This window comes from Pezoporus flaviventris, unplaced genomic scaffold (assembly GCF_033815535.1).
Source record: "Pezoporus flaviventris isolate CSIRO_AGI_PZ_B2104156 unplaced genomic scaffold, CSIRO_AGI_Pfla_v1 ptg000002l, whole genome shotgun sequence".
NCBI classification, from domain to species: Eukaryota; Metazoa; Chordata; class Aves; order Psittaciformes; family Psittacidae; genus Pezoporus; species Pezoporus flaviventris.
In genome coordinates, this window is record NW_026892550.1 from 73,467,223 (window position 1) to 73,604,148 (window position 136,926).

At 37.8% G+C, this 136,926-nt stretch overlaps 2 protein-coding genes across 8 annotated transcripts; both read left to right on the forward strand.

The window, feature by feature from the left end:
• Nucleotides 1-3,008: 3,008 nt before the first annotated feature.
• Nucleotides 3,009-117,160, forward strand: PDE5A (phosphodiesterase 5A). 7 transcript variants are annotated; one of them, XM_061443749.1, is made up of 22 exons: nucleotides 3,009-3,100; nucleotides 52,803-52,905; nucleotides 75,587-76,169; nucleotides 77,692-77,781; nucleotides 88,040-88,111; nucleotides 88,725-88,814; nucleotides 90,061-90,198; nucleotides 91,456-91,523; nucleotides 93,652-93,760; nucleotides 95,677-95,761; nucleotides 98,899-99,074; nucleotides 100,506-100,565; nucleotides 103,629-103,775; nucleotides 105,755-105,880; nucleotides 107,940-108,034; nucleotides 111,177-111,264; nucleotides 112,275-112,375; nucleotides 112,470-112,547; nucleotides 113,433-113,496; nucleotides 114,061-114,135; nucleotides 114,643-114,726; nucleotides 116,274-117,160. In XM_061443749.1, exons 2-22 carry the CDS (start codon nucleotides 52,823-52,825, stop codon nucleotides 116,409-116,411), a joined length of 2,550 nt encoding a protein of 849 aa, XP_061299733.1. In that variant the 5' UTR covers nucleotides 3,009-3,100; nucleotides 52,803-52,822; the 3' UTR covers nucleotides 116,412-117,160. The 7 variants fall into 7 exon arrangements, with proteins under 7 accessions (XP_061299733.1, XP_061299715.1, XP_061299724.1 ...); XM_061443731.1 differs by lacking the exons at nucleotides 3,009-3,100; nucleotides 52,803-52,905 and adding an exon at nucleotides 61,672-62,033; XM_061443740.1 differs by lacking the exons at nucleotides 3,009-3,100; nucleotides 52,803-52,905 and adding an exon at nucleotides 61,672-62,033 and having other exon boundaries at nucleotides 100,506-100,556.
• Nucleotides 117,161-127,394: 10,234 nt separating this feature from the next.
• Nucleotides 127,395-130,331, forward strand: FABP2 (fatty acid binding protein 2). Its single transcript, XM_061443793.1, has 4 exons — nucleotides 127,395-127,529; nucleotides 128,207-128,379; nucleotides 129,038-129,145; nucleotides 130,086-130,331. Exons 1-4 carry the CDS (start codon nucleotides 127,430-127,432, stop codon nucleotides 130,134-130,136), a joined length of 432 nt encoding a protein of 143 aa, XP_061299777.1. The 5' UTR covers nucleotides 127,395-127,429; the 3' UTR covers nucleotides 130,137-130,331.
• Nucleotides 130,332-136,926: the final 6,595 nt, after the last annotated feature.

The window sequence follows — 136,926 nt, forward strand, 5'->3', positions numbered from 1 at the left end:
CTGCGGTCCATACTGCCTAAGCTGCCCCCTTGTCACCATCGTTCTTCATTATCTGTCATTTGCATTTGCCATAAATTAATCCAGTATCATTGACAATATGAACAAATTTGGACTGCACCTCACCTTTCCTAGATAGATGTGCTTCCTCTGTTATTACAAAAGAGAACTAAATAATGCATCTGTCTTCCAAAACACCTGAACTCACTAGCATTAGCATAACAATGCCCTTTGTTAGCTCCTTCAGCATGCATTTAATGGAAGCTGCCTTCTGCAAGGCCACAAACTGCAATTCCATTCCTTGGATCAAATATTTATTATTCTTTTACCAGTAACAGCTTCTTGTCTTCCTGATTGTAACTCTGGAAAACTGACCTTTTTCTTAAGGTTGCTACTCAGATGTTACATACTGTTTCAACACCCAGTAAGTTACAAAAAAAAATTGTTGTTCTCTACTGTGTGCATACCTAACAATAAACTACCTTAGACACCCTTAATAACGAAAAATTCAAAGAAAGATGCCATTTATTAAATTGTTCATTAAAAGCAATCTGGTTGATACATGATTAAAGAATACTTCACATGCAGCTATTTTTCAGGAAGAAAAATCTGAAATCAATACATGTTTCAATCTCTATTTCACAAGGGTTAATTTAGTTAGACTAGGAGAGAAAGAACCAACTTGCAGTAAATACAACCTTTGTCTGAGCTCTTGGGCAAGACAAAGGTTGCAAGACAACAAGCCTGTTGTCTTACAAGCTGCTGAAAAGATTCCACATGGGAAAGAAATACAAGGTATTGGGCTTCCAACTGGCACTAGAATTATGAAATTGCCACTTCCAACTGGCACTAGAATTATTAGGTCCTCAGCCAACCACATTATATTTCTAATGCTGACAAAGAGTGGTTAGTAAGATGACATTGAGGCATACCTAACTAAAGTATTAAAAAGTAATTAACAACATCACTTCTGAGTGTCATTTTACATAAAACTAAGAAAGCATGCAACACAATCTAGCATGCCAGAAAAATTTTTCAACACTTGCAATACTTGAACACTATTCCATGATGGATGGTTTGGGTTTGGTTGCTTTTGTTTTTTTTTTCCTTAGTGAAATTAAAGATTTTTTTTTTTTTTGTGATTTAAAAACTGACAGACAAATTAGCTACATAGAATCACAGAATAGTTAGGGTTGGAAAGGACCTTAAGATAATCAAGTTCCAACACCCCTGCCATGGGCAGGAACACCTCACACTAAACCATGTCACCCGGCATCCTGGAAAAAGTTAAGTAAACTAACTTTAAAAGTGTTGATTACACTTACCAGAATTTCTTTTCTGTATATTTAAAATTTTCTAATAGCATCCAGGTAGTTAACTAATAAACTCCACGTGCACTACATACAATTCTGCCACCAGAATGCACTTAAGTCCTAAAGCATCCAGCTCTGCTCAAGGATCTTGTCTGTCTATCAAAGTACTTTTTGTTAGAAAGAAACAGAATGGACATACCTTGACCTTTCCCTGTAGTCTTCATGCAACTCCTACAAGATGAGCACAGTGTAATACTGACAGTTCAGTCTGACTAATTACTTCATTATATACTTTAATTTTCAAATATGTCAAACTTCAACCAGCCAGGCTGAAATTTCTTCTTCTTTGACTCTGGAATATTTATTTTTTTTTTTTTAGTTTGATAGAACGTAAAAAAAGTTCAGCCATTTTCAGAACAAAGTTAGTGAAGGATGGTTTTGCCAACATTCATATTTTTCATCTTTTCTGAAGAGCCATACTGATTTATAACAGGAGATTGAAATCTGGCATGAACACAACGCTGCAGTTGAAACAGTATCTTCTTTTTGTCTGCAGCAAAATCCATTCTTTATTAGCTGGGTTAAAGTTTACAGAAAAATCCTACTATCTACAAAACAAACTGTTGCATTTTGATATTCTGAAGGTTTCAACAGGAACATGCAAGCCCTGAAGCCTGCTAAGCTGCTTGTCCTGGGCAAGGTACTACACATGTGAACCTATAGCTTGCGACACCTTTATCTTGAACAGAGCTCTTGCTTTCTTACAGCAAAGCTATGACATCAACAAAGTGTCATAGAAGAAAAAAAGCTAATTAGAAATTAGTTGGGTGTTAAACATTCTTAACACTACTTATATGCTGTAGACAGCATTAGAGGCTTTTAAGCTCAGTCTGTGTAATTTCCCCAGAAATTAAGGGCTTGTTCTTCAGTTGTTGTAGCTCAGTGTTCCTGTTAACGTCAGTGGAATTACATAAATTTGCCCTGATTAATACACTTTAGTTAAGCAGCCAGGCAAATAAAATCACTTTGGCTATGTTTTTAAAGTATTCCCAAATATTATCTGAAGGGCTTCTTCAGTGTGACACACACAACCCCTGACAGGACCCCGATGTAGGGGACAGCCCTGAACTGGGGGCACATTCCAAACTGTGGGTCAGTAAGTTTCACAAGGGTACCCCAGGTCACTGCTTCCTGACAGCAACTTTAGAGGGAGGAGAAAAAAAGGGTTTGAAAAACATTCCAGATTTCAGCAGGTTTTTCTAGCTGTGCAGACACAGAAGTTTCTGAAATGTTGGGAGGGACAGCCCTAGCAAGCCTGTGACCTTCTATAACAGACTGGACCGTGGCATTTCAGAAGGGATTTGGTCAGGACTGTTAAACACATGCCAAAAAGAACTGCTTCTTGGATTTTTTCAATCAAGTAGCACTATATTTGGACTGGAAACAGCCTGTGGATGAACAGGAATAACTGTTAGAAGACAAGTGAAAAGTTTCAAGCAGATACTACAGTCAAGGAAGAAAACTTGAACATACCTGGGCAAGTTTCCAAACTGACTCAAGCAACACTTTTTCCCATGACATCAGATTCTAAACAAACAATATATTATAGTCCATATGTTAATTAAAGAAAATCCAAGCAGTGCTAAGCATGCACCAGCCTACCAAACACTGACTGAACAAAAACTGGATTGCTTGCAAGCCATGGAAGTTAAACAAATAAAAAGCACCGAATTTTCAGGATAAGAAGCCTGGGTAAGTTTTCTCAGCAAGACGAGGTTGTGAATATTGAGGTAAGTTTGAAAGCAAATTGCCGGAATAGAAGTTAATACAGTCTAACTAGATAACAAGTACAATAAGTGAACAGTGCTTTGAATATGCAGCAGTCATAGGGCTCAGAAAACTGTAAAGGTGGTTGCAGATAATGTGCTTAGAGAATCTGAAGTTCTCTACCTACCTGAAATCATAGGTATTTACAGGAGAAATCTGGACTACAGAATGGTTTGCAGTCAGAGTTCAGAAGATCTTTTGGCAGATAAAACATGTTTCCAGTAAGATGATACGAGGATAAACATGAAAGAGAAATCCATAAATGCTGTTTTCACAAAAATAATGCTGGTTTCTTAGAACTGACTGTATTTTAAGGAAAAAGCTAGAATGTAGTCCTCATGAGATGCCAACACAAGCTATCAAGAGCAGTTAGTAAATCACAACGTTTAGCAACTTAAAATGGCATGGCACATTTTAAAATTCAAAACAAAATCCAAACTATGTTCTACAGGAGAAAGAGATACTTGCAAAGCATAGCATATTGATGCTGTTTATGGAAGAATTGAAGTGCACTCTTACTTTAAGATGGCCCCATTGGCCCCATGACGGTAATGCTTACTGCATACGGCTGAATTTTCTGAGATTTTATCAAACCTTGAATTATATGATCAGCTGGTCCTGTATAATGAGAAACAGGAGGCCACATTTGCTCTTTCTCACAATTTAATAAACCAAAATTAGAAAGGTGCCCTGTCAAATGAGGACAAATTTCATTAGGAGGGTCAAATAGGCAGGGTGCTAAATTTCAATTGTATTTCAACAAGATGATTAACCTCAGAAGATTAATAGCCACGGAAAATCATGTTGAATTATTGTCATTGTAATATTAAAGTGAAAGAACCTAAGTTCATAGAGGTATTAAGGGGAATGAACCTTTATTTTACTTGTACAGTACTGAGCACTATCACAAAACCAAGGAATACCTTGTTTATTAGCCAGACTTCTGACAGCACAATTCAGGTATTTTTTTGTTTTAAATTATGGATATACTTAATGGAGTTGTTTTCTAGTTTTATGCATAAATTTTCATTCTCTTATACTGATTCCAGATGTTTCATTCCAGGAATCACTTTTGTCAGTGTCGAACTACACAATGAAAGTCAACTAAAGAAAAAGAAAGAATTATATAGACAAGTTTAGCAACCATGATTCTTTGCCATTATATTTGGATCTTTGCAGCTGTATGGAGTCTTGTCTGTAGAGATATTTAGATAACAGCAGACTTAACTAATCCCAAGTACTGTCAAGAAAAGAGTAGCGTAGAAGTGTGCTGCTTCCAAGTAAGAGCAATCCTCCTGAGCCAGCTGCAACAGCAAGCTGTTAGCTGAGATGTTCCTCAGATCTTTAGTATTAATGATAATCTTCCATGTTATTTGTAACATACAGTGTTTTAAATGTTGAGTTTCACTGCCGGTTGAGGTGTGTTAACATAATACGCAGTTAACATCTGCATATTGCTCATGAACTTCATTGCCTAATTTGACAGCTCTTCCACGGATCTCCAAATTCTGCTTTGCAAGAAGTAATGGCCAAATTTATTGCATAAAGATCAAAAGGTTTTTGAGCAGGAAGAGTTTCACATCTTTATAAGATTAGTTGGATTTTAAGTGTGGTCTGTAGGTTCAATCTGAAATCACAGGTATTGAAATTAAGTACTTGCCATCATTCCGTACTCACTGACAAGTTACAGAGTGCATGTAAACACTTCTTTATGACTCTAAAATAAATTAAAAAGTAATAGCACTGGATGTTTAACAGCTTACCTTAAGATACAGTTAACAGTAACTTGGGTTTCACTCGAAGTTTATTCTATAGGTTCAAGAAATTCTTGAAGAAAAAAAAAAAAAGAGTAGGCCTGGTACCCTTAACTAATCCTTATGAAATCAGTAACATTAAGATGGGGAAAACAAATATGGGTAGTCATGCATGTCAGTTACCTTTCAGGCCTTGCTCTTGATTTGAAGTTGAGGATGTAAATTCTCTGCAGTGTGCAGAAGGAAGAAGGGAGTGAAGCAAGGTGTGACTGGGAAGAAACATTTTGAATCTGATGACAGGCACTTGTATGTAAGATTAATAATTTATCTATGTTTCCAACAGTGCTACACTTCTAGTTTTTTAAGCCCAATTCCTAACGCGGAGGCAAAGGAAACATACATAGATGCAGGCATGGTGCAGTCAGTATAAGATTGTATCGGAGAGACTAGCATTGTATCCTTCCATTGTATCCATTCCACAGGAAATAAACTCTCGACCTTTACAGAATATTACATGATTAATAAGTAGGATCCTGATTAGGGTCATTGTAATGCACTGTTGTCACTACTGCAAGCACTTTATAGGAGCTTTTCCCTTGTTCATATTTCAGACAAGTAACATTTGCTTATTTAATAATGAATTGTTTAAATCATAGCAAGTTTTCATTATTAATCAGCACAAATTAACCCAGCATCCATTTCATTGGATGCAAGTAAGACAACATCTAAAAGCAAAACAAAACTGCGGATTAGTCACGCCACCAGCAATTATACTTTACATATACAGATGACAGTTTCCACATTTTGCCTAGCTGCTCGGTAAACCTTAGTGTAACATGCCAGCTTTTTTTTTTTTTTAATAGAAAACAGGTATTGGCACATTTATCCTTAGTATATTCTATACACGCAATTGCTGTTAAGGTATTTATTCTAGTATATGAAAAGCAACTGAATGGCATAGTAGGTTATCACAAAGCACTGGCCAAAACTGCTATGCTGGACTGAATTGGCTGTCAAACATGTCTTTTCAAAAGTCTTGAAAGCCATGTTAACTGCTACATCTTAGTTTTCATACACCTCAGCAGTTATACATTCTGCCAGGAAGCATAAACTGTGAAATGTCTGTTCTTGCAGTATTCAGTGTTTTGGCCATAGTCAAGAATTCCTGGAATTGTAATAGTGTATTCTTCAGGGTATATTCAGAGTTAAACTAAATCTCCAAATGTTTCTTGGCTCATCTGCCATTAAGTGGACCTTGTACTTACCATTTATATTCAATGGAAGGGGGCTAGTACTGCCATCTATTTTGACAAGTGTTTTCCATTGTCTCTGCTGACAGAACATGAGGCACATTACAAGGTTAAGTTCTCCTAAACTGCCAAGAATTCTTCAGTCCTCAGAAATCTTATCAAGCATAACTAAGAATCTAACTGTAAGTCTGTTTGTAAAGGATTTTAGCTTGTCATGTGCTGCGGGTCTTAAAATATTCCTAGATCCATATCACTTGTTCTCTGAGAATCTGCCTAGCCTTCATTCCTTTAGGTCAAAAAATTTACTGAGTGGAAAACTATAGCTGCAAGCATCTATAATTAAAAAAAAAAAAAAAAGCCTGTATCACTTGTCTTCGGCACTTTGTGTTAAATACAGAGCACAAATCAGTTATAACTGCACGTTAAAGAAGAGTTGTGCAAAGTCAAAATTATTTTTTTTTTCTGGTTAAGAACATCAGTCCACAAACAGACTTTGAAAAACAGGACTTGACTTGCAGAAAAGCCAAAGACTGCCTGTTTAGAATTGTTAGTTTCAGGTGCAACTTCAATAGCTTTGGCAGAACAATAGGATAATATGACATCTCTGAACTCCATCTAATAATTCAGTGCCTATAAGCTGTTACTTAGCCTGCAAAAGACTATGATAATCAGTAGTTTCATAGCAGAAAAGCATTTCTTTCTTAAAAGCTGAGCAGATGCAGAAGCTTTATTTCAGTGCAACTCTTAGAATGGCTGGGATTGGAAGGACCTTAAGGAAGTCACCTGGTCCAACCTCCCTGGCTTAAGCAGGACCATCTAAAGCCAGTTGGCCAGGAGCAGATCCAGAGGGCTTTTGAATATCGCCAGGAATGGAGACTCCACAACTTCTCTGGGCAACCTGTCAGTGCTTGCTAAACCTCACAATAAAAGAAGTGTTACCTGATATTCAGAGGGAATCTCCTGTGTTTCAGTTTGCTTTATTTGTTTGTCAGATATATTTCAGTTACAACTCAAAACATGTTTCTTGATTTCAGAGCCCAGCAAGATTCTAGCCTGGACTCTGAAAACACCAAGCTTGACATGCTGTCACCAGTAATAAGAATCCAGTGACATGTAGACTTGTAATCTGTACATAAGGTAGATGAAGTGGCTGGAATTCAGTGAAAATACAATTTATCTCCTTGTTTTCTTGCTTTGCCAGGCTAGTAGAAGAAAACCCAGTGTTGATATTCATCACTAAATAGATTTGATAATATATATGTATGGAGGAAAGCTGCTGAGCTTTTCCCTCACAAAGCCAATGGCTCCACCAAGAGTCTCTATCCAAGGCACTGCTGCCAACCAGTGACTGCTCAACTGAAGACATTTAACTTGCAGCTCATTAGGTAATTCGAGGCATCTCTACTCTGAGGTGGAGAGCCTAAATATATATTTATTCTGTGTTCATTCCATTTTTAAGGACCATTATAAATGTGATGCTGTCTTGCATTTCCCAGAAGTATGTTTTTTCTTTGATAGGAAATGCTTCTAAGGGTCAGCAACAGTCCAGCTGTCCAGGGTGATCTGAGATTTGCCTTCTCAATTTCAGATTTCCCTCATACTTACTGCAGCCCAGTCAGTTCTCAGTTTTAGATCCATCTGCTCTGCTGATGGGTCATTTCAATCTCCCTAAGCTTTGCTTGCATCCTACCTTTCCCCTGGATTTTCACTATTTCATTACCTCATTTGTTTACAAACCCACCCTGTCTCTCAGCCATTGAATTATTTCATCTTTTAACTTCAAACTACATGCTTATATTTAGATTATGGCCCTATAACCAAAAGCCTCAGCATTTTCTCCTTGAAAGTAAAAACTCAAGAAGCACTGTGGTATGCCAACACCAACAGATTAGTAGCCTCATTCTTCACTGCAGTGAAGATGGATAAACCAGAGCAACGTCTTTTCATCCATGGGACAGAGTTGAAACCCAAATATGAGTATGAGCACAGCACCAAAGTTGTTTAAGTAGGGGCACATGCCAACATTTTAGTAAGACATTATGTATTCATTCTACAGTTAAGGTAACTGTCTTCAGCAGTAAAACATGAGATTTCTAAGTGAGAAATTCATTTCTGTAACCAAGGCTTGGATAGACTAGAAGAGGCTTCCAAGGCATGAGGGAATGAAAGACTTCAGATATATTCAGCAGGTTCTGGTGTAATTCTGTTTTCCCTGTACAAGCAGGAATGACATATACATCTGAAAGTATTTCATACTTAAAATAAGCATTTTTAATAAAGGTTTCTCAGTTTCCAGAAGACTGTTTTTGCATGGCCATGGTATCACAAAAGAAATGTAAGCCCAAGTTCTTAAAGCTACTTATTTGGGCCCTGGGACTGGTTTCATCCAGCCCAAGTACTAACTTTGACATCACAAGTGTAAGGTTCTGCCCACATGCAGCTCCTTGCAAGTCTTTATCATTAACCCTATTAGCATACATATGGAGATGAACATATACAGACACACATGTTCACATATCTAACACTGAATATTTTTCAAATCTCCCATGCCAGTTCTTTATGTACATACAGTTTTTCTCTTTACTCAGCACAGAATCAGACATAAGTTATCTGATACTCTCAGAAAGCCACCCACCAAAATTATTATGTGCTGTTCCTGTTTGTTCTCCTTTAGCCAACTGTAGTATTTTAATAAGGATGATCTTAAATAAAATTTCAGGAACCATTTTTGAAACGTATGGAACATTTTACCAGTACCACACTAAAGGAAACATCTACCTAAAAAGAGTTTCTAACAGCAATAAATTCTATCTTCCTATTCTTAGAACATGTACTTTCAGTCTCTTACTGGATTCATGAGAATCAAGAGAGCTTTATGTGGGTTGCCAGTTACGATATTACTAAGAGTCCTGAAAAAGTAGTAATGAAAAGCTACAGCTAATCTTGAAGATGAGTTTTCCTAATTTCTGTGGTAAATATGTAACACCAGACAAAAATGGCCTTGCATAAATCATCTCACAAGATATGCATTTAAAATACTTGGTTTTGAACTGGAACTGAATAATTAATTTAAACTACTACCACAAGAGAAGAAAGATGAAAAATTAGGTTGCCCTGCTAAGTGAGCTCCTTAACTTTGAACAGACAAATCACAGCAGCATGGAAGAAATACTACTGTATAATTTGTGTCACGTGACAAAATGCCCTATTTATGATTCATGCTGTATGCCACAGAGACATTGTGCCCATATATAACTCAAATGCAAGACATGGAATTGGATTCAAAATACTTGGTTTTCAGACATGATATTTATCCACAGAGATGTAGCTGTTATCTCTTACAGGCTGAACCCCAACTAACTGTAGCAAAACAAAACCAGAAGAGCAATGCTTCATATCCCTTTCACATGGAGCATTTACGTACCTGGTCACACTGTATGTGCAGCCCTGCACACGTATAAATAAATATATATATATATATACATGTATATTTACTAGAAGTCCATCTGAAGTATCCTGAGAGATTCCCAGCTTTCGCATGCTAATCACCTACCCTACCAGGGCACAACAGAAAGGTTTTGACCTTTCCAGATGCATCACTTGCTCCTGTGCCATTCTTTACTGTATGAAGAGTTTTAATAGTTTACAGATGTTGGCTCATAGGATGCTGACACAACTGTTGTACAATTATAGCATCAGACAAAAATATTATGAGCAGGATCAGAAACTGAAGAATTTTTATAGCATTTGGAAACCTTAGCTGACAAGAACAATAAAATATGGTGCCACTTGCTGCATAACTTGTTCAGCATTACTGCCTAGGAGCCAGCAAGGCTTGGGTACTACTACTTTGAAGTCTTTTTAGATCAACAGTCAGATTGGTTCTCACATTAATTGTCTCACACGAGGAGAAAAGTGTATATAGGCTTCAAGTAACAGCAGAATTACTTCTATGCACAGAGGTTACTGGAGTTCTTTAAATATCATTTGATTATGGTGTGGCATCAAGGTGAGATATTACCTCCATGAATTCAAGTAAATCTGGGCATCATTTGTAGTTTTACTATCATCTAGTGCCACTTTCCTCTTTTTTTCTGAAGTAGGGTGGTTTTCCCCCTCTAAATTCATCTACAGATGTAAGGACATTTTACAGACTCATACTGCAGCACTGCAATTGCATGGCTAAAGCATCTCTTTTGAAATAAAGTCACTTTGAATTTACTGTGTAATTTCTACCATTAGTTATTATTTTGGAAATGTTATGTAGTTACCTAATATCATGATTAAATATCAGCAACCAGATCTTGTTGAAAATGATAAAATCATTTAATATAAAACATTGAAATATAATTTTCTCCTTCACTGTACTTAGACCCATTTCCTTTCTAAAATGCACCTTTCCTATTTGTCTTTACTTAAAAAAAAACACATTGTGAGAAGAAAAAAACAAATCATATCACTAATTTTTTAGTCATTATCAGATTAAATGATGAATCCTTCTAAAAAAAACCCAACAAAACAGGCAAGAGTACGGGTGCAATTTAGAACTTTAAAAATACACCAACATTATAATTTTAAGACTTGAGACAGACCTAAAAATTATTAATTTCAGTCTCTCCTAGCCTAGCTGAAAGATACCAAGATCCTGGAAAGTTCACTATTTTTCGGAGATATATTAAGTAAGCAAAAGAAAATAGCAATAAGGCGTTCTGCACATACCCCATTTAGAAACTATTCCTTCATCTATGAAAGCAGAGGCAACAACTCTGTTCATATAAATGACAATAAAAGCAGCCAGATAATTTGTGGATTTATTTTGTATTTAAAAAGGTGATCATATAACAACCATTAAACACATATCAAGAGTAGAGGAGGGAAGCCTGGTGATATTAACCATAAAACATTTAAAGGGCAAAACTAAAAAGAAGTATTTGATCTGTTTTAGACCATCTGACATTTTTATATCCACCTCTAACAAGTTATTAATATCCATGTAAATGTGAGCAAGGGACTTTTGAGCCAAGATGTCTTGTTCAGGTAATAAAACCTTTATTCACACTCAGCTTGTACATTAAACATTTCATAACTTGGCAGCCCCGAACAAACACTAAGAGAGCCACCAGTCCAATAGCACAGAATGGAGTCAGGCAGCATCTGTTCACAAAATTTTTGTACCACTATGGAAAAAATCAATTACCTTTCCAGTTTTCTCCCCACCTCAGAGAAACCTGGCTAATACATGTGAGGATGAGTGCAATAGGTTTTTAGTTTTCCCTTTCTACCTTCTAAATAGAAGAGATTGTTTACAACTGAAATTCTTCTGCAGATTATAACTTCCTAAAGAGATGCGAGAGAAATTACTCATCCAAGTTCTTTTAATTAAATCCTGTCCTATTCTGAAACATTCTTAAATGCCAAGATCAGCAGATAGCAAGAATGCATGTCAAAAAGACCTGTTATTTTTCATTCAGAAGATACCAGATATCACTTCTCCAAGTTAGTGATTTTCAGTTTGAGAGATATTCTTCACTTACCTTGTAAGACCATGATTTCTGAAACTTTTTTTGATCAGACGGTTCTTTATTGTGTACCATATAAAACAATGTAGTATAAAATAAAGCAGAACACAAAACATAATAGTATTTTAATACATTTTTTTTTTGGTCATTTTCTTGTTAAATTTTAGAGGAAAAGACTTTGAGACATGGCTCAAAACAAAACAAAACAAAAACCAACACAAACCTGACAAACCCATAGAACACCAGAGTTATGTTTCCCCAATTTCAAAAGAAATAAATTTGATTCTTGGCTCTAATTTTGTAAAGAATATATCTGTAAGGTTTGGTTTTAGGCATGACTGAACTTGCAATTCTCAGCAGATCCTCAAAGGTTTAATAAAGTCAGTGTTCCTAACTATATGCTATGAATGAACCCTCAAGAATGGTTTAATTGACTTTGAGGTCCTCATAGCTCCGATTTTAATAGTTTTTGATTCTATAAAGGGCAACAGTATGGATCAGGTGTACTAGAAAGTCTCATTCTGACCCAAGCTTAAACTGAGGTATCTCTTACATCTTTGCCATGCTAACGGAATGGTCCTATAGTAACTTAATCTTGTGGAATTCAATGATCTCTTAGGGAAGTCCCAGTGTTTTCAGTGCAAATACAATTTTAGTAAGTACAGCATTTTTAAAAGCTAATCCTGAAAGTCTTCATCAAAATAAGCAAACACATATTAGTATAAAATATGTACACAGAATTATTTTAATACAGTGCTTGATCAGCAATAATTGGAAGAAAAGAATACATAAGGAAGAAACTCACAGGAGACATAGCCCAGACTTTGGGATGACTAGCAGAATCAACAAGATGACTAATGGGACAACAGCACATCTTAGCAAAGCATGGGGGTGACTAGTCAGAGTAGGAAAACTGAAGGTTTATTGTCAAAAGCAGCCCAGAATGTAAATGCAAGCAGAGTATCTTCAGATACTGAAAAACCATACATGTCCACACAGATAAGGATGGGTATTCTCCCCTCCCCGAGAACCACCACTTCTGCAGTTACATCTCCAAATTTCATTTCTCTCCTCTTACTCACTAAATACTAGCTGTTTGGTTGGTTTAGGTTTCTGCCATAAAAGCTTCTGATAGTTCTTTGTTCACTATCAACCTTTCTATTCCTTCTTCTTTGGCAAACATGGTTCCTTTACTGCTGTAAATCACCCATACTTCTGCATACTAACTGAAATTCTTGAACTCAGAATAATACTCGTAAGTCAAAGATGAAAATAAAGTCACCCTCCTGCCCTTGCAGAATTTATCACTCCTTACTCTGCAAATTGTTGCCCCCCATTTCTATTGCTGTTCTTTAGGATGCATTCCTGCAGAAGAGTATTCAACACCAAGTGAGGAGCTCATTTCAAGTGCTGTTTTCAACAAAATTGCCACATCCAGATGGCTTATGAATTATAAACTTCTATCATGGACTTCACAAGCTGTGGGCTGCTCTTAATTGCCACTTCTAGGCTTCAGTCTTGTTCATAAGCTGCTAATAAAACCTGCTGTTATTCCTACAAATTAGAAAATTCTCATTTTTAAGGATACACTTTGCTCCCCACTTTTCCTTCTTAAAAATAATCCAGTCTTGACTTTCTCCTGTATATTTCTCACATAAATAACAATAGGTCAAATCCTGGTATTTTATTTATTTTTTCCTCATATCTTTTAACAGCAAAGTTCCTCAAGGGAAGAACTGTAGGTCAAATATCTCCTTCTGTATCTTGCTTTTGCTACCAGTAAAAGAACTCATCCCACTCCTGCTTATGACTCTGAAGCAGATTTGCAGTCTCTGGTGAATAATACATAAACACAATGCATACGATGCAAAAATGCATTTAATACTTTATTATATTTTAGCTGCCACTAGATAACTTACCCTCACCAGCAATTTATAATCATGTGCAAGAGGCAAGCTTCCTGAATATGCTTAGTTTAGAAATAACAAAGCAGAAACAGCATTTTGAGTTTAATTATTTTGTTTTTAAACAAAGATCAGAGCTTAGTGGATCCGTACAGCATCTGCAAAGTTCTGCGCAAGGCACTTTCGTCAGCACAGTTTCCAGCCCAAGACTCCTCTGCTTCCCTTCATTGTTAATAAGACCACTCAGCACCTGACACCCAGGCAGGCATATGCTGCTTCTGAGACATGGCCACACTCACACTGGGATCAGACAAGGTTGTCCATACATTTTAGCAGGGCTCCAAAATGTATTAAGTATATGCAAAGTGAGGTAACAAAGAAAGTACTGAAAGCAGGGCCTCAGAAGGTGAAGATGAGCAGATCCCCAGTATTCACATTCCTCCCCCCACAGGGAGGCATTTGGAAGAACAGGTCAGGGTCATGATTCATAACTGCAAGGATTGCTTGGCCAGCCCATCTACAAATGGATTCTCCAAGGAAGTGCCTTTAACATCAAGGCCATATTCACAGCTGTAAAACATCTACATGGTCTGGAGAGAAGGATCCCTCCTTCAGCCTCCAAGGCATTTCCCAGCACAAAATGCACCTGTTTGCGGCTTGTGCTGAGGCTAATTTGGACTTACAGCTTTTAAAATCCTGCACTTTTGTAGCTAAATGAAAACTGCATCTGACTGGAACTTACCACGGAGAGGTCAGATAAACCAGAAATGTGGTTTGCATGCTTCCTCAAGATACACATCAAAGGAAAACCCCAATAAAAAAGCTATTATTTGCAGTTCCAATTGACACTAATCATAGTGTCAATTCATACAACAGATCTGAATTCCCTAGGCAGAGGCATGTTCTCTTATACGTGCTTCCTGAAGGAAGAAAAATAACCTTATAATGCAAGCTGAGAACAGGTAATTCAATGAAAGTTATGCATCCTGTTACACAGATGCCTAGCATTGCTGGTGATCCTTTCAAAATGATGAGAAAGTAGAGAAGAGCAGCATATTCGGCACAGATTACGTTGGCACAGACTGGCAGCTCCAGATGTTTTGAAGCAACCACATGCAGAACTGCATATTTTCCATAGCAATGTCTAGTGCTTTGAATCACCGATTTTCATTCCTCATCATTCCTCAAGGAGATGATCTTGACAACGGAAGTTGTGAGCATACCAAAAGTAGCCCTAAGTCTCCAACAAGAAGCACAACAAGTTTTGTTTATTTCCACCATCAAACAAGTATATAGTAATTGATGCAACATGCTTACATAAGATATGGATTAGCTGTATTAATAGTAGGTTACAAATGGGTTGAGTAATCAGGATGCTAATAATTCTATACTATGATTAGTAGGGGGTTTTCTGGTATGATAACATTGCATTTTAAGAAGAATATCCCAATTTTTTGTATTATTTAACTTTTTCCTTTTACATACGGATTTTTTACTCCAATATTTTTCTCATGCAAGCAGGCCTTTGACATGTAACACAGGGTAAGCAGCTAGACTTCTCAAAACTTCCCCTTTCATTCAAGCCCCTCAGATTTTCATGCAAGTAGCTTCAGCAACTGCTCTGATAACACTTAAAGTTTCTGAAAAAAACATAACAGCAAGTATATGGGGGTTCCCCACAAGTTTCATTCCTTGTCTCAGTCACTGGAGCCAGGCTCCTTCAAAAGTCTGACCCTAAAACTGTCATTTCCGTCACTCTCTCAGACGTTTGGAATCCCTGCGTAATCCAAATTGCATACAGCAGAAGTAAACCCGGTTTCAAAGAAAAGCAGAGCTGAAAGGTCAAACAAATCTCAAGCTATGCTGCATCGCACCTTTTTTCTTCCAAAGGAGTGGCTAATGACTTGTTCTTTGGGAAGACTGGAAAGAGATCAAATATGGAGGCATGATTAAGAGAAGAAAAATCTTTCACACCAATTACAGCTTCCATGCTTTTGGCTAGAATCTATAACCCAACTCCCAGGACAGTCCACAGCCTTTAAAATTGCCTTATCATTCTTTACTGGGTCAAAAAGGACAGAAATATCCTATCAGTTTGCTATGTAAGAAGATCAAGAAGAGAGAAATTGGATGGGCAGTCTGCCTCAAATTCTGTTCAAAGATACACAGCCAAAAGGATTATATTGTGATGCTGTTGCTGTCAGAGCTGCAGGAATATATATGCCTCTGCATAAAAGCAGGAATTTGATGAGGACCCATCACACTTGCAGCTGCACATAAGAGAACCATAGGTTATATACAGTGGTTGAAACCTATAGCCCTCACAAGGCTCCTTTGCACTCCTGCAGGTTTGTGGTTCTACCACATGAGCACAGGAGCCATTCAAATGGTAAGGCAGGAAGAAAGGGAGCAGGTAGTATCCCAGTGATCTCAACTAGAAGAACAGCTCCTCTGATAGAACATCCATGTGGCTACTGTAATTTGCATTAGGAAATACCTTGCTCCACAAAAGTAAGAGATGAACTGATCTCATCTACATGATAAAAAGTAAATTAGAATCACTCATGCCTTTTGCTGAATGGATCATGAACAAAAAAAAAAAGAAGTGTTTGGAGTTTGCCAAACTCTTTGTTTTTTCAGTTACTGGCTTACATAGCTGTGATCAGCAGTGTGTAAAAGAGTTGAGCCTATGTATCTTTCCAGTTCACTAATAGTAACTAGATCTGTGAACATGAATATACCCTCAAAATGGCTGCTCCTTGATGTATTGCTATTCGCTGTCTCAAAAGTCCCCTTCATCTCTCTTGTAAAATTACGTACTGCATTCAGACTAAACCCTAGGATAAATTTCTCTTTCCACTTCAGACATTGAAATAATTTGGCCAGGTTACACAGTAGTCCAAAGAATATGATCTAGAGATGTCAGAAATGGTGTTAACTTACTTAAGTAGTAAACAGCCAGCACAGCCAAGATTACACACATCTCCAACTAAATGGCTAGGACTGGGGTTTCCCCTTTAAGTAAGGCAAATTATATGCACGGTTGCGTAACAGTACCAAAGAGGCTTACAAGTGGAATTTCCTTTTGGATTTCCTTACAGGAGGACTAAGACATTTCTTAATTACATTCTGCATTTTGGCAGTTTAACTGAGTGGTAGAACAACAAATTCAAAAACGTAAACGGTCCTGTGAGGAAGGAATACAGCAGGCAACAATCAGAATATGGATGCGACTGCAGCTCTGTTTTGTTTTGAAAGCAAAAGTTTCAGTTAAAAAATAATTGGAAAATAGATACTAAGAAGGTGGACAGCCAGCAGGAAGACTCATAACTACTTCTCTATCTGTATTAAGAACCAGGTATTGATAACCTTTAACATACAGCACATTTTACCCTGAAGCTCCAGGTTAACGGCTTTTTACTTTTTACTTCCAGCACAAGCATATCTGTAATCAAGTGGGGCACTCCAATGTGCTGACATGTAGATGCACAGAAGCAGTGCTGCATACAGCCAGGAGTCTTATCAAATGAGACACACAACCACCCACATGTGCTCTTGGTCTTACTCAACTATTTCTACAAAAATGCACCAGTGGACCAAACAAAGCTGAAAAATAAAGCCTTCTGTAATACCTTTTGAAAGTTGTTTCCAAAATAAGGAATGTTATTACATTTTACAAGTTGAGCTTCAACAGACAAGCAGAAATACTGCCAAGCAGTACTGAAAGCTCTTACAGTTAATGTTTAAAGCATAAGGCAAAACAAAGCTTTCAAGTTGAAGATGAGATACAAATTTGCTTTGTGACTTGAAGCAATGTCTTGTCCTCCTTGTGCCTCTATCAGCCCAGCTGGAAAGTGTAACAAGACATTAACAAACAAAAAACAGGTCTTCAGCGAGATTCAGATGCTCTCTTAAAGTGCCCTTCTCCTTAAACACCTTCCAAACCATAGCTAAATAGAAATACATCTGACAGCTGAGTTTGAAAGATAATACTATGGTTTCGCATGCATTCTTATTTCCCAGAAATGAAAAATTAACATACCTCTTCCAGAATTGGAACCACGTTAGATTCTCCTATCCATAATAAAGGTAACTAGAACAGAACTGCAGTGATGCCATCTCAAGATTAAAGGATCACATACTTCATGATTCTCTGTTTACACAGTAACTTATTGTGTGGTTTGTCTTGGCTAGGCAATGGGCATGCCGAGACTGCTTCTCAGTGTATGTCATTTAATTTTTTCACTGTTACCGTATTCTTTTTCTGGCTTTGTGCCCTTTTTGAACTTTGTATGGGGTTTTCTCATTGTTACCTGATAAGATCACATCACTTGACCAAAATATATTGTTATTGTACATACATACAAAGTGATTGGAAGTAAACCTGATTATACAAGAAATTGTGCTCATAACAGTGTCATTATTTCTCTGTGTTCCAGTCAGAGCTTTAGTTGAATACACTTTTGTCTCCTGCAAAAAGAAAATAAACAGAAAATGGGAGAAGACTATAGGACTGATCACATAACTAAAGACTGATACCATAACAGAAATGGAAGAAATTAAACTTGCATTAACATCTATAGCACTGCTGCTCTAGGACTGTAGTATTTGACTTGGCTACAGCAATTTCTTTTAGTATCATTTCTGTAACAAGTACTTGCAGCACATACTACCAAACACTACTCCTCATGCAGACAGAACATGTTTGTCAATTCTGTTGACTCAGATTGCCCCATTAGGAACTAGAAGTGGGGAGTGATGTGAAGAGCACAGCCTGGGGCTCCCTTCAGAAGCAGTTTCTTCTTAGATGTTAAGGAAATGGCTATGAAGCCTTTATTGCTGTTGAAGTTGTATTCTACTACTACTAAAACTGCTTATGTGTGATGCCTACAGAGCAATGCCTCACTACAAACAGATCATCTGTTAAAATGAAGGTTTTTTAATGCCTACCCTTCTGCAAGTTGACAGGATTGCTGCTGGTGTTCTTGTGGGTAATAATCTTGCCTCAATAGGAAAAAATCTTGGTAGACTATTTTTACCCCTTTCTTCGCAAGGTACAACCACAGGATAGGCCAGGAAAAAATATTTCTCTCTCAACTGATTTTAAAAATATCTCTTTGCTAGGAAAGCAGAGTAACCCACACGCTGTTATTTCTTGTTGCTGAAAACAGTATACACTAACTTGAGGAGATTTTGAGCTCATCGTAACTGCACAAGATAACTGTCATTTTCTTAAAAAATGCCATCATCACTTCAGTAAATTATCAGATCACAGCTGAAATAACACAACATGGTTACTTACCAAAGGGCATGGAGAATGTTAAAACATACTACAGATGAAACTGATAAGTGACAAATGACACAAAAGAAATAAGGGAATGAAAACAGATTCATACCTACTGTGTCATATGTGAAAGCGCAGTCACTGTCAGTAAGGTGAGAGCTGTCAGAAGCCCCAGTATGCAGTGCTGGTCACTTCACAGGAATATGGCACATCCAATTCCATACATTACTGCATATGGTCCTTACATGTCTCCAGCTACAATGCCACATCTCATTGCCACCTAGTGGCTATGAGTATTTAATACGTTCAACCTTTACTCGAGGAGGGGCTAAATTGCTTCTGGAGGGTATATTTTTAATTTACTCATTATTTTAAGATCAGTCCCTTACCATAACATTGCATGTGAATGCAGTAAAGTCCCACACCAGCAGCTTGAGCTTTCATTGGTTTGTGATCATGACTGAAAGTAATTATTCTTTTTCCCCCAGAGTCAAAAAAACTGTAAGACATAAAACCAGCCGCTAGATTTCCACATATTAGAAATGTTCTATGTTAGGGCCCTTGATGCACCCTTCCAGTTTAGGAAGGCCACATAGCTAAGCACAGCCACCTGAAATTGGTTCTGTATCTCAGCAGTTGCCTGATGCCTGCATTCTATCATAAAGAAAAACGAAAATAATTCACAGGCATGTATTTTGAGACTTTCATCTCTGTTGTAGACATGGCTCACTAAAAATTAAAGTGCAAGAAGAAAATGGATCCAGGCTAAGAGCAAGCTCCATTTTTATAATAGCCTGGAACAACCCCTAGAATCCAATATAGCTGTCTTACACAACCATAAAAATCACTTCATACTCCTTTACATGTTTATTTTGCAATCTTGCCTACCCCTAAACCCCTAAGAACAGGACAGTTGAATAATTGTGGTCAGACAATTGCCAGTTCACATGCCAAAAAAAATGGTCTTTTAGAAAACAAAGCCAGCTGTAAATATCAAGCTGTGCAAGTGCCCACTGAAAGGAATACAATCATAGGCTTGACCTTGCTCCACCCATTCATTTTGGGCAGAACTTGTCCAGAAAATTTACTGGTTTTGACCTCAGTTTCAAGAACACAGTTATATCATCTTCACCAGAGCCTTCTATGTCAGTGAGGTTATTATGCCTAACTCACTCTAGGATAACCAAAATTTCAATTTAGTCAAAGGGTAAAATTAGTCCAAGGGCAAAATCTTTTAAATTAGGCAGGGTAGTCCTCTCTCTGTGCAGGTTTGTAGCTGCAAAACAGTGCCTGTTCCGCTGATGTCAACTATTCCTATGATTTGGAGTATTTCATTGTTTCCTTCTATCCACAGTGGAGGATTGATTCTTACCATCATAGTTAATTGTGGGATTTTGCTCAGTGAAAGAAACATTTCTCCCAGCTTTCCCATATGATCTAATTTACCTGCATTCTTACTGCATGCACCTACAGCTAGGCAGAACCAGAGAAACCCGCTGGGCAGTATAACTTAAATTTTCTGATTCTGGAAAGTCAATGAGTACTCCTGAAGTAAAAAAAAAAAAAAACAAACAAAAAAACCAAACAAACAAAAAAACCCCACCAAACAAAACCAATATGAGTAGAAAACATGGGTTGTATGTGCTTTAGTGCTTTTATACTTTTTAAAAGTAGGATTCCCCCCTTCCGAGGCCAGACAGACTAACATAAGTCAAACTATTTGTGGAATGAGACATTACATTAATAACAGTGAAGTACATGAAGCTACGTCAGATCTGGGAAAACTTCTTCGTGTTTTCTATTTGATCAGTAAACATATCAAACTTTTTTCTTCTGTGTGGTGTTTCCACTCCAGGTGAAGGTGAAGTTGTGTAGCCTTCCATTTCAAGCATCTCAGTGTTCTCCTGCATTACTAGTCAAACTAGCCCTAACCCAGTAAATAGCATTTCCAGTGTTGCTGCTTTCTCTATATCATGCCCAAAAGTGATGACATCACAGCCACAGTTCCAGGCACTCCAGAGATGATGGGAAAGTATAAACAGTGCTGCATCTGCAGTTCATTTACTGTTGATACAAAAAAAAAAAAAAAAAAAAGAGCAAAACAAGCTTTTGACTGATAGTTGGTTTCCATAATTCAGTGGCAACAGCTTGCAAATCAACTATTTCAGGTAAGAGCTGGTGGCAGATATTTGATAAAATGCAACAGTTCTGATAGCACATGGATATTTTTTAATGTGGACTTTGTAAATGAAAATATTCAAGGACAAACCTGTCAGGACAAATTTGACCCAGGTGTTAGGTGTATAAAGCTGCGAGGTAGAGATTACTGCAGGAAAGATTAATGACACTATTAACAGGACTGTGCGCAGCTACATAACTGTGCACAAAGGAAAAGTTTTGTTTGGAGGCATAGCAAATGAAGTCTGGGTATGCTCTAGAGATATTTTTGTTCTCTATGCATACAGAGATGTTCTATCTCAGAATTATTAGAATATACTTGAGTTCCTATAAGCAAACTTTAAATTATGTTTTTTTCCACCTGGTGAATCAGTCACCACAGGTTTGCACCAAAATACACTCTGACATTATCCAGCTGTCCTGCACTGACAGTGAAAAGTTCTCATAATAATATGCACAGCTGCTTCCTGTAACATAACATTTTTCATCTGCTGCAAAGTAGTGTGTGATTATTTGCAATTATCATTTCAAATGCGTAAAATTGAGCTCTGATTCTCCTGAGGAAAAACATTTTACGGTTCATCAGATATGAAGTACTAATGTGTAAAGAACACAGTTCTTGTGTCAACAATAAGTAAATTTCAGTCAATTGGGGACTGTAGTGTTACTTCATGAAGTCAGCCAACACTTTTCTAATAGCATTACTTCAGTCATTTACCTTGGCTGAAAAGATGGCATTTGAGGGAGACAGGACCACCCAGAGAGAAAGGGTAGGAAGAACCATTGATCTCATTGCCCAAAGTGCTGAGTAACTAGAGGGTTCTTCCACATCTAGTAAGTGGGACAGCACTTACTAGACAGGGGATAATAGTCTCTGCTTGCACTCCTTAGAAGCTCTGGACACTCCTGTCTGATGCTTAGCCTGCTGTCAGAGCTTGGTCCCAATATTCAAAATTGTTGAATAACTGTAATCAAAGCCAGATGGTCTTTGCATTTACACAGTTGGTTAAAATCAGCAGTACAGCCAAATCTCAATATCACTTGACCAAAGTTCTCACTTCCTTAGGATGACATTGTCTACTGACATTGTCTTCTTCAGCCTTTGCTGAGTTTCCAGAGGTGTATAAATAACCTGTCAAACACAAACTTAATCAGTTTTGAAACCTGCAAAATAAAGGAGCCAATCTTTTTTCTGTATCACCGCCCAAGTCTCATTTTGTTTAAGTGGAAATGCTTTGTGATTAAAACTGTGTATTACCAAAGCAACACCACATTCCAAGGGCAGCCCATGAGGATTGCTCCTCACTCCCAGGCTCTCAGTTTGCAAAGTTTGTGAATATTCATGAGCCTTATTCTCTTCAGATTAGGTTGGACTCTTCCACTAACTCTGAAGACCAGGCTATGCTCAAGGCTTCTCATCTGCAAAATGGTGATTCTTTACATCACAGAGGTGTGAGAAACATGAATTCAAATACTTCCCAGGTAGTCAGAGATTTTGAAGAAGGGTAGTGGCTACCTGCACAAATTCATCAGGTAGGGGGTTACTGTCTCTTTTGTCCCCACTGAAAGTCCCTGTCACGCAATGCAGCTGTATCTGCATGTTGGCATTTCACTTCTGATTGGAGCTGCTTTTACTCCAGAACATTATAGAAGGTGAAGAGCCTGTTAGTGTTCAAAGTTCAGTGCTGCTTAGCTGCTTATCTCTCAAGTACCTTTCAGAGCTCCTAACTGAAAGCTTGACATTCTCTACTAATTCATTAAAATATTTATTATCTAACTATAAACTTGTGCATAACTTGGTCTTTTCTTAATTATAGCATTTCATTTCTTCTTTTCACAATAAGCAACTGGAATTGCCTTTTGTGTGTTTTCTAAACAATTCATTCATTCATACTCCTTTCCAGCTAGGAGCTGCTTGCCACAATCCCTGTTACACACAGCAGAAATGTAGCAGGATGAATGAAGGCAGTGACGCCTATTAAGCAGTATTCTGTGTTTTGTCTAGGTATGAAATTTCAGAATATCTGCTAAAATCTACCTCTGCTTTCCTCATAATTATTTACATGGGACAGTGGGTAGACAGCATGTCATAATATTCATTCATACTTGCAAACCACAAACAAGGTGAAAGCTGAGCCAGGACTAATGCAAACAAGTATATCTGGCTACAAATAAACAGACAGGTTTTTTGCTTCCTCTCCTGGAAACTTTCTTGACTTGTGTTTTTTTTCTACCTCCATTTATTCTTTCAGAGGTAGAAACAGCCTGCTTTGGTTCTTGTGTAAGATTTTAAAGCATCCTCAGAGTCAAGTATCAGAAAAGACTTAAAGTGTACTTAGAGCAAAAGTAGAGCTAATTTTTAGAGCTGATAACCCATTGCTGTATAGATGAGTAATAGGTTGAAGAAAGGAACCATAACCGTATAATCAGTCGTATATATACACAAACAATACAGTGGGTGTGAGAAGTCACTATGTGAACTGTATAACCCATGCTATGAACGGCTAGGTGAGCCTAAGCTGCTTTGCCCACCTGCAGCATTGGCAGTGTTTTGGAAGGGTAGGAACAGGTAGTTTTCAGATACAGGGCCAGAAACATACTTTCTCACCTAGAATAGAAACAATATCAAAAGAAAATGCAAGAACGCCCATTTTCCAACACAAAAATGGCACGAGACACCAACAGGCTGAAAGAAGTCTAACCAACATAAAAATTCATGATAGGAACTGTCTCACAAATTACAAGCTCGTGGAGCACTTTCCCCAACTTAAGTGGACCTTGGATCAAGTCTACAGATTATGATATATTACTAGCACTAGCTACAAACGTCAAGATTTATTCACTCTGCACCTCACAAATATATATAACTGCTTTCACCATGAATGGGTGGGATCCCTCATGCTTTTTACCAGTCATCATTGCTCTTTTCATGTTGGAAGCACCCTGCACCATAATGAAAGAATGTTTTGAGAAATATCTGCAACAAATTGAATCAAACTAGAAATGCTGTTTGCCTGTTATCAGACTTGGTAAATTAATATTAGAAACCTTCACTTTATCTTCTCTGCCTCCAAACCATTATAATTTGTTATCTATTTATTTTTAAGTACAATAAGGAGTTTAGTTTACTCTTCTCTGAAGCTATTCAGAACATGGTCATTCATCATTTCTTAACAAAGCTGCCACAGAAAATCACAAAAACTTTTACTGAAGAATGGTAATCAGAAACAGATGTAGGATTTAGTAGTAACATTTGTCATAGAATCGTAGAATAGTAGGGTTGGAAAGGACCTTAAGATCATCTAGTTCCAACCCCCCTGCCATGGGCAGGGACACCTCACACTAAACCATCTCAATCAAGGCTTCGTCCATCCTGGCCTTGAACACTGCCAGGGATGGAGCATTCACAACCTCCCTGGGCAGCCCATTCCAGTGCCTCACCACCCTAACAGGAAAGAATTTCCTCCTTATATCCAATCTAAACTTCCCCTGTTTAAGTTTTAACCCGTTACCCCTTGTCCTATCACTACAGTCCGTAATGAAGAGTCCCTCCCCAGCCTCCCTATAGGCCCCCTTCAGGTACTGGAAGGCTGCTCTGATGTCTCCATGCAGCCTTCTCTTCTTCAGGCTCAACAGCCCCAACTTTCTCAGCTTATCTTCATATAGGAGGTGCTCCAGTCCCTGATCAGCCTCGTGGCCCTCCTCTGGACTTATTCCAACAGTTCCATGTCCTTTTTATGTTGAGGGCACCAGAAAAGCACACAATACTCCAGGTGAGGTCTCACAAGAGCAGAGTAGAGGGGCAGGATCACCTCCTTCGACCTGCTGGTCACACTGCTTTTGATGCAGCCCAGGATACGGTTGGCTTTCTGGGCTGCAAGCACACGCTGCTGGCTCATGTTCATTTTCTCGTCGACCAGCACCCCCAAGTCCTTCTCCGCAGGGCTGCTCTGAATCTCTTCTTTGCCCAACCTGTAGCTGTGCCTGGGATTGCTCCAACCCAGGTGTAGGACGTTGCATATGTCATGATTAAACTTCATGAGGTTGGCATCAGTCCACCTCACAAACGTGTTGAGATCCCTCTGGATGGCATTCCTTCCACACAGCTTGGTGTCATCGGCAAACTTGCTGAGGCCGCACTCAATCCCACTGTCCACGTCAGCAACAAAGATGTTAAACAAGACCGGTCCCAACACCGATCCCTGATGGACACCACTCGTTACTGGTCTTGAGCTGGACATTGAGCCATTGACTAGAACTCTTTGCGTGCTACCATCCAGCCAGTTCTTTATCCACCAAGTGGTCCATCCGTCAAATTGATGTCTCTCCAATTTAGAGACAAGGATGTCGTGTGGGACAGTGTTAAACGCTTTACACAAGTCCAGGTAGATGACGTCAACTGCTCTACCCCTGTCCGTCAGTTCTGTAGCTCCATCATAGAAGCCCACCAAATTGGCCAGGCAGCATTTCCCCTTAGTGAAGCCGTGCTGGCTGTCACCAATCACCTTGTTGTTATAAAGCAGGTCTCAACAATCTGTCAATCTTATATGCACAGTTGTGCCATATTTTACAGTAATCTTCTCTGTTTATAGGGTAATACGAAAATACTTGTGATTTGAACCTTAAAGACTTTCTCTGTCTGCTGTGGAATGAAGCTGCTACTCTAGATCAGAATCAAAAGTTACTGATCAGGGCTTAAACTGAGAATATATATGATAAATGCCCATTTTTATCCACTGAGTATATAATTATAAAAGATGTAGAAATCAATATCAAGTAAACAAGTTTTTGAACAGCTTGAGTAGAAATATGTAAATAATTGAATTTTTGGTCACCTGATCGTACTATATGTCACTTAGTGAGACTGAAGTATTAATTGAATATAATCAAGCTTAATCTCAAGCAGAGTTTCAAATTCAAATTTTCACTTTCTACATTTTAAAACAAAACACTTGACCAGTCTCAGAGAAACCTACTTTCTTGGATGAATGTTATTTGAAAGAACAGCCTGTGGTTATTTAATAGTGTCATGGCCCTGCACTGAGGTTACTTGGTGCACAATACATATGTTTGAAAATATTTCCATAGGGGCAAACTTTATGACAAATCATTTCTTTTGAGAGTAGCATTATGGCATTAATACACATGGATCACCTTACAAGAATTTATCATACATACTTTAATATTTAATTCTACTTTCGGTACTCTAGCTTGATGCACCACACTTTTCATTCTACTAAGTTTGATCTGTGCTAGACATTTGCAGTAAATGTGTGTTTTAAAAGTGTTACGGAAGAGGGCAGAACACGACATTGTTTCTTTCTCATTATTCATGACTTGTTCCATGTAGGACTCAGCTTGAATCTCATTTTTCTTTCTCAGTTTCACTTTACTTTTAGATGCTTCAATAGCATTAGTAAGAGAGGATTTAAAGCTAAGTGAGACATATTTTAGTTGAGCTTACTATAAAGAAGAAAGTATAATCCATAAAGATTGCAATTCCTGACTTTTTTATTGTATTATATTGTTCCAATATTACATTTCTATAATTGCATTAACTTTAACAGTACTACACCAGCATGTAACTAAATAACACTCTGGTGGATCATTCCTGGAACAGACGAGCTTCTCCCAAGCCAGTTCCCCAGCTGCCATGTGCCAGCACATCTCTGTTGAAACCAAGGCGATTACTAACATAAGCCAATGATCTATTCCACTGGATCATGTTCTGATGCATTTGCATCCATATATATATATATATATATATATGTCTACTGATACAGCACAGATCATGAACAGCATTAAAATAGAGCCTGAAAGAGTCTCAGGAGAGCTGACCCAATAGCCATCGCCAGCCTTGGCCAGTCATGAGTACTGAAGAGAGAAGCATAAGAAAGTACAGATGTATCAGGTGAGCTTTCCTTATAGGGTTTCAGCTTTACAAGGAGCAATTAGTGAGTTAGTGACCTCTCAAGGCACAGTTTGCATCCAGCTCATCATACTTTCGACCCACTGATAGTCCTGCTCTCACGAAGCTTGTTAATGCTTTATGAACCCCTTTCTATTTTTGACTTCCACAACATGCAATTGCAAGGACTCCCACATCTGTGTGAAAACCAGCTCCTTTTCATGTATCTTCAACCAGCTGTTTGATGTTTTCATTGAATCCTTGCTAGTTCTCATCATAAGCAGTAAAATACTGTCCCCCCAGTTTCTTAGCCACCTATTTGCCTTTCTAACATCCCTTTCCCATTGGGATGCCTTTAGACCACCCTGTGACACAGCCACCCTTTTTCCTCCCTCCCCCATCCCAGCTGAGTATGTATTGCTAAGGACATACAGGCCAGATTGGTTCCTTGCTTTACCCCTTCTATAACCATTACTACATACAGGGTAAATGAAGTGCAGAGCAGTTGCAAAGCAATCCTGATTCAAAAGCATTTTATACCCAAATGCATGACATAATGTATGTTTAATGATACAGGAACCAACTACTGCTTGATAGAAATCTTCCTGTCTCTTACAGCATCAACAGAACAATGTGAATTTATACCAGATGCACATCTGGCCCAGCCAGCATAATGAAGCTGTTGAGGTAGAAATTTAATATTTAAGCTAGTATAAAGCTACAGAATTCTGCAATAAAATTAAATTTGGGTAAAGGATTAGTTACTATTTCAGTTATCTACCAAAAAAGGCTTATTTTTACAGCAAACAGAAAATTGCAAATAATTAGAATCAACATTTTCGTTGCTAATGTAGTGTCAATGTGATGACACTTACCCGAAATGGATTTATTATTGAAGCTAATGAGTGACATGACTAAACATGGTGAGACAAGTGACCTAGCACCCTAGGTTTCTTCCCTGCTTTCCTACAAAAGTTAGATACAGACACAGCCAGCCACATATCTTAACTATTTATGTAGAGATGAACTTTGATACATTACAATGTCCTTAAGGAGTCATAAACCCTAAAAATTGAGGAATGTGAAAACAGAAATGTTCACCACTAACCACACTAGGCTTGATTTTACAAATCAAAGATAGTTGAAGATACTCTTAGGGCCATGGCTTGAGCTAAGCAAGTTTGTGAAGAGAAACAGCTTATGCATCTCTCTTTTCCCCTCTAACTGCTCCAGTTCTTCTGCAGCTTTTTCTTCCTCCTTCTGCTTCCTTCCCTCTCATTATCAGGGTATAAGAAGGAAAAATTGATAAGCTAGGGCTTAAATTATAAGACTTATTTTCTGCGTTTATTGTTGTTTTCAAAAAGTGGGACTGGTCCTGAAGCCAGGTTACTGGTGCTCCCTGAGTGATTGAAGAGCATGTAGAAGACCAATAATGTTTCCCTACCTGTTTTCCTGGCTTTTCTAAGCAAACCTTATTTTCATGACCCTTAATGTTGTTTCTCTGTCTTTGCTACCGATGGGTCTGGATGATCGCTAGTTTTAAGATCTAGCAAAGACCTGAAAAAGATAAACAGAGTAACATAATAGTAAACTGCCATGTGATTTTTATTAACTTCCACCTGACATTCCAGAAATTTAATTAAATCTCTCAAATTTTGGCTGTTACCAGGAAGTGTAATGGAACAGAGAGGGATCGCCTGAGTTTCAGCAGTCCTTACATGACATGAGTTATGAGGTATAGCAATGCACTGTGGCACTGGGGAAGGAGGACATGCTGCAAAGTCCTTCAGAAAGCCAAAGGACATAACAAAAGCTGTAGCACATCTTCACCCCTGTAGCACACAATGCTTATCCTATTCTCCTCATGTTATTTTCCTTGGACTAGTCTAACATTTTTTCAAAGTGATGCCTGTTGTAATGTGATGCCTGGGTAATGGGTGCATTTAGATAACACATCCAAGCAGCGTTACAGCTTTTGCTTTTCTGACATCATTGTTCCCATACCCACCTTAGGGGTATTCTGAAAAAAAAAACAACAAACCCAACACTGTAGAAGGATATTGGTACTGGGTAAAACAAAAGGCATTTGTTGTCAGCAGGAAAATAATAATTCTTTAGTTATTTATTTATTAATCTATCTTAATGTCTTCATGCTCTGTATGTAGAATTAGAGACATATTTCCCAAAGCGTAGTAAGGAGGTAATCATGCACTTTGAGTGTGACTACCAAAACACTGAGGGCTGCAGAGCAGTGCAGATGCTATACAACAAATCGTTCATGCATTTTAAGGAACAACAGCATTTGGAATTTTTATAGGGATGACAAAATGCTGAAATATGAGCACTTTGATGCCAGTTTTTAAAGAATTGGTTTGAATCAAAGATGTTGAATTATAGACAAGGACTTAATTCTATAGTAATATCCATTAGTTACCTTTTTTTGAAATATCAGCTGTTTCTTTCATTTTTTTGTTTGCTATTTATTCTTTATAGCTTAGGCCACCACCTAACCAAATTAGACTTAGATCTGATAAGGGATCTTCTAAACACACATTCCTGTCTGTCTCTCCTTCATTACTCCATCCTCCATCAAGAAATATCCAGCAGCTGAACCTCACAATTAAAAAAAGCTATTTGTGAAAGAAAAAGCAGTCTATGCCCTTATTTTACTTAGATATATTATTATCACAGAGTTGGATTACCAGAATTATATTTTAAGGAAAATATGAGAAATGCTTTGAAGGCAATATAGAGATCTGGAAAAATCATTAAAATATGAAAAAAAACATGAAAAATGTCTTTCTCCTTTGGATGCTTTGAACAGTTATTATTCTATTTGGACTATCTCTGTTTCTTTTCTGTAAGGCCTCTGTTTTGAAGACACTTCCCTGAACTTTGTGGAATCATACTGAGATTCATAAGACTAAAGCAAGATTAAGTGATGAGACTTGTGTCTGATCAGCATTCAATGTCCCTTCCAAAACAAATCCAAAATGGTCCCTGCTGTGGCAGGGGGTTGGAACTAGGTGATCTCTAAGGTCCTTTCTAGCCCAAACTGTTCTATGATTCTGCGCAGATACTGAAGGGTCTATAATCCCAACCTGATAATCCTATATCATGTATTATGGAATGATCCTGATTTCTGGCAAGCCAGGTATATAGAATCAAAAACAGCTACAAAATCATAAAACAGAATTGACCTTATGGACCGTTTGGTTAATTTTTCATGGTACTTTCCCATGATTTCATGCCTCATTAGCGCACATAACCATGGCATTAAACCTGTGCTGAAGGCCATAAGAGTGACAGTGAAGTAGTGAATCTAGATGTCTGCCAATGGACAAGGATCACGGCAAGAAATCTACATGAAATGCACCCAATTTAGTACAGTTTTCAACACCTTCTATTACTGAAAGTTATGAAGAAATCGATCAGTTACTATGAAGTTACGTTGTGATAGATTAGATATGCAAACTGGACACTCAGTTCTCATACTTTTAGCAGATGGCTGTAACCTTGACATTGTCAGACAGGCTAGAATTTTTTGCATAATATTCTTTTTTACTAGGTATTTCCAGCTAGACTGAAAAGGCTGTCTTTGTTATTTAGTATAAATCTGCCCTGTGGATGATTTTTCTGCTAGAGAAGAAGACAGAAAGTGTGATCTTGCAATTGTGCACTATACATAGTCCTGCTAGTGAAGACCTTACACGTAGATATTTGTTCTGGTATAGTAAATTGGGAAGAAAGCCAAAGAAGCAATGTGAGGGATGAAAAAAACAGAGGAAGAGAAAATAAGGAATATTAATTAAAAAGAAAAAACTATGAATGAAATATAGACCTACTCAGCTAAAACAGTTTATTTCTGGCCCTTTACCCATAGGATTTTTTCCAATGATAACATGCCATAAGCAGTAATAAGAACTTGCTGAATGGTATTGCAGACAAATTATGGAAAAGAGATCAGATAATCTGAATCTGGGGGAATATTTCATGACGATGTACATGTGCTGAATGCTTGTCATCCTATTCATATCACTATGACTTTCATAATGTTCAGGAAACCTTATAATTCTATATAACCAACATAAGCACTAATTTACTTTCTGTACATCTTACTCATTACAAATAATCATACCATGCATTTAATGTTATATTTAAACTTAATGAACTGAAAAGCTATCAATGTTAAACCAAGGAAAGATGTGTAATCAAAAATAGCATCAATTATTTGCATAACCTCTAGAGAAACCTAGGCTGATCTGGTCATAATGTTTAAAAAAGAAAACTATCATCTCCTCTAAAAACCCAAACTTCTGCTAGAGGTACTAAGCAAATTGCCCTTCAGTTACCTGAATGTAAACCAGGGACTGGTACAGAACTTTGGAAGTGAATGCAGTGGACTTCAGATAGCAGATCTGGTGTATTATTTGCTTGATTTATTCACTTATTTCAAAGCTTAGGTTCTTTAGGGTAGAACATACTGTGTCCTATTTTATTACAAATACTGCTGTAAATCACAAGTGATTACTTCAAAGTAAAAAAGTCACAAATATAAATCTGGCATAAGGACTAAGCATTATTTTGCTATATATTCTGCATTTAGATAGTAGCTATTCTATAAACACACTGTATGAAATTTCACAGTCCTCAAAAGAAAAGGCAAGTGATATGGTTTTAATTTCAGTGTTTCTACATTTATACCTGGGACTGTATACTTCCAGGAATTATGAGTTAAGTGGGAGGAGAAACAGGAGCAACTTGCTTTGGCAGTTTGAAACAGAGTTCTCTGATTGCAGGAATAGTTTCTTTTCCACATGCTGAGACTTCTCCAGTGGGAATAGTTCACTGATACAGTGAGGACAAATGGAGCAACAGGTCTTCCTACAGTGTAAATTCAGAACAGTAACGCCTAGATATAAAATCTTGTAATTTAATGCTTTGAAAGAACAAACATTTTGAAAGCACGTTTCCAAAATACATCTGCAAAATAGCTCGTCATTTTTTTCTGTTCATTGCTTCCATGAGACTCAGGGCATTATGCATTATGGCTGCTTTATTCTATGCAGAAACATTTTCCTGCTGAAAGAATCCTAATAATATATCTGCAAAAGCACAAGTCATAGCCAGCGTGGCAGCACACCTCCAGTATGGGTCCACTAAAACAGTGCACTGCGTCTTTGCAAATGACAGCAGTACTAAAACATGATGCAGATCTTTCCTCCTGATCCCATGGTGCTCTAAATGAATTAAGTATTGTACATTAAGAGTATGATATTCATGATCAAAGATCAGTGTCATTACTGTATATTTTTCAAAACCAATTATTAAGTTATCAGCTACTCATGTCATGGCTTTTGAGTCCGAATTACATACTGTACTACAAAAAGATCTATGTATAAGAGCCTGCCCCTGAGTTCTTAGTTATGTAGGTTGCTATTTTAAATGGGAATGACAGACAAAAGTCTGGTCACAGCACACAAGTAGACTTCTATACACACACAAAAAGAAGTGTTTTCTGCATTTCATTTTCTTTTCCCCAGAAAGTTTTGAGGTTTGGGCTGTGCAAGATGGATGAATGAGGATATAGTTTTGCCTTTGGAGTTTACAGTGTCCAGATTAATCCATAGATATTTTCCAAAAGCATGTGTTATGTATTTGAGAAAAGAAGTTCACTATGGCGTGGTAGAGATCAACATTTTCTTTCCTGTAAGAAGCTTTGTTTAGTTTCTGTTAAGTAATGAGCTGCTAAAGTATTTGCTGCTACAAGAATCCGAAAAAAAGACACCTTAAACACGCTAAAGAAAAGCAATGTCCTGTGGGACCATTTCATAGAACAAATTGGTGCCAGTAGGCATTCCATCCCTAAAATGTCAACTAGAAATAGCTAAACATTGACGATATGTTCCAGAAACATTCTTGAGAGAATTGTTTTCCTGAAATACATAATCATGCTTACTTTTTTTTGCATTCCAGTGTTTTTACTGGTTTGGTAGCTCTGACAGGAGTCATGAATCCCAAACTTACAAGCAGGCTGCATTCTGCATTCTCTTTTCTGGAGAAGTCAGGCCCTAGTGATTTTTGCAAGACAGACCAAGGGAATGTGCAACAAGAGCATTGCTTATGTGAGTTTCATTTATGTAAGAATGGGAAAATAGGATACTTCTACAGTTAGACATAGACAATGAAGAATGAAGGCAATGGCAAAATCATGTTCTTTATTCTTTAGTTAGCTAGGTATAATTTGTTTAATAAAACCAATTAATTAAAATGGAATATTCTATGAAGTATTAACACTACTAAACATGAGTGAGAAGAACAAAACAGAGAAGCAGCAGAGGTAGCTGAATTTCAGATTGAGATGTCAGTCAAGGTACCAGCCAGCCTTTTTAATACGTGAAGTTGCTCACTATTCATTTCGACAAGATAACAACGTCAACCCCAATGAAATTTTCCTGAGTGCTCGATATTTACAATTGAAGTATCTGAGCTGTTTGCCTATGTCAATTCCTTGATACTGTTGCCTCAACTTGACTGGACAGACTTCCAGACTAAATTTGTTTGAAACAAACTCTATCTCATCATTAACTTAGTCTCAATTTAAGGTCCAACAATCTATTTCTGCAAACATGTTCTCATGGCAAGCAAATAAAAATGAGTTCAAGCATTTGATGGGAAAATAATTAATATTTTCCTATAATGTTTTTGTTGCTCTGCTCTTACTATACAGTCTTCTGTAAGATACACTAGCAGTAAAATGTAATAAACAATAGACCAACCCATTTCATCAGAAATATTTTCTTGGTGAAGATTTGAGACTAAGACATAGCATATATTCACAGTTGTATGAGAGGATACAGTTTTTATCTAGCCACACAAGAAGATCTCATCTTTAGCTTTTAATTGTGAAAGTAAATTTGGCATGGTATCAAGGCATAGCTTCTTACACATCCACATTTCTCTGAAACCAAATCTATGAGGACATCACCTCAAAGCAGTGTTTTTAGGCTTACAGTTTTGTTGTAAGGCTCTTGGGCTGTAACAGCAATCACTAAAACCAGCCCCAAACACCAAAATAGTATTTCCTGATATTTTCATACTATATGTTGAAGGAAAAGCAAAGCAATCTAAAATGCTGGTTTTACTGTTGTGCTTTCAAAGGTTACTCAGTTAAACACATATCAAGCCGAATCTTTCAGAAGATTTTCAGAAGATACATTGCCTGTAATGATAAACAGGAGAGCTTCAGGTAGTTTTCAACTTGTACAAGTGCAAGCACCACACTCAGGAATAATAACTTGCACAGAGACAAAACAGGGATGAGCTTAGGAGGAAGAAATTCATACAGAAAAGGGTATAGAAATTACAGCTGACCACAGACCAGATGTGAGTTAACAATAACGTGCTGCTGCTGACACAGAAATGTCACTCTGGAATGCAGACAGCATACAAGCTAGTGGAATAACCCATTCACTCTACTAAGCATTGATAAGACTAACTGGATTATTGAGCCTAGGTCAGGGACCATACTTCAAGAAATTTATTAACTGGTCAGAGACAGCTCCAAAGATAGCAATAAAAATGATATATGCTCTATAAAATACGAATTATGATAAAATACTGGATAAGTGTGATTTTTGGCCCTAAAGAGCAAGGAAACACTTTATATCAGTCATTCAGAAGGCTACTTCTGTGTCTACAGAAGTAACAGGCTAAAATTCAAGCAAGTAGATTCATATTACATCCTCAGAAACATTTCATGATGAAAAGGCCATGAACAGCAGAAGAGTTTGCTTGAGGGTTTGTGTCTGAAGATTTCAAGGCCAGCTGATGAGCGCCTCTCATGAAGGACCCAAAGGTTGTTGCTTTGCCTCAGATTAGGTGACTTGAATTTTTCATCTAGCCCTATGATCTATAGTTGCTGTTTGTTCTTTATACTGCTTAATTCAAAGCACTAAAGGTCATAACGTACATCATACTGTGAAATACATTTTATTTCTGCTTCTTTACCTTCTACTTTCACTTCCTACTGAAGGCAAAAGACAAATGAGTATTGTTCTCATTTGAACCAGTTGCTTTATTGAAACACCAGCTTCTGAGTGGCAATCTAGAAACTTGAAGGCTCAAGCCTATGAGACGTGAATATTGTAGTCCTTATTCAGGCAAACAATGAAATGCAAGAAAAGCTTTTCAACCTAGGCTTCCTGTTGAAGCCTATGTGAAGTAGTGCGTGAACAAGAAGAATGTGAACAAATATTTGCTGTTTAAGGAAGCATGTCAGTATCTGTCAGCTTGTTCAGAAACCTCATTATCTTGTAGGATTGAGCTGTCAGTGTTATTCAGGAGAATGAGCTGTATGTATTTCATTCAGGCAGATAGAAAACAGAAAATTACATTGTGAACACTGTCCTAAATATCTTAATTTACAGCTTCAAGTAATTGGTACAGCTCCAACTGAAAGGACAGAAAAGATGTAAATGACCACAGGAAAGAAATCTTGCATTCCCAACAGTGTCATTAATCCTTCTATGGAGATGACTAGAAAAGTTGGAGGGTAAGGAAACATGTGTTCATTTTTCCAAAATAGTCCAAGTGTTGTATCAAATTTCCACCCACAGCTCATTTGGCGGTATTGTAGGGAGTAGCTGAAAGGCGTAAACTGTAATTACAAGTCACACCATGCCAAGCCAACATGGGCATTATTCAAGAAGTCATGCCAAATAACATCCCAAGCACACAATGTGTAACAAGGGTTTGCCAACAATTTGAATTTATGATAAATTATCTCAGAATTTTGTTTCACTTCAATATTGTTTGAAAAAACGCCAGCCACATACATAGGGTCTGGCTACAGTCTGGGTGTGAAACAGTGATGAGGAGGACTATTAATGAAAAATACGAAGTCCTGAGTTTCGTGTCATTAATATTCATGACATAGCGTGAAAAGTCTTACTTAAATGCCACTGCCTGTGCGGGTTGGGGTGGAGGAAGAGAGGGATTGGTCAAGGAGAAGAATTGCAGTATTTATGATAAAGTGTCAAGGCACCTCGACAGGAAACAAAGCCCTTTACAGGCATTGGGTAGTAATAATTAGTTTAATGTTTGGATAGTTACACTTTCTGCAACCTCTGATTTAATGGCATAAAACTGTAAAAACTGGCTATTCTGTCAAGCTGCCAAGCGGAATGCATTTGGATGAGCATTGGGAAAACAAATATAATTTTTACCCATCATCTTATTATTTTGGGCAAATTGCCTAAAGTGGACTGAACCTCAAATATTTATTTCATGCTGGCCTGCTCCTCCTGAAATGATGTCGTAAGTTCACGCAGACAATACATTTTGTTTAATGTGATGCTGTAACTCCTACTGGTGTCAAAGTTCTGGAGTAACTGATCTCCCCACTTTGCAGACAAGGAATGGTGTGCTGCCAGTGAGCTTGGCCCCAGACCCCTCACAGGTCACAGGAGGTGATCAAGCATTTGCACATCCAGGACTTCCATAACCAATGGGTTTTGTCTGCTTACTAGATTTAGTATTTGGGTTCCTCCATAACAAAACAGTACTTCATACTGCTAGTGTGATCTGTCCTGGAATGACAACACTATGCAGTTTGTCACATGGACGCAGTGAGTCACTTTCATACTTTCATACAATTCACGTAAGATTTGCATGAACTATGTAGCTAGTCCTCATCTCTGTTTTTAATTGCAAATTTTCTCCTTCTCTTGACACAAATAGTCTGGTTTATGTCATAATTTAATTCCTGCTAACTACTGTGGTTTTTTAACTTACATTGTTATGTCAAGTAATAAATGAAGTGCAGTATACACATCATATTTTTCATGCAAGTGTCTGGCATGCATACTGCTTACACAAAAGTACAGCATTGTTTAAAAAAGAGAGAAATTTAGAGAGCACTGGTATAAGATACCCACTTTTTTAAAAGCAGCAATTACTTGGAGATTTATTTTTTTCAGATGACAGTATTTCATAGGCTACAAAGGAAAACCTGCTTTTCAAAATGCTGAGAATCATGAAGTGAAATCAAATTCGCAATTTTATACGAAGGAATCATCACATTTGTAACACTAATAAATAAAACAAAATAATATTGGAATTAACTATTTAAAAAAATGTTATATTATGTGCTAATACAAACTTGGTCATGTACTCTGTTTACCCAGAAAATGTATTAACTTTGAAGTCACTATCTCTTGTTTCAATTCAGAGAAGGTCAAAGCTGAGGTTCAGCACAAATCTAGAAACTTTTAAGGCAAGGATGAACGAACCCTCGGGCATGTTTTCTTAAAGTATGTTAAGAGCTGCTCTGTAATTGGATGTATCTAGAGTATGCAGTAACATCCAGAAGTTAAGAATGGGTGATTGTGCTACACAACCAGCCCTAAAATAATGAAGAGCTAGTTTCTTACTGATTTCAATTTGGTAAGTAGTAACCACGGAGAAACTCCTCCTAATGAATGCTAATGAAATTATCACTAGTAAGGAATTTCTTACATGGAGCTTAGTGTGCAGTGCTTGGATGCTGTGGCAGTGGGGATGAAAAGTACTCTGTGCTAGCTGGGGGGATTGCAAGGTTGTTAGCAGCTGAAGAAGTCATGTCAAACTGAGATCACAAAATCTAGGAAAAATAACTTCAACAAATGCTTCTCACAATGTGATCCCAATTTTAAGTGCCTCTTTAATAAACACAGATTGCCAGAGCCCTGCTTTGCAAGGTGCATTTATTTGTGCATTATGTATAAGGAGTATATTTATATGCGTACTTAGTATTTGTATTTAACTTTTATAACCTTGTACAGTGGCTCTTTAAATCTGACTTTGACTTCTATGCATTTTCCAGCCTTATCTCAGGGTCCATATTAATAAATTCAAAAATGCTGGTTGCCATTTTAAAGGAAACCTCCTTTGAAGGAGAAAAAAAATCTCTTAGATAATTCCAGGATGGCCATGCTCAAGACACTCAGATCCAGGCTGGTTAGAGGGCTTGCCCAATACTTCAGTACTGCAAAAATGTTAAGTTCAAGGGGAGGTTGTCCAGCATCTGGAACTGTTTAATTTTTACTGAGCATTTTCTATTGAGTGCTGAAATTGTCTTTATCTCTCTTTATTACCTCCGTGCAATGTATGCAGGTGTGGTTCGATAAGGTCACCATTTACTGGGATTTCTACATTCACATAATGGCATCGAGCGACCATTTTAGACACAGTTCCATAGCATTTGATCAATTTTTGAAAGAGGGGAAGATCTTTATTTTCAAGCCTAACAAGGGTTACAGGAGAGTGATCCCAAAGATGCTAAACAGTGATTTAAATGGAACTGAGGATCAGGACATCTCAAAAGAAAGTGTATAGGTGAAGAGTTCAGATAATAAGACCCTTTACTCTTAGGTGCTGTGCACTGCTTGGGAGGTACTGAGCCCCTCCAGTTGCCCTGGCAGTTAATGGGAGCTGAGGAAGCTCAGCATTTCACACAACCTGGCTATAAATGCATTACATTTAACTGCATACTCTCAGGGATAAGAAAACATCTCTTATCTAATAACAGCAACCACCAGCTACATTTGTATCACTATATTCCTACTTACTTGAACAAATGAAGCTCAAGTAACACTGGGCATTGCTTCAAAGAAAAAAACAAAACATATTTATACTTGTCACTTTGCCTTTTTGCCCATTTTTAACAGCTATAAAGAAAGGCTTTGCCTACAAAAGCTTTCATTATAATAATTTGCTATTTGTGCTTTCTCTGCTATTGCTTCAGAACACTATCATTTGTCTCTAATCAACTTGTGGAAATTATCCAAGCTAGTTATGAAATAACTCACCTCCCATTACTCCTGAACTCAGTCAGTAGCCTATTTATTTCCTAAAGATATCATTGAGAGTCCTTCTTGATCTTTTCAGCTTCTACTGCAAAGAATAATGGCTGCCCAGCCTCCTACTTTGCTGGTATTAAAACAAAGGAATTGCAAAAGCAGCACAATATCAGGACAAAAATCATTTAGGTAGGACTAAAGTAGACCTTCAGAATTTCACCAAAAGAAGTTTACAGTTGGGTTGATTTGAACATGTACCGATTAAAATTTATAGTGACTTCTCATTAACATTTTTAATGTCTGGAAGAAAACCTAATTCTGCTTTACTGTGCTGTGGAGTCAATTTTTTAAGATGTTCAAATTATCTGGCTAGATAATCATTCCTCTTCTGGTATTTGACTATGGCTGTTCCTTCTGTCACTTTATTAAACAGATAGCAACGCATGTGCCCTGGCCCCAAGTAGGAAATGGCTCTTTAGGAAGCTTTGGGAAATCTACCATTTAACTCATACTACAATATACTCTAAAGGCAGTTAATAGTAACAAATGATCCCATGCTTTGCAAATTTAGCCCTCAAGGGACTGATGTGCTGAGCACCCCCAAAAGAGGACTCAATTTGAAAATCAAACTTAGGCACTAGCAGTAGAAAAGGATGCTTGAGTAGGCCAAATGAACCAAATATAAATACAGCTCTGAGAACTCAGAGGAAATTAGTTGAGATCTAGAGTGGCTTATATAAATCTAGAAAGGCAAAAATAAGTTTATGCCCGATCTTGGAATTCCAAGTCAATTTGTATCTAGTACCGGGTTGAAATTTTCAGTCTACATTTCACAATGTTTGTAATTTTCTACACTATTTGTACATTTTATTATTATTTATAGAAACAATTTCTCTGTTTCCCTAAATGTGTACAGAGGCAAGTTCTGTAGGTAGGCTTTTGTACACGCTTGACCAATTATATCCATGCACACACACCTTCAAAGAATAAAGCATTTTATCTGAAACGCCTGCAAGTTCACAGTGAAGTAACAGCTTTAAAACAACTAGCATTTTTAAAGCTTCCAGAGCCTTCATATGCACAGCTGAATGCCACACCTGTGGAATTTATTTTCCCACCATAAAACTGAAAAGTGACTTCTCAAGCTATTGTTTAATATCATTTATGTCTTACAATAGCTCTTGAATGATGTGTTCCCACTGTATTTAGGACTGTGCAATATCTGTAATACAAGGCTGTTTTGTAGATTAAGATTGTTAGTTCCTATCAGACTAGTGGTAAAAGAGGAATAACACTCCAAGAGATGAAATGTTAGAAAGCAGCTCTATTAACTTCCAATCCGGTGCACTACACAACAGAATATGCTCTTACATTATCATGAAAACTGTAGCAGCTTTTGAAGTGAGACTCACATCCTTGTGTGTTATTCTTTGAAACTCTCTTCTAAGTAACTAAAAGAAAGCTATGTATTTCCTTGCAAGTTGAAAAGAAGAATTTCTGAAAATTCCCCATGAGCACATCCAGAATCATGTCAAATATTTTGTTGCCATGAAAGCTAGCCTTCAGACACAACTTTTTTGAATTTATCTGCACTGCATGCCATAGTACAGCACAGACATAATTGAGCCAGTTCTAACCACACTACTTCAGGCGCTGAAAACAGGATCCTTATTAGTGCTGCCATTAGTGCAAGCTTATTTATCTCACCCTCCCTCAGCTATATTACTATCATGCTTCTCAGAATTCCATCTCAGCATTAAATTAAACTCTAAATTATATTTCAAATTAAATTGTTCTTTTTTTTTCTGCCTATCTTTGGTTTCAGAGAAGCCTTACTTCTCAGACAGTACCATAAGGCCTTGGAAAAGAAGCCACTTGTCTTCTTTTGGCTGCACATCAACTGGATGAAAAGGTTTCTGTCATAATCTGACTTCTACATTACCATCTCCTTATGTTTGTTGATATAATCCACAGGTTCTTAAGACAGATATTTCAAAATAATCTAGGTTAGTTTAAGTACTGCTAAGAGTTGTTTGAGTTGCCTTTTTTTTCTCTAATTGAATGGTGTTTAGCACAGATTTTATGAACAGCTATGGAACCAAGTTTTAGGGATCAGTAACATCTTCTGGAAGAAGGGCAAGTCTTGATGAGAAACTTTAAACTGTACTGAAGGGCACTAACCTTATCATTCCGGTCAGCTGGAGCTTGAACAGGACCCAGCTCAGCAGCCTCACTAACCAACCATCTGAAAGAAACAAATCCTGCATCTAGGATGTGAAAGGCGTCAGGAAAGTGTCCTTCTCTACAACACTGCATGCAAACAGGCCTATTTCCCTGAATAGTTTCAGATCTTTAACCATTTCATTAATATTGAACACTTTGGTTCAACCAACCATTTTCTGCTGTGAATTATCTACCTGTTTTTAGGGGAAAACATTTAAAGAAGTAAAATCACTGCCCAGGACAATAAAAGCATTGTGAGAAGCAGAGGCATAACAAGTCTTCTTTTCCAGTAGGAATATGACCTGCCATATTACAGAAAACCCTTAGAACACTGAGGGTAGGAGTGCTAAGGTACACTGATCCATCTTGTTCCCTGATAAGGTATTAGTGGAGTTTACCACCTCTCCTTTTACAAGGCAGAAACCCAGCTGACATACAAGGTGGCCACACTTTGTGCCAAGAGACTATCATTTGGAAAGATGCCTGACCGCTGTAGCTATAGAGATACAGAGATACAAGAGTTTTCACTGCCTGTTTGGATAAAAGACTTAAGGAGTCTTTCAGGGGTCACATACAGTAGTATCTACTCCAGCGATGAAGTAACAGCCTCTCTTCTCCTGCTGTTCAGAACTGATACTGACTAAACCCTTTTCTCCCTTTCTCTGATCTCCCTTATACTCTTTTACATTGGTGCAAATATTGCCTGGTGTCACCAACAGTACAGGGAATTTCAAAAGAAGACAAAATTCTTTCCTGGTTAGAAATGTTGAAACATGTAATCCTTGCTTTAGCAAGTGGAATAAACCCTTGTTTGACAGTTTGCTGATTCCTGGTCATGAAGGAAAGCTTGTAATGCCTTTTCAAATTAAAATAAATATTTTGTACCTGGTTTGCATCTGAATTAATCTGACAAAGATTAATAGATAATGTAAATTATCCCTTATGTTGTATTATGGACTATTTTGGTCAGGGACTGTGTTTTATTTATGCCCATAAATAAATCAATAATTAATTATAAAAAATTATCACAACAAAAATAATTCCAGTATCTGAATGGGGGCTATAAGGATGCTGGAGAGGGACTATTCACTAGGGACTGTAGTGATAGGACAAGGGGTAATGGGTTAAAACTTAAACAGGAGAAGTTTAGATTGGATATAAGGAAGAAGTTCTTTACTGTAAGGGTGGTGAGGCACTGGAATGGGTTGCCCAGGGAAGTAGTGAATGCTGCATCCCTGGTGGTGTTCAAGGCCAGGCTGGACAGAGCCTTGGTTTAGTGTGAGGTGTCCCTGCCCAAGGCAGGGGGTGAGAACTAGATGATCTTAAGGTCCTTTCCAACCCTAACTATTCTATGATTGATTCTATGATGACAGTGGTAGAAATTGCAAAGAGGAATTCTGACTCTTTGCTATATTGAGCCATTAAAAATTAGCCAATTAGACAAAAATGACAGAAAACCAGAAGAAAGGATAATTAAACCCCTGCTTGTATATGGGAACTAATGGCACTGCTGGAAACCTTTCTTGTGAAACTGAGATCTTGAGCCACTAAGGTACTCAGCATCTATCTCTGGTTCATCGCTCCAGCTTTCCACCCTACATTTCGACAGGTATTTTATTGCTAGGCTCTGCACTGCAGCCATAAATCAATTTGTGAGATGGAAATTTTTCTTTTCCCTGAAGAAGCCAATTCAAACAGAAAAGCAGGCCGAGTGAGACGTGTGCTCCTGGCCCATGCTAAATCCTCCACATCACAGGTCTCTGGCTGTGTCTGAGTATTGCCTCCTGCTATCCTGGCAGCCCAACTATGGGGACAGAGGTGATGGCCAGGTCTCACCACACCCGGCCCATGGCTGCTGTCCACTCCCTCTGTCCCACCCATGCACAGCAGAGCACACTGACTCACACCACCACTGGCTGTGATGTTGATTCAGGGTGAAGTGCTTGTGCAGGGCTACCCGCCTCTCCCTCTGTTGTGGCAGGGCTGACTGCATCTGCAGTCGTGTGTCAAAATATAACAGCCACAAAATATCAAAGCCTGTTTTTCCTCTCAAAACTGGCTGCCTGTTGTTTTTTTCTCAAAACATGAGTCCATCTGCATCTCCCTAGGTTATGGTGTGAGGAGACATCTGCATCATTTTGAAAAAAAAAAAAAAACAAACAAACCCATGTGTGTGTGTTTGCTTCTAACAGGAAGTTGGATTTGCCAAGAAATAATTGTCAAGACCCTTTGTTGTTTTCCTTTTTATACCTGTCATTTCTGAGCACAAATGACCTGAATCTCCTCTCATTTCCAATGTAAAACTGAATTCAGCTCACAGAGTTAGGGAGAATATGGTCCTTAAAACATCAGAACAAATATTCTTGAATCCAGAGGTTATCTATTTACTTCATTTGACCACACAGATAACCTGTATCTTCACTGAGCTCTTGCTGCACATTACTGTACTCCCTGCATGGTAGCAAAGTTCATAGGGCGGATATAGCTTATCCCTTGTATTAGTCCCTCAGAGATATTCAGACTGATGGACAGCACTAAGTATTCCCATGACAGACTGGAGAGATAGCCATAACTATTTCTGTAAACTGTTGTGGTACACAAGCAGCAAAAATTGTATTTTAGACAAATCTGAATCTGGTAGTGTAAAAAAAATACATAGTAACAGCTTTAAAAGGCAACCATAACCTAGGCTGCATCAAAAGAAGCTTGACCAGCAGATCGAAAGAGGTGATCCTGACCCTCTACTCTTGCTCTCGTGCGACCCTGGCACTTCCTTACACTCCTGATAGAAACACTGCTTCAGGTGCAAATCTCTGAAAGAGGAAAAAATGTCATTTTGAATAAGATTCTACTTTTCACTACTAGATAAACACTAGTGAAATGAGTCACTCAAAATATACAGTGTAGGGGAAATAGAAGAATTTGACCCTTACCAAAAAACAGTGACTGTGCTTCTGAGATTTATTTAGTTTTGCAGTAGTGATGAGAATATGACAGTGAAGAGGACAGCAAAGATGAATCCAGGCATCACTGCAACAGTTTTTCATCCTAAACCTCTGATGTTCCACTGCATCACTGCGTTTGGTGAGGTTAATGACAGACACAAATGAAAGCATCATATCCTATCATTACCACCAAAATAAGAAACAGTGAGCCACTCCTTGCCATAAAGTATTTTTCACAATTCCTCTTTTTTTCATTATTATAATTAACATAATTTATTTCAAGGCAGGTAATAAGTAAAAGCAAAACATTTTGTTTCAACTGTGCAAAAGATGTGGACTTCCCTGAAGAAAACCAAGCCACAAAATGACAACTCTATTCATTAAAAATACAAGATCTGCCACACGATGCAGCTTATGACTTATCTTTCTGTGGCAGCAGGGCTACTATTTCAATAATTCGGATGATAAGTTCTGGAAAGAAATCAAAATATTTTGTTCAAGTCTTTTAGATTTATTTTTAAAATATACCATAGTTCATTATTTTTCCTCTTTCTTTGGAAATTGCATTTGAAAGCTGCAGCTCATCCTTAACTAATAGTAGTTTACTTACATACAAGGGAACTGTAGCATGAAATGTTCAAAATGAATAAGCTGAGAATAAAATGTAAACAAAATTTAAATATTTTTGCTTCTCAAGACAAAATTATCTTTGCAATCACATATTTAAAAACTGATTTACATTTCCCAAAGTAAGAACTTCTGGCATGATACCTGAAAATACAGACTTACGGAAATTTTGTAAACATTGTGTTTGATTGACAATTTGAGTACAATTTTGTAATTTCAATTTGAGTACAAATTGAGTACAATTTTGTAAACATTGGTGTTTATCTTAAGGAGCTTCCAGATTAGCAAGTGAAATCACAGATTTATCCATTAAATGCAAATCTGTAAAACCTTAGCTAGCAGTGGCATTGCATAGTGATTTGGAATTAATCTAAGACAGTATTCTGGTTGAAAGAAATTACATTCCTATAGGAGTATCCTTGGTGCTCATAAGACCTCTTACAACCACATTACCAAAATGCTAGAAAGTTAGGGGAAGCGATAAATTTCCTCAGGAGTCCTATCTCTGGACACTACTAGGTTTTTTCTCCCAGACAGGATTACCCTGTGGGAGTGGTATGAACTTTCTTTGAAGGCCACAAATTTTGCCTCAGAATGGCTCAGACTGTTCCGAGCTGCAGGTATTTTGAAAACAAAATTAAGTTTCCATACAAGGTAAAAAATATTCTGTAAGCCCTCTCCCACATCAGACTGCAGGAGCTGAACGCTACTATGCTATCAATACAGTCAGTATATTTTTCAGGAACAGAACATAAACATTGAGTTAGAACACTTAATAGAAGTTTGCTGAGTACTTCTGCTTCCTTTCTTGGTCATGGTTATGAGAAAGTGTTTGTTTAAATGTGGAGGAAAATGAATAGCTTCCCCAGACTTTCCGCCTTTGGCAGCAAATACAGTGCTCCACCATACATTGCATAACATGTGGGAAAAAAGGAAAAAATAGATTCTCTTGTTAAAACATTTGTTGTCTGTCACTGATTTGCTTTTCTCTTATCCTATAAACGTATGCTTAGGCCCACATCTACTTCCACTGATTTCTACGGGGACAGGTTTAGTCCTTAGAAACAATGAGAAAGGTTTTTGGTCTAAATTCTGGACTCTCATGTGCTGGCATTAATCCCAAGCAACTTTCCTACCACACTAATATCAATGCTGAAGAGCACTGGGGAGTATTCTGTGCAACTGCTCCGTGGGCAAAAGCTCTTGATGTGAAAGTTAGTCAACCACCCCCAGTAAATGTGTGGCATTGAGAAGGATGCTACTCCAGACTTATGCCTCTGCGAGGCTGCTGAGATGTCCAGCAGCAGCAACGAATTAGAGCACCAGAGGCTGCAGAGCAGCCAGGCACAGAGAATGAGTTAAACCACAACTAGTAAGAGAGCATGCAATTTATACATAAAGAACATGTCTGGGCTGTCTCCAGCTTCCTTCCTTCAATGAAATCTTCTCATTTCTCATTAGTCCCTTCTCAGTAGGAGCTAATCCCACCACCCATCTGGAGGCTGTCTGTCAGTGTGCAAGAAGTGAGGGGTTTCATTGCAGTCCCTTTCCAGTAGACACTGTTAACATAAGAAAGTCATTACTTCTTTTGCTATTGGCAAACCTGCAGTGACCTAAGAGAGCCAAGGGACATGAACACAGAGACTCATCTAGGACAAGGACATCTAAGCCACTGTTCAGGCAGGTAAAAGGCTCTTTGAAGAGTGAAACATGTCCTGTGTTCTGTGGATAAGGACCTCAGCCCTAGCAGTGATAACTCAGGGCTTTTCACAAGCAAATTGGAAGTCTTATGAACAAATAAAGCAGGAAGGGCTTCTTTACTTAATTTCTGGGATATATAACTTATTTTCAGGAATTGTAATGCAATGTGCATATATAATTTCCTACTAGATCCACAGAGATGGACTTTGGAATCTGATAAAGACACTGTAAAATAAGTATATATATATATTAACTTCCTACCTCTTCTTATGAATTTCTGTCCGACCTCTATGTGTCAAACATCTGCAAATGATTCTGCCAAAGCTCGGGAAGCTGGCTAGGAGCTACCAAGGCCAAGTGCTCTAGATAGCACAGCTGTATGAATGATGTTGCTCGTCTGCCTGCAGAGCACACACCACGCCAGCTATTTCACAGGATGAATTGGAAGATTGATGAGAGGCTCTCTAAGAGAGGCCATGGCACACTTCACAAGCAATTTTTCCTTTTACTCCCCTGCTTGTATGTACAGCTCATATTGCTTCAATTATTTCAGTCCTTTAATCTGATAAGCATTACAAAAACAGCAAGTTCTCCTACCAGCACTGGTTTTTGTAATAGTTTCTTTAGGCAGTGAGCTTACAGTCTGCTACTTTGCCAGGGTCAGACAGCTCAGGTTACACAGCCATCTTCCTGTATCAGCACCTAAGGATTTATGTAAAAAGTTTCTATTCTACTTTGTAGTCAGTAAAAATAAACAAAGCCAGCTTTCTTGTGATGGCTGTACTGAAGGGAACATTGTTGTTGATTACACAAATGTTTTTACCTTTAGTGGCTTTCTTTAAATTGTTTCATTTCATTGTGTGGTGCTTAGCTCACTGACTAATCTGCTCTGCTGAGGAATAACAGATCAGTTATATTTTTCTCATTTTTGGAATAAAAACAGGTTAACCTTGTCAACAAGAAAGAAAGTAAACATTAAGAAAAGCTTATTTTCATCTTTCTGAAAACCATTTCTTCTGTGTTTATAGCTCTTTTTATTTGAGCTTCGTGAATATTTGTGTGAGCAAAGTTGGCCTGGCATGAAGAGTATGATGCGCGGATTGACTCCACAACTCGTTAAAGTTGTAAAGTAGGTATGCTTTTTATTCAGCGCTGAGACGCACGGGGATAATTCCTCAAAGTCATGCGTACCTCAGTGTTGTTTCCCTCTACATTTATTCTCGAATATTATATATATTCATAAGGTTGCACAACACGCCTATACATATTCATGTCCTATCCCCGCTTCGTATTATAATGAGCCAGAAGGTCCTCTGCACCTGCGCAGTGCCCCCTCTGGTCATGGGCAGGGGTCTCAAGATGAAGTAACTGAGTCTTCCTCCTGTGGGTAGGGGTCTTCAAGATGAAGTAAATGAGTCTTCCTCTTCTTGCACTTTTCACCTTTCAGTCTTCACATATGGCCTTAGGGTTTGGTCGGTATCCCAGCCATAAACCATCTGCTTCTCCCCCTTATCAGTAGATTCAGGTGTCTGCTTTTCCTTATCAATAGCTGCTTATCAATAGGATCAAGTGCCTGCATTTCCTTATCAATAGCTGCTTATCAATAGGACCAAGTGTCTGCTTTTCCTTATCAATAGGACCAGGTGCCTTTGTTCTGCTTAGCAGGCATTTACAACAGACAATACTTTTGTTTAAGCAAGCAAATTCCTCTAACCCCCTTGTACAACCTCCCTGTACAACCCCCCTGTACATTGGTCAACTCTGCATCAAGTACGCAGAGAGAATCTCAGGCCTGTAACAGAGATTTGCTATCTCTGAATAAGATTCTTGATTAAATAAAACAAAATACAGTTTGACAGGCTCAGAGTTGCCTTTGGTCAAGACATCCAGACAGGGAACAGAAACACAGCTATGTACAAAACACAAAGGTCTGGTCCATGTCCCAAGGACCTTTACTAGGAAGCACGGATCTGCGAGAGGTGTACAGGAAGATCAAAAGGACAGCAAGAAGCAAGAACCACCAGTGTGCACAGTCATAATGATGATTCTCTACTGCTATTGACTTGTCTTTCTAAATGCTATAAAAGAGGAGTTTTCTGAGGGAGATTAGAATAGGAGAGGATATTGTGCTTTTGCACTAGAGTTTAAGATATTTTTAAGCACTGGTGAGAATAAGAGTGCAAATGAAAAGGAACATATTGAAATATGGCGAGAAAACTAGAGATACCAGAAAATAACTTCACTCCTGACCTGGAATCTGGAGAGGTATTTACAGGGTGATGGGCAGTATACAGAGGGCCATTTCTCTGATTCCTTCTGAAACAAGGAGGCACAAAAGTACAAAATGTAATCAGTTCTAAGTAATGTTAAGTTTGATGGCTTTGTAATGGAAAATAACTGCTATGCTTGAAGGTAGTTGACATAGTTTCAGGCCCTCAGGACCTCAGTACAAAAGGTGTGAGAAAAGCTGAATAGGACAGGACCCGGGGATGGGGAGTATCTGGGACTAGCAGATGTTCAGGGTAGGCACAGATAAACTAACTAATAAGTAAATGGACAGGATGATTGCTATGCTTGAGGTGTTAATAAACCCCTTAAGCTGGTGTAAGAATCTACTAGGGAGTATCCCGGACTAGCTGATGTCCAGGATGAGAGCAGTTAAACTAACTGATAAGTAGAAGGCCAGGATGATTGCTATGTCTGTAATGTTAATTAAGCTTGTTGGGAAAAGTAAACGACCCTTAAAGACCACCACATTTTTGTCTGCATGCCGGAAACTTTTTGGAAAATGTTGTAACATGCTCAGTGACCATATAAGGATGACCTGTATAGCAATTCGGGGACACACGTCAGGAGGAGCTATCCCCCGTGTCTCCCGGCGCCGCAATACAGAATACCTGCTGGTCAACTGTTGGTGAGTTTGTTCCTGGAGTTTTCTCCGAATCACTTCCAGAAGAAACTAAAAATAGGAGGGCGAATGAAAGTTTAGACTATCTCCACACTGGTTTTTGAACTTGTGGGTAAGAAATGTTTAAGCTCAACCCTTTGGTGAGGGAAAGAAGCAAGACAGCAGGTAGATTCCCGTCAGAAGCAGGAGAGCCATTTGTTCTAAGAGCATCAAAATAAATCCAGATGCATTTTTTTCAATTTGTATTTTGTGACTGACAGAATTTTAATTGAATTATACTAAAACCACAAAGAGCAAAGAACCTGCACAGGAGAGGCTTAACTAACACTGATCTGGGGTAGTACAAAGCTCCAGCTGAAGCTCCAGTGCCCACAGGCTGTGAAGCTTTACTGTGTGGGTACTGTCCTCTCACAAGATGTTCAGTGACACACTGATTCTCAATGAGGGCCTTAACACTGTGTTTCTTTTCAATGGGGCTCTTTTTTTTTTTTTCAGGTGTTCAGACTTTTATCTCCATATTTCCCCCAGATTTGCCTAATGCTGGCTAGTGGATTTGAAGGATCCTGAGATTAAAGGAACTGGCAGATATTCAAAGGCAAAGAAACTGAAAGATATTTCACACTTCCCCCCCAATAACTAGTAGTAAAAGCTTCAGCAAGTGTTTTATAATACTATTCATAAGAATAGCTCTTGAGAAACAGCAGAAATACTGGGGGGGGGGGGGGGGGGGGGGAATAGAGAGAGAGAAGGGGAGAAGACAAGAAAAAAGAAAGAAGCATTATTTTTGAATGGGGGAGGTTGTTTCAATCTGAAGGTTTCCTACTGAGTTGTAAAGTGACCAAACTGCCCTAATGCTTTCAGCCACTCTGAATGAAAAACAGCCTAAGCCTTCAAGGACTGTTAGCAATTGAGAACAATAATACCATGCATGTTTTAGCTCAGTGCTTAACAGAGCTGCATCTGTGTTAAAATCTACATTCTACAAGTTTTCATGGCTGGAAAGCACTTGGGAGAAATTGCAGCATTCACTTTCACCTCTACTGATTCATTTAAGAAAATCTTATGTCTACTTTATTTCCTTATTAGTAACTATAAACATTATAGAATTTAAATTCCCATTCCTTTTGTTTATACATACATATTTATATCCTTTTAGTTATACATTTTCCAGTCTAAATTATCCATACTCTAGCAAGCAACTGAAATACAAGATTACAAGAATGGCAAAATTTGGTTTTTCTAGTAGTAATATTAGACTCCATGCACAGTGAAAATATTAATCCATATAAAATTAATATCCTTCAATTCATTAAAAGTTCAAAACCATCAAGAAGATTGATTTGTTGCTTGGTTTTTCTTTTTTTTTCCTTTTGCTAGTTTTCCTTCCATAGAACTTCATTCTCTTAACTCCCCAAGTAGCAAAATAAGGTCATATTTTTATTCACACAGAGAAAAGGATAAAGAAATTAAGAGTCAGCCACTAAGTAACTAAACAGAATAGCTGTGATTTATCTCCTATAAACTAGCAAAAAGATTTTGCCCAGGTCAGAAATGCTGGAAGAATAAATCAATCCACATCTGAAAGACACTTAAACAGCATATTGAGGGAAGACTATAGTTCAAAAGAACTATTCTGTTCAATTACCAATAACATGGCAGGTTTCCTTTACACTGAAAGAACATACAGTGGCAAATGTTTCCCAATTTATCCTGGGGTTTTAGGACCTTAAAGTAAGAACAGAGGAACAGAAGGGTGCCTGCAGTAGCCATTTTCCTGTAAATATAGAATCCAATCCTGACAATAAGTTTAATCAGCAATATTTTTTCTTCACAAACCCCATAAAGTCAGCTGTCAAAGATAGATAAAATAGATTTTGGCAGTTACAACTGAAATGCATGCACTGTGAATTCAGTTCACAGTGTCTAAATGAGTTTGAAATCTGTATAAATGTACTTCACTTATAGCCCAATACTGCAATGCTTTTCTGCATATGCTCTTACCTGTTAATATCACTGTACCGGCAGTGTGCACCATCCGCCCTCGGTAACATAAAATTCTTACAGGAGTCCCTCTTCTAGATCACTAACAAAGGAAAGTAAAACAAAAGGTAAAGAGCAGGCATGACACACACACAAATCCTGCCTTTCCGTCCATTTTGCACCCTCTGTCATCGTCATCCGCTCTCATATGGAAAGGAGGAAAATAGCAAGGAATATGAATGTTTGGTGCAGGAGAGGCTGAGAAGCCAGGCTGTAGACTGCAAGTACTCATAATTCCTCACAGCCTGGCCCATGCTGTGTCACATTTAATTTCCTCAAGGGTGCTTGTATTATTATATGAGCCATGAGAACACCACACAAACTTCTGTTTCCACATAGCCATTTCACTTGGAAAATAAATAAGATTAAAATAAATTCAATAAACTCAAATAAAAATTCAGTGTTTTTTCTGTGGGTTTCTAAAAAGAGACCAGACTTTGCAGCCGGAAAGCAGGAATGTCAGGTGCAGCCAGTAGCTCACAAGCAGCTTGAAGAAGTTTTAGGCTAATCAAAAGTCTCCTTAACACTGTTTTTCTGAATTGGAACAGTTTAGCAAATTGACATGCTTATTTCCGTATCACTGTCCTGTGTACCTAGCTCTTTCTGACAGCTTTGTTCTCACACAGTTTGATTCTCCCCTGGTCTGAAATCTGTGCTGAAGGCATAGTGGTGCCAAAACAGCTAACATTAAAGTTTTTGCCTCCTTCATGGGAAATTAAACCTTTTGCTTTTGAAGGATGAAAGCCACAGTTCACATTTTCATAATCTAAGAAAATAAATTCATGCCTGAATTTTTAAAGTGAAAAATCTGAGGTAGCTGGTTAGTGATACTTGGCTGTGACTTCCAGGAGTACTTACATAAGGCACTGCTAGCATTTCAAAACCGAAGGTATCTAACCAAATGCCGAATGCTTAAAGGCATGAACAGAGCCACCTATATCCATACCATTGTCCCGTTCAGTCACTAAATCCATATTATACTCCAGAACTGCCTATTGCCAAGCTCCCTCAGAGCACCCCTATGAGCTTGGCCCTGCTCAGGGATAAGCCAGCTACCCGTTTTCAGGGCTGAGTGGCCAGGTTTCTCCTTCACCAATTGCCCACAGGCCAGCAGATCAGGCAGTCACCAGTGAGGAATGTGCTGTTTCCAAATGCTTGTGTTTAGGAACAAAGATGTCAGATCAGGTCTGCTGCATTGTTGACGTCATAACTCTTTCTGTCTCTCCTAGGACACGGTATAAACTGACAGAAGTAGCTGTGTTAACTGCATGGTTATAGAAAGTACAGATAGATGAAAAATCTGCTCCCCAATGGTTTAGAAGACTAAACACAATACTAAAAACAAGTGACTCATTTGATGTAATTTTAGCTACGTCAGGAACCTTTTCTACAGCTTAAGTGAAATCACATAATCCTGCTATTTTGTTAGAGCTATCTGTAGCACAGGACCAGTGACAACTATTGCTATCTTAATTGATCTAATATTGGGGGACACTGATTAATAGAAAAGCTTTGAAGAGATTTAAATAGTATTTGGGTTCCAACAAAAATTGTTTTACTCTGTCATTTGTGTTGGTTTTACAGCAGCACGTGAAGTACTGGCTATGCTAAATGCTGCAGAAACACACAGCCACAGGCAACCCCTGCTTCAGAAACCTAACAGTGTGAAGCCTGACAGTGATGAAATGTAAGTAGACATTTCAAAAACAAAGCACCAAGTGTGAAAAGTTATGTAGCCATAATAATTTTGACCTGATAGCTCTTGGATCATTCACTATTCTCCTGAGAAATACAGCTTGGCTTCAGAAAGGCAGGGTGGTGCTGACCCCAAGCTATTTGATGGGAGAGTCTAAAGATCCATTTTGCTGATTTGCTCTGATAGTTTCCTTCTTTTATTTACCAGACAGAAACTAGTTACCTAGCATCAAAAGGTTTTGAAGGCTCAAAGTCCTCAGGTCAGCCAAAGCTTTAGAGAAAAAAAGAGGTAAGACAGCATGAGCAGCCACTGTGGGGAACACCTCCTCATCAGATTGCAGTTGATTTGGGATCAGTGATAGTATGCTGTCAATACACTCACTCAGACTCCCTTGGCTGAACAAATGTCAACACCACAGATGTCCTGAGGGATAGGCATGAAAACTGAAGGAGAAAATGGAAGGATCCTGAGTATGCCATATCCTTCCAAAAGAAAAAATAACAATCAAATGGGATCCAGAAATAGACACACACTTGTGTATAGCAGCTTCTTTTCGACCTGACTGTCCTCATACAATTGAAATCCCATACAAGCCCATTTAGCAGTGTGTCACTAGCTTTAGTTTGAAGACAGGAGTTTTCCTTCTCCTATGAGGAAGACCTATCTTTGCTAATGAAGATTCGGAAAGACCTTTACCCATGCATTCTGAACAAGACTGTCATCTCCTGGGTCAATCACAAGCGACCGATGATGCAATAGCACAACAAGCATCTAGGTGGGTTCTTAGAGGCATTCAGTCATAAGCCCGCAGATGGTAGCCTTGCGCCAAGGCTCCTCAGCCAAACGCACACACTAGGGGTCTGAACCTGCGGTTCCTCTCGTACTGAGCAGGATTACCATTGCAACAACACATCATCAGTAGGGTAAAACTGTCACCGCCCTAGCTAGCTAGGCCGTGGCAGTTAAACCTCAGGTGTAAAGGGTGGGGCCAGTTCTGCACAAGCTGTGCTTCACTTAAAAAATCCACTGCACAGGCTGGAAGGGCTTACTCTCACTTGTCCGTACGGACAGGTGAGGGTCTAAATGGCAGATGACAAGGTGCATGGGAAGCTGCAGATCCAGCCTTTCATGCGGGGGAACCAGCGCACAGGTTGCTCGAGTTACCTCAGGAGTTGACAGTCATGGTTGGACACTTCCTGATTGCCTAAGAAGCCTTTTTTTCCAGCCAGATTTGGATATCCCACATGCCCTTGGTCATCGTGCTTGTAGTAAGTGTGGTTAAAGCCCTTCCCAAAACTTCGCTCACAAAGCCAAGCCATCATTAGCTTTAGTTACAGATTAATCTCTTACATATTTCTCCTGCTTGTTCAGAAGAGCAAAGATTTTGTGGTTATACCTTTAGGTTATAAATTTCTCCATTCCCCTTCCTCCTTCCATACATTAAAAAAATATATGAATATTTGGTGGCATTCTGTCATGGGTTCAGCAGTAGCAGTCACTTTTCTTCTTCTCTGTAGCTGGTGCAGTGCTGTGTTTACAACTTTAGCCTGAGAACAATGCTGATAAAACACAGATGTTTTAGTTGTTGCTAAGTAATGTTTACTCCAATCAAGGACTTCTCAGTTTCTCATGCTCTGTAAGTGAGGAGGGACACAGGAAGCCAGGAGGAGGCAGAGACAGGACACCTGACCCAAAATAGCCAAAGGAGTATTCCATACCACAGCGTGTCACGCCCAGTATATAAACTGGGGGGAATCACCCAGAAGGCCCAGATTGCTGCTTGGGTTTGGCTGGGTATCAGTGAGCGGGTGGTGAGCAATTGTATTGTGCCTCACTTGTGTTTATTGTTTTCTTTTCCGTTTCCCCTTTTAGTTTTATATTCTCTCCCCTTGTATTTCCTTTATCATTGTTATTATTGGTGGTACCAGTAGCGGTTTTGTGTTATACCTTAGTTACTGGACTTTTCTTACCTCAGCCAGTGGGGTTTACATTCTTTTGATTCTCCTCCCCATTCCTCCTGGAGCAGGGGGAGGAAGGGGGGAAGTAAGCAAGTGGCTGCATGGTTCTGAGTTACCAGCTGGGCTTAAATCATGGCATATACCCACCCAAGCAAGAGATATATCTGTGGTACAGCTTCCAGTACAAAGAAGTTCTGACTTAGCTGTGGTATTTAAAAAGTATAGTGAAGTTTTTAATTCATAATTATTTTTCCAGAACCCACCATGCATATAGAATACCAGTGATACTTGTTCTCATGAGTAAATCAGATCACAGTTCTACAAAAGTATGTTTCTTCCTCATGAGTCAGAACGAGTTAATTTATTCAGTAAAGTACAGTGCAAACTGAGTCAAAGGAACACTTAATATTTAAAAAATGTCTTCCACATAGATCAATAGAAAATGTTCAACAGTTTAATTACTTCAGGGTCTGGACAAGACCAAGTCCTCTATTACTCTAAGTAAACAATTTCAGTGAGAGCATAATTTTAGATTCATAAAATGTTTTAAAACTTTGGCACTAGCTAGATTTATTACTTTTATCTATTTGTAGCAGGACTGTACTGTGATACATATTTTCTGGGCACCTTAGACAGTGTAAGCTTAGACAGAGGATGCTTCACAGAGTTTCCAGGTCAATGACTAAACAACAGCTTTACATATAATGGTGAAATGAAAAACAATGAAATTAACTACATATATGCTTTAATGAATATTATATCTTGGATTATGAAGATTTCATAGTGATAGTAACAAACAGTACCAGAAAGATTAATCAGCTCTGTGCCACTAAGATATTCCTCATGTGATCTGTCAAAGCAGACCTTCATATGTTCACTACTAAGATTCCAAAATATCAGGAAGTAAAATAATACCTGTTTAACAGGTATTAACCCTACACCTCAGTAAGATAAAATCCAGAAAAACCAAACCAAGAAAAACACGTCTTCAAATCCCAGACAAGTTTCTGAAGACAGAAGATAAGCAAGCACTATTCCATTATTTAATAAGGAAACTGCAGATCATTTTGCCTGGCAGCAATTGCAGGAAAACTGATGGAAAGGCTGGTACAGGAAGAAATCAGAGTACAATTAAAGGATGATAGTACAAGTAATGCCAGTCACCACAGAAAATTAGTTTTGTCAGAAAAAAAAAAACACAACTTCCTATTTTCCCATGAGATTATGAATTAGTTTGATAAAGGGAACTTCTTTAAGATTTCTGTAAGGTTTTAGCTCACAACCTTACAGCATTTTTTTGTAAGACCCCCAGCAATGTACGATATCACTGTGGTCAATACTAAATGGACCCAAACCATTCTGAATGATCTAAACAAAAATATAAAATTATTGCTGGAAAAAGCTGCAGATTACAAAAATGATAGAGAGATAAATAATGAGAAGGGCAGACCATTAAGAGACCAACTAAGATCACTAAGTGAAGTCTGGACTAGATTTTAACACAGAGAAGACAAAGTTGTTCATTAAAAGAATGAAGACAATTGAAAAGCGGTGACTGAAAAGAAACAAGGCCCAAGCAGACAAAGGTTCTCAGAGCAAAGAGTAGGCAAGTTACTCTTACTGTACAGGATGAGGGATAGCTGGTAGAAGTCATTGTTGCTGATAACACCTCTATGTGGTTTCAGAGAGATCAATACTAGGAAAATGTGCTGAAAAAAGCTCAAAACACCTCAAATAACCAAAGGCTTTCCTAAGAGAAACAATACTAATAATTTGTGATGATAGGCAGTCTACAGAAATCCCAATTGTTAGCTTAGTATGCAAGATATTTAACAGAGAATTATGGTCTATGAATACAGAAATGGGATAGCAGATGTCTTTTTCATGTATTGGAAAAAACATAGTAGGGTCCATACAGTCTGCTAAAAAGAAATAAATGCAAAGCAAAACCAGAAGAATCATTCAGCAGCAAACTAACTATGTGAGCAGCATACTCGGGGACATGTCTTTCTAAAACCTTGCATCAATGCTGAACTGCTGGGTGAGGCTCCATAGCCTTTTATTAGGAAAACATTATGAGATTGTCATGTATTGTATTTCAAACTGCTGTGGATTTACTTCTTGGTTTTCCCCACAAGAGTATTCTCCCCCTGTTCCATTTCTGGCAGGCTACGTTATACAAATACTCACAGCAGAAATCATTGAGCTGTACATCCTGCTGCTCACTGTGCCAGCACTGGTCAGATCCTCAACAGATTTGCATATGTATCCTGCTCTCTTCTGCAATTACAGAATTTCTCTTCTGCAAAGCCTCAAGTGAAGCAGCATTAAGAAAAATGAAAAAAAAAAAAAAAAAGACCAGCATAGAGCTGCAAGGTGATAGGAACGATACCGTTAGATACTGCACACTAGGGAAATTCTTTCTAACTGTCAATTGAAAATACAGAGACACTGAATCAAATGAAAATCTGGATCCATTGACATGGGTGAAGTTACTGCCCTTACTCCAGTGGAGTCAGGACTCTCCTCCTCACCCATGCTTAAGCAGCCCATACAATCTTAAACAACACGGTTCAAATTGTGAGGATATGCACATGAAAAACATCTGATTCATCTTTGATTTATATAGTTCATTACTGAGTCTCCTCCTTATGACCACAGTTAGGGAAAAAAAAGAATTTATAATTTGACTTCATAAGTATCTGTAAGTAGAAGTATAAAAGTAAGACTTCAAAATCACAGTTACAAGTAATGATAAGAGCAACTGCTAATTGAAAACAACTAACTAGCCAGTAGTTGCTACATGTATCATGTAAATAAAAATAAAAGGATTTGTTATGTACTTGAGAAGGGCCTGGAATGAAATCTGGCTTGCATAAATTTCCTACTTACCTATTACCTCTATATAAACTCTGACAACCTCCACATAAACATTAAAAGAAAGAACAGGTTGATCGCAGCTTCAATTTGCAGCTGGGTCAGAAGCTCAGAAGGAACTGTGGAATGCAACTGGAAATGGCCAACATGGGTGGTCAGATTGTCCCATGTGGTACAGCCATGGCGTGATCTCCCCACTCGTATCAGGGATGTGTCTGCATCTAAGCACCAGAAGCTCTAGCCAGCTAAACCAGTAATGATGCTGAGAAGTCCACCCACAATTTCACCTACTAGCATTGTACCTAGTGATTGTCCACACCTGTGTCCTTAAGCAAATTTGCACTAAGCTCAGAGAGGTCAAGTACATGCTGGAGGACAGGCATAAAACTCAAAACAATCTTGAGATATTGGAGAAATGGATTGCAAGACAGGATGAAATGAAAAAGGTTCAACAGCAAGAAAATGCAGTCTGGCAGAAGTAAGCACGTGTATGGCAATGCCTGACTGCATGGAAAGTATTTAGAAAAATGGAACGCAGTACAGCTGGTCACCACAAGCCAACAATATCAGGCTGTTGCCAAGATGGCATATCTAAGGGTGACCATATTAGCAGGAACATAGCCTCCAACGTACCCCAAATATCCTTTACACTTCATTATTACTGATATACATTCAGCTGGATTACTTGATCCAGGTTGGTGCGACACCACAGAAATGGTAGAGACAATCTGGGAAAATCTGTCCAAAATGAAAAAGGATGATCAGAGGGTTGGAAAACAATGTTCAAGAAAGAATTGAAAGACATGGCACTGCTTAGCTTAAAGGAGAGAAGGCTAAGAGACTTGATGACAGTCTTCAAATCTACCCTGAGACTTCCAATACAAAGTAGAAAAGGTTAAAATCTGAGCATAATGCTCTTCTGACATATTAAATGCTAATATGTTAAACTCAAATTCTAAATTAAATTTTTCGTGAGATAAAGTTACAGTATTTTCCAGACAAATACCTGTGTATTACAAACAACTTTGAGAAGCTGCTGTTTTCCTGAGCTTAACAATAATTTTTCATGGTACTTTGATTGAGGCAAATGCTCAATCACATTCAAATAAAAATAGAAGGAAGCTACTATTTTACATGGCTTCCTGCAGGACGTATGCAATGTTGTCCCAGAGGATAAACTAGGTTATGCAATGTGTGAGCTCCTCAGCATAGCTATGTTTATTTGGGAAGCATTTCCAGTAATTATTTGGACTGAACTGAGAGAATAAACTGATAAGACATTCTTGTGGTTTAGTATTTTAATCACTAAAATTAACAATTAGATTTTAAATGAATTGCATTTGGTTACTATTTCACTCATTATGCAACTTAAATACTGGAAGGGAAATAGGAACTTGCTTTCCTAATATTAGGATTATTCCACTGCTTGTGTGTTCGCATATGCATGTTAAAGTGCTGGCTAATAAACGAAGCAGAATGGTTTCCTCTACCTTATTATATTCTATTATTACTGGCTAAACTTGTTTTAGGGACCAAAAAGACCAACTCTTTTCCAGATTTAAAATCTCGTAGAAAAAGGGCCAATTCTCAGTTCTTGGCAAAGCTAAATGCTACCCCAAGTCACCTAGTAAGTTAGACAAGTAAGTCAACTAGAGGACTAAAGCCTTCTCTTTCAAAGGGAAACAAATATACAGCTCTTTGAGCATAAAATATCACATGCAAACTTCTCCAACTGCATACTTCCATATTTCTTCTTACTGATTATCATAAGTTAGCAGTATTTCTAATTTATGTGCCTGGCACAGACAAAACCCCTGATCTTTCTTACCTCCTTGCATGACAATATTTTTGAAAGATGCAAAAGAAAGACTTCAGCTAAAGTCTTTCTGACAAAAAAGCTTTCCCGTCAACCAGTCCTGTATAGAATGGCCTACTGCAGGAAAAACATTCAGGCTTCCATACTGAGCTCTAAAGCATGCTGCTTTTCTACAGCCAGCTTTTAAAAGTGAACTGGACATAATTGTATGTCATTACTACAAATCCTTTTCAGGTTTATAGCTGCTGCACATCAAGTCTGTCATCAGGGTTCTGGAAACAAACTGAAAAGCTGGGTGTGAGCTAAGATACACAGAGCATTTTCAGAGCACTTTGGAAGCCAACTTACAGAATAATTTTTCCACTTTTACCGTTCATTACTAAGTTATGCTTGGCCTCCATCCCCTCCTGCCACCTTCAAAATGAAAACAGCATGTTCATTATTATTCATGGAAATCCATCAGATACAGAGAAAGTATCCCTTTAGCCCCCCAACAGTTCCGTTTTTATTTCTTTTGGGAAAGACTGCTATTCTTTGCTTGGGTATCAATCTTTTGAACTGCTGCTTTGTCACTGAATCCACAGGAAGACAGTAATTTGCCTTGGCTTTACAGATTCTTATCTGTAGGCTAAGTAATCGTGTGGCTGCCAGCCTCAACCGAAGCACACAATGCGGTGGCAGTGCCCAGCTTCCCCTCCTTTCTATACCCTGGCCGCACCTGGGCAGCTGTCTACAGTAGAGGCAGCTTCACCCAACACCACCCAGCACCTTGTGGCATGAAGTCCACAGATGCTGCATGCTTCTCTGTTAGCTTAGTATTTAATATTACATGTTTACAGTGCTTAGTACAGTATCTGTTCTTGTGGGGCTTATTGGATGTTACTCCAGTATGAATGCTTATTTCTATTAGCGCTACTTCTAATTACATGAAATGAGGTGCTATGTATTCCAGCTGACTTAATTTCATTATTACCTCGTTATTCTCCAAGGAGACACAGAGAAAATCCTATCTTACTTTTTAAATACCAGTAATTAAATTCTATATTCATATTCATCCTTTTGCAAACAAACTTGTTCTGCATCTTTACAGAAAAGGTATTTCCATACATGTTGTTATTCTTATTTTTCCTGTCTCAATCCCCTCTGACAATTCTACTGTTGCTTTTTGAGATGGCATGAGCAGTACTAGGATCAATATTCCCTATGAGACCATTCAGGGAATGACAGTACACCAACAAAATTGCTAAGGTGTACAGGGATGGCTGCTTTATCTGAAGTGCACTGCCTTGGATGTACTGAAAGGGATTTAAGAGCAGCACAAAACATTTCATATGATATTTCTCAACTGTTTACACAGAATAATTTTAAAGACCCTGTTTATCCCTTTCCCAAGAAACATGCTGCTATTTGTTGTTCCTATCTTACCTTCAAAGATACTGCATGTGATGACATAGGAAATCAAACGTGTATCACTATTTGGGCAAGGTCTTTTGTAAATGCAGATTCCAAATTATTATAAATGTGTGCACATGTATGCCTTAGAATGGAAATATAATACATGAAAGTGATGTTCAGCTTTAACCAAAATTTCAATCCTTACTGCCTAATAGTAAAGTACGAGCTTGTGAGTTGAGCATCCTCAAACCATGCTGTGCCTATTAAATGTCCCAAATAGATCTAAAAGCCTCAGTGTAGGCACGAGGACTGAAAAGCCATGGCTTTATTACTCATAGCCCAGCCGAGGTCTGCCCAAAGTCATGTATTGATACCCAAAAGTGAAATACTCTATAGCGACATCCAATTTACCACTTTTTTGAAGGAGGCTGAAAATTACTGTGAAATGCGGACGGGAGAGAAAAACCTCCTTTTGCCAGACTGCGGGAGAACAATTTACTTCTTCATCGCTTTTTTTCCCCAGCCCCGTGGGGACCACCTGGGCCAACCGCTCCCGGTCGGCTTCGGCGCACGAGAGCAGCGGGCCGCGGTCCCACCGCCTTCTTCTGCCTCCCTCCCATCTCCTTTCGCCCGCCACCGCGCTGGGCACCGCCGGGGCAGGCTGGGCGGGGCCGGGGCGCGACAGACCCCCAGGGCTCTGCGGGGCCGCGGCGGAGGTGGAGCTCTAGCCGGAGCCGGCTGTCCGCTGCGGGACAGGCGGACAGGCCGGAGATACGCTGAGGTGGTGCTGCCGGCGCGGCGCTGGGGCGGAACACCGTGTTTCCTGCCGGCCGCGCACCTGGGAGTAGAGTTGGGGCGCCGGCCGTCTCGGGCCGACGGCATCGGCAGCAGGAGTAAGACTGAGACTGGGGAACATCGACTACAGCAGCCGCAGCAGCGGCAGGAGGCAACAGAGCGGCGGCGCGGAGCATGGAGAGCATCTGCTCCCCCCTGCCGGAGCAGGAAGCGGTGGAAGCGTGGCTGGACGATCACGGCGACTTCACTCGCTCTTACTTTGTTAGGAAAGCTACGAGGTAAGACTGGAACGGCAGTGGATAAAGGCAGATCCTTTCTTCCCAGCAAAAGGTCGCTCTTCCATTAACCTTAGCTGTCTACAAAGAAAATAAAGGAGAAAAAAAGCGATTTCCCCCTCCCCCCCTCACCAAAAGAGCGAAAACTGAAACCGAGCAGGAGCTCCAGCCGCCGCCGGGCACATACCGCGGGCTCCCGGGCTGGGCCGCCGTGGTGCTGCTCGCAGCACCAGCCCCAGCCCGGCCTTCGGGAGTCCGCAAAGTCCCCTGCCCGGGGTTCGAGTGATTTATTTTGCTGTCTCCGTGGTTTAAAACAGGCATAGCCAACTTCTTGCGAGTAGCAAGCAATACCTATTTCCCTTCCCCGCCAACTAAGCAGAAGTATGTTGAAGCCTAGATAACATCTCTCTTCAGGACGGCGCATTGTGTCGCTCCTCAGTAATCTCTGAACAAAGCGCTGCTCTTTCAAGAGCTCAGTCGCCCCGCGGGCTTGTCACCTTTCTTGACAGCTCGACGGACGTCGGGAGGAGGAGGCGGTGCGTTATCGCCACGGGAGCTGACGAGCCGTGCGCGGCCGCTGGTGCCGTACGGGGAGCACTGGGGAGCCGAGCTCTGCCCGAGGAGCAGTGTGAGCGCAGCCGCTGAGGGGAGCTGGCTCCTGCAGCCGGGGACATCGTGCTGCACACCGTCCCTGCACTCTGCTCCTCTCTCCTTCCTGCAGCCTTGGAGAATCAGCAAGCGGGGAATCGCTGGCCCTGGGCAGAAGGGCAGTCTCCCCGGCAGAGGCAGAGTCCCCAGCAGGGGGCAGCCTCTCACTAGGGCAGAGGCTCCCCGTAGGGCAGGAGGGCAGTCTTCCATTAGAGGCAGAGGCTCCCCGGCAGGGGGTAGCGCGGAGCAGGCGGAGCTGCTGGTCGCCGCTGGGCGGGAGGGTTTAAGGAAGGGGGGAGCGGCTGCGCCGCGCCTGTCCTCGGTGCTGGTTCTCGCAAGGAACCTAATGGAAAGACCTGGAGAGCTCTTCTGGGCTTTTCTCTCATGGCTTGACATGTTGCCTTTTGGAGATAAGGCGAGGTATTTGCTAACCGTTCTCACACTTCAGCAGTGGGACTTAAAGTTGAAATCGAGTAAATTCCGCTATTTTTAGAAGTGGAGTCAGGTTTCCATTTTGAGTATTTTCCGATAAACAAAGCAGTGGGGATTCAGAGCACCGGCTGTCTGCAGCTCCCACGGAACATCTTAGCTGAGAGCTCGGGTTAGTAAGTCCTCTGGCTGGTTCCTCGTGCACGCTTCCCTCCTCTCCGCTTTGCTCTTCTGCTTCTGAGCCGCTGGCACCATCTGCTCACCGATGCTGGTTTCCTGCTGTCCCAGATCACTTAGCAGGGCTTGCTGGATTGCATTCATAGCGGGGTTTTGCTGCTGCTCCTCTCTGCATGGGATGGGGTGGTAAGAAGAGAAATCACCATTAATAATTGACTCGAGGCGAGCTTGAAAGCTTCAGGATCACTTGCTTTCTTGTGACCATCTGTCATGCAGTCTCCTCTCTTTCTTAGGTTCATTTAACAGAAAAGTAATAAAGATGCCATTAAAAATGTCTTTTAATGTTGGTGGTTTTTAAAGGCTGTGCATAGGTGTTGGATGCATAGGTGTAAGTAGTTAACCATGATCTTCTCCAGAACAGTAGGGCATGGTGTGTATTTGAAGGGTAACTTGTTTCCCCAGGAAACAGTGTTAGCAGCTTTGAGAAGTCCCATTTTATTAGTTCAGCCTGTAACACTTCCTTTGGAAAATGGAAGTAGCAGTGAACAAATAGGAGTGCTAATTAATAGTACGCACTTTGTCAGATTTGTTTCCCCACGGACAGGTTTGGTTGGTCTTTTTTTTTTTTTTCTTGTTTTTCTTTTGCTTTTTTTTTTTTTTTTTTTTTTTTTTAATACTGGACACAGTATGATGTTTGTGTGGGTCTGAAACAGGCAGTGGTCACAAATACAGTTTGGGCATGCGTCCATGATAGCGATGCTCTCAATTCTGCAGGAAAACTGTTGACTTTGAATTCTTTCTTGGCCACAGTTCTAGGATGTGTTTGAAGTGCTGAAACATTGCGTGTGTCTCAAAAGTCTCTGCTGTCTTGCATGGAATGGTTTAGAGTGGTTTTTGGATATTTTTTGTCCTTATGATATAAATAGAAAACAAGTAACTGGATTTTACCCACTGAATGCTGTAAAGCTGAGCAGTTTGAAGGAATTGATGTACTTTACAAAAGGTTTAATGTTCTATACTGGAGTGTTATTTAGAACATGGAAACATTTAATGTTAAATGTTAACATTTCATGTTAAATGCCAAAACATTTAATGCTGTGCTTTGTTTTAGTGGAATCTTTCTACAACGGCAATACATTGAACAAAGACTGTGCTGTTAGTGTTTTGTCACTTGGCATTACATTTACTCTGTCAAGTAAAGCAGAGTTTTTTGAACTAGTTTCATCTGTTTTCTAGTCTTAATTTACTGCTTCTCAGTTTTTATTTTGCTTCATGCCAAAGTCCTCATGGCTGCTAAAAGCAATAGACTAAAAGGAGAGTTAATTTGGTACCTTTCAGAGCACAGATGCATATTCTACTTCATACTGCAAGGCACAATTGCAAATGGATAGTTTCCGTCTCTGTTTCTTAAATATTTATACGCAGGAATAGGAAAAGATGACCAGCACAAGCATTTACTACAAAGTAATACAAGCCCTTTCCACTGACAGTAATGAACTTTGAATCAGAGCCTAATTCAGCAAGTATATGACAGGTATTAATTTTTTTTTCTCTGCAACTAATTAATTCCCATAGTGTTTTAGACAGTAGCTCGTTTCCACAAAAAATGTTTTAATTAGGTGTCTAAATAACACTTATAAAACAAATGCTCTTATGCTGCAGATTTGTTTTGCTGGTTTTGTGTTGGTTTTGTTGGTTTTTTTTTTTATTTTTTTAAGTATAGAGATCAGATCATGTCATGCAGTCTTTGAATAGTTCCATTTCTTCTAAGTGGAACCTCTTGTTCCATTTTGCATAGGTCAGTGATATCAGTATCAGTTTTCATGGTTTAGATAAAAATTGTATTTTCTGTCAAGGTGGCACTTGAAAAGAAAACATTTATTTTCTTTCACAATTAGCTTGTGTTAGCTATTGTTCTTAACTTGACAGCAATTAGAAAAATCCATATTCTGGATTCTTTAGGAGGAGGGTTGCAGGTTGTCTACTTGATTAATTTGTTTCTGCTTTCCTCCTCTCCCCTAAAATGTGTTGTAGAAGAAAAGTATATGCTTGTATTTTGATCCTGCAATGCCTTGAGTTTGATAGCATTTACAGGCGGGCCACATCAGTGCCTTCCTCAAGGCTTTGGTGTCTAAGTGCGCTGACATATTCTGCAGTATACCTGCAGTATACCTGCAGTGACTGACTTCCACCTGTACAACACAAGGTTACAATCCTACAAGCATAGAATCCAGGAGAATAGCTTTACATTGCTCCCTCCTTTAAGTAAAATAAATTGTGATCCCTTGAGTAGGAAGCAATAGAATCAGTTATTACTTTATTTTGTAGCAGGGGTACAAGTGAAATACAGTGATAATATATCTATAGCTGTAATTCATTTGGTATAATAATACCGGTATGATCGAAGTGCAGAAAAGCAAAGAGGAAGTACGTCATCAGCACATGCTGGTGACCAGTTGGATTTCGTTGACTAAGTGTGCTAGTTGACAAACTTGGCTGGAGAGTTTGGTACTGCATGCTTAGGGGTTCCAGCATTTCTAAATACCTAGCTCCTACTAAATTTTAGCTATTTATTTTATTCCTTCTTTTTTCTTTTTCCTCAGCTCCTCTTGCTATTTTTTTCCCCTTCCAAAGTCCTAGAATTGGCTATCATGGTCTGGCTTCCTAGAAAGGAGAAACATTTTGAAGTAAAATGGTTCTTCCTTTATATTGTGTTTTATGTTTACCCAACTGTTATATGGCTCTTTGTAGCTGCTGCTACAAATATAATTGTTCTCACTAGACACTATAAAGGCATGATTTTTTTTTGCGACAAAGTTCTACTGCATTTATGTCTAAATCAACATTCTTTTGGTTTTCGTGAAGTTTTACCTTTTTATGTTTCTTTCAGAAAAACAATCCATGCATTGTCGTGTTCAAACATAATACTTGTTTTCAACCCTTATGGAATACTTCTGAATTTCTAACATCTTGTTTGTCACTACTCTTAAAAATTCTCTGTTGGTGCTCTTTGAGATCAGAAGCAGCAGACTGCCAAAATAGCCAAAGTAAAAGTTCTCCCCTCAATTAGTGGCAACTGCAGTTGCAGTTTTTGTTTGGTTTCCTAAATGTATGAATGCCATGATAGATACAAATTGTTAATCTAGGTCTTGTATGCCTTTCACTGGAAGTAAGATTATTTCATTATAAATACATCTTGGCATATTAGCAAGGTTAGGAAATATTTATAAATGAATGAAGGTGGGTTTGTATTTGGAAAAAGAAATGTCCTTAACAGCATGGTACTTCATTGTGCTTAATTTAGGATTCTAGAAGTGGCATTTACTGGAAAACTGTACTTTGCTGGAATTCAGAGATTGCACAACTTGAATATATCAATTCCATTTATTACTTTAGAAAAACTCAAGTGCAGTTGTTTGGGTTTATTTTCTTAATGATGGCAGGTGGACAACCAGTTCGTAATGTGCTGTCTAGAGTACTTAATTACTTAGGATATTTGCCTTCTAATCTCCATGTCTAGAGGGCTTTTAAAAAAAGGTCTTTCATTTTGAGCCAGCTATTTGAAGTTCAACCTCATAAATATTATATATCATATGCATTATGTTATTGTTTTGTTTGGTAATATACATGCACTTAAGTTTTTTTCTAATTGAAAGAAAATTAATTTTTGGAGTAAGTGCATGAAAAGTTGGATTTTCAAAGACAGAGCTGTTGAAGATTTTCTGCATTGAAATGTGCTTTGGCCTGTGTTTTTTCTTCAAGAGATATTGCTGACATACAAATAACAATCCTAAAAATAGACAGGTTATGAGCCATATTTGTCCCTTGCATGACCTTAGTAAGTAGGCAGTGGGTTTTAAACTTCTGTGATTGAAGGACCACTAACAGTTTTCTAGTAGAGGCACAGAATCCTATGCAGATTGTTCAAACATGCTGAAAGGGGTCTTGCTTTTCTAAGTTATCCTGAGCAAATCATGTACAAGAAGACTGCAGACCATTGATTTTTTCAACCATGGCTTGAAAACCACAGGAGGTAGTGGTGTTAATGCAGGGATCAGAATATTTTCTCCCACTTACTTGGTTTTATTAGATGCTTACAGAGCTTTTCCAAGAATGAAGTACAGAAAAAAAATTGGTTTCTATGAAATCTTGGAAAGTTTTCTTGTTGGTTTAGCCATCTCCATAATTGTACCACTTACAAATAAGGTGTTTATGTCTCTATGCCTTTCTTGATAACTGCAAAGTATTAAGATCCTTCCAGAATATTTTGAACTCCAGATCCAAAAAGCACCCAAGAAGGTAAGGAATGTTACTCACATTCATGAAGTTGTAAATGTGATTATGTATTTTTGGCATTTATTCTTGGAAATAAAGCTAGTATTGTGCTGGATTATTTTGGAAACACTCTCTAAACCAATTACTATAGACTGAAGAAACTGTCATTTGAGAAATGATAAAAAAAATCACTTACTAGCTTACTAGCAATTTACATCTTTAATTCCCCAAAACCTGAACTCCTACACAGAATTTTTGGTGTGAAGGTAACACTAGTCAGCAGGTAGTACTGAGCAGTTACAAGGAGAATGTGCTTTCACTATGTAATATTTGCCCTAGGTAATAAACAAATGTGCATACACAATACATGAATTAAAGTACAACTGGTAAACCTTAGAGAACAGGTACAAAATAAGATGGGGTGAATTACTTTAACACCTAATCTGCCCTTTTGCCTTCTGTAATTTCAGGGTAACTTTGTTTTCATATTATAGTACTTTTGATAATGCCAACCGTGTTTGAAATCTCATTTCCATTTTTTTTTGCTCTTACTAGGAACACTTTAGAGGACAGGGTCAAATTTCTGGCAACTAGGAAGATAACTGGAGCTGAGGCATACATTGTGTCTGTGGGTGATGAGAAATTTTGATACCTATGTTATATTTCTAAATTGTAGAAGCTCATGAACGTTTTGTGTTGGGTATCTGCTGATGAACCACCATGTGAGGAGGAAATTCATGTCTTTGTACAGGATTAGGACCAAGACCACATATATAGAATGAAAATTATGATGAGTCTAACTTTGAGGCTGAAGTGAGACTTTCATAATGTGTGGACATGGTGCTAGCTCTCTACACAAGGACAAAATGCATGATACATCACCTGTGATGTCTTCAGATCAACTAGAATGTATCGTAGCCTGTGTTAATGCCTATTTGACTGGTAGATTAAAGCTCAGTTATGTAGGAATATGAGACTCAAGAATTACAAACAAAGCAATTTTAGACAATACTACATTCTTGATTTGAGCTAATATGCTACCACTTATTTTCATTTTCACCATTAAAGAGGAAGCATTTTGCTTTTGTCATGAATAAATATAATTAATGAAATGACATAATACAGGTCTCTCCCTTACTGGCAAAGAAGTATACATACAATTACATGGAATGCTTTATTTGTACATTTATATAATTTACTTGAACACAAAAAAAAAAGAAGAAAAAATACAAAGTGGCCCTTGTGAATAACTCAGTGGCTGTAATTTTGTGTTAGCTCTGGCACAGAAATATAGCCACAAAATATATTCATTTAGTAAAAGATATATATTTTCCCATTTATTTGTGCATTATGTTGAATTCAGCCCAGCACTGAGAGCCATCCTAAAGCCTCTGCACCACTTAAGTCCTACTTAACCCCTATTTTAGGAATTTAAATGGAACTGAAGTGGTGCCTGACTTAAGTGAGGTCTCAAGGCAGGTGTGAATTTAACTTTTAATCCATCTTTCACCAAAACCATCAGCATTGTCCTATTGCTTTCCACAACAAAATCGTTAGGTACATAGTTATTTTTAATTCTTTTGAGCTTGGAACAAGAAGCTCAAAAATAGGAGGAGAAATAAAGGTCATGTTTTAGAATTTGACCCCAAGAATTTATTCTGTCTATCTTTAGAGTGTGAGTAGAAAGTCCCTTATATGGAGGAAAGCTTTCTTGTGAAAAACTAAACTTGCAGTTTGGTTGTTAAAGAAAACTTGAAAATAACCAAGAATAAATAGCCTGTTAGTAGTAGTCCTCCATTTCAAATACTTTTGCTTCAAATAATAAAGGAACCTCTGCCTCCTTTTTTAAAAAATAATATGAGCATTCAGACAAGATTTACATTGTTTCATAGTCCTAAAAAGTTGTATTTCACTCTTCCATGAGCATGGTTTGAATCAAGAATTAAAGTTCTTAATTTAGATCTGCATTCAAACAGAAGTCAGGCCACTTAAAATGTTTAAAGTTAAATGTATGCTTATATATTTGGCTGCATTGTGCAAAAAATTGACAGAGACTTTAACTTACGCTTTGTCTTTAAAAACTGTTTGCCTACCAGTGTTAGCAATAGCATCTCTAGTAACTACAGTTGGAAAGGTTTCAAGGAAAACCAGCTGTTGACTTTGTCAATCTACTTCTTTAGTTAACTTGAAAACACTTCTTTTACAGTCAGTTTACTATTCCCATCTATTGAGGCCTTACACAGTTTATTTAAATGTTTCCATGGCCATAGGGGAGACAAAAACACTTAAAACATGATAGTGGAATAGGATGTACTGGCAAGAAAATGGGAAGGCAAGCATAATATTCAAGTGCCACTGACTTTCAAACTCATTTGTTTAAACTGAATAGTTTTTGAGCTGTTGTTAGTGCTTCAAATAATTTCTATGTCAAGATGCGTGAAAGAAATTTGAAGACATCTAGTGGTTATTTTAAGGAAAGCAACTAAGAAAATATGAAGCTGAGTTTAAAATATTGCTGATTTCAGCATTGGTAGGATTAGGCCACAGGAATTCAGATACTTGAAAGTGAGTGTTTTCTAGTAGGCAAGTTTGTATTGAATCCGTCTTCTGAAGTGTGTCTTCGGTAGCTGCTGGTTTGCATAACAAATTAGCAAACAGGCCACACAACTGCTGAAAGGTGGCACATTGTAAATATAAAAGACTTATGAGCAACAGAGAAAATGGGGAATTATTTGTTATTTCACTGAAAGCTACTCATTACTCACTACTTTTATGGTACAGTAATTATTATGCATTCTTTGTGCAAGATAAGTAAGATGCAGTATGCTGTCATTGCTGCATCTCATTGTTTCTTTTTTACTGTTTCTGCACACTTTCTCCAAAGACACCACAAACCTGCTACGGGTTCACATTGCTATGGTCTTACATATGTAGTGTGGTTACATGTGAGAGCAATATAATTGTAATCTGGCTGTTACTTTTTAAGCATCTGTACTGGTTGGTTTTGTTTGGATTTTTTTGCAAAAGTATGCTGTGTGTTTTCAAGATAATCACAATGAAGAAAAGGTGGGTACAATAAATTATTTAATATTCCCAGTGTATGAGTAGAATAATAGTGTCAGGTCAGCGTGGTTTGATACATACAGCAGAAGAAATAAAGCAAGATTCTCATCAAGTCACAGACCTGAAGACTTCAGGTCTACTTGTGGTGTTCTGTGTGACTTGGCTCAAACCATGTTGCTTCTTTGTGCCTGTGTTTTTTCACCTAGTGATCTTCTATTTTTGTTGCCTATTCATACTGAAAACTTCCTGCTTTAGGGACAGGTCTACTTTCTGTACAGTGTTAGATCTGTCAGGGCCAAAGAGCCTTAATTCCTCTGAAGTTGCTGAGTTCTCATGGAGTGCAGATGTGCATATATATACAAGTGCATATGTATACAAGAAGTATTATAGAGGGGAGGATCCCACAATTTTTTTTTCTTTAAATGTTTTACCTGACATTGTATTTTCGTCCCATTCTCTCCCTATCTCTTCAAAATTCCTTTCCAATTTTGGGATGTGCTGATGAGGTCACCAACGAAATTCAGCAGTCACTATTGTCATGCTCCTTTGAAATTTTATAGGGTGTTTTATACAGGAAAGACTAGATTTAGCTGATGGTAATGACTAAATAATGGTTACTTCATATGCAGTTCTTTCTGTTTATGAACTCTGGGATAAATTACAGTTTTCTCTAGCGGAGGCTCACACTGCAGTAAAGATTCATAGTGCAGTACAGGATGCATGCTGCTCATCAGGAATGGATGCTGATGCCTCAACATGCAACACCTCAACATGCAGCAATTGCTGTGCTGGGATGGAGACATTGCATTGGTTTTAACTATCTGTGTAGGTCACTGTGGATCAGTATCTGCTCTTGTTTAATACACTCCTGAAATTTCTAAACTTAATTCTACAATAAGCGTCTTGTTCTTACAATCAGCTCTTGATGATCTCAGTGCCTGAGGACTATTTATATGAATAGAATAGTCCCACATGTTTGTTTCTTCCTGCAGTCTTTTAAAAATAATGTCTTAATTAATCATACATAGTGCTTGTTACTCATATCCAGTAACCTCACCTGTGGTTCAGTATGTGTCTGGTATGTTATCTGTCAAGTTAATTCTGTACTGAGAAAGTAGTTGTCTTAGTAACAATACTCTTCTTGTCATGCATTGTTAAATAGGATTATCAACAAGCAAATGTATGTCAAGTCCTTGTCTGATGGATTTTAAATAGTCTGAATACATCAGTTAATGTGAAATGCTAGTTTTTCTACCTGCATGTGTGTAAAGCGAGCTAAATAGTTTCCTTGTTAGAAGAGGCATTCAGTAAAGGTCAGTGAACACTGTTCTTATTCCTGCTGAATTTGAATGGCTTTCCTGTTGCCCAAATAAAAATGCCTAAATGCTTGGACGTTGAAAACCATGCTTTAAACGGTATAGTTAAGGATTTTTTGTTGTTAACCTACAGAGCTTTTTGAGAATTGCCCTCTATGTTGGCAAGTTATTGGGCTATCATCTAAAAGACGTTAAAGGGGACAGGAATATGTTACTCAGAATTATGCAGCTTCACATATAGTTCTGTTCAATGTCAAAGTGCTTCATAAATAGTGCAGATACCCAACAAGTAGTCAGTTCTTATGAAAGAAACGTAATTACTTTCATGTAAATGATTTTACAGTTACGTTCCACATCCTTCAATACCCTCAATAAAATAGAGAAATGAATGTTTATTTTCCATAGTAAATTCAGCATAAAAGAGAGCTAGGTTAAATGATAGCGTATATTCTCCTTTCCTCGTGTGTAAATAAACAGTCATTCAGATTGCTCTACAAGTAGCTGTCACTCCACAATAATACAGGTTCACCCACCTGCATTTTCAGACATGCCTAGACAAAGTACACAGCTTCCTATACCTAGTCACTTGGAGTTTAAGAATGCTTACCATCGATATCAGGCTATTACGTTTACTTTTAAATCTTGTATGTTAATGGCAGTCCTCAGTGTTGAGAAAAAAATCAAGTCAGCACTCACACTCTAGAACTGGGTCAAGTCACAAACTTTTTACAGCTAGTAATTATTCTCTATCTACTTTCTGGTGTCTGAGGCTTCAAACACACCCAGTTCCCATTTTCAGGTTCTTTTCTGCAGCCTTTATGCTAAATTTTGTGTAGAAAAGGCTAAGATCTCCAGGTAATTGCTTTTCTTGAGGAGAGGAGGGTAAAACAAAAAGAAACCACATACAACATAAACATAGCACATACAAGGACAAAAAGTATCAGCACTGATTTTAGAGGTTGTACTGTGTTTACTTATAAACTTCTGCATTTTAAGCTTTTCATTTTTCTTAATGATACTTTTGGTCATTTTCATCACAAATTTTGATTCTGCCTTCTCAGTTTAATAAATGAAAATCCCAAAGATTATCAAATCCTAGCTTCTTACTTTGACTGTCATTGAAACAGCTTTTGCAAATGTGTTATTGCTCTACGCAAACTGTGTATTTCAGTAATACATGGTCACAGACTCCACATTTAATATTTATCCTGTTTAAGTACTATAAAGTAATCTTGTTAAAGTCAAAGTTAAATAACATATAATTGTTCTTTATGCTTTTTTATGGTGCAGAACATTTGGATGAGGTAGCTCCATGAAAATACATATTCCTACTGTAATAAGGAAGGATCATTGGTAGGTTTTATTAATATACTTAAAAATCAGAGCTTCCTTTAAAAATAAGTAGCTAAGCAATGAACCAAAACTCTTTCCAGAGTAACAGTGGAATTCATTGTGTTCTCTGGCAGCATGTTTCCAGTAACTGGACTTGCTTTAGATTGCTGGAAAATTTATAATAGATGCTGATTGAGGTATATTATTGCTACAGCTAGCACTGCTCCAGGAACTTCATGGAAAATGTGAAAACATGAGATGAAATCCTAGCTCTGCAGTGGGCAAAGCTCCCACCACATTAATTGTGTCCAACTTTTCATTCAGTGGTTTTGGACTCGTTAGAAGATACACAGATGTCCTGTGTGAACACACTGACCAGTCAGCCTTGAAGATCACTGGGGCTATGAATGATACTAACTGTGTACATAAGGTTTTGCGTGATCGGGACCACAGTGTGCAGAGAGAAGCCAAAATAAAGAATAGGCTGTCATCCATTTATTTGGAGTTGCACTTCTGTGAATAAGAGTAGAATTTGGTTTTGTAGTGCTACGCTTAGTGATACTTACCTCAGCCAGACTTCTTGAGGGGAAAAAATTACCAGGTAGCTAGCACTGAAGTGGAATGGGTGCAATAACATGACTTCTTGCCCAGGTGCTCCCTTTACCCTCACATGATTTCTCAAATCAATTCAGTTTCTTATAGCATGTTTGCCTATAGTTTAGATCTCCAAATGATACATGCTTGCAAAATCTGAACAACTCTTTCAAACCTTCCTAATAGAAGACAAGCAAGTTTCCTGTTGTGGATTGCATGCTAATAAAATTATATTTATGGACTTTAGATTTTAATTGATTACTTTACTTTGAATTTAATGGTTAATTACTTATATTATTGCATTCTACAACATAGATGAAGCTGTTCTGTAAGGAAAAAAGCCTATGTACAGTGCTTTTCATACTGAACATATGTTGATGCATGTAACTGATCAGTAGCTGACTAACCTGACTAATTTCCATGGTTTCATCCAGCTTCTCTCTTGAAATTCCTGTGGTGAGCTGAGCAAATAAAAAATATCCCAAATTTAAAACATGACCACCAAAAAGTTTTCCAAATGATAAGACTTTTAATAGGATTTTTGCTGTTCATAGGCCCATACATTATGTAATTCAGAAAACAAACATTTCTTCTGAGAGTTGGTCGTATGCTCTGACAAATTCTTGACAATGAGTAAGTGAAATAAAAAGCCCTTTATTAAACAAACAAACAAAACCGAAGAAAACAAAAACAAACCATCACCACCAGAAAAAAAAAAAATCCAAAAAACAACCCCCAAACAAACAAAAAAAAAAAAACCAACAGATTTTTGACAAGAAAATATTATGGTGATAAGAAAAAAAGTATACTCATGTTATTGATGACATGTGCTTATGAATAATTCAAGATATGCTGTACTTAGTTATTATGATGAGCATATTATTAGGGTTGGCATTCTAGTGCTAAGTTAATTTGAGAAATAAATACTAGAGTTTAGTTAAAAACTAAAGTTAAGTGGCAAACTCTTCAAAAGTGTAATTTTGTGGGTACTCAGTATTTTGAGTTGAGTGAGGCATGAGTTTTAGCTGCAAGGAAAGGAAAGAGGAGAGATGCATGAAAACAACCTGCCTTTTCATTATTTTGAGGGAGGTTGAATTAGAAATATTCATATTCCTGCCTGACAGTTTTCAAGCAAAACTTTGTGCTTTGAGTCAAATCAGCATTTTTCATTAACCCTGAGAGAGCAGAGGAAGGTAACATAAAAATAGTGTATAGGTGACATAAAAATAGCAAGGGCTGCAGGTGATTTGACAGAGACAATTAAGGTTCAAAATTGACTTTTTAGAAGTTAGGAATGGTCTAGAAAACCAGAATTAAACCAGCAAGTTTTGTCTTCATCTAAATATGTATTCATTGTACACAGAAATCCAAATCTTAGCAATGGTAGGGACCAGAACTTTTCAAGTGCAAAATTACAGTGTAAACTTCCGATGTATATCCTCACAGCCACAGTGTAAGGAGTCTTCCTCTGCCTGTTCACCTGTTTCCTTTAGGCAGAAATAACTTCCTTTTTATGGGGCATAAGCCATTACTGCTTAATCTAGGCTAAATGCTGCGTAAAGTATGAGAACATTGATACAGGGGAACATTAAAGGTGCACTCATGTCTACTGTATGAAAAGGTCTAAAATTACTATCTTTGCAGTGTCCTCCTCAAATATGTATTACTTCTTGAGTACTTTTAACTTGCATCATTCACTATGTTTTTATTTTCCTTTTACAGAGAAATGGTTAATGCATGGTTTGCTGAGAGAGTTCACACCATCCCAGTCTGCAAGGAAGGAATCAAGTCCCAGAGTGAATTCTGTGCTTGTCACCAGCCTGTCTGTGCTGAGACCGCCAACCCTGGGGCCCCAGTGAGGAAAATCTCTGCTTCTGAATTTGACAGACCCTTAAGGCCAATTTTTGTCAAGGACTCAGTAGGAGCAGTGACTTTCCTCTCTGGCTCTGAAAAGAAGGAACAGATGCCTCTGCAATCTCCAAGAACTGAGACCAGTGCAGGGGATCAGTGCTCAAGACTGTTAGAACTTGTGAAAGATATTTCTAGTCACTTAGATGTCACAGCGCTGTGCCATAAAATTTTCCTACATATTCATGAGCTTATAGCAGCTGATCGCTATTCCCTCTTCTTGGTCTGTGAGGACAGCTCTAATGAGAAGTTTCTTGTAAGCCGACTGTTTGATGTGGCAGAAGGCTCTACCCTGGAAGAAGCTTCCAACAGCTGCATTCGCCTGGCGTGGAACAAGGGCATTGTTGGGCATGTGGCAGCTATAGGCCAACCTCTGAACATCAAGAATGCCTATGAGGTAAACCAAGAAAATTTATCTTGAATAATTCTTGAAAAAAGAAAAAGCCATATTATCAGCTGGTGTGATATTGCCATTTTAGTACATGTATTTGGAGTTATAGTGACTTAAACCAGTCAAGATGCAAACCTGATACCATGCTTTTGGTTAGAATGTATGTATAATAGATAAATGCTTATACAGAAATATGTAGCTATGACTAGCTAACATCAAAATAAATTATATGTTTGACATTAGCAGTCAGATATCAGCCCCATTTGAACCTGCTAAATGCACACCAGTATTTGCATTTTTATCTTTGGACACTGAAATGATTATATTTCTGCTTGTGTAAGGATGTAAGATGCTTCTGCACCAAAATGAATTAATTTGTGAGTGTAGTTGTCTGCAAAACTGGAGCACTGTGACTAAAAATACTTCAGAGAATTCTATCATACCTGAGATACAAAGAATAGGAGCTGAATGACTGAGAACCAGGTAAAGAGTTTGAACTGTATAATAGAGGTCTCCTATATGAAATGACACTCTGCAATTTGAGTTATATATAAGTATAAGGCCAGATGAAAAAGGAGAATCCAGTACTGGGAGAGGATACCTCTTACATTTCAGCTTAACATCTCTTCATTCGAGGGTCTTTGGATATGCTCATATTGTATTTTGAATTTAGGGACATTTTAATTAATTAAGTAATAAAGGCATAAAGAGCTGAAAATTAGTGCTTCATATCTCAGTTAATCTGAGCACGTTTACAGAACTAGGCAACATTACTGAGTGGATTTTTCAGAAGCAAAAAAGAGCACTTTGATTTTATATGGGTTTATTTTCAATGTTTGTTTGCTGTCTCAGAAACTGTCTAAAAATTGCTAAGTGCATGCTTCCAGCAGGACATCACCTGTACTGATGATTTAAAAGTTCATTCTTGAATTGGGTCCATCATGCTCAACTTGAAATTATTTACCAGAGAAAGATCAGCAGCCTTTAAAAACAGTCTGTTTTATTTTATTAAGTATTAAAAAAAATTTCAAAAAAATCTGCATTTTCTAACAATTTTCCACTGAAAAAAAATAAAAACAAGCACTCTCTGGTAAAAGCAAAAACATTAACCACCTTCATGAAACTTTGTTCCTTTATGGACTTGTGTATTTCTGTAATTTCTTTTTGATGATAAAAGCTATACCAGGGATGTTTAGTCCATGTATACATTTATTATGATGATGGTCTAGGCTTGAAAAAGGTGTCTCCTAGGGTATGAGTGTTTTGGTTTTTTTTTCAGTTCTTTCTGGCTGTTATATTTATCCACAGGAAATCATGTTCCACATACATGCTTTTTTTGTTGTTGTTTTAACACCCTGATAGTAGCAATTTTATATAATTATTAGCTAGTAAGGGAACATTTGTTATCCTGGGTAACATTTAAGTCAAATATTGTACTTTTCTTAACCTTTAGACCAGGAAAGAAAAAGAACTGGTCTATAGGCCAGTAGTCAAATAATACTGTTTTTTTTTCTTTTTCTTGTACCAGGATCCAAGATTCAATGCAGAAGTTGATCAGATCACAGGGTATAAGACTCAGAGTATTCTCTGTATGCCAATAAAGAATCATAGGGAAGAGGTAAGTTGCAGTATTGAGATTACTTCATATAGTACTGTTTTCAGATATACTAATGCTTTAAACTTCTGTTAGCTGGCAGTCATTATCTTACAGTATAAAACCATCTCTTTTTTTTTTTTTTTAAAGACTGTTTATGTTTGCTTGGAATTTAACAATATCATATCTAGTTTCAGTAATGTAAGCTAAAAGGAATTGTCAAGAAGAGTTTAATCCCAGATGCAGAAGTAGAATATATGTATTTAACTCTAGAAGTGCTGTTCCTGGTTCCTGTACCAAGTATCTGTCAGCATTAAAGCTCTCTGCATACTTATTGGTCTATCTCAGTGCATTCTCAGACGGCAATTAAGAGTTACTGTACTTCAGCTTGGCTTGTATCTACGTTATTTCTTTAGAGAATACAAATTGGGTTTTACCATTGTCTTAAGAGGCTGGGTTTTACATTCTATAAATTTATTACTTAAGAGCTAAGAAACATGTTAAGTGCTTAGCATCAGGCATTGGAAAACATACGGTATCAATGTGATTCAGAAAATTCATCCACAAGTAATGTAACTTGTATCACTCCTAATTTAAAACAATGTGAATCTGATCATTGAATGCTTGTAGGTATTTCCCATCCATGCTACTTCTTACGGAAGTTCTCTCTTTCTGTCTGATATACTGTAGGGAGAATTCTTATTATCATAGAATCATAGAATAGTTAGGGTTGGAAAGGACCTTAAGTCATCTAATTCCAACCCCCCTACCATGGGCAGGGACACCTTGCACTAAACCATGTCACCTAAGATTCCATCCAACCTGGCCTTGAACACCACCAGGGATGGAACATTCACAGCTTCTTTGGGCAACCCATTCCAGTGCCTCACCACCCTTACAGAAAGAACCTTTTCCTTATATCTAACCTGAACTTCCCCTGTTTAAGTTTGAACCCATCAGCCCTTGTCCTGTTGCTCTTGTCCCCAATGAAGAGTCCCTCTCTGTCATCCTTTTAGGTCCCCTTCAGATACTGGAAGGCTGCTATGAGGTCTCCATGCAGCCTTCTCTTTTCCAGGCTGAACAGCCCCGACTTTCTCAGCCTGTCTTCATACGGGAGGTGCTTGAGCTTCGTCATCATCATCATGGCCCTCCTCTGGACTTGTTCCAACAGTTCAATGCCTTTTTTATGTTGAGGACACCAGAACTGCACACAATACTCCAAGTGAGGTCTCACGAGAGCAGAGTAGAGGAGCAGGATCACCTCCTTCTATCTGCTGGTCACACTCCTTTTGATGCAGCCCAGGATACGGCTGGCATTCTGGGCTGCCAGCACACACTGCCAGCTCAGGTTAAGTTTCTCAAGTCCTTCTCCACAGGGCTGCTCTGACTCTCTTCTTTGCCCAACCTGTAGCTGTGCCTGGGGTTGCCCCGACCCAGGTTGTAGGACCTTCCACTTTGCTTTGTTGAACTTCATGAGGTCCTTATTAAAGACTAATGTTGCCTTCTTGCACTGAGTATTTGATGAGTGAAATCGGTATAGTCAGTGAAAGCCAATGAATGGAAGAAAAAGGGAGGTCCACTGTTTCACTTAGGGATCCTAAACGTAGTAGCCTTTGGCCACATCATTAGTTCTTAGAATGCTCACAAAGTGTAAGGTGCTCTGTAGGGTGTGTCAGAGCTTTAAGATGGACAGTTTCTTTACTGTAATTACTTTATTTTTTTCAGAGTACTTATAGTTTGTGTCCAGAAAGCTCAAACTCCAAAAAGAAATGCTGCCAAAATTGGTTTGAAGACATCATACTTTCTTTTTCTTGCTCTTTCATCTTTCACTCTTCTCATGGAATATGTCACCTTGACTCTGACTGCACTGAACATTTTTTCATTAAATAAATTGATTAAACTCTTGATTTAACTTGTCTGTTGAATTAAGATTCTAGCTGACCCAGATGATGAGCCAGAACTTTCTTTTTTCACCTACTGCTAATTTTGGTTTAAAATATTTTTTTCAGTTCTTCCAAGGACAGCACTTGATCCTCTCCTGCTTAAAGAACTTCACCTTTCTGTCAGCAGCCATTGCTGGCCCTGGGCCAGCTGATAAGCAAAGCAGATGTTGTGTGTAGAGCTGTTGGGGACCAGTGATCCATGTCAAGCTTACGCAAGGCTTTAAATTTCACTTATTCCATCACATTTACTTTCTGTTAAAAAAAAAATGCTATTCTGTATATAATTTGGATCAGGAATGAATGACAAGATCCTGCTAGCCAGGCAGTGTGAAAGTAGTTACTTCTCACTGGGTCATGCTGGTAGGGGGGGAAAAGAGTAAGAGCTGTACTATATTGGTCCAATACACCATGACTTACAGGCTGAACAAACCTGCAATTGGCCATATCTTTAGCTAGCTTTCTACTCCTAAGTGCTTCAGCAAGTGGAAATGAAGCAGGAGTTGGTTTACTTTGAAATGTTCAGCCGACCTTCAGTTTGAGGAGTGTGTTACACTCCACTCATAGGCAGTAATTTGAAGGGGCTAAATTATAGTGTTTCTTATAGGAAAGGATGGCACTTTTAAATTTTTTTCTGATTTTAAAGTCTCTACCAGAAGTCTTTTCTCCTTCTCACACCATAACAAATGGCTGATATGTTTCTGGAGAGATGTGGGAGTCAGTCACTCAGTCCTTAATTTCCCATGTGCATTCTGCTGCTTTTTCTGTTTAAACCTCCTCTCTCCTCCAACCCTCCCCACCTCTTCCAAGAAAATACAAAACCAAACTGGCTCCTCCCTGTTAAAAAATAAGATAAAATAAAATAAAAAAGATTTAAAAATCTTCAAAGCCCCTCTAGTAATGCTGAATCTAGTAAGTGCTGCCTTAGCCCAAGAAGTCAGCAACAACAGTCAAAAGATGATTCGGGAAGACATCAAAAAATAAACACTGAGAAGCAACTGAGGTTTTGTGTGTGTGTGTTTGTTTAGTATTAATACTATTTCTTTTTTAAACAAAAGAGTAATTGAAAGGAAGAAAATCTCAAGCTGATTATTAAATCCTCTGGGCCTGCTAAAGTATGGAGATTTTTCCAGTAGATGTTTTTCACATTTGCTTATATTTCCGTGAGGCATGTGGGAAACCAAAGTCTTACTTAAAAATAACAGCTAGTAAGAAACTCCATAGATGAAAAGAAGAAAACAGTTTGATTCACAGAAAAGCTCATAGAAAGGACCCAGGAACTAGTATCAGTGAGAAAAAAAACAGTGCAATAAAAGGACTTTAACTCCACACAGATGTGCATGAAGAATGGAATTACGTTCACTTAATAGTAAAAGAGCTTTTCTTAATCCCCTAATCAACCTATTCTTGCTGACAGAAATGCCACAGACACATTGCATTTCAGATGCAGAAAATTCTGCTGGTTATGTTATTTAAGATCAGATCATAGAGGCTTGCATATGTCAGCTTTATGAAGAGTTCTCATTTTCCCATGAAAAATTACAAATGCAAAGTGACTGAGCTTTGCATCTCACTTCAGGGGCTTTGTACAGTCTCCTGATATCTGTAAACCCCTCCTACACAATCTCTAATAACTAAACAGAAATTCTTTCAATCCCATCATATGGATTGAAAGGATTATCAGGTGATGTTTTCTGGCATGCAAGGCTGCATCATTTGCTGATTATCGCCGTTGAAGAAAACAAGGAGGAAGAAAGGCCTTGGGTAACTTGAATTGTATTCTACGTAACAATTAAAACATAATGGTTCTAAGTCAAATAATTTAATCATCTGTTCCTGTATTCACATTTGTCATAAGGTGAATTGAAGCCATGGCAAAGACTGCATTTTGATCCTTGAAGGTTTTCTCTTCTGGTGATTCTTCTGTAAGAGCAGGTATATATTTATCTAGACATCAGTATGTAAGACTTGCTACTTGGATTATCAACATGTATCAGAGAACACATCAAACCCTTCAGAACAGACTGAATTTGTACCCTCAGTAGTACAAAAGCCACCAATTAAAAGTTACTACTAGCCAGCCTGTACCACAGAGTTATCATGGTTATTTCTTTTGCAAGAGGAAGCTGGTATTGCTGGCCACAGGCTTTAGCTGCAGCTGTTAATGCTAACCATTTCAGTGCTTATATAGAAAATGGGGTCTTACCACTACTGGCAGAAGACTTAAGTTTGTGGCAGGTCTGCACTGTGTATCTCAAAAAGTAACTTTTCTTTCCTGGTGTAACCGTAAACCTTTAATTTTTTAGAAGCTATAAATGCTACTCATTTGCATTCTAGAGCTCCTTTAATAAAGTCAGTAAATGAAGTGGCACTTTCTTCTGATTTTGTTTGGTCTTAAATTCTTTCATTTTTTCAGCTGTGCAAAATAATTTCCATAAAATTAATTTCAGTTTAATTTCTACTCAAATCTGTAGGATTTTCTCATATGGGAACTTTTAGCTGAATTAATTGAGAGCTAATCTTCCAGGCTCTGAGTGTGTACGACTGAACTTCCTACTAATTGGCAGGGAAATGTTTTATTTTGGCAATGCTCACTCCAATAGTTTAGTTTCTTGTTTACTTTGTCTTATCTCCTGTGGTAGGAAGCTCTTTCCAACAAATTAGGGGTGCTACTCTATTTACAACAGCCTTTAAAAAGGCTGTTGTATTGAATTTTATTGTATAAAATGTGACCAGGCATGTTACTCTTAGTTATTCTGTCCCACAGCTAATCCTTCAGGTACAATACATCCCAGTCACTGCAGTATAGCATAGATCTAGCCAATTGTCCTGAGCTCAGCTGTAACTTCAAGCAGCTGACTCAAGTTCCAGAAGCATGGAGATCAGTAATTTGCTTCTTGGGTGGATTTTCAGTTTATGTTGAGACATGTTATAATAGCTAGACTGCTGGAAATCGTGCTGGCTACTGCTGGCAGGAATGATAAAAGAGGATGGGAAAGTTTTGATGATTAAAAATGAAAGCCTGTAAATATAGTTCTGTCCCTGCAGGATAATTTTACAAGCTTGAATCAAACCCCCGCAAGACCAGGAGAGCAAAGTAAAGTTAAACCCACTTGGTCTGTCTTCTCAAGTGCGTTCCCATCTTTAAAATGAGATATAAGTTGAGTTTCCCTCTTCCCGTTACCATTTCTTGGCTTACTGTAATTTTTCTTCATGTGCCAGCCAAGTAGATAAAAAAACAACCATATATTCTTAGGAAGCAAAATTATACTACTTACATTTTTCTGTCAAGTCAGCTGAAGTAAAAAACAACTATAAAGAACAGTAGCTTCCTGTAAAGCTGAACAGCTTTCACAGAGTTAGGCCTGTAATTATCACGTGCAAAGAATTGCAGCATGAAGCAATCCAGATAAAATTCAGAGCACAGTCATTAGCACTGAAGTCATCAGTCATTGCCTGCTAGGTAGTACTCTAGGTAGCCTGCTACTTTTGGAGGGAGGAGTCAGCTATTGCAAGAAAATAGTAAAAATAAAGCTCTGATAATTAGAAAAAAATATCTCTTTGTAATGTGGATCAGGCTGTATTAAATGGGATAACTGGTACAGACTGAGAAGAAAGATTACAGAACAAGTAGCAATACTGGAAGATGACCTCTGTTGCCAGCAAGAATTCAATTAGGAATGCAGTTAGAAATTTTACTACATCAGATGTGGTAAAAAGGTGTGGAACTGACTCAGTATCTTACTATTACTTAGTCCCAAGAAGGGAGAAAAAAACCCTCCAACAATTACTAAGTGATAGAGAACAATTCCATCATCAAAATTTTGTTTCATGGTGTATGTCTCTCTTTCATGATCTGAATGGAAAATACCAAAGTACTTGGTTTCTGACCCAAGGGGAATTTTTCCAAATGACTTCAAAGAAAGCTGGACCGCTAAAGTACTTTACATACAGTGTGTTCCTTTCTGCTCCTTCTTTTGTGCTTTCAATACAGCAAACCTGGATGAAGGCTCTTGTTAGCAACTGCTTGACTACTATAGATACACCTTGTTCTGTAATCTGTTCAAGTAAAGCTTGTGAAAAAGAGCACATAGCACTAAACAGCTCACTAGTTACTTTAGGGATTAAGTCATAAACTCACAGGTATCAAAGTATAAGCAGATAAAATTATTTCAGTCTTTCTTCTCCCTTAGTCTTGTTTTATTTCAGTCCAGTCTTCTACCCTTAGCTTTTCTAGTGGTCATTCCCTTTCCCTAGCTGTTTTTGTCCTCTTTCTTTCCTACTGGTTTTGACATGGGTGACCAAGAAATATGCAGGATAATTCTGTAGGCATAGTAAGAGAATGACAAGAAATCATACATACATATCTCTGCTTTATTGCTATGGGACTCAACTTTCATAAAAGTTCAGTCGGTGACTGCCTGTTAGAGAACTGAAGACAAAATATTGTGCGTAAGTTACTTAAACCACCTTTGCTAGACTGTAACAGGGCTTTCATGAGCAAGTGTTTGAGTGGACTGTCGTGGTTTTTTTGCAGTATTCTCCCAGCTTTATCTCAGATATCAATATCTCGTTTATTGCCACAAAGATTTCACACTTTCTATGTACCTGTTAGCTGAATAAATTCTCTGTATAGCTGAACGCAGAGCAGTAGTTCACCTTTGATTCAAATTTTCTGCTGGTGTGAACGTAATTCCCAGATAGAGATTCAGAGATCAGGCCTACTGCTTAGATTTGTTTACAGTAAGTTTTAAAAATGAGGATTTGAGTTTCATACTATGTTTAGTATTCTCTAAAATGGAGGCGTATGTCCTCCATGGCCTAAAATACTACCACATGATTTGCTTTTTTCCTAACTACATAATTACTCTAGTAACAGGAACAGATCCTCTTGAGTTTCCTACATCTCCTCCTAAATACCTGGTAGTAGGCAAGACTTCAATGGCTAAATAATATCCATCTGAACTTTTACTCATTACTGTCTCTATGCCACATTCTGCAGAATTTAGTGGAGTTTACTGGAATTTGTACTGCTATATATGAGGCCAGAATTTAGACCAGTTTAATTTTTAAAACTGTTCTGCATGAAAAAAATGGCACACACTACAAAGTTGTCAGCTTAAAATGCAGCTGAAACAACAAAAAGGTTTGCATCTGCACAGAATGTTTATCATCATCAGGACAAATGTGAATTTTTAGTAGGTTTATTCTCATTCCTCCCTCTTCAGTTAAAAGTTTTTATTAAAAGATGTTGACAAAGATCTAAAAATAACCAAATGCTCTTGGAACACATGCCTTTGTTAATGTATCAGAAACCTGTAGTGCTAACAAAGGGAGCCTAATTAGTCTTTCTGCTGTATTAATATTGTCCTTTAACTTTTTTTATAGTTTTGTTTAAGCACCACAGACTTGCCTTTCACAGAGAGGCTATGTTTATAAAATATGAAAGTACCTTTTGGATGCCTTAAGGAGCCTCTGACCTCATGAAAGTTGTCTTAGCTCATGCTGGAACAAAACTGAAAAAGATAAAATGCAAATGTAATAAAATACCCACAGAAGATAGTAGTATGAGAAAAGGCCTAACTATTGAACTCTGCACACGTAGGTTAACAGAAACACGTATTGACTGGTTAAAGATTTCTTAGTCTGCTACAGAAGTACACAAGACTAGTTGTACATTGTTACTACAATAAGAAGGTTTGCAGGTTAAGAAATATTCCTCACAGAAGTAAATGAGAGGTTGACTGTGGGGAAAGCTGGGTTGTATGAAATGGAGCTGACAGTTAAGCTTCATTTCAGACAGATGTTTTTTAGCCCACATTTGGCAGTGATTCACGATGCAGAACGATGACCTTATTTGTAACATCAGTATTTTGGGAAGGCTAGGCTGAGAGATAGTAAATTGTCTTCTTTTCCATTACAAAAATAAAACAGATTGCGTTCCTTCAGTTTAACAATAATGAATTTAATGATGAACAGTTAAATACAGCTTTTTAAATTTGCACACCACACAGTTTTCTTCTGATACCATTTATCCCCCAAAAGCAAGATGAAAAAAGAACTATCATTCGCACCTTGTGCAGTTCTTACATTTGCTGGATCTCAAACAAAGGAAGTTCTTTGCAGCTTTGCCAATAATTTGTTTTAAATGTGCCAAAAAATCTGAAAAGAATCAGAAGTTTTGCATATGCTTCATGGCTTCTTACCATGTAATCTTTCATGTTATTGTACAAGTCTAGGTGGGCTTCATCTGTGCTAGCACATTCTAGCCTCTGAGTTTACTACAGAGCAGATTTACTGAGGTCAGCAGAAGATCCAGCCATTTAAATAAATAAAGGGTCTAACTGTGAAGAAGTGCAGGGTTTTAGTGAGTGATTTCCACAAAACCACAAAATTATGTGGTTAATTTATGGTTCAGAAGAGAAGAGCGTGGAAGTACAAGGATAAGCACAGAATCTAGAAGTTTAAGCTAGTTTACAGGACAGAGTGGTTACTGCCAGTATACAACTTGAATAACTGCAGTGGGGAATCTATGTAATTACTATCCCAGTGAATTACTTTTTTAGAGAAATGCTCACTTTTCCTTCATACTGACATGTATGAAGTTCTCTTTAAATTCCTTTGCTTTCCTTGGGCTCTGAAAAACAGATCCAAGTTACCACAGATGACATCTACGTTAGGTATGTAAGTCCAAAGCAACCACCCAGTTTCATTTTCCCCCAAATGTTAAGAGCTAGAGCTTGCATTAGAAACTGGAATCAGTATTAAGCAAAAATCTGAATTCCACTTTCATTGTTATAAGGAGTCCTGGGGTTTGCAGGACAGACTGGTTTCCTGGAAGGCTCTCACCAGTGTGCAGAATTGAACTCCATGAAGACCGGCAGTAACAAAACATCATGCTTAAACAGCTCTGTTGTTCTCCTACATTCATTTTACTTTTTCAAAAATCTAAATCAACATCCTGGATCAAGAAATCATTTTTATTGCTTAACTATCCTGCAGTTACAAAAGCACCAGTAGCTTGGACTTTAATTGACTGTCCCTAAAGGGAAAAAAAATATTTTAATCTCCCAATCCATTGAATTATGTCCAGAAATTTGAAATCAGATTTTATCACAGATTGTTTCTATACTAAAAAGAATCACCTGAAATATAATTTAGACAGAACTTTGTAAGAATAAGACTAGATATATAATCTGTCTTGGTTTATTGCCACACAGCTTCCATTTTCTTCCACTTAAATCCGAAAGGAGACAAGCCAACAAAGAAAGTAAATGGAACTGGTCTGTTGATGTCCTTAGTATGTAAATCATAGTAGTTGTTTCCTAGTTCAGGTAAATCCTCTTTGTTACTCTTTGTGCACTGATTTACTTACATGGGCAGCTTTAATTTATGAAGCTTCTTGGCTGGTGATCTTAGTACATTTGAAAGCTCAGATTTAACCCATGTGCCAAAAGCAGAAAGGACTACTTAACAGCCTTTAAAGTTGATCAGAACATGTGGATTTTCTTCTTAGGTCTACCAATAGATATGCTGCAGGACCTGTGAATGGCGTTTTACCCTTTGCTTAGCTTCTTTACCTGTAAACCAGGATTCTTCCCTACTTTATGAGCTGCTCTATAGGGAAAATAATTAAAAATAGCATAGTATGAGCATGTCTTGGCAAGGACAGTCTTAACAGCTGAAGCATAACAAAGTATCTCTTCTCAGTGTTGGTTTAATGTCATCTTAGTAAAAACCTTCCTTTAATAACATACTGAGTTCGAGTAACAAACTTGAGTCTGGCAGGAATACAACCTTCATATGCTATTTTTCAGCAGATGAAAATCCAGACAGATTTAGAGAGATACAAAATGCAAAAAAGGTCACTGTAGCCAAATTTCAGATCTGGTAAGGAGGCTATTTTTTGGGAATTCTGTCAGAGCTAGCAGGAAGGATATTTCCTGCACCCACAGGTAGATGGGACTTTAGAGAGAGCTATGGCATAATCTGGCTTCTGACTGCAGAAGCATAAACTGTTATAGTCTTTCTTGGTGAGGAATTGCTACAATTTACAGAATCAATTTTGGATCAAATTGACCCCTCTTCATAGAGCGTTCAGGACTCATGCCACATTTTTTTGTTTGGTTGGTTGTTTTTTTTGCTTTTTTTTTAAAATACATATGTCAGGTTCATGCTCAGCTATACATTAGGAAAAAAAACAGGCTTAAATATCTTACCTAAATGTCAACCAAATGAATACCTTTAATGATGATTTATTATCTTCCATAAATATGTATAGAAATAGAATCGAATGACAGACTCCTAAAAATTACCTAATCACTCAATTTGGAATTCACAAGGTTGTTGGCGTGGCTCAAGCAATCAATAAGAAATCTGGAATTGGTGGCACTTTCACGGAACAAGATGAAAAGGTATAAAAGCTGGACATTTGTCTTTTCTATTTTCCCAGGGGATGGATGTGTTATTACTTTTCGCCCCAATCAAATTTTAAAGTTATTAAAAATTAAACATGTCTGAAAAAATAAAAATTTCTGGTAATACTGCAGATTTATTTCTTTATGAGGCCATGAGAAATGTGGATGTAAAATAGTTTAATTTCTGGATCAGCATAGTATCTCTCATACATCTCTGAAACATAGGCTTACTCTACTAAGATGTACTAGAAAGCAGTTTCATAAATTTCAATAGACATAATTTTTTTATTAATTGATTCCAACTCTCCTGGCACACCCAACAAACCTATTTTGAATATTAAAAATATTCAGAATATTTTTTATTGCTTGATTCCTCTGATATGCTTCTTATATCAGTCCTACTTTTACCAGGATAAACTGTGAAGATAATTTGTTTAAAAAAGGGAGACAAGATTTTTGAGGGAATAACTGAAAAAAACCCAAACCTGAATGTGTGTTTGCCAAAAATAACTAAAAGTGAAACCATAAAACTGCAGTAGCTTATCTTTGAATAGAGTTAAGATGCTGTGAAACATTATCTTTAAAAGGTCTGATGTTCATTTGTCTTCAGGATTTTGCCGCGTATTTGGCATTTTGTGGAATTGTTCTTCACAACGCTCAATTGTATGAGACATCTTTGCTTGAGAACAGGCGTAATCAGGTATTGTCAACAGGTTTGTCATAAAAGTACAGAAGTTACAGTGGCTGGCTAGTAATCACTGGCTGCTACTCATAGTTCTCATATGGTAGCTATCATTGGCTATCATCAATTATTCTAATTGAACGCTGTGTATCTTTGATAAAGCTCTAACTAACTTGCACTGAGCAGTAGCTGGGCACTTTCCACCTTGGGCTGTGAAAAGTGGACTGTGTTGGGGAAGAAGGTAAAGCTACATGTCAGAAAATTCATTTCATGTCAATATGCTCGATAATTGCCTGAAGTTATCCCATGTCTCACTGTATTATACAACCAGAGATGTACATACTCTGTATGTACTACAGAGATTTCAGAAGAATTATCCCTACAGCACAGTAGAGGTTATACAGATTGCTCTTTTAGTCTAGTACAACAATAGTCACTAACCATGTTTTCGGTAATGACCAGATGGAAAACTGAATTTCCTTCTGATTAATGTAACTGTATTTTGCAGCCACCTTTATAACTGATGGGTTATTAATGCCATGGACTTTATGGGAGGATATTTCTGCTATATACAGTATGAAAAGATTTTGGAGAAACAACTAGGCAGCAGTTGCTTTAAAAATTTTCTGGTAGGTCTGAGTTTCCAAGTGACCATCGGTGTTTATAAATTGGTACAAATTTGGATAATCTTTTCAAATGGACTCCATGCTTCTTTTGAGGAAAAAAGGAATATAATATGTACACACCTAAGCAGCTGACTCCTTCAGTGGCAGCTCTGAAATACAGCAGACTCTATCTAAATGATGTTTTCACCAAATTCATTCATTCAAGTTCATTACGATCTGTTAGAATTACAGCAGATAATAATTACGTTCAAAACGCCTAAGAAATGTAAATACTGCTGTTTCTAGAATGCACACATGAGCCATAGGAAACTATTAGGTTTCCTAAGGACAAATAACTTTTGTCTGGATTTCTCAGGTTTCATTTGATGAACTGTTAATGCTTAAATCTATTCTATATCTCTTTGACTGAAGACATCAGACATCTACCTATGCTATTTATTTCTTTCATCAAGCATCAAACTGGCTATTATTTACTGTTACCTTGCAGTCTGTGTGAGAGCCAAAACTTAATTTTGGTCACAGTCATACATGTTGACTCCAATGATTCAGGCAAGAGGAAAAGAATCAAAGACAGGAGAAATGATAAATATTGCTTAAATCATAATTAGTCAAAATCTCACAAAAGACTTTTTCCCCAGGTGCTTCTTGATCTTGCCAGTCTGATTTTTGAAGAGCAGCAATCTTTGGAAGTGATTCTGAAGAAGATAGCTGCCACTATAATATCCTTCATGCAAGTGCAGAGGTGTACCATCTTCATAGTGGATGAAGATAGTACTGTGAGTATGGTTTTTTTCTGAAGACAGAAGTGCTTATAGCAGCATAGGCTTCCCTCCATTCTGACTCAATAGAATTTCAAACCCATAGTATGTTCTGTTGCCTTTTTGTCTATCTTTTCTTTTACAGTATCTGCTCAGCTTAGCTGTTGACTTGGGAGGCTTTGGTCTTTGTGTAGGCTAGACTGCCATTTTAAGCAGCCATTTTGACAAACAAAAAAGCAGCAACCTTTTTACAAACTCTGTCTTTGAGCTCTCTCAAACTCTTTCATATCTCATTTTCTTGGCTACAGGTGTATGATGGAAACAAGGAAAATGCTGGGGAGAAAAACAATGTAGCCTTTGCTTCCTGTGCAGAATCAGTTTTGATAGTACTTTTTATTTTTTGAGTATGTCTAAGGAGGGAGTATCCAAACAAGGTGTCTAAAGAGAATCATGACCTATCCCAAGACTGTGTCTCACTGAAGCAAAGCAAAACTGCCTTGCAATTCTCCCACCTCTGTTTCCTTCCTATTGAAAATAGGCAGCAGAAAAAGGAGCAGAATACAATGCTTGTGTTGTACGGGCTTTGCTAGTTTTACCTTTACTACTTGTTACAGATACAGGTGTACTAAGATCCAGAAGTAAGGAAGCATTTCCAGGTTCTGTAATACAGAAGTAACACACAATACTTGCGATCATCTGCCACAATTCCATCTCTCACTGTAGAAAAGTCACTTGTGCACGCAAGGTTACAGAAGAGGAATTTGGATAATTTTTGTATTAACCTATTCACACTGTCCCTGCAAGTTAGGTAAACTCCAGCATCTAGTTTGCAGTCTGTAGTTTGAATCTTTTGTACAGAGAGAATCTAATTTTTCTCTACATTTACACCTCTCAACTGTTAAAAAAGCTGGATGAAGAGGTCAGTCAATATGTTTAAAATGTTATGATGTCCTCGCCTGTCAAAGCAAAGCTGGTCTAGAATGTTGAAATAAAGAAGTTCTGTGTTGTCAGATTTGGCACAGCCTGTAAATACAGTCTTCTCAGAGTGATCAATAGAGATTCAAGACACTTCAATAATATTTAAAGTTGTATCAGGAGGTATTTTTGTGGTAGGATCCCGTTTGCTTGCTGCTGGATGAAGTTAAGTAATTTTACTCTTGTCTTTTGTTACAGATGAGGTTTTGATAACTGCAACAAGCTTTTCATGAATAGTACTATTCTAACTTACGATAATCTGATACTCCTATATATTAATATATCCTCTTGGTATTCCAGGATTCATTTTCCAGTGTCTTTCACATGGAATCTGAGGAGTTAGAAGATTCAGCTGAAAATCTGAAGAGGTAAAACAATGAATTAAAGCTTTTGTACATCCCAGCAGAATGTTGAAGAAACCATGATTTTTTTTTTTTTTTTTTTTTTTTCGTAATAACAGACCTTATTTCCACTGGGTACCATGTATTACTGCTATATTCACAGAGCAGGTTTTGCCCTGAAATGTACATAGACAAGCATTATTGCCTTAAAAAGGTCTGAGCAATACAGGAGTGCAGGGCCTGATCACTTTGTCAGGTCTAAGTGCATAGTTGTATTGCAAGGCTAAACTATGGGAATATGCAGAATGTGTGAAGATGTGAGAATCTAAATTGGTGGGCTGCTCTAATACTAATCTATGAGAAATCTGTGTAGATAACTGTGTTGTAGCCACATTAATAGATACAAATCCTATTTATGATTTTAATCAATTATTTTAATCATTACTCATACTTCATGCATAGTGAAACTGACTCAAAGAACAAGACTGACTAAATCAAGAATAAAGTTCTAACTTTTTGAGAAACCATTATGAAGTTCAACTGGGAGGAAGGAAAAGATGTAAGCACAGTTGAATTGAAATAAACAGATTATATAGTTTCTAAATCTAGCCTGAACCTTGGTATTGAAGTTTGAAAATTACTGTCTCCATTACTTTTCTCTGCCATCAAAACCAGTTGTTTCAAATAATGTCAAAAGAGTTATACACAGTTGTATATAAAAGACTACTCAAAGATAGGGTGCAGAGAGAAAATGGAGGTTTCTGTACCCCTTCGATCTCTTTGCAGTGAGCATTTGTTATATCAAATTTAATTTCATGTATTGGAAAAGTATGTCCAAAGTGTGTGGGTTGAGCAGCTAAAAACTGTTGAGCTGTAGAATAATTTTAGACAATGTACAACGAGAAAGTACAGAGGTACCACAGGCTAGTAAGATCCAGGGTGAAAGGCAGAGTTCCTGGTTACCTCCTCTTCTACACCATGGAAATGGTAAAGAGAATTTACCCTTCCTATTCATTATCCCTTTCATGGTTACTAGTTAATGGACTCAAAATATAATTTACTGGTTGCATGGGCCCTCAGTAAATTATTTCTCATAACTGATAAAAAGAAATCTGGGAGGCTTAGTGCATATCTGAATCTTATATATCACATGTGTCTTATAATCATAGTTATATGCCAAGGACTGTACTGTGGGTCAACACTTGGAGTTAGAACCCTATGCTTCAAGGGCACGATCTGGGCAATAGCAGAAATATTGGATTAGATGGGAAGTATTAATTTACATAACAAATTTCAGGTTTATTATTTAATCAAGGACCCTAAATCAAACCCCAAATCAGACCAGTTTTCACAGTTGTGGGGCATTGCCCTGTATAACCAACTTTGTGAAATAATGAGAGAGCAATTTTCTTCCTCCAGCACTGTGAACATCCTTACACCAGAAGGATTGCTAATGCCAAGTCAAATGTCACAGGGAAACTACAGGAGCTTGAAGAGAATAGGTTTATTACTAGGACGTATGTCCTTTTCCAAAGCAGGCAAAGGATCCAAGAGAACTGAAATGCCTTAATTGAATACACTGTGGCTAAAAAAGTAGGTTGATTCTGTAAAGGTATTTTATGTTCTCCTTTGGAATAAACAGTTCTGTTTCAGTAACAGAATCCCCATGCAACTGATTATGCCTTTACTTTAGAACAAATTTGAAACGAACTTGAAACTTAGCAGAAAATTCACAAACATGCCTGCTGCACTCCATTTAAAAAAATGTGAATTTCATCCAGTATTGATTTTTCAGGTGTGTCAGATTTGTGAATGGAGTTTGTTTTCAAAAAGTTTTGTTTATTTCAATATAAACCCAGTTGTTCATTCTTTATCCTTCATCTGTATAAACTGCACTAATTTGTTTATTTCTTAAGTTTGGTGTTCAGTGTTAACATTGTTGAATATTAAAGAAATGGTGGAACATATAAATCAATCCACTCTGCTGTTTTGTGATGACAGCTGGATTAAGATACAGGATTTGAACTCCACTCTGTTATATATCTGTTGGTTATATTCTTTCCTCATACAGGAAAGTTATTACAATTGCCTCCTTTGTATAATGAAATGATCCATTTTCATACTAAGGAAATAATAATAGTATTGTATCCTTCAGGGACTGTGATGCAAACAAAATCAATTATATGTATGCTCAGTATGTCAAGAATACAATGGAGCCTCTCAACATCCCAGATATCTGCAAAGACAGAAGATTTCCCTGGACAGTATGTAAAATAAGATTAGATTTAAAATTCAGAATCGGAAAATGTGTTTTTCTATTTACCTTTTAAACCTTTTTTGTTTTCCTCTTATTATTTCTATTAATTTAATAGCCACAGAATGATGCAAACACAAAGGAAGGTAGCTTTGTTTGCTAAAATTATCAGTGAAGAAACAGTATAGTACCCACACAGTGGGCCAGGTGGCTGGGGGGGTGATTTATCCCTACAACCATTGTTAAAAAAGCTTTACATTATTTTCTCAATAAATAGACTGTGCGATGTAGAGAGCTTGCAGTATGTTCTATGGAAAACACTGAAGTGAAGAAAGTTGGAAGTTTTCATAGTAATCCTCAGTAGTTTACAGTGACTTTTGGGAGACTCTCATGAGTTCCTTCCCTTTTATCCTCCCTTTCCCTTCTTATTCTGGCAAAGATTAATGTTATAGATGCAAGTTCTTCACTGTTTTGGAGACGGAACAACTCCACTTTTCTTTGGGATCTTTTGCTTCACACTTGTCAAGTGTGAGCTTGCGATACGGTATACTACTGAGCACACAGATAATGGAGAGTTAGGAGGCAAGGTCACTTGGCAAGACTCAGACTACAGTCAGGTTGCCTTCACAGTCATCATAAACAAACAAAAAAAATTTGTAATTCCCTATTTTCCTGTCAATGCCAAAATTAGAAAGATATCTGCTTTTATTATATTTAAGCCTGTTGGCTAGAGGGGCTCAGGGAGAGGGTACTACCTGGGAGAGGAGTTGTTATGATCAGCAGATAGCTCTACCTAACTCTGTCCTCAGATGCACAATGAAAAAAGGTCAGTGTTTGGTGTGATTATTTCAGTAAGTGGAAAGAAGGGTCAGGCTCATGGTGGGAAGTTGCATTTCTTCCATTTTTTCCATGTGCAGGGTTTCATAGGTGCTCTGGAATGGGTTTCTAGGAAGGATTGAGCAACACAGGAATTGAGTGCTCACCACTTTGCAGTACAGGGCTCAAAGTTATCTTAACTGCAGGAGGGGAAAAAAAAACAGAATCAGGCAGGTATACTGTATAGACCAATAAAGAAAAAGGTGATTATTTTGAAAACATTTTAAGGTAAAATTGAGAGTCATCCAAACAGCTGTGTGTCTAAATAAGGCCTTTGCACTTTGTCAGCAGGGTTAGAGTTCTTTTGCATTTTACCCTGGAATCTAGATTACTTACACAGGAATTTTGGATAATGATTTTCAACACCCAGTTGCTCCACCACTGTGTAGGAGCAGTGTCAAGGCAGAGCTGTAGTTTTCCTACCTGTTCTTAGGATCATAATTTGGTCTTCTCTAAGCCTCCTTTCATTTTGTTGGTGGATTAATAAAGGGATCTCAAACAAACCAAAAGGGTCAATGAAAATTTTACAGTCACAAAATGCACAGTTAGCTTAAAGTCAGGTAGTTACTTTTGTTTTATGACATCTGTTCTCTGTTCCTTATATTGCCATATTGCAAGTGAGGGGATAGCTGCAAAGGGGAAAGGTCAATTCCTTTTACAGCTCATCACTTGATGAGAGTAAAAAGGTGTCCTAAAGCCCACCTGGTCTCTTTTCAGCTGCACTGAGTGGAACCATTCGTAATTTTCATGGAAGTGGTACCTTCTTATGAAAGAATCTATTACAAAGTTAGCACACTGTTAGCACAATTACACAAGCCACTGTGTAAAATCCTACTGAATCAAGATCATCATCATATTTTATTTATCAGATACGGTGTTTATTACACTGTCCAGCCAAAGATGTGCAAACTCTCTGAACACATGGTTTACTTTTGAAGGACTATGTAAGCCAAGAACAGCTGTAGATCCCAGCTCTACAGCTTTTTCACTTTTTTTCACTTTGAATATTAGTCTTTCAAATTGTAACTATATTTTTTGTTTGTTTAACAGAATGACAGTGCAGAAAATGTAAGTCAACACATAAAGAGTTTGCTGTGTGCACCAATTAAAAATGGGAGAAAAAATAAAGTGATAGGTAGGTATCTTTTCAAAAAATATACATTTCATAGAAATATTTCTGTGCTCCGCTGCAGAATCTCAGCAACATGGAATCTCAACCCAGGAAAAAAGGTCCTTAATCATCATGTTTTCACATACACTGCAACCTTGACTGTAAATTGCTTACCTAGTAAGTTACCAAGTATGTACAGCTCTCTTGTGATACTTCACTGGTTTTATACTTGCAATTAAAACCTTTCTGTAAGTAAAATTTTCATTGCTTCCTGTTCAGAGAGTCAGTTACCCCTATTGCTTGTGCAGACCTTTTTACAAGGCAGTGAAAGGAAGAGAAGACCTAACTAAATCAGTAAATAAACCCTTCAGGCCTGAGCTGTTTGTAGTGCTGGGCTTTTAGGAAGCAGTGGTGGCATGTGAAAAAAGTGATCTGAACTGCACAAATATTGACGGTTTCCTCAGATGAGATGCTGTGCCATTTTTGGTGCTACCAACTGTCCTTTGGATGTGCCCACTTCTATCTGTGGATTACACTGGGAGCCAATAGTACTATAGTAAGACAATAGGTTTAAGTGTCTAAAGCTACTCAGTGTAAGTATATCTGCAGCATCTCCTTCATTTTGATAGAACTAGTTTTCTTCTGTTTTAAAGAGTGGCCATAGTTTCCTGGTGTAGCATTTTCAGAAGTAATTTGACATCACTTAGGCCTAGATGCTTATGGAAACTTAGAAGTCTAGCTGTCTCTAGTTTCCTAAAACTTTTAGGTGGCTGTAGTCTGGGTCCTCAAAGACAACACCTAAAAAGTTTTGAGGATCTGGTCAGGGAATAAGCTTAAGTCTTGCACGGAGTTTCTGGTTCACCTTAAACATAGGGATGATGATGCTTTTGGAAATTACCAGGACTTTCCAATCCCATGAAGAGTAGAATGTGTATCAGCCTGCTTTCCTGGCATCAGTAAGTTCCACAAGCAAGTAGAACATAATATAAACTGATTCCTAGATAGCAGCATGAATCCAGGTTCCACAGCTTAAAAAACATTTGGCAAGTAAATGTGAAGAGTTCCAAGAATGCATTTTTTAATGATCTTCAAATAATTTTTCTTGAGAATTGTGGCAAAACTGCATAATCCAATGTATATAGTAAATATGAGGTCTCTTTTCCATGAAGACAAGTTTGGGGGGTTAAGTGTGTTGGGGTTGGTTTGTTTGCTTTTAACTCCTGAAGCAGAAATAGAAGCATCATCTTCACCTGATGGAGTTCTCTGAAATTTCTTTTCATATCAGCTTCTCAAATTAGTTCTTTTATTACTTTGTTTAAATATTCTACCAGACTCTAGAAGACCAAGACAAAGATTGAACTGTTGAACTTTAAGTAGAGATATCTCACTATGCTTTTAGTACTGGTAAAAGAGTCACATCTGACCTCATATATTTTTTTTCTACTGTTATTTACTGTGGAAATTCAAACTGAAAGTTTTAATCAGGCTACCCATTTAGGTCGGTTTTCCAACTCTGAGTAATTCTCGCTGGGAGATGTTCCTTAAATTCTTTTAAGTTTTCACAGCCTGCCTAATGCTCAGATCTGTAATAGGGCAAGGTTAAGAAGTTGTCTTTGGGACAATACCCAGAAATTCCATTAGCATATTATATATTATGTAAGACTATTATAAGTCTACTTTTTCATTTTTAAGATTTAGATTTTCATTTTGTTTACCAGAATTTGGTTAAGTGTGCTGGGCAGATGGGCATGGGGTGGGAAAAACTGTCCACAGCAAAACCGAGCAAATCTTATTGACAAGAAAGATGAAAAGAACTTTTTCATTCTCTCAAATCTAAAGCTTTCACCACAGGTATGTTAATCTTGCTCTTAGTTAAATCTTTATTTGCTGGGACTAGGTATTTTTACTATTATTCAAGTATATAGTAATCTCATTCCAAAAAGGTTTAGAATCCTGTTTGCAGTATTCATTTACCACACCCCTGCCACAACAGTTTACAGCTGCAGTCACAATGTTTTTACTGATCGCTTTACAGGTGACTTTTACACTAAAATAAGATCCCCAAACAAAATGTATTTTGGAAACAAGACAGTGTTACACTGTCAACAGACATTAAACTTCTACATGCAACACCAGTGTTCTTCTAAAAGCACAGTTTGCATGTGACCAGGAAAATGCTTGCTTTTATGCTTGAAACTATTAGTACTTACACTCATGAGAGTGAGAAAACATTTGGACTCACTTAAAAGAGAATAATCACCCCCAGAGCAGTTTTGGCCAAAGACAATGTATACTTACAGTGCAGCTGCTTTAATTAATACTTCGATTTCTTAGCAGAAACTGCCTAAAAAATCCTTGCCTAAAACTAAAGTGAGGTATATGTGTGAATTTCCCTCTGCTTAAAAATTAGGTGAAGGATCTAAGTTGCAGCAAGGTTTGGTAGAAGTTACCTGTCAGTGGCATGTGCACATCAAGAGTCCAGAAATTCTTAATAAAAAATAAACAGATGCAACTACCAACAAGTTTGAACCTAACAAGTCAAATTCAGTAAGAAAGATGCTTTTCAGTGAGCTCAGCAGTCTTTGGAGCAGGCTGTAATTCAATCACATCCTCACAGAATCAGGGAGTATACTTTAGCTTTGAGCCTCAACTTGGGTATTCTCTGTTTAGTTCATTTATTTAAATAAATTTCCAGTACTGACTCAAATAAGGAAGTGAAAACTCTCTGTACCACTCTTCTGACTTTCATAAATGTTCTTTTGGCATGGTTACGAAAGTCTAATTAGCCTCTAAAGGACAGATTGTCTTTAGGGATTAAATCAATCTAGAATACTAGTAATAATAAAATGACCCTGGAATTTCACAAGATAATCATGTCTGTAAAGCCCTATATTTGTGGTTTACAAATCCTAAGAAATACTTTTGAATCTACTAAGAAATATAGAACATTTTAGCATTTACTCTGTAATATAGTGAAATTACTCTAAAAAATCTCTGGTGAAAATCCTGTAGCACTCCTGTGTGTCACCTTTATGTCTGTTGCTGGTTTATACTGTAGGCTAAGCTGTTGTAGCCTCAGTTTTTCTCTTGATGTTCCATACATAGGTGATATGTCAGCAGTTCTCTGTTTTACATCTTTTAATTTCTGTATCCTGGCATAGGGGTTTGCCAACTTGTGAATAAGATGGAAGAAAATTCGGGCAAAATCAAGGCTTTCAACAGAAATGACGAACAGTTCCTGGAAGCATTTGTCATCTTTTGTGGCTTGGGGATCCAAAATACACAGATGTATGAAGCTGTAGAAAGAGCCATGGCCAAACAAATGGTGACATTAGAGGTGAGCTCAAAATCTAGGCAGTCTTTCATTAGCTTAAATGGATCCTAAGTTCTCCAAGATCTTCTCTCTACACAGAAGTGCAGCTGTTTGCATGGATACTGAACAGAAATTGTTCTCCCCTACAAGAACAGCATTTGGCCTGTTGAGTTGCACAGGAATTTTTCTGCTTGTTTCTGTATCTGCCAGCAGACTATTTAACTTGGTATTGTATTTTAACCTTACTCATGTGATTTTGTGGTGAGCTGAATGCATCTTTTCCTCTACATGAGGCTACACATTGGCAAAATATGGCTTTGTTCTGTTGCATAGGAAGAGGAAACAGTTTGGTGGATTAGGGGCTTCCTTTTATTGTCTGAGGTTTTCTGTGATGATTTTGGCTCAGTCCTTTAGACAAACCATTTTGTGGAGTAAAAGCGGCATTAATGTAGGTTTTCAGTAATTTCCTCAGACTCCATCAGACCATAACAAGATGAACATCTTTAGATCTCAGCCTTTGAAATGGTTACTGTTAATAGCTAAAGAAGGCTTCAGTCTGAGAAGCTGAGTTACTTGGAGGTGATAACTTGTAGCTGAAAGTCCCAAATTTGTAGACTTTGAATTTCCTAACATTCATTATGTAAACAGAGTGTTTACAGAATTCCTAAATGGGGATTATGTACCCTGTAGCCTTTACAAGAAATGTTAAAACTCTCAAATAGACCTCTGTTAAGCAATGTTAAATAAAAAGGTGGTAAAATTATTGTCAAAACCATTTCAGTGCATAAAAAAAAGAGTTGTTTGTTTACATGGCAAATTAGCAATTCTTTCTCCTACTATAACACTTTATAGGTAACGTAGAAAGTCCAGACAGGTTATAGGCTGGTATATAAGATGGCTTCTTTTCATAAAAAGTCAGTCTCTAGTTGCTAAAAAACCTGTATAACATTTTCATGTCCTTGGTTCTCAACAGCTAAAAGGATACGAGCTTATTTTGTTAATTTAAACCAAGCATACTGTCTTTCAGATTTTTTGCCAAGTTTCAGTTAGGGCAAAACTTTCTTTTATGTCTGAAGAAACTCCTGAAAGGATTACTATGGCAACAATGTCAGGCTCATATTTATAGCTGGTTCGTGTATTATTTGTCTTTGAAAGTGGGGCATAAAACCTTTCCAAAGAAAAAATCAGAGTTCTTTGCTCTTTTATAGAAACTAATTATCTCAAGAAGATTCTGTGCTGTGCGAGATTTTTGAAAGCTACAGGTATCTCCTCATATGCTTCCCGAGAGCTCCCTTAAAACCAGCATGGGCGCTGCATAGAAACTAAATTTCATCAGCAATAGCAATGCAATGCAAAGCCATGCAGCTGCGAACTGAGAATTCTGCTTTAGGAAAAATACCTTTTCACTATATTGCTCTTTTGTTTGTACTAATGGCTACTTTCCTCTTTCTGTAGGTTCTCTCATACCATGCTTCTGCTGCTGAGGAGGAAACGAGGGAGCTGCAGGTAACAGCGGTAATTAAATTTTTTACTATTATGTTAGAAATGCTCAACTAATAGAACAACAAAGGCATGGATGTGAGCCCTAAACATGCAGAAGCACATCTTCCAGAAATAAAAAATACAGTGAAGCTTAAACTGATCAGTTTCTGAGTTGAATCAATACATGACATAAAAGAGAAACATTGCAATGAGAGATACAGGTTGGCTAAAGAGCTGCAGTTATTTGCAGGAGAAGCAGAAGTATACCAACTGAGTTTGAGTGCCAGTAACAGCTGATGCAATGTTACACAATAATTATGTATTTCAGAAGCAAAATGTTGAGAACACTTCTGTCTGCAGCTAAGTCTGAATGTTGTATGTTTTATAACTTTGGTACATTTCAAGCATCCCAAGTATGGGTGCAACTTTACTGCCTTACACAGAAATTCTGAATTTAATTGTTAATGTGATGATAATTTTTTTATTATTTTTACAGTTACTTTTCTGTGCAGTGTCCTGTTCTGCTCATGTTTAATTCTGGGTTTAGAAACAACTGCCTAAGGAATAACTATAGCTAAAATTTCAAGTATAGTTTAAAACATAGCCTGTGCTTAGTCTCTTCAGTTCTCTCTGTTGGAGGAGACTTTCTGGGGAAATAGCATCAGCCTGCTGCACGAAAAAAAATGGGAAGGATGGATGGATGGAGAGGAAGGCAGATAGAGAAGACCACAAGGTGGGCAGTATGGGACTGGACTGAACAAGCAAGGTGCCACAGAACAAGGCACAAGACTAAGGTTATTTCTGGAACAGTTAGTGTTGTACAGATTTTGGACCTAAGTCCCACCACACTGTTGCTCACTGAGAGAAGATTTTCATGCTATGAAACCATCATTCTGAATTTTAACACACCAATCAGATTAGTTCAGATAATTTAAGCTGAAAAATAAAAAAAAAGAAAACCAGGCCTTAAATATAAGGGTATCTTGGAACCTCAGGGCACCACACAGAGCCCAAAGGAAACCACGGACCAAGTGCTATGTTGTATGGACAAATCAGTTTGTAGCCTTTCACATCACTGCTAGAGAATGATCCCTGTCCTGTTGTGTATAGCAGTGCAGATCTAGCCACTTCATTGGTCATTTGGTTCCTTCTTTGTGCTTTTGCGTACAAGATACTTAATTCAGTGACCATTCTTCAAATTACTTCTTTAGGCATTATTCTTTTATTTAGAAAGCTTATTTTCTTTCTTTGGTGCACATTCTACAACTTTGATTACTGAAAACATCCCCTATGGCATATAGACTTTCTGACTGTTGCCTAATACGAAAGTAGTTATCTTCTGCTTTTTTGCAGTTTGATTTTCTTTGTAAATCTGAATGATTCAATTTCTTTGTAGTTGTTACCTCTCTTTCTTTTCAAGAACAGCTAAGATTTCAATGTGCAAGTTTTTTACCCTGAAATGTTCTCAGCTGAAATGAAACTTGCTGTTCTAGCTGTCAAAGGCAGGAGATCAAGGAAGGGAAAGATAAATTGTGAATGAAGTCAGAACACAGGCACGAAGTGTTCTGTTGAGCTCCTACTGTGTCCTTCCAGCCCCTTTCCTCATGAAATACCAGACGGCAGTTGCAGTTTTTCAAAATTATGTCATTAGAGTTTCTGAATGGTCACTTTATTTTGCACTGAACATACTGGCCTCGTGGTTCTTTCACATGCTCATAGGTGAAATACGAAATGAATCCAAACTGAGGGACACAAAATTTCTGGTACAAGAAATGTGTAAGAGGGATGGATTTTTTTTCCTGTGCAAATCCTGTTTTTCATAATCTTTCGTGACTTTCCAGTATTGACACCCAGGAAACATAACAGCACATTTATATGGAACAGAGATTGGTAGACATGGGGAGAACTGGTTTGTACGCTACATGTAAAAATATTGCAGATTATGAAACATGCTTCCTCTTCAGTGTCTCAGCCTTCCAGGACACAGTTCCCCATGCTGGAGAAATGTCTTTCCCCTAGAATTACAAAGAAGATGATGAACACATAGGTTTATTTTTTTCACCATTTCAGTTTTCTCTGACCTTCTTTTAAACCACACTCATATTGAGGTGAAACAACTGTAAAGAAGTAGCACTGACAACTCTACCTTCTATTTTACTGAAAAGAAAAAGATACTAAATTGTGTTCTATAGTGTAAGACTTACCATTTATTTTGTTAGCAACCTTAACATTGACGTTGAAAGTCAATTAATTACAACCAAGTTGGAGTACATGTAATACATGGAGATGTTACTGATAATAGAAGTTACAGATTTGTATAGAGCTGGTTTTTTTTTGTGTACTTTATAATTTCACATTTCATATTGAAGGTTTATGACTGTATTCAGATTAGATCAAAAACAGTCCAAAGTTTTTAAAGATTATGGATCACAGGTGAAGCCTAATTTTTCAGGTTTCTAGACCAGAGAAAGCTCTGCCTGTGGGCATGTTCTGACTACCATAGTGCTGATTGTGGATTCTGTTAGGAATTCTGTTCTATTGACATCTCTTTCCTCACCATTTTTAGAAAAATGTAAACAGTTGCAGATTTTTATGTCTGCACATCCAGAAAAACGTAAAACTCCACTGCCGTAGCTTCTCAGTCTCCCAGTTTCATACATACTCTTGGTTACAATTTGCCTTGGCGGTTTAGATGACAGACTGACCTGGTAATCATAGAATAGTTGGGGTTGGAAAGGACCTCAAGATCATCCAGATCCAACCCCCCTGCCATGGGCAGGGGCACCTCCCACTAAACCATGCCACCCAAGGCTCTGTCCAACCTGGCCTTGAACACCACCAGGGATGGAGCATTCACAAATTCCCTAATCCTTCCCTTATTCTTTTGATCTATGGCAAAGTGTGTGTTAAATCTAAGGATGTAAGGCAATGTTAAATGAGAAAGGCTAAGGAAAGATAAATGAGAAGTAATCATCAGGTTTCAATGTAATGCAAAGTTAAAATTTTATCTCACTACTTTTTTTTTGTGGAAAAAGCCAGTATTTATGTTATGCTTTTCTTTCCTAGTCTAAGTTGTGTTCTGTTATTCTTCTCTAGGCTGCTGTAGTACCATCCGCACAATCTCTCAACCTAACTGACTTCAACTTCAGTGATTTTGAGTTATCAGATTTTGAAACAACACTGTGTACAATACGAATGTTCACAGACCTCAACCTGGTGCAAAATTTCCAAATGAAACATGAGGTATGAATGTTGTCAAATGTTGTTTCACGTAAAGAGACAACTTAAGTATTAGAAAATTGGAGAACAGTGAAATAAGTCCACAATAAATATAAATGGAAATATGTATTAAAGAGTAGTTAGCAAACTAGGAAGGCATGTAAAGTGGGCAGTACTGGAGTGTGTCCTTAGTTTGGTCTTACTGAATAATCAGTAATTCGGTTAATGGTCTGTGCAACACTTTTAGAAAACTTGGGGATTGGAAGTAGAGGACTCAGTTAAAATTCAAATGAGTTTGAGAATGTATAGCAATATTTCAAAATCAGTAAGAACAAATATTTAAAGACTTAACAAAATCAGTCTGTCCTGGGTTCAGCAGTAGCAGTCATGTCAAATGCATAAATTAAAAATGGTAAACAGAAGTGGTAACAGACTTCACAGCTGCTGGTATTATAAACCATGTAAAAGTCAATAATGTGCCATAGTAGCAAAAAGGGGCAAATTTATAAAGATAGTAAAGACTGAAACAGATTACTTAGGTGGGCTATGGAAACTTCTGTGAATGTTTTTACTAATAGACTGAGTTGTAGATATGTCTGTCAGAGGTGACCTAGCCAGGTATTTTTACTTTCCTCCCAGCCCTGTAGGTAGACTAGATTAGACCTCTAGGATAACCTTTTAGGCATCTTCCAGTCAATACACGCAATTTCTATTTGTAAACCCCTTCATTTTTAAATACGTTATTTTTCCTTTATATAGTTTAGAACAAAACTTACAAAGTTTCAAAAAGCAAGATTTATTCAGAGGACTTCATAGGCAAACAAATTAGTAAAAGAAAACAGGTATTTATTTTGTAGATCACCAGTTTATAGGCCAGTTTGAATTAGTAGTGTTCAAGGGCTGAAAGGAGTACTGTATTACCTAGTCTGATCTCTTGAATATTCCAGTACTTATTTTCACCTTTGTAGTAAGGCCAAGAACTTGTACTGCCCAGTAAGTGGTGGGCTTCTAGTTCTTAGTGGAAAAATTGTGATGGATTTGCAAAACCAGAACAACACCATGACAGTAGACACATAATCACACATCTCAATAGAAGCAAGAGAACATTGACAGATTTGAAGCTACACTTTCAACTTTCCATACTACAGCTAAAGAAAACTGGCAGTAGGTTAGCACTCCTTTTTTAACAGTGGAAAGGTAGAGAACACTGCTGCTTTTTCTGTGTGGAATCATTTATGTGGGTGAATGATACTGGATTTTCATTTCTGTAAGTACACAGTGTTTCACTAGAAATACTAGAAATTTTCTTGAACAAACCAAGGCCATCATTTAACATAGAGCAGTATGCTGTACTCATTTAAACAAAAGGACCTTTCTAGTACACATTGAATTCCTATCTGATCTTCACACCTTTCACGTTTTTAGAAGTATAACCCACAATTTGTAAAACTGTTTTGTAAAACATCCAGGACATACTTTCTTCCTCCATAAAAAAAAATACTAGCCAGCAATACAGTGATCGCTGTCTTTCTGTCATACTTATTTCCTTTCAGAAGTCCTATTCTACTTGTCTTTTGACAAGCTGATATGAGGGAAGAGCCACAAGTTCATTATCAAAACAGGTCTTAAGAGAGCTCTGTAAATAAAAAAATACATTTTCTCTGTCAAATATGTTGTTACAAACAAGGATTTTTTTCTCCCAGTTAGCTCAACTTAACTCAGTTTCTGAATTAACAGCACTGCATCTGGTATTAACATTTAGCCATTAGTAATAAAACCCCAAACACATAAGTATTACGTACTCAATGAAAGGCTGAACTAGTGGATGTAAGCATATTCTTATCTATGTTGGCAGTTACAAGTATGTTACATTTGAACTTTTAAAAGGAACTATTTTTTTTGCTGTGAGAGTTTTCAAGCAGGAATATTACAGAAATATTTGTTTTCATAAAAATAGATTTCAAATACATTTACAGTTAACTATGTGATGCTGTTTCTTAAAGGTTCTCTGCAGATGGATTTTAAGTGTAAAGAAAAACTACCGGAAAAACGTTGCTTATCACAATTGGAGACATGCCTTTAATACAGCGCAGTGCATGTTTGCTGCTTTAAAATCTGGTAAAATTCAGGTACATTTTGCTGTTTCTACATTAAGAATCTTCTAAAAATTTTCTTCTAAAAAAATTTTATAATGATACATAGTTTGATTGCCATGTCAGTAAGATGGTCATCATCCTGTGGCACTGCTAATGAAATCAACATATTTTTGCTGAAGGTTTACAGCTTTAAGGGCTTGGTTTGTGAAATGGCTGTCATCTTGTTATGTACCCAGTTTCAGTTAAATCCTCTGGAAATGATTAGGTAGATACAGTGGGAAAATCTCAAATAAAACACATGCATGATTATGTCCTTTTTTAAAGTTAATTCTTATGCTACAAGCAAGTCAAAAAGGTGGAGATGAAAAAGACTGACCCTCTTTCAGGGTGTTTCCTTATAGTATTCAACAGGAAATTTTTTAAGTCCAAACAGAGCTGAATACAGCTTTAGACAAAGAGTAGAATGTTTTTGGAAATCAAGATTTAAATGCTCATTTCAACGCTTTTGAACAATGCTTCAAGCTTCCACTTAAAAGACATATAATATCTTTTAAAAAAACCTTAATCTATCTTTTGTGTAAATATTGAAGAGTTATATGATCCCCAGAATATTAAAGATACCAATTCAAGATTTTTTCAAAATATGTTTTTAGATTTTTTTTTATATTCTTGAAGAAAAGAGAATGTGTCCATTTATTCTGTATTAACGTGTTTCTTTACTTTGATTACAGACCATTGTTATTAGTTGGTTTATATTATTTTTCAGTAAATACTTCTGAGAGAATAAATAAATCCTATTTGTAGACCAAAACCTAGTATCAATAATGAAGAGGCATTCCTTTCCTCTGAAAACTTGTCTCACAAAAAAAAAACCAAACAAACAACAAGACAAAAGGTGCTGGACAAGACAAAAGAAAAGGCTTCATATTCCTTCTATACTGCAGTGGACATGGTAGTTTTGCTCTGTGTGTGGTCTAGATCTGATGATCCTGATAGCTTGCTTGCTATTTTTGGAATCCTGTCTGTCTCCACTGTAATTTCCATAAACTCCTTTATTCCTCACTACATTGGATTCACTCCACACTGATTTTCGGGTCCTAGATTCTGGAGTCAGAATGGCGTTGATCATAAGTTTCTAATTTTTTCTCTAGTTTGAGGTAAAAACATGATGGGGGACACATCTTCCTAGCAGAAACATAAAAACAGTCATTTCCAAGCTGATTTGTCTTTTAACTACACTAAGGACAGGCTTCACTTCTAGAAAACAGATGTAAATCTACAGAAGTTGTAACTGCTTAAAGAAAACTTGGCTTTGATTGTACAGAGGGTGCAGCCCCCCAGTGGCAGTGCTTTCACTACCTGTTCTTCAAATTCCTGAACTGACTCTTGTGCCTGTGGCTCTTGTCCCATTATGAAACACTGCATCAACAGTGTAGCTTTGTCCAGCTTCTGTTTCTTACTGGACAGATTTAAATAAATTTTCTATCTAATTGTGCTTAACAATATTTAAGATGCGAAACAGTCACAAAAGAGAAACTATAACCTGTTCACTAATCTGTTTTGGAGGTCCAGAAGAAACTCAAAATAATGAGTCAGATAGTGGTTAATTTTGTTTTCTATGGGTTTTAAAATTCTGTTCACTTATTTGTCCAGTAATCAATGAAAAGCATGTATTTTTTTTTCCTTCTGATTATTCCAAGGACATTTTATAATAAATGTTTATACTGAAATGTAGCCTAACGCCCTTGAGGTAATGGAATAGCTGAGCTAAAAGTCATGGGGTCAGAATTTTAAATGATTCCTCACGCTCTCTCTTCACTGTCAGGTGATATGCAAGTCACTTCCTCATCAGTGTAAACAGGGCTAGATGTCTCCATTGATGTCTGCATTGAGATGTAGGAGAATGATTATTAGTGTTCACCACAACTTCAGAGATACCCCTTATTCTCAGCATCCCATTTTATGTCCTTCTCCTCCTTGGGCTAGAACTGTATCTGCTGTGTGGTAAAGCCAAGACAGCAGATATAAAACACATTGTGCAAATAAATTCCCATCACAAAGCTAACTCACTTATGTTACTGTCTACATACAGAGCAAACTGACTGATTTAGAAACACTGGCTTTGCTGATAGCAACTCTAAGCCATGATTTGGATCACAGGGGAGTGAACAACTCTTACATACAGAGGTAAGTCTGAGAGAAATTAAGTAAAAACAAATGAATACCAAAATCACAGCACTAAATTAAGTACAACCTATTTGACTTCACAATGTGAGGCTGTGTAAAGGAGCAGGTTTTTAACAAAGTAGTAAGTGCAAGAACAGCCAGAAGTGTCCACAGCGAACAGCCCAACCACTGTGGTTGACTAATTAAAATGGCAGATGAAGTGAACTCTTAGTAAGCTGTGCAGGGACAGCACCTTCAAACTCCTGTTTCAGAAGTCATATCCCCCATTGCCCATACAGTGACAGCAAAAGGTCCCACTGCTAAGGGACAACCTGTAGGGAATGTGGAGCTTTTCAGGTTTCTCCCTGCCTAGCCAGCTGTTCCCTGTTTAGTCTCAACCAGCTGTGGGTCTCTGAGCTGAGATCCGCAGCTATCTGATACCAAGGTGTCTCCCTACCATCTTGAACTCATGTTTTTGCAGAGTTGTAAGTTGATTTGGATAAGTTACATATTTAAAATCACATCACAAATGTATGACTGTTTTGCACTGATTTAGTATTATCTATGCTCTTCAACATTGATCAGTTCTAGAATTACAGAGAAACTTTTACAACATAAAAAGTCAAAACATTCTTTGAAACAAAATATTTTTACTAAAGAAAATATTTTATTTTGAAGTTATCAAAATAGGGCATCTGAACTCTCCTAAAATTTTCTCCGTATTTTAATTTTTAACTAAAAATACCTAGTTTTTTTATAATTTATCAGTAGTTTCAGATCTGCTTAAAATGTGTTTTTCAGTGAATTTAGTATTCAAGTAACAGTATACAATCTTTCCTTAAATAAATAGCTTGACTTAAAAAACATGGTATAATGTGATTACTCTGATTTGGCAATGTGTCCTGATCTGACCAGCAATGGGGAAAAGATACCCGGAAGTGCATACTTCTGTCTTTTTCTGGGAGAGTTGGAGGGTGGAAGAAGTTGTCTGCTGTTTTCACTGTGTGTAGAGTAAGATACTAGGGGAGGAAAAGTTTGTCCAAGGCAGAGAATACTGGAAAGACAGAAAGTAAGTAAGCTGAAGCAGAATTCCACCCGTTCATATAGATGTGTTCAGGGTAACACTAAGACTGATGTGTAAAGCAAATTAAAAACAACCAAAATCCCCAAAATTGAAAGAATAACCTTTTTCTAGTTTCTTAAAAGGGGATTTCAGCAGTAACTGTAACCTTGCAGTGATTGGAACCAGTTAGTTATTTTTTGCTTTATTTATTTAAAAATAAATTTCCTGGAAGACATCTGGAGATGCGTCATCTCCTCTCAGAAATGTCCTGGGAAAGTATCACAGACAGCAAGATCTAACATTTGCACATGCTTCAAAGCAGCAATGATTACAGCTTAATAATTGTTTTGCAATGGAAAGTTCCATGAATTTTGTTTTTTAAATCCCTCATTTCATTGAAAAGTTTCTAGGAACAGATCCCTTTTGTTTCTTAAGTATCTTGTGGATACTTAGCATATAGTTTTTTTCTTAAGCAACAAGGTTTCAAAAATTAAAATAATCCTGGTAGTAGAAATTACAGGAAAGAAACTGCTGAAAGGTCTTTTGGTAGATAGGCTGAGGGTTTATTTTCTTTTTCTTCCAAACCCACATGTAAAGTAGGCAAGCCCAGAGTATGAATAGTGCATAACTAAACCACTGTGTTCAGAAGGCAGTGGTGTTCTTTAGCTCAGTGCAGTGGTTTAACAGAAATGCTGTGTACTACAGTAGTAGGACCTGAGTTTACTTCCAGCACTTGTGTCTTCCCAGACAGCCAGGGTCTGTAAGTACCGAGCAAGCTCTAGTTTGGTGCAGAACTTGGGAAGATAAACTAAAAGATATTTCTCACATATTTCTCTCTTCAGTCAGGATGAACTTTAGGGGACACAGTATGCATTCGACTTAACTCAATGGGAATTTTCACCCAGCATGCATTAGCACCATACTACAGTTTTTTTCCCTCCAGAAACACACAAGTAAATATGCTCTGTATGCCTTTTGCAGTGGTCTCAGAGGAGGAACTGGGCAGTCAGCCCATAATCCTCAGGGGCTTGCATCCTTTAATATCCCTTTCTGCATTTTAGTTTGTCTTTCCATCTTTTTCTACACATTTTTGTGCTTCTGAAATTCCCAGCCTCCTCTTAGGACTTTTACTGAGTCTCCGTGTGCAGTCACTTACACAGGGACCCAGTCCTGCAGCTACTAATTCATATGAATGATTCTTAACCATACAAAAAGTCCCAAGGAACTGTATGCTAAAAAAGAATTTCTGACATGATTAAACATTTGTAGGCCAGATTATAATTAAGAGTAATGGATTCAGGATCAGCAGCCAAAGAGACTTGCAAATGAATTGAGATCTATTGAAGAGATGACATAAGCAACATGGGACCAGGGTCTGAAAATGAAGATACAGTAGAAAAAATTAAGAATGTTATGTAATGAGGAACAGGGGAAATCAGAATCCCTCAGAAAGGAGAAGTTTAGATATGCTTTATCTAAAGCCACTCAAACAGTAAATTCTATTTTCTAGACTAAGATAGCTTTAAATTCTGCATTGGCACAGTTGGTTTCATGCTGGTTTTCTCTGACTGTAGTACAGCCAACATCTTGTTTCCCTTTTGGATTTTACCCTGGGCATAAGATAGGATAAGATAAGATAAGATATTGCAGTAGTTGGTCATGAAGAGAGTGGTGATGAATTACCGGTACAGTTACTAATACTGGGAAATTACTCGATCAACAATTTTGGGCCCTGCTTGTGAGTCCTTGTTGCCTTCCCCTTTCATACAAAAACTTTCACTCTTCATAAAACCTTGTATTATATTCTCACTCCTTGTGTGCAGCTGGTCTCTACAGATAACAGAAGGCAGAAAACTAGAGCTGTCAATGCTCTGAAAAGTAACAGCATTGTCTTTTTGCCTTTACACCCCCTGCATCCTTCCAAATGTATTTGCTTTGTTTGGGAATTTACACAGAAAGAGGAAAGGAACTGGTTAAGCACAAACCTGGGTGGGTTGGAAAAACTGTTAATGAGAAAATAACATTAAGAGGGAAGTCATTTCTGGACTAGTAGTATGTTTAATTTGATTTCTTAATCTGATCGGTCTTTTTGCTCTGCAGAAGTGAACATCCACTGGCTCAACTGTATTGCCACTCAATCATGGAGCATCATCATTTTGATCAATGCCTTATGATCCTGAATAGTCCAGTGAGTGCCACATTTTTTGCACACTGAAGGAAACTATTCCCTAATTTACTTTTTATTTTTAGCTTTTGGATAGATTCCCACCCTTTACATTCCTAAGTGATCTTTATTCCTTTTTGGGTAAAGAATGCAAATGAAGCAGTTTTGAAATCACGGTTCCATTGCTGAGTGCCGCCAAACCTTTCCAAATGTTGCTTGACAAGGGAAGCCTTGCTAATATCCTTTTGAGTACCTGCTTCCTTGGACCAAAGGAAACAAAAGGCTTTGTTGTCATTTTCATGACCTCTTATGAACCACCAAACAAACCCAAGTCCTTGCTCTCATTTCAAAAAACATTCCAGCCTGCACATACACAAAGCAGTTCTGATGAGACCAAACCAAACACTGCTAATGTTGACATTCCAAAGTGAAGCCAAACCCAAGTTAAGTAAATATGCAAGTGAAACTAAGTTCTTGGTTTATATTATTAACTAATTCTAAAATATAGGCAAGTTGCTATTTCACCAGCTCCATAGTGCTTTGGTTTAACCGTGGGCTGCTGAGCTTATATTACTATGTAATAGAATTTAATTGTTATGTTGCTTCATAAAAGGAAAATATTTTCATTTATGTGAGGTGTATAGGCAGGTACTGGAATCTATTGTAGTGCCTCTGCTTCAGGGAAGGATCAGAAGGAAGATGAGAGAGAAATGCTACAATACAGCTAGCAGCAAATTTAATTTTGATGAATGGAATGAACTCAAAGGCTTTGATGTTGCTCTGCTTGGAGTTTTGTTTTGTAATAGTTGCTTAGGATGCTGTTGCTGTTCTGCTTTCTGCCATTACTCAAGACTGGAATTTTTATTTTTAAATTGGGGAATGTGCAAAAGAAAGCAGGGTAAAAGAATGACATCGGATATGAGCAAGCAACTCAAATGAATTAGTATCCAAGAGACATTTTAACAAACTGGTGTGCTGTTGCCCATTTTACTGATAGCCCCGGCTTCTTTTTTTTTTTTTTTTTTTTGTAAAAGGGAAACCAGATTCTCGGCAGCCTTTCCATTGAAGAATACAAGGCCACACTGAAAATGATAAAACAAGCCATTCTTGCCACAGACCTAGCACTATTCATAAAGTAAGTCAAAGGCAACTTTGGCTGGATAGTCATTGCTGGATGTTTGAATTTGTGTCAGCATGCTGCAAAAACTTTTGTTTTAACTTCCTTAAAGGAGAAGAGGAGAATTTTTTGAACTTCTAAGGAAGAAGCAATTTAATTGGGAAGATCCTACACAGAAAGAGCTATTTTTGTAAGTAAAAGCAGACTTATGAAGTCGTCAGCTAATATTATTAGGTACCTGATTTTCAATGCCATGTTGCTGTGAATTTCATTAAAACCAGCAGATCTGTGTGCTCTGGGCTTGTACAAACTGGCACTAGCACATAGTGGCCAGTGGTCAGTCACTGAATGACTCCCTGGGTCTGAATTACAAACTCTGCAACCTGTACAATAAACTTTGTTAAGTAGCACATGGAGCTCTGTGAACATTTCTGTTCTTCCCAGAAGAGTGTAGGGTTCTTGCCTATGTAGCATGTTCTTTTGCTGTGGATACTTTATACTTCAATATAGAATTGTTGAAACTAATAGCTAAATATTGAGGACAGGCAGCTTGTTTTGAAGCAGATTCCTTAATAGCAGGGAAGAAAAGAAAGCATTAAGATCAGAGACATATTGTAATGCACAGCTACAGAAAACCAGGCTTACATAGGCTCTCTTGGAAAGAAAAGATGCCGTATTTCAAATTCAGTGCCTTTAAAAAACAGCCTAATTTAGTCATGTTTTATATCTATTCTTACTCCAGTTCTTGGCCCTCATACTGTCAATAAAATGGCAGTCACTGCTAATGTCATAAATAAATAAATGTGATGTCTGTCCAGTAGCAAACAGAATGAAACAGTTCATTTGATGTGAATCCACCGAATAAGCTGGTCCAGCTTTGCTCATTTCTGCATGCTCATTTCACACAAAAAGTCAAAGTCTGCTGCATCACTGAGCCTTGGATACCTTTATAACTTCGCTTTAACTTAACTTGTTTCTTTGATGTTCTTTGAAATTTTATACTGTTATTAATCACTTGACTTGGTGGCTACATTTCATAGGGTTTTTTTCTGTTGTTTTTTATTTTTTTCTACAGAGCAATGCTGATGACTGCCTGTGATTTATCAGCCATAACCAAACCATGGCCAGTTCAGCAACGGGTATATACTTTAATTTAAGATCTGCTAAATACAAATACTGCGTAACAGCTTCTGCTCCTTCCATCCAGTCCTTATTGCAAAAGCAGTGGTGGAATGCTTAGGAAGTACTCCTGCAAAGTGCTGTATGTGGACTGAAGACTTTCTCAGGTCTTTATAGCAAGATCTGTGCATTTAGCTATGTCACCATGTTAGCAGTAACCTAAAGGTGAATCAGGAACCTGTTCTTTCCAACATTTCTGTGTTACTAGAAGGCAGTAGTCAACTGATACAACACCTTAGTATCAGTTGACCTTTTTCTCTGTTGATCATTGCAGCTGATATCAGTGATAAGATGCCTATGTGCCATTTTACTTTGTTTTGTCAGAGTAAATATCAGCACGCCAGGTGTTTCGTTTGTGTACAGATGTGTGCATGAAGAACCCTAAAAGCTAGTTGTTAAGCTGGAGAGTTTCATTATGGGGGGTCCCAATTCAATATATCCTAAGGAAAGACAGGAAATAATAGCTTTTGGCTGTAGGTAGCTAGTGAACTTTTAGGGCTCTCCATGTGTGAAATCTCTTACAGATTGCTGAGCTTATAGCTACTGAATTCTTTGACCAAGGAGATAAAGAGCGGAAGGAACTCAACATAGAACCAACAGTAAGTGACAAGTCATGAATAATCACCTCTTTCAAAATGGCCTCTACAAATGGCACTTCACATCATTACTTTCAAAAGCAACAATTTCTCCCACTGACCAGAATACAGGGCCAGCTCTTTCCTAGTAGTCACTTTTCTTCTGTGGCTCTCAAACACCAATCATGTGGTGTTATCTCTGAGCCAGAAGAACAGACTGCATTATTTCTTCTAAATCAGTATTGTCTAGGAAATACATTCCTAAATTGGTACCTGTTTGCAAGCTATGGAAACCCAGTAAGCGTGTCTATTTGTCTAGCTATTTGGGCTCTGTCATTCCAAAGACAATCTCCTAAGGCAAGTCATTCAGTCAAATTACTTCCATTGTAACAGAAGTACGGATACCCTGCTGTGATGAGCTTGCTGTGCGTGTTAAGGTGCCACTTTTTAATTGCAGCCTTTCTCTTTGGTTTTGGCTATGGTTTTATTTAACGCATTTAAACACAGAGCTTGTTTGCTTCTTATCTGCAGGATTTAATGAACAGAGAGAAGAAAAATAAAATTCCCAGCATGCAGGTTGGATTCATAGATGCTATTTGTTTGCAGCTGTATGAGGTATGATGCCTAAGCAAGAATTGCAAACATCTAAATCCAGAACTGCTCACTGTAGCAGATTTAAAATTAGAATAAAAATCACGTACAAAACTACTCCCTTAGTTAAAAAAGGTTGTTTTGTGTTTTTTTTTTCTGTTATATATCACATATGGTTCATTATTCAGTTGAAGAAATTATTACAGTAGCATTTATCATTAATGGTATATTTGTCTGATTAATGCATTTTGATATAAGAACATGTTGCCTCTTACAGCTTTCAGTGCATCACTCTTTGTCATCTTGTTCCAAAGTCTGACCTGAACTGGAACAGCACATGGCTGACAGTGTCTGGGATTTTCACATAGGTTCAGAATATGCCAGCTTGTGTCCTAACCCAACAGATAAGTGACAGTGACTTACCTACAGGGCAGAGAGCACTAAAGAAGATGGGGAGCCTTATGGGGAAGAAGTGGCAAAACCAGTAACAGCACTGGTAAATTCAAGGAAGTGGCTATGGTTTGAGTTGATCCAGTGTTTTGGTTTTTTTTGACTGGTGTACAGGTAGGGAATACTACCTGCTTACACAGATTTTTGTTTTCTTTAGTGAGTAATAAATGGTAAAACAACTTCAGTGTTACTTTGAAAATGAAAAAGCAAACACTTCACTCACCCAATATTCAAATGCTATAAAAACAAACAAGGGTTGCAATGACAGCTTTTTCAGAGTTTTCTTCACTTTCCTCCAGTCAGTAGGAATGTGACACACAGCACAAACATAAATGAGTTTCCAATACAGCACTGCGAGTATGTGACTGACCATGTTATTCAGAGTAGGTCAGGTCCCTATGAACTGAAGTTTTGTGGCTTGTGTTAGCTAGGTAATCAGTACAGTTAAACTGAACGATCTACAAGTATTTATTTTAAGTGAAAAAATAAAAGCAATGTGTTTCATTCTTTCCATTTTCTTAATTGAAAAATACCATTTAGCACTTCTAAATGCTGCTTAGATATATACAGATAAATAAAATAGGAAAACTACAGAGATGTCAGCCCTATTCTTATAGTGTAAATGAACAATAATTCAATTAGGTCTACTGGAACTAATGCAGCAGCCTATAAAACCAGAAGGATCTATGGAGATTTATACAAGCTGGGAACTCAGTAGGGTCTGTATATAAAGTAACAGGAGAACTAGACATTGCTACCTCAAGTTATTTCAGCAAGACCTGAATTGCATGTGAGATTCTGACTGATGTTACATTTTGTATAGTGACCAGCAGAGGGGCCAGGTTTCTTCTCTGTGTACTTTGCCGTTGGTCATAGTAACTACAGAATCAGTGGGCTCAAACACTCTTTCCATACCTCAGTCTAATCTGCACTACTGCCAGGTAATTTTGTTCATGTTTGATATGCAGCAGGAAGTCTTCCTTGAAGTTTAAAATACATGTTAGTTTTCAATTAAATATATACCTCATATTTAATTCATTCTGGTCTCTCATGGTAATCTTTAAGAACACTTACTTTGTTGTTAAATTTAATACATTTTACATATTCTTGATTTATTTCAGGCCCTAACGCATTTGTCAGAGGCCTGCTACCCTTTACTGGATGGCTGTAGAAAAAATAGGCAGAAATGGCAATCCTTAGCTGAACAACAAGAGAAGAATCTGATCAATGGAGAAAGCAATCAAGCCAAACGGAACTGAGATGCTGATTTAACAACCACGAGTTTGAGTTCACATAGAAAACATAGTAATAGGGGAGTTCTGCATTTTGCTAAACACTGTATGAATCTGGCTTATGTTTTTCCACTGCTGTGTTATTTTTTCCACATTTCAAGATATAGCATGACCATGTATGTACCAAGGTTATATAAAGAATGTGTTTCTTTTATTACATCTGATGGAGATGGAAAAATGTCTGCAAGGGTATTTTTTGCTACCTTATTCTGTGAGAATGTACAAATGCAGTTACTTGACTGTCCCCAGGAGCCTATTACTTTACAGATGTATATAGTTGTTTAGTGATCATGTTGTGGCCAGTATCTTAAAGACTGCTGCATTTCACATATTTTTTCCTCTTCTAGTCTTGTTGCATTACATTTTAAAAGTAATGAGCAGTCTTGCCTTTTCTCTTCCCAGAGGTTCAGAGGAAGGACTGGGACTACCTCTAGGGAGCCTAATCCAGTATATACTATACTCACCTCTTTCAGGAGACGAAAGTGGGCTTTAGAGTGAAAAAAGTCCCAGAATCTGTGCACCCAGTAGGTTTTATTCAGACTAGAGAAATATCTTAGGAAATGTCTTGCATTTAGAGAAATATAAAAAACCAAACCCAAACCTGTGAATTACTAAGCAATGGGGGTCTTAGGAATTTTGTGGTAGGAGTGTCATAAATATCCATGAATAATGAAAATTACTTGAAGGTCAATGAAATGTCACAAGATAACTGACAGCTGTCATAGAAAGCTGCAAGAAGCACACAGAGAAATGGAAACTAAACAAGGTCATTTTTATATGCTGGTTTTAACTTCCTTTGGAAGTTGAATTTAACATCATCTTAACAGACTGAATCATAGGCAGGAGTAATAGAAGAGAATATAACTGCAAGAGCAAAGATGAAAGAGATAAATCAGAATGATGCAGAAATGGTGACACTTCTGGTGACTATCAATGACTAATTCTTGAGGCCAGTGCTTTATGAAATGGCTATGACCACTCTAAGTTTTATGTTAACATATTTTAAAAATCATTTTTATTAGTTAATGTTAACAATGATTAGTCACAATACCTTAAAGTAATAGGATAAAAAGAATACTGAAAGCATAAACCAGCCAAGAATGTTACAGGGATTTGCCATTTTTATTTGAGCCACTAATGTTCCGAAAGGTAGGAAATCTATTGACTTGCATTAGTGGAAAAGGTAACATTGGTATTTTATTTAAATGAAGATGACTAATAAATTGAGAGACAATTCAAGATAATATACACATTAGACCAACCCCAAGGTACAAAGTATTCCGATAGTCTGCAGCATTTCTGCCAACCTAAGTTTTTTGTCACTGATTAAATCCTATGTCAAACTTCCTTAATGACTACCAATATTGTAATTACTATTATATTATGCAATATTATTGCAACTGAATTTGAAAAAAAAATTCTACAGAATATTTCTCATTATTTTTCAGATTTAAAAAAAAAAAAAGGTATTAAACAGTAATAGACTTCCAGGGCTACTGTTATGCAGTGCTCCATATGTGTGTTTATATGCACACACAGTACAATGTATGTATGTAGTATGTCACAGCTTTTGAGAAACATGACAGCAGCCTGCCCTCCCAACACACTCTCCAGAAAGAAGTTTTTTGGTTCTTCTTGATAAACAGGAAACTTTGTTTCAGGATTTGCATAGTCCTTGTATATTCTTTTCCTTGAATGCTTGAGATACTGAAATGTAATTACATCCTGAAATGTAATTATTATGGTAACTGATGAGATACATATTTAATATAAATATGACTAAGTGTATGTATATAAATGTGCATTCTAGCTAGTACAGTTGAGACTAGTAATTCATAGTGACAGCATGGCAAATCAGCTACAGTGATACTACAGTGTAGTGACATGTCATTTCCATTAAGATCCCAGCATTTCTTTGCTATATTGTGTGTTCAGCAAACCTTTAGTATAATGTAAATTTATAGCTATTACAAAGGAGTGCTGGGCTCATACCTGTGACTTGAAAAAAAAGGACATGATATTGCATTTTTTCAAAGGTTCACATAAAATTAACAGGTCTACATTATGTGCATATATCTAATTACATATCTGTACACATTTATCCCACAGAATCTCTTCCGCTACAAAGACTGGAACATACATAGAAATGTGGTTCCTAGTAAATGAACCATTTAAATTTCATAAGACCTGTATATATTTTTACAAAACCAAACCCTTTAAACTGTTGTTTTGAGAACCTTAAAAGCATAGGCTGCTGTACTTAACAAAATTTCAGTGATCATATTCTTCATCTAGCGTCTTACTCTGCCTGAAGGCAGAGTATGCTGGTTTCGTGTTAGCTTTGTGTGAACTGCTTTCAGAAACCAATCAGTCCTTTCATAATGTAGGTAAGTGACAAGAAAAAAAAAAAAGAAAAGCCAGGTTGTTTTCTGCCTGGAATTAATTGCCTTCAGAATTCAACATTTTCAAATGTAGCTCATGGATTACAGCCATACAGCTGCCATTAATTTCATTATGAGTTTTAATTTTTTTTTGTCAGGCCTCAAACATATTCTCCCCAACTTACATTGTCGACCTAAAGTAATCAGTGTGGATCATACAAGAAACAAGCTGCAATGGAGTTTATCAGTTTGTCAGTTCAGTTTTAAGTCCATTAGAGCCACTGTGATATTTAAGTCTTCGGGTACAGGATTTGTTCCATTAATTTGTAATACTTGTCTCAATGAAGACTTCTAAGTCAGTAGCCTATTTGTTCTCAGATGTGGACATATTTTCTTTAAAAGTCACTCCACAGCACAGTTTAATGCTTAAAGTACACTTTGCTCTGTGCTTTGTTTCCCCTTTTGAAAAAATTACTTGTCATATGTATTAACATACACAAAATAACCCTACCTCTTCTAAATAAAATTAACAGTGAGTCTCTTAAGCTGTTGTAGTACCTCTTTTCCAGCAATCCAATCCAATATTGGCTGTAGAACGTCTAGGTTTTGTATTATCTCACACAATAAAAGAATGGAGGGGTAACATAACATAATGTTGATTTTGGAGTTGGTATTGATTTTTCATTGTAGCACTTTAAAGTTAAGAGCAGATTACTCCCCTATCTTCACAGAATACAAGTGGGCTAGTGATAAAAGTGAATGCTCTTTCATTGATGACCAGCTGATCTCTCTTTAGAAGAGAGGACTGAAGCCTCATTTTATGCATCACCCTCCAGCAACTGTGTGCATGTGGAGATAAACTTCTGAACTCCAGTTCAATGCACTTTAGCTGGCAATGGCACAGACTAAATCAGAACACTGTCTGACTTCTACATAAGATTTCTCAAAATTAGTAGGTAACTGAATTTCCAAACCATTATGCAGAAGGATTACGAAGAGTCATCCCTAGCCCCTTAAAATTAGGAGATTTTGCTTAAGTCATCTGATTGGTGCCCCAGGGACATCTCACACTAGACCATGGCGCCCATGGCTCTGTCCAACCTGGCCTTGAACACTGCCACGGATGGAGCATTCACAACTTCTTTGGGCAACCCGTGCCAGTACCTCACCACCCTCACAGTAGAGAACTTCTTCCTTGTATCTAACCTGAACTTCCCCTGTTTCAGTTTCCCCCTTGCCCTACTGCTTCCCCATTCCCCCTTGCCCTACTGCTACAGTCCCTGATGAAGACTGCCTCTCTGGCATCTTTGTAGGCCCCCTTGAGATACTGGAAGGCTGCTGTGGAGATAAGCATGAACATTGGAGCTTGAGTAACAAAATCAGTTTGGCCAGAGTATGACAAATGACGAGGACTGGATTTTTTGGTTTGGATTTTCACAGAACAAGAAACATTACAGGATCTGGCCTGGTAATCAGTGACACCTGCTAAATGCAGCAAATTGTGACAGCAAGATATCTGATCTTTATAATTCCTAGATGAATCGACATTTCATAGGAAAGTTTATTTTCCACATTTTGACAATGCTATATAATATTTTCGCTATAATATTTTGCTATAATATAATAAATAATATTTCCACTAACTTTCACAGCATGAGCTTGTCATGCCACCTAAGGCATGCTCAAATGCCCATTTGAAGTCAATTAGATGATTCCTATTTAGGTCTGTGGGAGTTTGACTGAGCTGTATACAAAGCGATGGAATGAGTCAAATCCGCCTTTTTTTTACCTATAAAGAGGGACCAAACTCTTACCCTTGGTAACATCTGCCTCACCTGTTCTTTGCTGTATTCAGCTATTCCTGCTGAGGCCTGAGGTACCTTACAGATGTAACTGAAGTTAGAATTTGAGCCCTCTATTTATTCACATGGCAGACATCTGCGTATGTCTCAAAGTATGTAGTGTGAAATGCACTGTAAATAGTTTTAATATATATTTCTATTATAGTTTAATAAAAATCTAAATCACAGTCCCTAGCCACTGAGTTTGTCTATTTGTATGCTTTTACTTTTTAAAAATATTTGAACAAATACATTGTTTCCGGGCACAGTATTTTTTGTACTAGGTTAAGGGGATTACTCTGCATATTATGCTTTGCCTTTAAGCAGTATTAAAGTCTTCTGAATGTTACAAGGTCTTGCTTGCTTCTGTCCTATGACTGCTTAGTAAAACTAATTACATAAGAGAATCATTAGTACTTACTGTACAGCTGAAAGAATATAGTCAGGTTATTCTCTAAGGTCAAACTGCTGCTTATTACTTATTTCCTCATTCTTGTCTTTGTACTGTTTTCATGCTTTTTAAAATAAAAAGGACAATGTCAAATTTTACTGTTTGTTAAGTAATAGTATTGAGGTTGTATTTTCAACAAAACATTGCTTCCTGATTCAAATAATTGCTTGTGTAAATGTGTATTTTACAATAACTTCTGTCAGTCCTAGAAATCCAGAAGAGAAAAACTTTACTATTAATATCAAGATACTTATAGCCTAAGTACTACTTAAGTAAGTGAGCCAGTGGTACAGTACTTCTCATTTAAAAACATCAAAAAATAATTCACTGCTTCTAACCACCAGAGAGCACTGCAACTACACTTACTAGCTGTCAGAAACCAGTTTATTTATTGGATAAGTAGAACTAGCAAATACAACTGTTACACAGATCCATCCTCTTACCCCAAGTATCAAGTATCCCTGGAGTAGCACATCAGAGAGATGGAAATAGTCAACCCCATGCCTTTAAGCAAAAGTGTGACAAAACTATTTTTGACAACAAAAGCCTCATCCTTTGTGAGCTGCTGATCCTAGAAGTAATTCTAGACCAATGGATTTCCAGGCAATTTCTTTTCTTTGTCTATTAGGTTCTCCACACCAACACTTCTGGCTTTTTTAGCTGTAGGCAAAACCAGAAAGTATGTACATCCCTGACAAACAACAGCTTCATTCAAAAAGTTATGAAGGGCAGATTTAGTTCGGCACAAAACACAAGCACTGCTTGCTTGAACCAACTGCAGTTTATGAGTGCAATTGAACAACTGTCTGCGTATATCTACATTGATCAGGTAATCGTTTGCTGTTGGGACTACAATCTTTCCAGCCCACTCACCAACCTAGTCATGCTCCTACTTAGTCTTGCTGAATGTTTGAATTAATTTCTGAGAAATGGTGCAGTTTTCAACGGGAGTACTAGTACCTTTCTTACGCAACCCAGAAAAGAATATAACCTTAAAAGAGGGCATTGTTATTGAAAAGGTGAAAAAGAGTATTATACTTGGTCCTTCACATCCTGCACAACTATGATACCTTTTTAACAAATGGAAAAGACAATAACTCATTCCTCCAGCCATATTTTTAGTAACAGTGGTGACAGCTACTGCTGACATACATTTCACATTCCTGTGAAATCTCACCCTTTAAGATTCTCCAGAAATAATTCAAAAGTGTGAGTTGTTACAGTAGTTAGCTTTAGGATCTAAAGTTATGGAATCTGACAGCCATTGAGATTTTGAGCCCTTCAGTGGAGAGTGGCATTTCTTAGCCATATGCAGAACTTTAGAATTCCAATTTAAGTTGAAACGTACCATGTTATAAACATAGTAAATTTTCACTTCGATATTTACAATCCATAATTTCTTGAAATGCCTGGTGGCATGTTTTCCCCCCCATTATTTCAAAGCTTTTATTTTATTTAAGACAAATTTATTTTCACACTTCCTGAAAGACTGAACTGTTCTCTAAATAGCTGCATTATTTTCTGTTCTGAATCTGTACTATCAAGTAAAGATAAAATCCTCTTTCCTGCTGAAATATGAGGATGATCAGTTTAAGCGATATCCTGCTACTGCCCACCCAGTGGTGCATAATCACTGATAAATACATTTACACTTTAATGATGTTTATCATCAAAGATCTTTAACAAAAACTAGTATTAAAATCCATGGTTAAATCATATCACTAATTTACACATGATGCATTCATATATAGGCATTAGTTCACAAAACTTTTGTAGTAGTTAACCAAATCACTGGCACATTATGATATATATGGCTTTTTAAAGGCAGGGAAATTTATTTTACAGGTAAGTAGAGGGATCAAATTGATCAAGGGCACATACAAAGTCTCTTTCTCAGCTGGAAATAGAGACAAGATCTGGGTGTCCATTCTGCTTTTATATGAGATATTAAACGAATGTTTTGTTTTGAAGACGTATTTTCCTTTTGGATATATAAATATTTAAATATCTAAGCCATATAGGGTGCTCTCTTTCTATGATGCTGAGCTCAAAATAACTCTGAAGCTTACTATTTTACACGTGAGATAAGATTCAAGTCAGTAATCCAGATAATCACAATAATATTTGGTGGAGTTTGGAGCTATATGATAATCAAGAGCAAAAGTGTATAATTAGCAAATAGCTGTGGTGAAATGAACTACAGGTCCAGTTCAAATTTTGGAGAAACCGAAAAGACTGATGAAGACTTTACTTACTGTACATCATTAGTTCATTGGACTATAACTCAGTCCTACACTTTGATCACATTCCATATTCTGAACTAAAAGAAACTACTTCCCTAAATGTGCCTGCTATTATTTGCCTAGAAAATATACATTTTAATACCTTAGATAAACCTGACACAAAGCACACAGGTCAACCAACATACCAGTCTCTATGTGACAAGCGACAAATGGCACTAATACTTAGAGATCAATATAACTTTTACTGGGAAAGCACGCTTGTCTTTATTGGCAGTTCTCCACTGTCACCCTATTTTCATTAAAACTAGGTTAGCTTCTACTATTCCAAGTAATCCTAGGATTCACTTTAGCACACAGTAATGGATGAGGTAAATACCAGAGTTGTAACTGCTTAAAAAAAAAAAACCTGTATTTTGCTTCTAGATATTCTAACCTGGCGTTTACTAGCTCATGCACTTCAGTTCTGTTCAATAATCAACTCTCAAAAACATGCAGCACTTTATGGATCAGAGCCATTACACAGGAGTGTATACTGACAATTAAGTTTTAAGATTCACAGCCCACTACTAACTAATCAGAGAAATGGATGTATACTCACATTTCTAAATAATCTTCAAATGTTGAATCTTCATGTTGAGCACACTGCATTATCAACAGCATCTAGGAGATTCTCCTTGATTGAAAATGAAACCATAAACTTGGCAAACAGGCAGCTGGGGTAGGACAAAATCTAGCTCAAGTATGATCTAATCCTGCAGCAACACAACATCCAATTAAAATACCTACTTTGAAATTATTCACCCAAGAGATGGCTTTAGTTCCATTGACCTCCTTGCTGCTAGGCCACCCATCGTTATGCTAAAGTTGGCTTTACTGGCCAACTACTTTTTAAACAGAATTACCTATTTACCATATCAAGTATTGTGGTTTAAATGCTTAGTAAAACTTCACAATAAGGGATCCTGAGAACTTGAATGATTTAAGTGCCCAACCATTTTCACAATCCATCCCAAGACATACAGAAGAATCATGCAGTAAAACACATGCATATAGACAAATCACTTCACAGCTACCAGACAGAAAACAGTTAATCTGCATGATTTTGACAGGGATTCATCTCTTTTTAATATACAATATTATATATAATAATATTTACATAAGCATATTATGTTTATGCTGGCACCAGGCCTTAACCACTCCATGGTAAAGCTGAGTTTTGGCCGAGATCTACTGTCCTGGTTAATTTTAGGCAGAACAACTTGAAGACAAATCACAAAATAAATGGGATAGATGAATGTAACACACTACAAAAGCATTTTTGTCACCCTGATCTTTGGACCCTCATTGTCCATTACCATCATGATACAGGTTGGCATGATTACCACAGACTGGCATGATCAGATTGGCACGACCATATAAGTTAATTATTTATTTCTATCCACCTCATTTAAAGATCAAACTTCAAAGTTAAAAAGTTTGTCTGTTTTCAGTGTTCTGAAGCTTACACGATAAAGAAAGCCACAAAGCCAAGAATACACACCCTTAGCTTTTATGACTTACATGCAACCAGAAACACTAAACCCCAGGTTTTTCAATGCACCATCTAAGCCAAAACTGTAGTCTTGAAAACCACACAAGGATGACATAGAAGAAGGAAAAAGATTGTGGAATATTCCAACATTAAACAAAAAATACTGTAAATACAATATAAATTATAATTTTAGAAGGAAACCCAGCTTTTAAAGGAACTCGAAAGAATTCTGATTAAACTGTGTATCATATGATTTTGGTAAGACAACTGAACTCAAATGTTAGTGTGCTAATAGTCCTAAGTAACTCATGTAAATTGTGAGAGATTAAAAAGATGGCTGCTTGTTCTAGCACTGACATTCCAACAGACCTGTCAGTGCTACACCAACATACAGACACCATGAAGCTCATAAATATTGATCACCTGTGGAGATTCCTACTTAACTGACAGATCTGTGGGGCTGATCTGAACAGGATCCTAAGGATTCATGCCCAATGAAAAGATATGTTACGGAAAGGAAAAATGGGAGAGAAATGGAGCAACAAGTTTTGACATGAAATTCAGGACCCAGCTACTTGCTGCTCACGTGATAAAACTGTTTGAAGTAAAAAAGTTTGGTAAGCCTGACTTCTGAGGAAGATTAGAATCACAAGGGGGGAAAGGCAAGTTGTGAGATAACTGACTAGAAAAAAAAAATACATCTAAGAGATCTTCCTCTTAGTTGAGGACTTGCTCCGGAAGACCCTCCCCGTATTTTAAGGTTCAGAAAAACTGCTGACATAAGTTTGATGCAGAAATTCATTCTTAACCTGCAGAATGTCACTACTCTGAGTTACTTTCTCAAAGGTTAAGAAGACAGACTGGATTCAAATGAGGAAAGCAATCACTAACATTAGTTTTGTTTAAATATAGAAACACTACTTCAGATAACTTAGCATTTCTTAAATGAAATGAATTGGCAGGTTCTTGGAGAGAATGCAGAACCCACTGGAAAAGTAGACAAGCTTTCTTGAAATGCTCAAAATAAAGGTAATTTCCTATTTGTTAGACTTTATATATACCTAAAATAATGTGAATTTCAATTTTCTACTGGATACAAGAGAAGTGGTTCAAAAGTTGCACTGCACTACACTGACTTACTGTCAGAAAGAACCCTTCTGCAAAGATTGTAAAGAGAGTTAATAACTTTATTACTCAACAATAAATTGGATAAACTATAACCAGACATTGGCTATTTTTGTTTATGTATATATACCAAATAAATAATATAAATTGACAATGATAACTACAAGGGTCAAGAAACACCCCAGTGCAATAAAAAGAGGTAATCTGACTCTAACAGAAACTCATTTCGCCCATTTTCTGAGCTGCCTGAAAGGTACGATAGGCATCTGTGATTAGTAGAGCACTGGGCATGGGCTCTGACACTTTTTGAGACACTGAGTTTGGATTTATCACCACGCTAACACAACTATGCATTTTAGAGTTAGCTAATTTTTACCCAGTTCCAGGGGCTAGCATGCATATATTTCCCTAAGTCAAATATCTTGAAATGCCTTGCCTATACCAGACAAGGCTTCAGTTCACAGTGAGATACAGTATTTCAATTTTGTCCTTCACGAAAAAAAGTTAGTTCTGGAATTCTAATATTTATATAGAGCCAGTATTTTTCTCTAGTAAAACTATGCCTTCTTCTTTGCAAATTTTATAACTGTCATGTAAGTCAAGGCGATAAAAAACACATGAAACTGTGTGAAGAAACTGTAAAAAAACATGTAAAAAAGCATGTAAAAACTACATAATAAGGCCTAACTGGTGTTCTTAAATAGATATTGTGAGATTCTTCCCTCACCACCACTAACAGTAAACCACCTGAACACCTTCCATCTGGTAGGCTTCTTTACCTTGCAAGAAGAGGTAGAAAGCACAGGAAAAGTGGCAGGTGCTGCTTCTTCCTAGCATTGAACTAAAAAAGGCACTTCTAAGATGGAAGACCACAGGTTTGAGGAAGTCAAACAACAGCAGCTGGAACACTCATCAAAGGAGTTCCCTTGACAGATCGAAGATAACCTCTGCAAACTAGTGCTGTGAGAGTCTTCTTGAACTGGAAAAGCTGTAGTTGGAACATGTGTATTCACAACTACAACACACCAGCTTGCATCAAATCTCATCTTAAGACCAAAAGGTCTGGAAAAAAAAAAAAATTTAACTGTAACGCACGGTCAACTTCTAGCACCCTGTTTTGGCTTAAAGTATGGCTCCTTTCTCTACCTTACTGATAATTTTCACTATAACTCGAATATAATGAATAAAATGCACAGATTAGCAATTCTTTATTAAGATGTGCAATAAAGATGCTGTCATGATTTGAGAGCAGTAAGGGAGATGCAGCAAAGCAGTGCGGTCATGACTGGAAATTTGATTAAAGTAAGGTAATCTTCTCCTTGAAAAGAATTAGTGCATTGAGCTTTAGTCAGCCACATCATCCTGTAAACTGCTGTCAAGATAAGCTAGTACATAAATTCTCTTTGCAAAGGTATGTTATTTCAGAAGAGTCCAACTAGCAGAAACATGGCATTTAACGGTACTTGGAAAATAGAAAGAAATGAAAACTATGAAAAGTTCATGGAGGCAATGGGTAAGTCTTACTTTTCCAATGCCTTCTACAAGAATAATACCACTATCACTGAATACAAATTCAAGCTTTCTATGAACTACCTTCTGGCTAGCCTGTCCTTTTGCTGCTTGCTGCTCTGCCCTTGCATAGTGTACTGCATTTGTTTACAGAAAATCACAAGGGGGAGGGGGGAAACTGTGAAATGTTCTGATTTTAATTATATTATTTTAATCTTAAGCAACTTAACTGCAGTAGATTCACTTCAACAGAGGAAAGAATCTCTAAGTCTACATTTGAGTAAAAGGCTCAGACAATCTGAATACGCTTTCAGCAGAATTCTATAGCAGGAATATCAATTTGATAACATGAAACTACTTTTAAAATTACACAGGAAGGAAATCATTCTTCAGTTCTACAGAAATACATGAGTCGAGTAATTTTAACATCCTGATACTTTAAGTTTTTATAAACTGTGCAATATATGGATATAAACATAATCCATTCCAGTTGGATAGTTTGTATTGGTGAATACAGCCTCAATAAAAAGTGAAGAAGAATGAAAATTTGGGTTAGAATGCTGGAATAAACTCATTTCACCACATAAAAGTCACTAAAAAGAGACAAAGATGATGCTCCGTTTTTTGTGGTGGGTTTTGTTTCTTTTATTTTTTCTGATTTATGTTAATTGATTTTCCTAGGTGTTAACATGATGAAAAGAAAGTTAGGAGCTCATGATAATTTGAAGATCACTTTTCAACAAGATGGGAAAAAATTTACTCTCAAAGAATCAAGCAACTTCCGTACCATAGACATTGAATTCACACTGGGAGTCGATTTTGAGTACAGTTTGGCTGATGGGACTGAACTCGCTGTAAGATACTTCCTGTATTATTATATTTATTATATATGGCAATAACTTTATGAAGTACAGTTTCAAGATGAATAGTTTGTCTCCTAGTTTTTAATTTAAATTTTACTTTTAAAGTGTGACTGTTCAGGAATGCTCACAGCTTATATACAAAACCACAAGGTATTTATCTTGGTTTTGGCTGGGATAGAATTAATTTTCTTCCTAGTAGCTGGCTGGGTTTAAACCACAATAATAGTTTTAATGATTCAACACTGTACCATGAAACTCAGGGTTCCACAGAGGGTCCAAAAAGCAGAGCAAAATGTAGCAATTTTCCCATGAAATCCAGGCAAATGCGATTTTACTACTTGCAATACTCAAGTCCAGAAGCTAGAGGGCAGAGTCAGTATTTATATGGAATTTGTTGATACCGTTAATTAAAATAAAGAGTGCTGGGCACTAAGAACATCTTGCTTGACTACTATGCAATTAACTAGTGGATTTATTACAATTTTGTTTTTCCAGCCTTTCTCTCAATGTCCAAAAAAGCAGTATTACATTGTTTTAATCTCTCCTCACTTTTAAGCATTCCTGCAGTTTTTAAATCAAATCAGTGTCATATCTATAGTAAAACATTTGCAGGGTTGGGTTGGTTGTTTTTTTTTTTTTCCTATTACAGGGCTCTTGGAACATGGAAGGAAACAAACTTGTAGGAACATTTACTAGAAAAGATAATGGAAAAGTACTCAAAGCAAACAGAGAAATCATAGGTGACGAACTTGTTCAGGTGAGTTAAGTGGTCACTTACATACAACTTTACAATATAATAACTGAAAAAACTTAAAAGCTTCTTTGAAAGTGGGAAATATTTTCTTCAAGCCAAATAATTTAAAATATTTTTAGGTAAAATTCTCAAATCAACTAATCTATCAAAATTTAACAACTTAAAACACACAACCTGTGACTACTGTTTTTCTACCCACGTGACCTGTATATTATCAATGCACTCTAAGGCTGTGAATAAAACCTGTATACAGAAGATATATATAAACAGACAGAGAGACAGCGAGCTAGACAGACATACAGACTATGTAGGTATGTTCTTTTTGAAGTCTCTGCCTTGAGAAGCCTTATCACATCAGCTTACTACAGAGTAATGCTATCAATGGCCAATAAGTGCCCTTTTTGAAACAAATTTGGTGTTGGGGCAGGAGACGATGCACAGAGGGCTAAGTCTGAGACAAAAGGGAAATGTTTCACAGCTCTGTAACTGAACTGAACTGTAATGCTTTAGGATGCCCTCTGTTACAGGGACACAAGCTTCTTAAAAGGGTAAAATAAAAAAAAACACAACACCAACATCATGGTTGTGAGACACGAGATACCAAAACATACAGTCCAACCCTTCAGTGCTTCTAACAAGAACAGTCACAGAGATGAAACCTGTTAAACAGTGGTACTGGGAACACAGGACTTCAACACTTCAGGTTTTTTCTTAAGTCCCCAAAAGATCTCCTGTGGTAGTCCAAATGCTTGCATAGAGAATTTATGACTACTGACAACAGGCTGCTTTTCTCATGTTCTTTCCCCAAAGTCTGCACAAGACTGGCAGGCCCCTCACGGCCACAAGTCACAATTCATTAAATCACTACTGCGCATCTCTCAATAGCATCCATGAAAGAAACTGTAATACCAGTCACTGATTTTCCTTCCTAATTTCTTAACAGACTTACATATATGAAGGAGTTGAAGCCAAGAGAATCTTCAAAAGAGCCTAAGAACTTCACCCAGACCAGCATCAGAAAAAAAAAAAAAGACCATCTTTCTATATATCCTCTGCCTTTTTTTTTTTTTAACTTTTATCCCCTCACAGCACCTCTTAAGCTGCAATTACTTATCCCTGTTGAAAACACAGGCTAGTTCTTTATGTTTATTGTTTTGCCTTGAATAAACAAAATCTAATTATAATTTGATACCAATGCTAAAATGTTGTTTACACCAAGTCCTATCTGAGTGCCATAATGTAAAAGGTCACAGAAATTATTTTCTGTAAGCAGAACTTAAATAATTTCTTGCATTGGTTCTCAAATGACAACTTAGTTTCCTTACCATACTATTTATATGGATAAATGGTTTCTCTGTGTATTAAATTTTATGTAATATGGATGGCAAAGCCCGAAAGAAACCTCAGAGCACCTAAGTCTCTGTAAGCACAAAATGGAATAAACATAAAATATGATGTGATAATACAGCTCACTTGGAGGTCTTAAATGATATCCCATTCCTCTAATCAACAGGAATAATATAAAGCATGTAGTGATGATATTCTGGTATCTCACAGAAAGTAATTTCACTGTGTTTGTTTCAAAAAATATGACCATGCTTTTAAACATGGAGATTTTCAGTTGTTGCCATTTATCAGGGGTTCAAATAATTCTGTGTCAGGAAGAGAATTAGCAGGCTCTGAGCAAGTTTCTTTTAGGACATGAACAAAAATATTGAAAGGATCTTAACAAGATAAGGAATAATTTCAAACTACGTTGACTCCAAACACTAGTGTTCCTTACAGGTGACAAATAAGCACCATGTTCGGCTCATGCTGTCCAGTCTGTGTTATTTTCAACCCAGCGTCGCACCCCTTGAGTTGCACTGTTTCCTCAGGGCTGCAGTAAAAGTTCATCTTGAGGATCAGCGCTAGTTACATCTTCTGTGTCCCTCTAACGATGCCTCCCAATGGTCAGCTAGTCCTGTCCCCATGTCTAAAGGGCAGTCTGCCTCCTGGTCCTGAACCAATTCTGATGCATCAGCAAGCCAGACCTGTGTGCTGCCGGTACTCTTGTCCTTCAGCATACAAGCAAGCCCTGAAAGGCTGATTCATGTAAGGTTTTTTTGCCAAAAGGTCACAATACCACACGAGCCTGAGGACAGCCCCGAGGCCTAAACTAAGATTCACACGCAACCATACTTGTCATTATGATTTTAGTGGGTTTTTTAAATACCTCACAAAATTTACTCCCCTGTTTTCTCTGCTCTCTTTGACTTTTTTTGCTGGCCATAAGCGAATAAAAAAGAAATCAGTGTTTTCCTTCAGTTATTTTTGTAACCGAATCCTCTCTCAGCCTGTGTTTTTCCGGACTTCAGCGTCTCACAGCTCCCTCTACTGCAAAAATGCTCTCATGACGCTAATAGTACTCAAGTTAGGAGTAAGACAGACGACCCTTGGATTTCCTCTCCCAGATACTGATTGTATGACATTTCCCGTGTACATTTTTTCTTACATAATCACTTTTCAGTGGTATATTTAGACACATATCACAATGAAGAGTACTATTTTAAAGAGTCCTTCAAGTACAGAGAGATGTTAAACTGAAAAGCAAAGGTATGAAAAACTAGAAAAAGCCCCACCAAACAAAAACAACATCCTATAATTTAGATTTTGTTTAGATACTAATGCCTTTAAGAGGGAGAGGGACAAAGAAATACGGCTTGCAGTACACTCTGTGACAGTTGTGTGCCCTGAAAAAGCAGACTAAACTATAAGAAGCCCTAATCATCCAAGTGCTGTTACAGAACTTGACCTTTGTAATCATTTGCATGTCATCACTGCTTCTAAATTGCATACAAGTATATTAGCAATTAATTATTTCAATGGCTTCAGGAAATTGAAGAATGCCAGTTTATTTCTATTAGAGGCTTTACTGGCTGGAATGAAAGTTACATTAACTTTCTGAATACATTTTCTCCTCCTTCCCTGAGGATACTTATCAATGCCTGCTATTAATGCACTTGCCTCTGCGACACCCAACCCTGATGCATAGTTATTTTGATCTAGGTTATCAGATCTGTTTGACTGATTGGCTCCCATAATCAGTAGGGTATTTTGTTCGATAAGTATTTGAGAGATTAATCTAGTTCATTCTGGGCTTCATACAAGACTACAAACTGAAAAGTAAACTGGTAATTATTTACTAAAACCAAGATACAGCAGAAGTATGTAACAACTCCAAATCCTTCAGACATGCCTGGACAGCAGCTGTACTTCAAAAAAAATAAGGAAAAATCTTTTAAAGACTCAGTCTCCAGTACTTGAGACTGAGATCATTAAAGAGATGGAGGAGAGCGGTACAGATATGGTAAACTAACAGATAAGATTATAGTAGATGTGAATGAGTTAAATTTGAGCAGGAGACTTTTTTTTCCCTTTGCAGTAATTTCAGAATTACATTACACTGCAACCTAATAGGAAGTAAGTTGCTTTGGGGAAGCCTACAATCCACATTTCCTTTTGCTCAAATGAGCAATAAAGACTTAAAGGGGAAGTACTGTCATTGTTTTCCCCCCAAAATCTCTTACATACTTCACCTAACACAGACGTGCTTACCAGATATGTCCTACATAATTCAAGGTCATCCTTATTTCTAATGATAGAACTTACTAAGGAAAATAGCTACCCCTAAGTGCATGTTTATGAGAAGTTAAACTGATCAGATACACCTGCTCTGCATTCTGCAATAAGTACTACCTTTTCCTTTACTATGAGGCTAAAGAGGGTTAATAGCTGCATTAAGGAAGCAGGGTTTCTTGGTACAGTCCCAAGTTGCTGGTCTCTCTTCTGAACACAGTAACTGCACTCCTTCCAATGCTGAGTACTGGCTGACTAAGGGTAGCTCAGCCCAACTATGAGCATGGCGTCAGGTTATACAGCTTGTGAAACTTCATACATTTTTTAAGTTCTCATGCAGCAATGTATTTAGTAAATAAAGCACACAGTATACACAATCTGCATGAACCTTCCTGTTTGCTGTGGGTGTACAGGAAACCTAACCTTTAGGGACAGGAAGAACATCTTGGAACGATTTGAATTTTCCTCAAGCTCATCAGGATTTTCAAAAAAGTCTTTCAGTTTCCTCCAGGTCATCATCGGCTCTCCAAGAAACCGTATTAGAAAGAACTTGTGTATGTCTATTTCCACATAAGCCCCAGTACAGCTTCACAGAAGAAAACCAACACGGTCTGACACGACTGCCCACCTGCTTTTCTCCACACCTGTCTCCCCCGGCCGAGAGCCCTGTCAGGGAGCGGCAACCAGTGGTACACAAGTACTACCGCAGAAACGTCAGTCACCAACTCAGCCTCCGCAGGCAGCGCTTCTCCCAGAACTAGCAAGAGAAGCAGGAGTTCCCTCCATGTCCAGGGCTTTTACCATACCACCCCGCCGGTCACCGCCATTAGCCACCCAGCAGCAAGAGGGAAGTACCCATCGCGGCGGCAACTCCCAGGACAGGAACGAGGAAGGCAGAGCAGCCGTGCTTGCAGAAAGGGGCAAAACACCACCACGCCACAGGGTCGCGACAGGGACAGCGACAGGGACAACGACAAGGACTCCGCCACGCACACCCCACCGACCACCAATTCCCACCGACCCCCGCCCTCCGCAGAACGTAAGCACAGCGCGGCGCTAGGCAGCAAAGGCAGCGTCTGTATGCATTGACCGCAGGGCGTGACAGCGATACGTGCGCTTCGTTCCCATTGGCTGCCTACCCGGAAGTATAGCTGGAGCTTGCGTGGTGAGTATCTCGGTCCTGGTAGGCGACCCTCCAGGACATGGAGACGGAGGCGAGGCGGCGGGAGCCGTGGGATGTGGCGGACTATGGCGGCCGGGCGCAGGCGATGTCGCTGTCGGGGCAGTCCTACTGGCTGGACCTGTGGCTTTTCCTTCTCTTCGACCTGGCGCTCTTCGTGGTCATCTACTTGCTGCCCTGAGGATGCCGGGCCTAGGTCAGCCGCCGCCAGGGAGCGGATGCGTCTGGTCGGATTCACGGCCGGTTCGCAGCGGGGTGGGGAGCTCCCGGTCTGTCGCGGGCTTCCCCCTAGCCTTTAGGGCGAGCTGTAGCGAGCAGGTGCTGCACTGAGGAGCCGGTTCGGGGCGGGAGGAGGAGGCCCGGCGGGCGGCCAGGGTGTGACCGGCGGCCGGGGAGCTGCCGCTGTGAGCAGCTGGACGGCCCGTGCGTCTCCGAGGCACCCACGGGTGAAGATACCGCTGCTAGTTGAGGAGCGGCTCCTGGGAGCAGCTTTTCCTGTCCCTGCCCAACCTCAAAGGGCCTGGAGAGCACAAATACCCCCAAAGAAACGTAAAACTAATTTCAAAAGAGAAGGTTGGGTTTTTCTTGTTTGTGCTAACACGAAAAAAAAAGTATCAGGTCTTGGATCACAGTATGCTTGATGCTTTTCTCATGTTTGCTGTATCTTTGAAAGGAGTTGTGTAGTACTGCAAAAGTAACCTGGGCTTTTCTGTTCCCTGTAGAGCCACTGTCTAATCACAGGATGCACCTTAAGAAACAAGCAGAGGAAGAGGAGGCCCGTTTGTGCAGCATAAACAGCAGGGAGCACTATTCCCTTGAATGCAGGAAGCATATATATTACATTATGTATATCTGTATCGTATTGTAATACACATACATTACAATATTTGTGGCTGTATCCCAAGTATTACAGTTCAGGTTTTTACCTGTATCCTGTACTGTGTCTTAAGGGTCATGTATGACAGTCTGACTGTACTTTTGTAATTAGTACCTAAAGGTTTGTTAAGCAGAGATGAACATCCATGCTGTTTGAATAAAATCAACCGAAAGAACAGACTGTAGAATGGCTGAGAAAAAAATCCAGCTCTAACAGCTTCAGTGTGTGTAAGTCAGACCCAGCTGGTTTACTTTCAGAAATTAATCATAAGGGTTTGATGCTGTTTGATTTTCTATTATGTGTTTCTACTGCAGCAATTACTTTGCCTTCTGAAACATGCTAGTGTTTAACAGCAGTAGCAGCCTACTGTACTCACTAATTAAGGTAAACCAGGTTCTGATTTTCTTTGAAATAAAGAGTGAAAGAGCAACCTTCTGTCAGCAGCCTTCTTGAATAGCTGGCAGGTGATATGCAAACTACCCTCTTCCATACACTGTCCATGGATGACTTTAAGTGGACAGAGGTTTCAACTTCCAGGTGTGCATCAAAATTTCCTGTTTCACTATAGGGACTTTCAAAACTCTGTTAGATTAAGGAATCTCTCCTTCCAGTGGAAGAAAAGGAATGTAAACACATGGAGCAAGCTTTATACCTCATCAGGTTTTAGGGAAGACAGTCTTCAGCTGTGGATGAAGGAGGGGGTGCAGTTATCTTGAGTATTTTTCCCTTGTGAATACTAGTTTCTAATTCTGAAAAGTACAATTCATAATTATTGGGTGTTTATCACAAATAATTACAAAAAATAAGTAGATTTCAGGACTTTGACATTTCATTGTCCATTAAGAAGCTAGCATTTATGATCTTGGCTGCTGGGACCTTGGCTCGTGGTGTGGAAGAATGCTGAACTGCAACTGCATTCTCACCAACAGAAAGGTTTTACAGTTAGCTCACTTTTTTTTTTTTCCTCCCCGCCCTCTTTTTCCCTAACATGATTTCACCAGGGAAATCCCAAGGGAGTAACCTATTAGAGAAGTACTGTTGCACCATTTCTCTTCTGGTAAGGAAGACACGTGTGTAGGTCTAAATATCCTTTAGAAAACTAAACTATTAGGAGATACACTGAAATTTAACTTTCTCCTTCAGCCAGATCTGGCATGGAAGGTTTTACTTAGCTCAAAAAAACTTAAAGGTAATGAAATGCAGGCTGTGTGGTGCCTTGGGCTCAAGCTATTTTATATGTTCCTGAAGCATGTGAATATATACATCAAGACAAATTTCACTTATCCATAATAAAGCGTAAGGTAGCAAAACAGCTTGTGTAACTAATCAATCAGTTGTTACCCAAGGCTGTGGGATTATGGAATTAAGATTGCCCTATGCATTTCACAGATACAAACCTATTTAGCTTACTGAAGAAATACTTCAGAAGTTGAATTCTGCTGTTTGAAAAAATGTAATTGAACCATCATCTCTGCAAGACTTTGGACCATTAGTAGCAGTATCAGTCTGTCACTATTTAAAAATGTAGCTCTGGAAAGCCATCTTTCCATTTTTTCAGGGTTTTTTTTGTTTGGTTGGTTAGTTTTTGGGGTTGTTTTTTTGTTTTTGTTTTTTTAATGTGGAATACAAAAGGAACAGGAGAGAAAGGTACTTTAAATTTTTATCTGATAGTTAGAATAAGGAGGACTTTGCAAGAAAATAATTCTAAAGACTGAAAAAATATATAAATTACAAGACTTGTTAATGTCTTTACTGTTACAAAAATTGTCTAGGCTCTTATACAAATATATGTCTGGAAGGGAACATTTATTAAAAAATAAACAGGCACCCTAGGAAAGTTAAGTTATCACATATTAGTTACCAACTATTAAGTACATACATACATGGAGTGCGGAGTCAAATATAAAACCAAAGGTGCCTCAATTAGCTGTTTTTAATTAATTATTTAATTAAATACCTGGTAAACATGGGTCACATATAAAGTTGTCTGGTAAGATCAGTTCAAGCAAAGCAAGGAGACTGGAAATACATCGATGTTACTACAGCTACTTTTAAAAGGTGTTTACCAGTTGTGCTTACTGGAAGCCAAATCCATTCGTATTGGTAATA

What these genes read in the sequence shown, in the direction of transcription:
- PDE5A (XM_061443731.1), top strand. Translation starts at nt 61,930, where the DNA reads ATGGAGAGCATCTGCTCCCCCCTGCCGGAGCAGGAAGCGGTGGAAGCG. An exon ending in TAGTGGATGAAGATAGTACT is followed by an intron (nt 90,199 to 91,455) that starts GTGAGTATGGTT and finishes TTGGTATTCCAG; the next exon opens with GATTCATTTTCCAGTGTCTT. An exon ending in TAAAATCTGGTAAAATTCAG is followed by an intron (nt 105,881 to 107,939) that starts GTACATTTTGCT and finishes GTCTACATACAG; the next exon opens with AGCAAACTGACTGATTTAGA.
- FABP2 (XM_061443793.1), top strand. Translation starts at nt 127,430, where the DNA reads ATGTTATTTCAGAAGAGTCCAACTAGCAGAAACATGGCATTTAACGGT. An exon ending in CTGATGGGACTGAACTCGCT is followed by an intron (nt 128,380 to 129,037) that starts GTAAGATACTTC and finishes TTCCTATTACAG; the next exon opens with GGCTCTTGGAACATGGAAGG. An exon ending in TAGGTGACGAACTTGTTCAG is followed by an intron (nt 129,146 to 130,085) that starts GTGAGTTAAGTG and finishes ATTTCTTAACAG; the next exon opens with ACTTACATATATGAAGGAGT.